The following is a 141,716-nucleotide window of genomic DNA, read 5'->3' as shown; positions in this document are numbered from 1 at the left end:
GCTGTTCTTGTGGACTATTGACACCTTCTGATCCCCAGTTAGTGATTAAACATGAAGCTCTGGCAAGACTGTTGAGAAAAACCTTATGATCCTCCTTCCACCAGCCATTAAGAACAGTGAAGGGTGGATTCCATTCCTTTGTAAGAAAAATACTCAAATCATTGTCCAGGCACAGTTTCCATTGGAAACCAAATTGAAATCATGTGCTTGTATTAAACTGTCTCTTAAATTCAAATCACATCTCCAAATCCTGATTGAAAGGGCTGCAAAAATAATCAGCATGCTGCATGCGACTCTTCCTCAGGAGGTGTTTGTTGTGAAGGTGGAGAAGCAGGGCCTTAAAGTCACCTGTGACCCAAAACATGTCACTCAAAGGAGTATGAGCTGATGCCCTCAGGCAGAAGGTGCACAGTAAGCAAACGAAGTTGAATAAGTTGTCTCGGTTCCACTCGTGTGCTTGAACTCTGAAAATCTGTTTGACTCCCGAGGCATTCTAAACAAAAAACGAGTTGTTCAACTACTGAGGCGTCCGGAATTCCCTGCTTCAATTGGTGTCAAAACTGAAATTTGCGAGATATCTATGGTTGTAATTACCTATACTTTTGCTAGTAAAACAGATGTATTGATGCAGTAACTTTAGTAAGAACACAACACAGAAGTTTAGTTATTTATTTAGCTGTTCATGAACTGAAGATGTATTTTCTAACAGAAACAATCAGTCCCTCACTTGTGTAGCTAATTAAGTATTCTGCTGCTACTTCTCAAGATAGTTGAGGTTAGCTACACAAGTTATCAACAGATTATTGTTCCTTTCATTTACACTGTATCCCTTGCACTGTAATTCAGTGCATTCAAAAAGCTTCACTCATCCTCTGCTTATGACTTTAAATATCTGAAAAGACATTACACTGACATCTCTATGTGCAAGCGATTGATGTCCACAATCACTTCTTTGGCATGTGTTCTCCGCAGATGAATTTCATTCTGAGTATTGGTGGTGAATTTGAATGAATGTTGGAAGGATGACAGTCCTTGGGTGAGAGGAGTCAGGGGAACCGCTCGTCTCTTCCCAAATGATGACATTTAATTTTGTCTTGTGCTTTTTCTTTTGGTATGGCAGCTGCAGAAGCGACAATCAATATCTCCCACTTTCTCCACTCTCCCTCCTTGCGTACCTGTCTGTTCATTTTCTTTTCAATCTCTCCGACTCTGTTAAACTCACTTTTCTCATTCGTTTGCGTCTTTCCTGCCTTAACTCCTACTCCTCTATCTCCTTCCTCCTTGCCATCCCCTCAGTCTGTCATGCTTGACTCTCAACACCACATATCTCTGGATAACTAATGATAATGGACTTTGCTCCCTGATGTGGGAATTCTGCAATCAGCCACTCTGCATGGCGTATGAGTTGATAGCCTTAATTTTCTCAGACTTGAATGCCCCTCAACTTCATCAACAGTGAGAAGAAAGTTCACACAAACAACTAAAGCTGATCAATCTTGTCAGCAATAGTGTGCTAAAACAGACAGGTAGGAATGTGTGTGCTACACCATGAAATCCAGTTTATGATCATTATGGTATGTTTTAAAGGCTCCATTTCTCTCCCGTCTTTGCTGATCTCACTAATAAACAGATGTCAGGGAGAGGAGTTGGTTGTGTCACAAAGACACAATTAAATCCTGATGTATTTCAGTGTTATTTTCTCCTCCAAGCATCACTCATTTAGGTCTATTGCAGATACTGTCACAACTGGTTGCATCCTTTAGGGACATCGCACATATTTATCAGGCAGTGACATTTTAGAAGACGTATTCATCTTGGCCACATGCATAGAAAACTTCATCCAAGGAACCACATTGTCTGACAAATTAATAATAACAGTTGACAAAGTGATGTTGAACTGCACTGTGTGTGTCTTTGAATAAATGTGCTAAATGCATTGCCTTCCTCATGAAACATGAACAGATTTCATTGACATTTGGGAAAATCAGGTTGACCGAGAGAAGACACACATTTTCCCAGACCTTCCATTGTTATTAATTAGAAATGTTTTGGGTACCCTAATGCTGTATTCTACCTTCCAGATGTACAGCATATACATATTACAATTTCAACCTCCACTGCTCTGCTCAAAGTTGCTTCAACACGTGATGGAAGCATTATGCATTTATTGTGGTGTTGTGTAATATTGTTTTAATGTGTTTATGCCATAAATAAATAATGTTGAATTTTATTTGAATTGACATAATGCAATAAAAAATGGCTTTACTTGCCTTTACAGCAATAATATGTTAGCGTTTTGTCATTTATCGTCATCATATCGCAGGCATCTGCCCTGATATCAAAGAGACATCGGTTGGTAGCTTTTATTTATCTGGCTCTAGAATGAGGATCTTAAAGGGCTGTAAGATGAGTGCTGGCTCTGCAGAGCTGCTGTTTGCCTGTCCAGGGAAAAGAAGCTCAAGTACTGGGCAAAGCAACAATCCGGCTCTCCAAGCTGTTCCTCTCCAGCCACCACAAAACAGAGCTCGCATCAAAGACAGCTACCCTGCTTATTCCTCTGGACCAGCCTTGCCAGCATCCTGTCTGTCTGATCAGCAGGTCGGTGTCATCCAATGTGAATTTGTCTCCCAGTGGACAGGAAGTAAGCGATACCTCTGTGCTCCTCACACAGACTTAATTCTGTCTTGTTCTGTCATGCATGCTCAATCCTCTTGTCCCTGTTTGTTGTAAATCTGTCTGTTTATCACTTTCTGCGATTCAAACACACACACACACACACACACAGGCATGCACACACACATGTACAGTACATCACTAGCAGAAGATAAGTGTGCAGGAAAGAAGCAGGAACAGGATTGTGTGATGCCATAGAGGAGTAATGGCAGCTAATCAGAGGCATCTGTCCCTCCATGCTGCCAGCATCGCCTCAACACAACACAGGGTAAACTGGTGCATTGCTGAAAATATTATCACACTTCCAGACAAAATAACCTTCACAGAAACAGTTTTGGTTTTTTCCATTGACCTATGTTCACACTATTTGTAATCAAGTAGGTTTTGCAAACCAGAAAAACAAAAAGCTTCATGCTGGATAATTTTTCAACACTGGAAACACATTGAGCTACTATAATTTTATGTTTTGAAGTGTTGTCACCATGGTGTTTGTGTTTTAGGTGTGATGGGTGCAATCGTCCCCCGCATTTCTCTCCAACTGATCAAAAATGTGCTGAATGATGAACGTTGAGAAGTGAAAACAAGAAAACATTGAAAAGATAAGAAAGAATTTCCTTGCCTTCCTGATTCAGATGATCCAAAGTGAGAGTTTATTTTCGTCAAACTCGAGGAATTGTCCATTTACTGCATTTCTTATATGTATCAAAGTTACATGTTGTGCAGGGGAACTCTATTTTACCACCAAACTTCATCCAGATCGGATCCAGAATGGAGTCAGTAAAAATTATTTAATTTTTACATTGAAAACTCAATTTATGGATTCATAAAACAGCTAAAAATAAACATCAACTCTGATTCACGTTTATTCAGAGTTGATGTATAAAGACAACGAGAACAATTTAGAACCTTTTGGTGATGATCCAGATCACCATGTGGATGGTGTAAATCCAATTAGGAGGGGAATGAGCTGCTTGGCGGAGGTCTGAGTGCTTTTCTAGTTAACGTATGATTTAAATAATTGTGTTACAAATAATACACAAAATTATTCCACGGGTTGGAATTTGCATTTCTTATCTGTAATTAATCAATCAATCAATTTGTGCTGCTGTTGTGTGAGCTATGATGATGTTATAAGGGCCACCATTATCCTGGGTGTGGTGCAATTGCCAGGTTCAGAATGTCTAACTTTAATGGCTATTGATGTGTGGAGTCTTTTGCAATGATCTCTTCTCTACATCACCACCAAATGTCAGCTAAAACTCGGGCCAAATGATATCAGTCCCCATTTTGCAATTTCTAAATATTTTGCTCCATTCAGACAAATATGCCAAAATGCCTAAAGCGGACGCATGGCTTGAAGCTCAGATCGACAGCTCAAATGCAGGATTCAGAGGAGCTGTGTGTTTACAACGGGGCTTGAAGTGCGCTGTGGGGCTGCTGCCAGGCTGTGAATTCACCTGGAAACAGATGCAGGTGAAGGCAGAGTGCCAACGGTGACACAGGTGAATTAAGAGCTGAAAGAGGAGGGACACCAAGAGTTAAGGGCGGTAGATGCAGCTTCGACTGTAAACACATTTAGTTTAATGGCCTACTAATTCATTAAGTCTTGCTGCAGTGACATGCCGCAGAGCACGGGTGGTGGTGAGCTGGGCCCCGCAGTTTTATGCTTTTTATCTGGTAGGAAACCAATTATGGATGTCAGATTTAATATCATTGGATTGAGTTGAGGTTAGGCACATTATAGCTGCTCCCTGTGCGTCTTGACTCGCCACATTTAGCACTGCATCTAAACCATTCCCCGGTACAATAATGGAGAATTCCAGATGTTAGATATTAAAATGATCCGTCTGCTGTGGAATACAATCCACGTACAATATACAACGATAGCTATTTCTAGACCGTATTTGGTAGTTATTACATTGAAAGACAGTTTTTTGTTGTTCTTACAAACAGATGAGTTGTGCATTTTGTCTTCTGATGTTTTGTTAATGATATTTGTCAGTCTATAAGTTTTGTAATGAGTGCAGTATGACAGAAAGTAAACCTTACTCCAAGTGATTTGAACAGTTATTACAGCCAAAACTTATTTGAAATTGCCTCTATTCTTCCCTAATGTTGCCTTGCACAGATACTCTGGATTTTCTTTTCTTTTTTCTCTTTTGGTAACTGTTACAGTATTGATGTCCTTCAGGCATTTATGGTCTTTAGAACTCCTTTAGAACTAATTTCCAGGCTCCGGCATTAAACTAAAAGAACATGCATTTAAAAATGCTCCGTGTTTTCCTCTGTTTATTCAGTTCAAATGTTAAAACATGCTCAACACACTTGCTGGAGAGCTGAGAGGCGGGACTTTATCCTGCAGTTGTTTATTCTGCAGGTTAAACACTGTGCGACAAAAGATGTACTAAAACGACTCTTACAAACTCGTCTGTTCATACAGAGTAACGAGACAGCAATAATCACATAATAAACTTCCCATTGTAACACCAATATGAAACTTCATCTTAACCTGCAGCCCAGAATGGCTGATGGCGCCAATACTTTAATTTCAAACCCATCAGTTATTCAGTGAATTGCTTCAGTGGCTTTTAGAAGTCTCATCATGTTTGATGCTCATTCACTGCACTGTTTGAATAGCGGGAGCTGGCGGTGTGTTCAATGATGTTTCATCTTGACATCTATGGAAAAAAATGCATAGCCAAAGAACTCAGCCTGCAGCATCCGATGTCTGAAGATATATTAGAAAAAATATCAAATAAAACATGTCGAGAGGAGTTCCTCTAAGAGTGCATGTGCTTCAAAGAGGAAATGTCAGGGGGGAGTGTGGCGATATTTATACCACAAGAGCATGCATAAACACTAAACTATGGCAGCCAAAGATTTGCTCTGTTCTCACTCTCTCTTGCACACACACACACACACACACATACACATATAAAAACATATAAACCATATTCACATCTCTTTCCTTATCCTAACCCTTTAGTCGATGTGACAAATAGCGCAATATTTTTTTTTATGTAAATCTAACTGTATTTTAACAATTATTTTTATTGTTCAATGGCTTCTGCCATTTAAAACTCCAATCCTGCACAATTGCAGGATTGGAATTGATAAAGTGCAGGTATAGATCGGTAAAAGTAGTACATTTAATGGCCAGCTCTATTAAAGTGATTGTTTGGAAAGGACAAGGAATGTTTTCCAGAACTGGACACCAATGAATCCCTGGCTGATAGCTTCATACAGAAAGGAACATCCAAGTGATGATTTTGATTGTGTTTGGCACTGAATGGGTTTGGAACAATAACTTTCTTTTTTATTAACTTGAAAGCTTCAAGTTTATTATTTAGTGTGTTTTGGTATTTTCTTTGTCAGAAAAGCTGCACAAATGTACAAATTACTGATTTAAGGTTAGATTAAATTGTTGTGCATTGATGTATCACGTAAATTAAGTCTAATGGTTCACTCCAAACCATCACGTTGGTAAAACTGGTCACCAATATGGAGAAGCGTCTATCATGATCAGGTAATTCATGTGTGTGTGTGTGTGTGTTGACCAAATAGGCCCCTAGTGCCTCCCAGTGGTTTCTGCCACAGATGATAATCACTGCAACAATTAGACTGAGTAAAGCGCTCCTCAGGGCGTGCTGCTGCTCACATGACCAGCTCTGCTCAGAGGATGGAATAAATCAATGTGCCTGATCCTCGGACAAGAATAAGTGGACTTGTACATGAGGTGAGTCTAATGACAAACGCCACACATTTTTGACATTTGAAGCCTCAAGTCTTGTTTTCTTAAAAGCTCCTGCAAAATATTTTCCCACTAACTAACATCTCAAACCCTTTTAACTTGAGAAGTTCATCATTACTCAGCAGCCCACTTCATAATTTTTCCCTCCAGAATCTGTGAGTGGTTTTTTTGTGAAATCACACAAATAGTTTGACTTTTCTTTTTTTTCCCTGCAAAGTAATTCAAAGATATCGGGCTTAGAGCTGAAGGCGTGGACGTTAGTTTCACATTAATTAATGCTAGTCAGGGAAAACCCAATAATGAATTACTCGTAGACTCACACAAGCAGATCATATTGCTTTCATTTTTAGTGCCATTACGGGCTTGTGTATGTATGTATGTATATTTGCTGTAATGATTTCTACCTTTTTAGTCCCCATCCTTTCGTGCGTTCATTTGTGACTCAGCTGCAGCCCACGTGCCTCTGCCCGAGCTGACGTTTGTCTTACTGATGACAACACTTTTGTTTGGGATTTAATTCCGCTTTCGCCGACATTTCCATTATGACAGGAATTTACGACGTGAAGGGTCAATGTAAAGAGCTCAAGCATTGATTTTCCTCGGTTCCATTGTTGATTTACAACAGCAATAAGGTCTTATTTCTACCCGACCTCAGCTCTATACCCAGCCTTGACCCTGAATTCAATGTTTGGTCTGTATGCGTTGGCATGAAAATACATGCACACACTGCAGAAAGACTGACAGGCTGCAAATTCAGCAAACTAAAAGAGAAAACAGCTTTAAGAAAATCAGCCTGCTGCATCAGTTTTTCCTGCTCATTGCAGTATTTTGTTTATAATAATAGATCTAATGTGATAACAAGAATTTGTAGAGTAAAATTCAGGCACACAGTGGCGATTAGATTTGCTGAAGAAACCTTGTTCAACAGACTGTGTCAAAGTCATAGGCAGAGACCCTGAAGGACACATTTAACACCCAGGAAGAAAAATTGGCATCTCTGGTGCATTCACTAACTGGGTGATGAATGAATTACAGCTCCTAAATTTAGCCGGGCAGTCTACCTTGAAGTGGAGCTAGACTTCCATCTTCGAAGCACAGACAGGTTGCATATTACATCAGAAGCCCTGACCTCTATTTCTACATTAAGGAAAAAGACAGATTGATTTTTGACTGAACACTGCATGGTTGCCAGAATATGTTGAAGTTGGCGTGTTCCTCACACATTCGTCTGCCGGTCAGGGTGTCCTGGCAGCATTTTGTTTGTGAGGCAAGAGTCAGATGCCAATAATGTGCGCAAATAGAGTTTCGGCTGGCAGACATTTCTGACAGGATATGCTGCTCTCATTTTATTTATCAATTTTCGGTCATTCATGACACAAAATTGAATGCTGCTTCAAGTCAGAAGGTACAGGAAGTAGGTCAGGCCAGGTTTTAAAACAGGAAACCCTAATGCTTTCACAACAGACATGACTTACCCGTTGTCTATATCCCTCCTTCATGTTTCCTACTTCAATGAGATTAGGTAAAAACAGATTTCTGTGTAAATTAGTTATATATAAATATAAATTGATGGAGATTCTGTGTCACTGGATATGCAATATCGGAAAAATTGTAGCAAGTTAACATGACAAATATTTCTGACACTGAGGATGTTTTATCGACACATGAACGCCAGCGTCCTTTAAGGGTCCCAGCGTAACGCTGGATGTGGTGTCGAAGCAGCAGCACACAGCAATTAATTTCCTGTTTATTCTTTTTAGAATTATTGATGTGAATCTGAAAATCGTGAGTAAACTTTACAATATTTTTTCTTCCTGCCACTTTAAATTAAAACAGACCAGGCTTGAAATGTAATTCTCGAATGTTACTGGGTTTAAGTAGAACTTCATTTGGAGCCCTGAAGGTTTTCCCAATTCATAAACACTTGAAGTGATGTGCTTAACAACAAGAATCAGCTTGCGTTGAATAATAAATGACACGACCATTATTACGTTGTCTTTGATCATATTTCCCATTGTGTCAATTCACAAATCCTCCCTGACCACGATTCCATATTTAAATGCATATAAATTGTAATTTTCATGCTCAGCTCAGAAGAGATGATGTGAGGAGGCAAAACAAGAGGAACAGAGCGAATAAGATTCTGTCAGAAGAAATGTGGTGCAATGCAGAGATTTCTTAAGATGATTATATTTATATGATTATAAGGATGATGCTGAAGAAGTGATATGGAAACCATCTTGGAAACTCCAGTGATAATCTTTTATTTATCATTCCGCTTCTAAGAGCTAAAAAAAAAAAAAAACTAAATAGGCTGGCTGATGAATGACACTTCTGAAAGGCAGGCAGACAGGCAGAGTTCTTCATCTGGATCCATTTTATCATATGTCAGTAATTACAGAATTAAATGTCTGGGCTGCAGTGGGTCATGCTGTAAGGGATGCTTCTGTGGATCACATATTTGGATTTAAGAGAACATTTCTCGTGTTGATTTGTCCTTCACATAGAGAGCTAAAACTAATTTTCTCAGTTGACACCAGTTGGAAAAGACGTCAGACTGAAGGGATGTGTCGTTCATTTTAATCTGCGGTTGGATGCCAATATTTAAATTCAGTTTTATCTGTGAACTTTTCCTGTGGCTGCTGCAGTAATCCTAAATAATAATAAAAAAAATCTGGAGGATAGAATAAATGGCTCATAAATGATGATCTGACCCTTCAAAAACACACATAGGCTTATGAAGCCTTTCAGCTGTTAAGGCAGACAGACAGGGTGCCTAGCCATGGTGTTGGTTCTGTTAGGATGTAATCCACATTTAGATCTGGAGCGATTTCCTCCAAACTGATATGGGTAAGATACGTATCCAAAAGCGTGTAAGTCTATGAAGGCAGGAGGTCTGGCCACAGTTATAACACAGATTCCAACAACAGCCATCAGAAGACAGCACACTCCCCCATTTCCCAACGTGAAATCAAAATTGTATAGCAATGAAGACTGAATTTACATTATTCAGACTTTCAGCCAGGGGCCGCGTAGAAATGTGATTGTCACTTTAAACCAATCCGGAGCAGAACAGATAGAGTTACTTCAGTTAGGTTAGCACATTTGTCTGAAGGAGGTATAGCAATGGGAGAATATTGATCTTTGGAAGCAGAGATGGACCCAACCATTCGTCTTTGGCTGCATGTCATGAAAAGGTAAAAGGCCCTTTGATATTTCTATCTTTCAACTGCATGTTGTCATGTAGACTAAAGAGCACTCAAACCTAAAGACAAAAAGGACAAAAGCACGGCTCAGTCTGTGAGTGCACAAGCAGTCTCTTCGTGCTTGGTTAGGTTAGGTTTCCACTCTTATACTCAGTAGGGCAGAAGGTCATACCCACAGGCTGCACATCACATTGGGAGTGTCTTTTGCGCTCACAAAGTACATTATCTTTGGTTTTAAATCTTTCTTTATCATTGAAAATATGAAAAAATATCAATCTGATTGTGGGCACCTCAGCAGCTCAAAATAAATGTATAATGATGGAAATATGAGCTGATAGTCCTTGTGCCTTTTCATGCTTTGGGAAATGCCACACTTTATTAAGCCCCACATGTCTGTCCAAGTATTATGGCTGACATTAAGAAAGCTGTTCACCGTCTGTATCACCACTTCCACACGTCCGTGACTCACCAGCATCCCAAGAATGCATTGTGACAGAGGCATGAACATTCCTCCAAGAAAATTCCTTCACTGGCCTTTAGCGACAGGGAGTACAGAGACAGGATTTATCCAGTTTGTGCCCCTAAAGCTCTCCTCACGTTTCGAGGATGCACACTGTCAGTCAAAACTGAGGGCAAATAAAGTGTTCCTCTTGTGTTTGGTAAGGAGAATGAGCTTTACTATGATACAAACCTTGTCTGTTGTGGTGGTGGCTGCCATGAATCGCTTAAAATATTAATATTAAAACAACAAAATAAAATCTATGAGAAACATTTAGCCATGTGAATATTATGGTGAAAAACTGAAGGTGAGTTTATAGATATAAGGGGGCGACAGTGGCGCAGTGGTTGAGAGGGTCGTCCTACGACCGAGGGGTTGGCGGTTCAATCCCCGGCTCAGGCGCATGTGTACACTGTTGTTGTGTCCTCAGGCAAGACACTTCACCCGCATTGCCCGGGCGCATGCGCACGCTGCGGCCAGCAGCAGTTCAAACTGCTGTAAACCAAACTGCCCTCCAAGGGACAGATTAATAAAGTATTATAAATAAATAATTTCCCCTTTGTTTAGGATTAGCATTAAATTGGCGTAAAGAAATGTGAGTCTTTTGTTCATTTATTTGCTTTTAAATTCCAAGATGATCAACCAAGTTCAACCAAATGAAACAAGTGTTGTGTTTGTTCACGTGGATTGTTTTTGACTAATGGGTGCTTGAGAAGAATCTTAAAAGCCTTTCTGTTGTACCATTAGTCATAAAACCACTGAATGGTTGGCATTTATCCCATCAAGGCTGCACACGCTTCACAGCCCCTTTAATGGTTTGGCATCCTTTCTGCCATTATCAACTTTTCAAACTTGCAGTCATTATTTCCAGCAGCTTTTATGCAACAGATCCCCGGGAAGCTATGACAGGAAAAATACACAGATTGAACAATTTTCCTCCAGAAAAATATCGACTGTCACTTTCTAATGCATGCTCATCCAGCCAAATAAAGGTTTCAGGAGGGAAGACAAAAGAAGCATATTCAAACAGACTGAAAGCTTTTTGTTGTCTACTCTTATCTTTGATTCATGTTTGGTGACTTTGTGAATCAAGAAAGAAGAGACTGTACCAAACTAATTCATAATACAATATTTGTACTTTTTCATTCTGTGATGAGACACAAGTAGGTCCCATCTTGCGTCTTGCCGCGAATTGTTTTCTTTTTGCTGTCTGAGTTCAATTACAAAAAGAACAGTAAAAATCCCTCACACGTTTGGAAGAAGATGTACTAGTTAATAAGAGCGGTGGCAATTCCAGAGTCGGAATGAGTCTCTTCAGCCCCTGTGATTTAAATCTATAATGGAGAGGCTGGGTTAGCTATATGCCCATAAAACATATAATAGCCAGGATGAAGCTCACTAGTGAGCTCCATTCTTCTTAAAATAGAGAGGACACAGCATTTCTTGGCCCATTTCCTGTTTGGCTTCCTGCAACAGACAAACTGTAATACAAAGTGTAACATACTGCTAACCACACCATCATGAATGGCTCTGTGAGGCTTTAGGTAAGACATTAAGCCTTTGAGCACCGTGATAATAAAACAATGTAAACATGATCACAATGTCAATAGTGCAAATGTTACAACAGATAATAACTTATCATCGTAAATGTGTGACCTATTGATAACATTTGCCGTCCAGACCATACTCAGAAAGCACAATCATTCACCGCAGTTTAACGATAACGCGATTGCATCTGAAATCAATAGTCCCGTAACTACAGCCACAGTCTGTAGGATTATTATCTGCCATCTCCTAGAAGTACATTTTCTGTGAAGTCTATGAATCTAACACTTCGAGATCACCAGATTGAATCATGAAACACGGGACAGAGGTTAAATTGTCCATTGTGCCAATAGATGGTGCGCACATGAGATGTGTTGATGCTGAGAGGCATGGGGGCTGTAGCTCAGGCATGGATAGATGCACATGTGGGACACATCATCAGGTGTTTCGGCCTTTCGGCCTGGACACCCTCATCAAAGGTGGCCCTCTTCCCAGAGTCCAGCCTCAAGCCTGTCATTGAGCCTGTCGTTGTTGTTTTGTTCTGCTTGGCATCTCTTACAGGTCAATTGATGGGTGGTGCCTGAACTAATGCTGACTGGGATCACCTGGGCTCGGTGCTCCAGCCAGCTGATATATCCTCGCTCCGCCTGCATTCCAGCGGAGTGAAGAATACACCTGCCATGATGTGGTCACACTGGCTTGCAATGCAAGAGTCTGCACATCACATTGGAGGGAAAAAAGCTGATACAACCATTTTATTGCCTCAATTAATGAGTGACAACTACTGTCAGAAAAACGTGAACAATTGTAAATGGACTGATGGTGCTGTATGGGCTTTCTGATGCATCAGTGAACAGCTTTGATGTTTTTCACATCAAGCGCACACGCAGAGAAAATGTATTGCTGAGTTAGAACGTAGATATCACTCTTCATTTAGTTTATTTTGCAGAGCTTACAAAGCAGCACGCCGATTGGTCTCTGTCTGAAATACTCCCATGCTTCAGAAGAGGACTTTTACCTGGTGCTTGTACTCTATAGGACTCTATAATGGAGGCTTTTTCACAAAATCATGTCTTGTAAAATATGCATTCAATTCACTGGCCAAAAATCACAATCATAAAATGGTCTGATATTCACTATCATGAAAAATATCTTCTGGGTCTGATTCAGAATTAGGTCGGAAAAAGAACTGTAATTTTAACATTAAACCCCATCTGTGAGGGTTGCTATGGTGACTATTGCTGCAGGTTGATTTCTGCCCTGCACAGCTGCGGAGGCTTTGTTGAACTGAACGAGACGCACCTGTTACACATCTCAGCTAATCAGCTCCTGCCTCTCTGGACAGTTCTCTGCCAGAACATCCTCTCTGTTTCCTCAGTATTTTCAGGCTCTCCCGTTCTATGTGTCGTCCCGTATTCCCGAGTTCTATTTTTAATACCTGAGGAAACAGATCCAGTTGAAATCGGGGTAAATTTTCACAACAAAACAATTTTATTTTTCCGACACTTTCATTAATATCTCTCTTATGTTTTTGCTGGCCTTTACTAAGACACTGCGGAATTAGTTGTGGGTTCTGAAAGTTCCTCAGCTTTGCCTTGTCTTGGCAGCTGATAATCTTACACATACTTATATACATATGAAGCTGTACTTCACTTATATGTGCAAACATCCATTTAGAACACAACCAAAAATGGAGAAATTCCAAAGTGCACCTCCATTACAGCATGACTGCATTACATGTTCTGATTGGAGTGAAAACTGAAGTATACAATTCTACTGATGGTTGTTTTCTGGTTCTTGATTCTGAATACTACAGCACACGTGTAGCCACCTTGTAGAATCCTGCGGCTGGAGGAAGACAGAATAGATTATTTACAGCTCATGTTCCTGTACAAAGGAACTGATCCTTTTTCAATTTGACATGCAGCAGCTCGTCACTATCTTGTTAGAGCAAATTGGATTGGGTTGTTGCATCTATTTCTATACTGTGACTGAAATAGCTGTAAGTGTAAAGTGACATTAGACACACATCTGAAATCTTCTTCCCTCGGTTTTCCTTTTCCTGCTTGTTCTTTACTTTAGTCTTACGTCATGCAGAACACTGCATGTTATATTGTGGGTACTTATGATTACAAACCAGCATGAGAAGGCAGTGTCTATTTTCATGTTTCAGAAATGGAGGTGAGTGATAGCGATTCCTTCACTGCCTAGAACAAATGCGGTTCTATTGATATGATACAAAATGCGTTGCAGAAAATGTCCAAAAACCACACAGAGCTATTTTTCTGGGGGTGAATAACATTTTCCTCACTTCAGTGACCTCTTTTTTTTCCAGTTTGTGAACAATCCAATCTGTTTGGTTCACATTTCAAAATTTCCCATCATTCCTCACTTGATGATGACAAACCAGCTCTGAAATCCACTGAAAGAGTTTTCACCTTCATCAGATACTTTCTTTTCATGTGTAGAAATTGTGTTTCATGTGCAAATGAAACATGTCACAGTATAGGAAGACACACGTTTCCCTTTTGTAGCCTTGAACTGTAGCTCAATGAGCTCAATCAACAGAGCTCCCTACTCAACCTCTGACAAATGAAGAGAATCAACTGCTTAGCTGTGTTTGTCCTTCAGATATATATTAAATGATAAAAGAAAGGAATATGATGGCTTATGGCTTTCATAAGAATTCACTTTGGGGAAAAGGTTCAAAAGATTTTCATTTTTCTTGTCTGTGAGTGAAATGAAATGCATTTCAGAAATATAAAAATGAACTTCTTAATAACAGGTCCCTTCAAAAGAAAACCATTACAGGCTATCTTTCCCACAAATGTCTGGTAGAAATGACTCTCAAAACATTTTTATTTCTTGATGTTTCTGGAACTTTTGGTGGACAGCGACTCTCAGAGGAAAAGCTCAAAACTGACAGGTAGGTGAGCACAAATACAAAAACATTTTGTGGTTCTCACAAAGTTTAAAATGCATATAAATTGGAGAAGTGTTTGGACCTGCATTTCTCCTCTTTGCAGATTGATTCTTTTGTTGTTTTTCTTAGCAACAGACATTTGTTATTTGAACAGATGAGATTCATTTTGAGATTGAATTGACATTTGGATATCTAAAGTCTAATTAAATATCAGTCAGCACTGGGGCAGCTGCCACGTTCTTTAATGGCACAAAACAAAGAGGCTTCAGTTATCCATTTACACCTAATTGTTTTATTAAATCATGTCAGTTGCTCATGAATTGTTTAGTGTGTGTACTGAATAACAAATGCTTTTTGATAGTAAAGGGCTGACATTAGGTGGATAGTCCCCAGCCTGTAATGCTTATGTCTATTTATGCATCTTAAATATAGGGAATTAACACCATTCGGTTCATTTACCTTTAATGTTTGTATTTAGACCTTTTCCTGTCTATCCTACAGGCATTTTATACGAGCGAAGAGCAATATATCATGGAAAGGTTTATCTATTTCAGTAATTCCCTTCTAAAAGTTATATTTGAAAAAACGGCTTGCAGTTGATGAAAACCCAAAATGCAGTAATTCAAAAAAAATTCCTTTAGACAGTTAAAAAATATATATTTTAAATAATTATAATTAGGTGATCATTCTTGGTTAGCCCAAGAGCAATATTTAGACTTCATCAATGCAACTGTCCTGCTCTTTTTCTTAGTGACAACATCAGCATCAGCAACAGCAAACACAAATCGCCCACTGGCTTTAAAATGATAGCATCACAGTGATGAGTGTATAATGAGGACACGGGACACGGTGGACTCTCGTTGGTAACGACTTTATCAGATAACCCGGAAGTCCCCTGCGACCCGTAGATGCAAAGCATTATGGGACACGTAGTCCGCTATAGCTACTACTACACCTCCTCCTTTTAGCTAAAGACATTCTTCTTCATTTAACTAGGACGAGTCTGACAACTTATAAACATTAAAGTGCTGAACATTTTAACATTGCTTTTGCTTTGATGTTTACAACATAAACATTTGATCAAACAGCATATTAAACAATGTTATTTAACATTTTAAATGGACACATAACATCCTTCACAAATCCATTCTCTCTGGAGGTCTGACAACACGACCGGATTTAGTAACAGTCCCAGTCGGTCTGAGGTGACTCCTGTTTCTCCTTAGAAAACCCCGATCAGTCTCTACCACATAAGATCTGGGAGTGTTGGCAGGCCTAACTACTTCTCCAGTAGTTCCTTCTGTTGTAATCCAAACCTTCTGTCCAGGTGTTAGTTTTGGAAGTGATCTTGCCTTGTGTCTCCGGTTGTAATGTTTTGCCTGATTACACCTCCCCCCCTCCTCCTTCCTTCGAAAGGTCTGCAGATCCGGCCACTTAGGATCCAGTTTAGCCGTGAGTTGGGGTAGGGTGGTGCGGAGGTTCCTTCCCATAAGCAACTGTGCTGGCGAGAACCCGTGTTCCAATGGGGTGGCTCTGTACGCCAGTAGCGCTCTGGTGAAGTCATTGTCCTTCTTCCACAGGTCCTTGATGGTGCGAACAGCACGTTCTGCCTCCCCGTTAGCCTGGGGGTATCTGGGGCTGCTCGTGACATGCGTGAACTGGTACTCCGTTGCAAACTGTTTGAAAAGTTCTGATGCAAACTGGGGCCCATTATCGGATACCACAGTCTCTGGAGTTCCATGTCTAGCAAAGGCTTCTTTGACAGCCTCGATGGTGACCTCTGCTGACGTGTGTTTGAGCTGCGCCACTTCAATATATCTAGAGAAAAAGTCAATCACCAAAATATATTGTTTCTTTGACCACTCGAACAGATCCATTCCAACTTTCTGCCACGGGCGGTCTGGAAGTGGAGTAGATAGCAATGGTTCGCGACTTTGTAGTCTGTATTTCTGACATATTTCACAATCGGCTACCATTTGGCCTATCTGCGCAGAGATGCCAGGCCACCAGACTGAGTCCTTAGCTCTGGCCCTACATTTGGAAATCCCTTGATGGCCTTCATGCAAACGTTGCAAAATTTCTGCTCTCAGAGGTGGGGGGATCACCAGTCTTTCTCCTCTCATGAGAAATCCGTGACCCACATTGAAGTCCATTCTGTGTTGCCAGCATGCTTTGACGTCCGTCTCTAGCTTGCATTTCTCTGGCCAACCAGTAAGACAGTAGTTCTTCACTTCTCTACACATCTTATCTCTTTCTTGTGCTGATTTGATCTGCTCCAGCCTTTTTTCTGTGGCAGGAAGACAAGCAACAACAGTGTCCACAAAAACCTCTACCTCTTTCTCCAGCTGAAGATCACCTGCAGAGGGCGGCCCCCCAACCGGAGCGCGTGACAGGGCATCGGCTGTGACGAGGTTTTTTCCTGGAACATGGATAATGTTAAATGAGAACCGTAGCAGCCTAAGTCTGAACCTTAGGATGCGTGGAGGAAGGTCATCCAAGCCTCTCGTGCTCAGAAGAGGGACCAGTGGTTTGTGGTCTGTGATCAGAATGAACTGTAGGCCCATGAGATATGATGAGAGCCTCTCACACGCCCACGTCACCGCGAGTGCCTCCTTTTCTATTTGAGCATAGCGCCTCTCAGTGTCAGTTAATCCTCTGGAAATGTAGGTTACTGGCCGCCACACGCCGTCCGACTGCTTCTGTGTGAGTACGGCTCCGATACCATATGGCGATGCATCTGCAGCAACTCTCGTGTCTGCAGAGTTAGAGTACTGAGAGAGCACTTCAGAAGAGCTTAGTATTTCTTTTAGTTTCTGGAACGCTGTTTCCTGTGGCTCCGCCCATATCCACTCGTTTCTCTCCTTTTGCAGCTCCTTAAGCGGTGTGGTTATTGTGGCTAGCTGTGGCGTGAACTTGGCAAGATAGTTAGCCATGCCCATGAGACGCCGCACATCTTCCACACACTTGGGCTGTGGCATCTGCTGAATGGCCTTTACCTTGTTTGGGTCAGCTTCAATGCCTTTTGCTGAAACTTTGTGTCCAACAAAAATGAGCTCCTTCCTAGCAAACTCACACTTTTCATTAAGAGTGAGGCCCTCTTTTTGGAACTTTTGAAGCACACGATGCAGTCTCTGATCGTGCTCCTGTCTGTCTCTGCCGTACACAAGCACATCATCAGCATGACAGATTACTCCATCAAAATCCTCCAGCATCTGCGACATTCTCCTTTGGAAGTGCTCTGGCGCTGATGCTATGCCAAAAGGAAGGCGATTGAATTGATACCTTCCAAAAGGCGTGATGAAGGTTGTGAGGGGCCGCGACTCTGGTGTGATGGGGATTTGCCAAAATCCAGAACGAGCGTCCAATTTTGTGAACACTTTAGCATCTTTCATCATAGCGAGTGTTTGATCCACTGCTGGGAGAATATGTCGTTCTCTTTTCACTGCTGTGTTCAGAGGTGTGAGGTCGACACATATCCTGGGAGGCTTCTTGGCTGGTCTGGGAATAACAACAATGCCTGAACACCACTCTGTAGGCTCAGTAACTTTTGAAATAACTCCCATGTCTTCCATTCTTTTCAACTCTACCTTCACTGCATCTCTGAGAGGGAGTGGGAGGCGCCGTGGGGCAGAAAGAGCTACAGGTATGGCTCCCTGTTCTAACTCTATGTGATATGGTTCTTTCAGCTTGCCTAAGCCTCGAAACACGTCTGGATACACTGCTCTGTAATCTGTAACAGATTCTCTAACTGTGTCCACTCTATACACTAACCCCAGTGCCTCACAAGCTGGTCTGCTTAACAGTGGCTGAACCAAATCTGACACCACGTAGACATTTTGTGATGTACAGCGTCCTTTCACTGCCAACTGTGCCTCAAAACAGCCTTTCACCTTGAGAGGGTAACTGCCTGGCCCTAAAAGTCTCTTCTTCGGTGCCTGCAGCCTACCGTCTCTGACAGATTTGTACAATCCCTCTGGAATAGATGTAACATCCGCCCCTGTGTCAAGTTTAAACTGGACATTTTCCCCATTTAGCTTGACCTTTTCAACCCAGGGCTCTGACCTCTCTGTGCCGATTTCTCCCAAGAACACACAACCCTCACTTCCTGTGTCAATATGGTTTTCTGTGACTTCTCTTACACCTGCTGCGTCACTACTGCGACAAACTACAGCAAAATGCCCTTTTTTCTGACATTTTCTGCACTGTACGTCTCTGGCTGGACAATCTTTCCATGCGTGTTTATTCTTTCGACCACAGCGGCCACACTCCATTTCGACCTGCTTAACAAGCTTTTGTCCCTTCTTTGACTGTTGCCATGTCTGAAATTTTCCTTTCTTCATACTTTCTTTGATTGAGTCCATGTTCAGTGTCTTTTCTTCTGCAGAGCTGCTATGTAGTATAGTTTGTTGCTTCTTCACAGTTTCACTCTGTCTGACTTTCTGTATGGCTCTAGAAAGGGTTAACTCTGAGTCCATTTGTAGCTGTTCTGACAGTCTTTTGTCCCTAATTCCAACTACAATTCTGTCCCGAATCAGTTCCTCTTTAAGCACTCCAAATCCACAGTGTTCTGCAAGTTTATGCACAGCTGTGATGAATGATTCTGCATTCTCACCGTCCTGTTGACGTCTTGAATTAAATTGTGCTCTTTCAAAAATGACGTTATGTTTTCCCACATAATGCTGTTCAAATGCTGCTTTGACTGCTTCATATTTCTTCTTGTCTTCAGCAGTTAATGGCAAAACTGATAAAACATCATCAGCAGCATCTCCCATTGCATACAAGAGTGAATTCACCTGATATTCCTCTGCTTTACTGTCCAAAGCTGTCGCCATTCGAAACCGTTCAAACCTTCTGATCCACTTTGGCCAGTCTGCTGGGCATGAAAAGTCAAATGTCTCTGGGGGAGTTAGCTGTACTGTGGTCGCCATCCTTTCGCCAAATTCCTGGTTTCTCTTTCACCTTCGGACTCTGCTGCTGGATGCGCCGTCTAGCATGCTAGCTAGTTAGCCGCTAACACCGGAACGATCTGACTTCGTCTTTTTCACCGGACATTTCCGTTCTAAACTACACGAAAACTTCTTCCGCTAGTTAACTACACTGTATTGCATCGTATAATGCCGTGGAGACTTACAGTTCGCAACTTCTGACACCATGTATAATGAGGACACGGGACACGGTGGACTCTCGTTGGTAACGACTTTATCAGATAACCCGGAAGTCCCCTGCGACCCGTAGATGCAAAGCATTATGGGACACGTAGTCCGCTATAGCTACTACTACAATGAGCTGAGAAACATTGCCAAGTCGAAGAGGTGAAATGAGTCTCCTCTTCCTAATTGCTGGCAATGGCTTTTTACACAAACGGTCTGTTTTGTTTTGGCTCAAAAACTACCAACTGCTCTTTAACAGATTAAAGCTCCATTTACTCCCAGTGATTTTCCTAGCCTGTTTCAAGCCTACCTCTATGACATGAGGCAAGTCATTAGCGGTGTGAGAAAGCAGGGGGAGAGAAAATCTGACACGAAACATTTCAGTCGGGGAAGTATCCTCATTTGTTGTATTTTACACTTTAAACTTCTGTCACAGAGAAAGGAGGCTGATTCCCACCGTTTTAACTTGGGCAGTCTTACAGGTGCAGAAGCTCATCCATTTCCATACACACATTACCGTATGAGATAGTTTAGTAGTCCAGTTCTTTAGCCGATATGCTTATTTCAATAAAAACACAATGAACTGCGAGTTAAATTCACAGTTATATGTGTGAGCGCTGTCACTGCATCATTACATCATGTCATTACAGCCTACCAATGAACAGACTGGCAATCGGGACCGATTCAGGGTACCAGATCCTCAGCCAGCCCTCAGAGAGCCCGGTTCCCCCCACAGTCAAGGCTGCTTCTTTGTATTCACTGTTACTGGTTCTAATTTAACAATCACTGCGGCACAGAGTTTATAAGCCATGAGACAAATCATTAAATTCCTCCACTAAAAGTCCATCTGCTGCCCATGACTTACAGTTCGTTTGTCACATTTGGGGATGCAGGTCAACAAGGAATACAAAAGGAGGACAAATGCAGATGACTGAGCCACAGCTTTATGCAGCTCAAACAGAAATTGAACCAAAGGCTTAAAAGGAGGTTGAGGCTCCAGCCCCGGAAAGCAGTAAAGCAATAGAGGTCCAGAACCAAGATGCCTCAATACAAAGAATCAAAATGACTGAGAGCAATGAAGTCAGGAAATTGCATTTGCCATAAAATGTATAAAAAGGAACAGGCAAAGAGAGAAGGGACGACACACTAAATACTGTGGTACACTACAGAGCACAGAATAAAGAGGAGGATTAATGAGGGCTGGGCAGATAATGAACCAGAGAAAGGAGGTTGAGTTACTAAAGCAAGAGATGTGAGCTGGCTATATTCCATTTCAAACCAAAGATAGCTATTACATATAATACTGACACATAAATCAATGTTATTGATTCATTTGGCTGATTGGGAGCATGTGTAAATCACTGAATACAGTTTAAATTCATTTGAAGTTGTATTTTTGAGGAACTGAGAAATCCATGCCTGACATGTATCTACTTCTGGTTTTGTCTCCACCAATTCCTGAAGTTTCAAGATTGAAATGGCTGATTACTTCACTCTGTTCAACACTTTGGCTTATAATACCTACAGTATAACTTTAGTGAATCAAATGTGTTGCACTGCTGTTAAGCACATTTCTAATTTAAAACACTGATTGGAGCAGCGTCAGATCAAGTGGACATAACTCGAGGAGCTACAGTTTAAGAGCATGGCCAGTGTAGCAGCAGTGTTTGTCGCTGTAATTTGTGTTTAATTGTTTTGTTTACTTGTTAGACATTTTGATTGATTTTATACTTCACCCTGAGACACTTGAGGAATCTGGTGATATTTGAATATCTGATTTGAGATGAGGAGGACTCAGAGGCAGCATCTGAGGTTGTTCACTTGCAGTCCAGGGATCTAAACGGGTAACAGACTGTTGGAGAAACTGAAGAAGAAGAAGAATACACAAAAGATATACACAGGGAGTCTAAAAGCAAGCATCCTCGACTCAAAAACTACTCAAAAGTAGCTTGATTTCCACTGAGAGGTTACATGATTGCATTTCACTCTCCAATTAATCAGATATTTCCCTTTGCTATCACTCAAACTTTGCAGATGAGAAGTGAAGTCATCAACATGAGTCCCCAGCATCGCCTGAAATATATTCTGAGATGGGCTGTTGTAAACGGGTTGCTATGAAAACAGATGTTTTATTCCAAGGGCTGTGGTATCTCGAGAACAGCATGCTGGTAACCAGGTTCATGAGATATCCTGCTGGTTTTCATCTCTGCACTCATTTCACAGGAGAAATAACAACAATGTCAGAAATCACATCCCCACTCACCAAACTGAGGGAAGAGAAATATTTTCTGTATGAGTGTCCAGCGTATACAACAGTACACAAAACAATAAAAAATAAATAATAATAATAATCTTTCCAAATAGCACGCAAATAACTGCTAACCAAATTACCTCTGAACGGCCAGGGGAGAGGCAAAACAATTTCCTGACTAGTGCGAAAACAGTGGGTGCAAAGGAAGAGGTGAAGAGACAGAGATGATTTTCATGCAGAGCATGTAGGTTGTCTAGGAAACTCTAATTGGAAGTAATTTTGGACTGTAATAAAGCTGATGGAAACAGAGGTATCATATCATTGTCTTGCACATTTTTCTTTTTATTAGAGTGAGTCTCTGGAAACACAGTGAGCTTCTGTTTACTGCTTACTGTCTGTGCTGACAGCAAAATGTGCGACTCTGAAAAGGCTCGGATAGCAGCAGCTATTGAAGTCGGGACGGCGGAGTCACAACTGACCCACAACATTGCCATCGAACTGATGACATCCTGGCTGTAGCAAATTATAAAGAAGGCAGGAACAGCGAAATGGAATCCATTACTCCCTCCTCTCCGCTATAAATGAGGCCTCGGCAACCGCTCAGGTCTTTCCTTGATGCCTCATAAGGACACTTCAAAATCAATGCGCTTCAATCACGTCCATTTTCCTTTTTTCCGCTCCTCTGGAAAGAGAACAAAATGTCTCAGTCGCAGTTGAGTCTAATGAGACTGGAAGGGAGCGAGACATTAACGTGGGTGAGTGGGCATGTCTGTAGTGAACATTCAGAAATGTGAAGGGTCATTAGTTCCTTATGGTGCAATTATCCACAGTGTTTCTTTATGAGCTCGCCATACACTGCAAAATGTCAAATATTGTATTGTAATATATTCCTTTTATATATCCAATGCTCTCTTGTCTAATTATTCCCCTTAAAAATATCTATTTAAAGAGATACAAGGATGTGTGCTAGGCTCCTTCCAGTGTCCACTGATCGGCTAGTTATTGATCTGAAGTCATGAATGTGTTACGCAGCAGCGATGAAGCCACTGCTGTGTGAGTTCATTGACCTGTTAAAATGATACCTCTCATCACCATGACAATACAAAAAAGAGAAAAGATTCTAAATAATAAATGCCATTTAAAAAAAATGCCAGTTTGACACAACCTAATTTTTAAAAATTGTGTGTTGCTGAGGTGAGGCTGAATGTTACTAATTATATGACATTCATTTTATTAATCTCTTATCTACTCAGTTACCAGGGCAGGGGCTTAATAGGATTCACTATTCATAATTGTAAAAAATGTATACAATAAATATTGGTCATAGAATTTCTAGTTGGCAGGACTGGAGAAATGTTGACTTCACTATTTGTTTCAATGCATTCATATCTTTAGACATGAATATGGATTTTTTTTTCTTTTTTTGGTACGAAAACTTTAACATAACTGACATCATGTAGGAGAGCGATCTAGTGAGGGTAAAAATTCAAAGGTTGTTGGTTTGTTTGCCAACATCTTATATAAAGGAAATCACACAAATAAATTACCAGAACATGCCAAGCTGTGTTTTGAGTTATCTACATCGATCTGTATGTCTTTATTTATTAAAATATCATCTGTCTGCATAGACTTTGTGGATAAATATCTAAACACGTTGAGGCAGGCCAGTGCATTTGGCTTTGAATGATTTGACTGTTTTATCAAACATTTTGCCAACGATTACATTTCTGTCATGCAGTTATATTGACAGTGGTCACTTTTGTTTAGTATATATGACTGATTAATACGGTTTGCTACTTTCTGGAGGAGCTATATTATCTGCTTTACCTAAACTCATCCTTTGTACTATGATACATTACAGACTTGCGGATAATCATAAAACATAATCTTATAGATAATCCTCCCACAAGGTAAAACACAATCTGTCTTTTCACCATTCCTATAGTGATGCAGAACTTTGAGCAGCTCCATGAATGCAGCAATTGCTTGACAGTCTTTTTCAGAATAGCTGTTTGCAGATGAAAGCTTGGTCCATATTTCAATCCATTAAAGCCTGTCCATGTTTCTCTTATCTCCAAACACTGATAAAGTATGCAGAATACTTCAACTAAAGGTCAGAGAGGTCACAAAGGAAGACATGTTTGCTCCTTTGTGAACCAGGTTGACAAGGCTGATTTATCTTTCTTCTATCAGAACAGATCTTATCAGGAGGAGGATTTCTTTTTCAACTGGGCACCAAAGTCAGTGTGATGGATGTTGCTTGGGGCTGAAAGTTTTTATTAATTTGTTTATGGACTTTGTTGAAATCTCAAAATCACAATTGATTTTGCTTTACAGAGGATGTGGTGTGGTGAGAAATACTTAAAAATAAAATCGGTCTCACCGATGTCAAAAATGAACTGAGCTCTATATAACAGCTATAAAATGAGAGCTTTTATCAGAGATCTTCAAACACTCCAAGACCTTCAAACCACAAAAGGTCATCTTAGATGGTTTTTCCACAACAGCTTCTTTTTAACTCCTAACGCGTCTCATCCGGATCAGCATTAAATGGAAAGACGCAAATCACCACACAAACTTTAGTGTTGGTATCTGGAATGATTAGTTCAAGAGATTTTATATAAACTAAATTGAAATTTGATATCCACTAAACTACCTTTTTCAGTTTTCTTAGTTTCTTACCTTCTATAGTGCAGAAGAGTCAGTAAAGCATGATGCCTGTGAGTGCACTACACCCGCTTACACCTCGCAGCGTTTCGCTTTTAGCTTATCAAAAACTACATTACTATGTATTGAATATGGTGCTTAGTGGACAGCAGAATGTTAGAGCTACAATTTTAAGACCCTGACAGGCACCGAATGATATTCCAAGGCAGAGCAGGTAATGAAGGTCACATCCTGGTGGGTAATTCATGAAGTGAATAAAGGAATCAATCTCGGGGCTATTACAGTGGTAGAATTAGGATTCAGATATTTCCTCCTGACAAGAGTTACAGTTGAATAATGATACCACAATTGCTACATGTAAAGTCTCTCTGCAATAGCATTACATTTAAGTTTAAGGCACCACATTAGTATAAAATGAATTTTAAAATGTGCACATCCATTACACATTACCACACACACACAGATAAAATATGTGCTTATTGAGAGGATGAGGTTAAATGTGATAGGGGGAAGCCTGAGCCTATAGGGGGTGCAGACTACTGCTTCATACTAGCAGGGATGAGTGGCAGGCAGACACATGAAGACAGCGTTTAGAATTTAATCCTCATGAATCAGTTGCAGTCAATGGGAAACAGAATCTTTAACCCTGGGTTCTCCAGGAACCCTTTTCTTACCCGTTGCATAGCAGCAACCAACAGCAGCCAAATCTGGCCCCGTGGGTTCTCCAGGGCTAAACAGCAGTTCTTTAATAATGGAGTAATCAGAGTATGTAAAAAAATAAACCAAGGGGCTCTTGAACCTGCTGTTACCAGAGCCTTTCCTTTGTACGTGTGACTGATCCTGACAGTTTTGCTTCTAGCAGACACACCAAATGTTTCATCTATAAAGCCGTACTCTGAAGTATTTGACCTTGAACTCCACATCCATTCTTTGCCAGATGGTTCCACTAACTAGATGGCAGTTGCAGCATTCAGGCCTGTTTTCACTGGTGTGTGGTCTCATTATTGTTATGGACCACTGGTGGATTTTGCTTGCCAGTCTGACATCTGCTGCCTAAATTCAACATTTCCTCAAGCCACCAGCCACCAGCCAACCACCCTTGACCACCTTTCACCACCGCCTGCCTACAATGCTTCAATAGACTCCTTTCTGAAAATGAAGAGTTCAGATTTGGATGAAATGAACAGTTCAAGTTGTCAGATACAGCAATGACTTTCCTCAATTAAATTGAATAGCTGCAAGAGGGCAGCAAGGTGGTGTAGTGGGTTGCGCTGTAGCCTCACAGCAGGAAGGTATTTGGCTCAAGTTTGAGTTTGTATGTTCTCCCTATGTCTGGTTGGGTTCTCTCCCAGGTTCTCCAGCTTCCTCCCACCACTAAAACCATGCAGCTATAATGTATAATAAGTTGTCAGTTGGTGTGTGTGTTTATCTTTCTGTTTGATGCTACAATGAACTGGCGACTTGTCCAGGATGTACCCTGCCTCTCACCCATAGCCAGCAGGGACAGGCTCCGGCGTCACCCATGACCCGGATTCGGATAAGGAGCTAAGAAGATGAATGGAAAAAAACAAGTCATTAATTTAAGTGGCAGCATCTTAAAGTATAATTAATGTTTATAGGTTCAATTGACTTTATGCAATTTGTGCTGTTAATTTGAGGCAGTTGCATTAACAATAACACTTCTGTTAATTTGACTTGAATTATTTAAGGAAATTACTTTCCTCAGTTGGTTTGAGCCAAACTAGATCATCAGGATTAATTATTCAACAATTGGCCATTTTATTTGATGCAAAGGTGCCATGATAACGGTTTTCATCGTATTCCAGCTTTTATGAATTTACACTGAAACCACATCCTATACAAAGAAATCAAACTGAAACTAGGGGGTATTCAGTATTTTATCATAAGAACACTGTACTTTGCACATCCTCAGAGGGGATGAAAGGGGGATGGTAAAAGGGGCTCTGGGTTTTGCCTGGAGGCTCCTCAATAGAGCAATCTATCTGTGAATGTATGCCAAATGCATGACATTACATCATACCTTTAACACACAAGTAAATATTCCACACTGTCTGCAGTTTTTGCATCCTTTATTAACTCCAAATGAAATTAACAATAGACAAAGGATCACACGGTTCATTTTGCAAGAGAATTTGAGGACTCAGATGTAAAAGCGAGCTGTGATATCACTGAATCCATTAAAACTGCAAACTGCAAGACTCACTTCAAAGTGTGGAGAGTGCTAAACATAGACATTTAAAAGAGACTTCCAACATTAGGCAATTCTGTCTGGATGAGCAGGCTTGAGAGAGGCAGAGAAAATACGCATCCACAGAAAAGTTTAATTTGGACAAACTAAATAATGGCTAAATAATATCCCTTCACATATAATCTCCATGTCGCATCTGAATGTTACTACATGTGATGGAAACAAAGCTGAAAGAAAACAATCACAAGTTCATTTTCCCTGTCAACTAAAACATCACTTCTGGAGATACAACAGAACAGCAGCTTTGAGCGTTAGATTTAAAGGTGAATTTTAACCTTTGAAAATTAGTATGGGTACCCGCACCCATATTTCTTTTTGGATTAACAGTTTAAAAAGGATTACTAAACAAATGCTGTTCTTAATCAATGGCTTAAATATTGTTTCCCATCCACCACCTTGAGCACTGCTGAGATAATAGGTGTAGAAATCAAGATATACAGTGTGACATCTGTAAATCTATGAATCTATAAATTAATACGTCCTATAATCATCACTTGCATGCATCAGTCACTCTTTCACCGAGAGTGGCTGCTCATGCTGTCATAGATCAGCATGCTGCATATGAAGGAGCACTTCAGCATGTAGTCAATTCAACTGCATATTTTGGATAACGGTGTAAAACACCTGTTGTCCACCACCGTGTGCAAAACAAAGCCCTGCAGCCTTCAAAACCAGAAGCCATTACTGCACTCTGGCTGTGGTTTGGGTTTGTTGCTAAGTCATACTGGAGCTGTTATTGCTTGTGCATAAAAACTCACCCAGAGCATCAATAAAAATCCTTGCAATCCCCTGCCAGCCCCAGTTCCTGTGCAAATTCACTCTTTCATCCTTTTTGCACTTAATTGATCATTTGTGCCACTGCATGTAGGATGGCTACGGGGAGGAGAGCTGCATCATCTGCGCTATCTGGTGGGAAGCGAGTGGTATACATGCACTTTTAGAATTGCCTCTGGTTCTGAAGAGTTATGGTTGCTCCTTGATAACCCTGCTAGACCCTGTGTCTGTATACGCTAGAGTGTCCCTCCAGTTCATCACTCTGTAACAGGTCTGGGAGAGGAATTCATTTACAGTACGAGCCCCTATCTGGCTCTTGATATGATCCTCGGTTATGTAAGTGTCACTGGACCGTTTGGAAATATTGACTTTTTTTTTTTTAGCCATGTTGTTGAGCAGCTACTACTCATTACAAAATCAGGTCATCCTAGCAGTAATTTATACACTCGGCTCAATTCCGTTTAGTAGCAATTTTGATGTTAAACACTAAGTTGTTGATTTAATGTTTAACCACGAAGATAACACTTTTAAACACAAAGTCAACATACCATAAATCAGAACAATTTCATATAAATCATCTTTGAAAGGACCAAAGCCAGAGCTACAATGAGAATACTGCATTTCCATTTACCAGGTCACCCGGAGAAGCCGGTGACTTATATTAGTACTCTGTATTTGTTGGATGCCTCAGTTGTCAGACATTAACTAGTTAGCAACATTAACTTTTTGCCAATCATCCGGTGAACAATCCGGATGGGGGTCAGACAACCTTGGTTTCTAAGACTTCAGTGAACCTGCCAATTTTTAAAAGGTCAGCAGTTCTACATTTCCAAACTTTTGGCACATTATCATACAAAAGAGCGGCCTGACAGCTCTGCTCACTCACTAGAATGCATCTTGTTTGTTCACTAAAGTCAATGGAATGTTCCATATGTATTCTTGATTACAACTAATTAAATGTTTATATATAGTTTCATTAATAAGTAGACAATATTAAAAGTCAGAAAATACTTTTAATAAATTGTAACACAATACAAACCACCAGTCCACTTTATGCTCCACATGCAAATACAGTTGAAATAATCAAGTTTGTTCACATGTGGATAGAACAGCAAAACAGAAGGATGGACAAAGCGGCTTAAAAAAAAACAAAAAACTTTATAACACAACAGGAAAGTTCACCACAATGCAAGCAGCCCACAGTTCTGATGACAGTACAAAAAGTCTTTTTCTTTTTGTGGAATGATTACACCAGGAATAAGGAAACTTGCGTCTCTCGTCAAGGCATTAGGTATATTCAGCAAAACATGAAGCAACTCCACTTTCGCTTTTTCAGTGTTTGCGTGTCACCAGCGAGACAATTTGAAAGACTTGACATGTCAGTTTGGAAATGTAGACCAGTCTGGATGGTGCAGAAAAGATCTGGGTTGACAGCACCAGACAAAACTGAGTATGCTCCTTTATGACCACTGCCGGTCTTCACACACACACTAGTGACAAATAATGCTGTAAACCTGTGTGACTGACAACTATATACTGTATATATATACACATACATACTGTACTTGCATTTGGTTTATGTGGAAAGAGATAAATTCTAATGATGATTTCCCTGCCAAGGAGCGCTGTATTTGCAGCAGTTTATTTGGTGAGGAATAAGAAGCCACATGTCAAACTCCACTGACAAACGGCGGCACAACTGAACACATGGATGCTGGTGGGAAGGGCTGGGCCGACGGGTTACGCAGCCGACCGTCGGCGGATGACGAATGCCCCCCTCTGCAGCTGTCCCAGGTAGATTCTCATCTTTGTACTGTCGCTCGTCTTTCTCACCCAAATCTAGAGAACAACGATTGAAACAATCTCTCTCAATAATGCCACTCCACAGAAACAATGAATTATAAAAAGCGATATATATCACCATTATCTACCACAATGCCATTTATATAAGCACTCTCTATGTAATGTATATAACATTTACACTTATCTCTTCCTGTGGTTTGTACATCTCGTATTTATCAGAGCATTAGAGAATATAATGGTTGCGATTTCTTATTTTTAATGTATGAGTGATATCATGTGCAACATTTAAAACCTATTATCTGAAGCAAACGGAGAGAAAAGAAAATCTGTATCAAGCAGAATAAATGTAAACAGTTAACATTTGCAAATAAAACATATTTCTCCAGAAGATAATTTAGACACCGATAGACAACACTGTCAGCGAGGTTTATAGCACTTTATTCTGAAATATAATTTCCTCTTGAGGAAGATGGATCTGTAGTACAAATCACCATGGTGATCTAGCTGGGTTTGCTTCATTTTATGGGTACTACAACTTACCTCATTGGTCCCCACTGAGCTGATGACGCAGCTAATCTTTGTGTTGTCCTTTGACTCCAGATAAATGGCTTGACTTTTATGATACCTGTCGCCAGCAAAAGATGACACACAACAAAGAGCATGAATTCAAAATTCAGTGTCAGTAATGAGAATCCGGCAGAATAGAGAGCAGCTTTTTATACCAAGCATAATTTTCCCCAGTTGAATGAACTACATTCCTCCCGATATGACACTAAATAGATAATTGCACTGGCACGTCAAAATAAAAGTCTATCCCATCTATAATGGCACCACACTGTCAGAGGACAGAACAAACCCGGAGGAAGAAAAAGACAGTCGAACACTTGATCATTAAAGACCCACTGAAGGAAAATGATGAATGCGCCGCCCTGCAGCTCTTTGAGAACACTCTGTGGCGTTTTCTTTGTAGTTGAATAAATTAGACTTTGCCTTGGAAGAAAAGTGCACATACCTCACAGCTCACTCCTCTTAACGTGTTGTGTTCACCAGCAGCTAATAAGACAGAGTTCTTATTTCACCCTTCCTCAATGACCTTATGATCTGACACGTCTGCTGCACAGCTCAGCACTCGAACGAAGGGCATGAGCAATGTTGGGTCATGGATTTTAATTTCCTCGATCACATCAAAGAAGAATGGCGCACTGATCCCAATGACAGCCATCTTCTGTAAAAATGTATTTCAATAGTAATTTCAGCACAGTGGCTCCTATGAAATAGCTATTCTACTGTAGATAAAAAAGAGGCTGCAACCAAAGGGCTTATGAAACATCCAACCAACCAAACATGTGAACTGTGAAGTTGAGCCACTGTGGCCATCTAGTGGTGAAGCAAGCCAAAGTGAAGAGATAAGAAACTGCACAGCATCAAGGAAGAACCGGGAGATTCACCATCTTTTATCATAGTAGAGTTTCCCCTCTTCAATGCGGGCCTCGTAACGCTGGGAGGGGCTCTCCATCGGAGTGGCGGGGACGTGCTCTGGAGACGAGGGGGACACTAAAGTGGGAAGAATATAGAATTAATATCACCATACAAAGCTAAAAAAAAACGTAATCTTCCGAGGAAAATTATTTGGGACATTTTGAGAAATGTGCCTTTTCATTATTCCTTGCTTTAGCCATTCAATTTGAAATTGCAACCAGCCTTTGGTTATTCTCGGCAGAATTTCTTTTTCTCACAACCTAAAATGGCAATAAATCCAACCTTAATTAACATTATTATTTATTTGCAATCAGTTCGAAAGCCCATGTGTTTGTGGTTAAGGCTGGGGGTTCCTGAGGTCTCTGCCTGTGGCCCATCAGCCGTACGGAGATGAAAGTCTTCAGGCCTCAGTTTCTAATTCAACTCTAAACTGAATAAGCCTATTTCCCAGAAAATAACAAACATCTTTCACATAAAATATTGGAAACCAAAATTAACTGCAAAAGGCTACCGCAGACATACCTGGTCGTTTTGGTGACTTTAACTGTAAAAAGATGAATATTAAAACTATTAAACAAAGGGAGATAGTGTGAGGACATGAATGCTGCCAAGAAATTCAGAAATATTTGCCTTATTAAGGGTTCTTAAATCTTCCATTATCTGTTCATCTGACAACAAATAATTAAGCTGAGGTTCGAAGAGTCAAGGAGAAAAGCATCTTGAGAAAGTACAAATACAACTAGCAGGCAGATCATGCTAACTGTAGACAATTTAGCACAATATGAAAAAAAAGACTTTAAATTAGTTCAATAAAATGGCAACAAGTTAATAAAATGTTCTAAAGAAAGAAATCACATCTGGACTTACAAATGTTAAATTAGAATATGTCAGAAGATCGTTTTTTAAGGTGCTTGATACACACCGACAGGTTGCTGGCATTTGTATTATCATTTATGTCATGTAAAATAAAATAGTAATTTGTTGCTGAAAATGAAAATGGAAAGAAAGACTAGCCAGTCCGACATGGCGTCTGTTTATATGAAGGATATCTGGTGCAGGCTTTCTCCGTTTGTCTGGTATAGGGACTGGGTCATTGGGTCGTCTCCTCAGCTTTCGTGTCATGATCGGTTTGACCTCCATTGAGTCTGTTTTAAAGAATAATCACAAATTGAGATTCATTAACAACATTCAAATAGTGTAAAACTTCAAATACCACAACGGTCATTACATTGTATATCTTTCCTCTGACAATTCAAAAGGTTTAACAGCAAAATGCAAAAAAAGAAAAGAAAAAAGTGTGTTGTTTTAAAAAGTCTTCAAATTATTGCTATTATGAACATTTGACATCACACTCTGTTTCCATTTACATTTTAAACAATGTTCCATCAATATTTTCTAAACAAAGAAAAAGCATATACAGTATGTGTGTTTTTGTACATCATTTCTAATGTGCTGAGCAAGTCTCTGATTAATAATGTTGCTCTCGCTTCCTCACCACCCGTCAGCTCCATGGTTAATTTTTCGTTTTCGATCATCTTCTTCTTCTCCTCCAGCTCTACAATCAGGTTTTCCTTCAGCTCTACTTTTTTATCATCAAACTCCTTCACCGCTGCCTTCTTTTCCTTTACGTAGTTCTTCTCCACCTGATCGGTCTGCAAAATGATTTCATATGGAAATGATGGAAAAAGAACCAAACGTTTTTCATGTTAACAAAATGTCCAAATTGTACAAACTGCATTAGCAGATTAGCAAGATGAAACATGCTCACCTCAAGATGGACAAACAGGTCTGTAAAAGAAAATGACAATTACACAGTCACGTCCAAAACAGAGCACGCCTTTATGTAAGACAGCTTCAGGATCTAGATAAGTGAAAGGCAATAAGGCATTATTAATTTGGGCTAAACTATAATTTGTACCCACCAAAGATTATAGGTAAGACAAATAAAATGAATGCCAAGATTAAAAAAATAAATAAAACTACTGGAGTGATGTTAGCAATTGTCAAATCAGCCGCTGTCAGCTGATTTTGTACCTGCTGGCTCAGCATCAAGGATCAAGGTAAGATTCTGGTTGTTTGACTTCCATGGCCGTAGATTCTAATTTTGTTAGACTCTTACATCAGTGGGTGTTTCCCCTTTCTAATCCCCACCCCTTTGCTGCAGGTGTTATACAACAAGCGTTACCGTTACCTCCTAAACAAACCTAACAGGAAGTACTCCACGATTTTAATGATCTCCTCCCAACAAGATTGGTTTGGATGCATCAGCGGATCAACTCAACTTGCCTGCATTTCGAAGTCTCTCTTTGTACTGCTGGTCCAGCTTCTTCATCCTTTTCTGATACTCCTGCAGCGTGCCTGTAAAAGGAAAGCGTCGCTTAGCAAAAACCACGGTGTGAATGGGATCATGCTTAAGTTACTGAATACAAATTTAAGCTGTTTAATTAAAATGCAACATTTCCAAGCATCCAGCAGGTACATTTAGGCATCCTAGACCCTAGCTCCAAGCGCTACCATTTATGAGAGATGATACAGTACCACAAAGCTGACTCTGAAGCTGCCTTAAAGCCTTGATGATGCAATCATGAACAAAACCACAAGTAATCTGTATTTGACGGTGTCCAAGAGCCACAGTAAAACACATAACGGCAAGCACATTTGAAATAATCCTGATACAATTTACTCGAGAGAGAGAGAGAGAGAGAGAGAGAGAGAGAGAGAAAAGATTACCTTCCTGTAGCTGCTGCAACTGTCTTTTCAGAGAGGCCAGTTTGTCTTGGTACATTCTGAGAGGAAATATACAGAGCTGGTATCACAAATATTGGGACTGTGTGCGGAACAGGAAAGTCATTCATAACTTTCACGTTTCAATTTTTCTGTGTATAAGATCCAACCAGCTGGGCTGATAAAACACTCACTGCTCTTTGATTTCAACAAAGTCATCCTCATCATGCTTGGCAAGGTCCGTCTCACTGGCATCTTCAGTGTCTGGAAGACGACAAAGACCAGAAACTAAGAGATACAAATTCAGCATAAACAGATTAAAGTCATAAAAGGCGTCTGTGGAATCTACAGTGGAATAATTTAACACGACTTCGAGAAACAACCCTAGGAGATTCTCCCTACACAAACTTAGTGCTACAGAGAGACAGCCGATCCAAGGGCGTGCGTGGCGCTGGAACACACACACCAGTCAGTAGATAGGAAACCGGAGAAGCCCGTATCGGTCACATATCTGTAATTATGCAACGCATAATGTTATTTTCTGTGATCGATATCAGATAAACAGCCCAGCTTGACGTACGTATTTGTAATTGAATCCATTGATAGTGTGCTTCTAGTGTAAAGTATGTGTGTTGTTGCAATGGTTCAGAAAGGATCCCCGGCTAACTTGCTCGTACTGTCAGTGCAAAGCTAACACGTTTAGGCTAGTCAGTGTGATGCGGGGAGAGAATGGGGATCTAAGTTTATAAGCGCATTCCGGCCGCCCGCCGGCGGAGCCTCCCGAACCCGACGGAAGGACTTAGTAAGGCCCCGCCGTCCAAGCTGACACGGCAGCTTTCATTTTAGGTTAGCATTATTCTGCTAGCCTAAATTAGCTTCTTCTTTTTTTTTTTCTAACAATTTTTTTTTTAAAAGATCGACGAACCCGATTCTCGCTATCGTATTCCGGAATAGCCGAGCAGTCAACGTAGCCGGATGGCACGAAAACAAGCGTGGATATGCGAGCCAAACCCCAAGGAGCACGCTAACCTTGTGGCGTTGTCATTGTCCTGTTTCTGCTTGTCTGTCTCCCACTGCAGTCTCTGCTGTCCCCGAATATTGTGTAAAGAGCCGTGCGGCGGACAGACACCGTCTGCCTGCGGACCTGTCAACGCTCGGATCTGGCGTTACGCAGCTAGCGTTAGTCCGCAAATTAACGCAATGTACCTCAATTGGATGAGCGCTCGTTTAAATAGTGATTCGGTACAAGCGCGCTGAAAAACATAACGCTACTGTCGTTGCCGTAAATTGCAGTGAGGTTTTATTTTATTAGCAAATATTTCCTGCGGATTAATTCCAGCCAATGCTGCGTTTAGCGTTAGCTGATTTAGTAATCGTGTCAGCAAAAGCGAGATTGTCATTATTGAGTTAAATCCCCCCACAGTGCGTCTAAGGGATTTTTCTTGGGGTTCATTTAATCTGATTTTTTTTTTTTTTAAAGCTTCTTTACTGGGCACGACGTTTACGGGCTGTGCGTCATTCTTTTAGCTAACATTTGGTATTGTATAAAATAGCTCAATAGCTAACGTGTGGCCGAAGCGCGCAACTGGATGGTTTGTCCAGCTTCACTAGCAACCTGCTAGTAAACTCCTGAGCTAATACAAATTTAGCGCGAAGCGCCACAATATTTAAACTTCAACTCACTCTTCATACAACAATCTGCGCTGTATCACTAACATATGTGTGCAATAATTGCGTTTCCGACGCAATCCCAACAAGTAGCCAGAGCGTCCGGTCGATTCGTTTAAACGCTACCTTCTTCGGAGTCTCTTCCCCTGAAACTCCGATCATCGTCGTCCTCCACGCTATCGAGTTCCTCTTCGTCGTTGTAATAATCCACCATGGGCGACAACAAAGTCGAAGCCATTTGTTCGCATTGAAAATGTAAACAAACACAAAATAAACAATCGATTTCTGTTTTGCAGCTTACTTGGAACAGCGCCTACAACTGAGAGGACCCAAGTGTGCCAAACTGCGTGCCTGTCTGCAATGTTGCATATATCACATTTTAAAGTGAAAAACATCTTCGAGTTGTTTTTGTTTTTGACAACAAGTAAGGAAATAATTTCATATAACAAGTGCAAATCAGCAATAAGCACGTTTCCTTCATGTACATTCCAATCTATTTCAAAACATTTAGACAGGCATATTTCCGGACGCCATAGGATGTAGGGTTGCGTTGTTTTGGCTCCCGCTGTTCATCGTTCATTATTTCCACGTTCAAGAAGATTTGGTGGTTAATTGTAATTTCCAATGCTTTTCACCCTCCTCTTAAGATATCTTTGTGTTTTCCAGTGCATGAAGGTGCTTATATAGCATTTAATCCAATCAGTTCTAATTACATTTTTAATATTCCCAATGAACACAAGATTTACGTGTCTTTTTAAACATGCTATCGCATAATGCTGCACATTATGTATACTTCGCTTACTTTTATTATTCATTATCTTAAACATAGTCATGTACAGTATTTCATTACAGCACATACAACATAGTCTCCAGAGAGTCCGAGATTACACAAGACAATATTTACACACCCTCCTTTAAGATCAAATCTAAATTCTATGACAGCAGTATTAGCGCTCATTGCGTCTTAAGAAATTGCAAGTCTACACATGCCTGCATTTGCAAGAGATGCCTTTAACGAGTCACTTGTATATCAACCGAAAATAGTGATAGATCCAACAGAATTAATTGTTGCTTGTTTGCAATGTAGTAAAACAAAAACTCGCTTTTGCTTGAGATACAATTTCCAGGTAGCAGGTAAACAGGTATTTCAAGATCAGTTAGCAGTGCATATATGTCATAAATCATGTTATGTTTATCTGGGATTTTATTATAAAACAACAGCTCGTCTTCGGACTGCGCTTCGAATTTGAGTGGACTGTTCCTTTACAAAGCGCGTAAATTCCACAGGGACAACACTAGGTGGCAGCGTTGTAACATACATTTGGATTCGCATTTAAAGCAACGCTATGGCTGAGCAAATTAAAGCTGCTTTTGTTTGCATTGTGTGGGATAAAACAATTGACGTTAATATACTTACGAATCAACTGCTGTTTTTGTTTTTTTTAAGTACAAGCACTTGAAAAGCGCACATTTGGATGCGTCATTACACGAGACGACTGTATTTCCGCTCCCTGTCAAAGTGTCTGAGGTGCGGTGCGGGGCGGTGCGGGGCGGTGCGGGGCGGTGCGGGGCTGAGCTCCCGCTGCTCCGTCATTCAGGAAGTCCGAAGCCGCAACACTTCGAAAAGTCACACCGACGACTTCAGAGTCGGACTAAATGTGAAGCGAGCGCGGCTCGTCATTAAAAGACGAGTTTGACGAAAGGTGAGCGGCTGTTTGTCTTTAGCTCTCTTTAGATGTTTTTAGCTCTCTTTAGCTGCTTTTAGCTGCTTTTAGCTTGCTGTCACTGGTTTTCTTTTAGCTTGCTGTCACTGGTTTGCTTTTAGCTTGCTGTCACTGGTTTTCTTTTAGCTTGCTGTCACTGGTTTTCTTTTAGCTTGCTGTCACTGGTTTTCTTTTAGCTTGCTGTCACTGGTTTTGTTTTAGCTTGCTGTCACTGGTTTTGTTTTAGCTTGCTGTCACTGGTTTTGTTTTAGCTTGCTGTCACTGGTTTTGTTTTAGCTTGCTGTCACTGGTTTTGTTTTAGCTTGCTGTCACTGGTTTTCTTTTAGCTTGCTGTCACTGGTTTTCTTTTAGCTCGCTGTCACTGGTTTTGTTTTAGCTCGCTGTCACTGGTTTTCTTTTAGCTTGCTGTCACTGGTTTTCTTTTAGCTTGCTGTCACTGGTTTTGTTTTAGCTTGCTGTCACTGGTTTTGTTTTAGCTTGCTGTCACTGGTTTTGTTTTAGCTTGCTGTCACTGGTTTTGTTTTAGCTTGCTGTCACTGGTTTTGTTTTAGCTTGCTGTCACTGGTTTTCTTTTAGCTCGCTGTCACTGGTTTTGTTTTAGCTCGCTGTCACTGGTTTTCTTTTAGCTTGCTGTCACTGGTTTTGTTTTAGCTTGCTGTCACTGGTTTTGTTTTAGCTTGCTGTCACTGGTTTTCTTTTAGCTTGCTGTCACTGGTTTTGTTTTAGCTTGCTGTCACTGGTTTTCTTTTAGCTTGCTGTCACTGGTTTTGTTTTAGCTTGCTGTCACTGGTTTTCTTTTAGCTTGCTGTCACTGGTTTTCTTTTAGCTTGCTGTCACTGGTTTTGTTTTAGCTTGCTGTCACTGGTTTTCTTTTAGCTTGCTGTCACTGGTTTTGTTTTAGCTTGCTGTCACTGGTTTTCTTTTAGCTTGCTGTCACTGGTTTTCTTTTAGCTTGCTGTCACTGGTTTTGTTTTAGCTTGCTGTCACTGGTTTTCTTTTAGCTTGCTGTCACTGGTTTTCTTTTAGCTTGCTGTCACTGGTTTTGTTTTAGCTTGCTGCCACTGGTTTTCTTTTAGCTTGCTGTCACTGGTTTTCTTTTAGCTTGCTGTCACTGGTTTTGTTTTAGCTTGCTGTCACTGGTTTTGTTTTAGCTTGCTGTCACTGGTTTTGTTTTAGCTTGCTGTCACTGGTTTTGTTTTAGCTTGCTGTCACTGGTTTTGTTTTAGCTTTATGTCACTGGTTTTCTTTTAGCTTGCTGTCACTGGTTTTCTTTTAGCTTGCTGTCACTGGTTTTCTTTTAGCTTGCTGTCACTGGTTTTGTTTTAGCTTGCTGTCACTGGTTTTCTTTTAGCTTGCTGTCACTGGTTTTCTTTTAGCTTGCTGTCACTGGTTTTCTTTTAGCTTGCTGTCACTGGTTTTCTTTTAGCTTGCTGGCTCGCGTTAGCCTCTCGCTCTCTCACTGGAACGGCACTTCCTCCTGTCTGAGCGGCTAAGCTACCCGTGGCTAAAACATCAAACGCAGCGGAGTGGATATCGATAAGAAGCTGCGCCTGTTTGATTATTAGGTGAAGTTGTGAATGACCATCTCCTTTCAGCAGAGACGGTGGCGAGGAGAGCCCAGCTGCTACCAGCGCAGAGCGCAACAGGGCTAAGTGCGCAGCTTTCCCCGTCTAGATATCCCGAGCAAAGTGCGCGTCTGTCTTTTGACGCGTTTCTGCACCTGCTTCAGATCTACGCGGACATTTCTTTGGATTGCGTGGAGAAGCCGCTTCGCTTTTTCTGCTTTTGTCCCCACGGGGGGGAGGGGGGGGTGAGTACGGAGAGCAAAGGTTGTATGTAAGTACAGTTGTGGGTTTTAATGCCGTCACGAAGGACGGACGATATGTAAACTCGCACTACGAGTTATTTTTTATCAATACAGCGCAACGTGGGGAAAGTGTGTGGGTCCGTCACGAACGCGTGTGGTGCCTGGATCGATTTCATCCTACATAGTTTTTACTATAAAACGTTGTAACATGATCCGCTACGGAACGACCCGGAGCGCGTTTTGGCAGCGCGCATTTAAAGCTAACTCCGTCTCTGAACGCTCAGCCAGTGGAATATTCTGCGCATGCATGTGACACTTTGTGCCGTTTCTATTGTTGTAGTGGTTTGCATTGATTTAATCCAAAAACAATAGCCCGACGTCATTCCTCGAATCCACCGTGCCCTCATTTAAATAAATAATCTGCGCTGGAAGTAAATCATGACGCGCTCGGAACGGCAGATGGACGCGGCGGTCTGAGCGCCGGAGCCCGGGCTGGCCCGACATGATGATGTCATCCCTTCCGCGGAGCGCATGAGTGAGAGAGGCAGCGAGAGTCATTAACAATAATAATAATAATAATAACAACGAGCTCCATGAAATTATTCTTTATAATACTTGAAGACATCTTTCTATTCGTGGCTGGAAGAAACTATTTAAGATAATTGTATACGCATTTGTTACGCGTTAGTACAGTGTTTTACTCCTTTCCAGGAAATGCTGAATATACATTTGTGCTTTTCTGTCTTTTCGCCCCATTTTGTGTGTAGTTCTGAGTTTCCTTGTGCCGCATTAGTTTTGCAGGGAGCCGTATTGTTGTGCAAGTCCTTGCTTGCATCACTCACATCCGCTGTATTGCATTAATCTGCAGCCTGTTGACCATGCAACTGTGAAAGGCAGCAACACATAGCCTTGCTTATTTGTGAAGGTGTCAAGGATTCCCTATTTAATCAGCATTTTCCTTTGTGTTATGTTCACACAAATGTTTCAGATATAAACTAATAATGTAATAGTAAATGTTAATTTCTCTAAGCCTGCCCGTCTGGTCAGGGAAAAGCTTGTTGTAGTTGTGATGGTAATAATCAAATCACTATTCGTTTCATTTATACTCTTCAAAACTGGATGTGACAGATCATGTGACGTGACGACGGGCTTCTCAACCGAGTCGATCATGAATGCATATTGATCACAGTCGTTTCTTTTTCACAGACCTTCCTGACAGGATATGGGGGCATTAGTTGAGGGGTGCATTTTCACAAATCCCTTTTGAATTCAAGTGTTGTGCTTGTATACAATATGCTGATCATAGGAAAGGAAGAGATCAGCTGCTTTTGACAATTTGCTGATGTGGCTGTCAGACAGAGGGTAAGGAGTGGGTACAAGCTAGTCGGACTGGCTCTTAGTGAAGGTTCACTATGGGCAGGCAGCCGTTTGAACACAGAACTGCTTTAATTCTGGTCTAAATTAGGTTTGAGTCTAATTCTCTGTCTGACCATTTTCAGATTGGTCAGACAACGATGAACCAAACTTTATAAAAATAACTCTTAGGGAACGAGATCTCATGGATTTTGTGTCTCTTCCCACCCCTAATAACTTGATAAGTAAACGGGTGTCAGTACTAACTCTTATTTTGATGACCCCCGCCCCCCCCCCCCCCCCCATGAGTGTGTTTTTCCTTTTGATTCACAACTCTTTTAATGCAGTGGCATTTTTATTTCTTTTTTTCTGTCTCACTTGGATTATGATACGTCTAATTCGAGAGGAACCTGAAGGCGTATACGAATCCTGTGTTTATTCAGATTATTGCTTAAGACACTGCTGAGGACAGCCTCGTCTGTCCAACTGTGACCTAGGACGTGACATCCCACCGTAGCTTGTGAGGAACTCTTCCTTCCTTATCTCTGTTCTTTCCTGAGGTCATGTGGATGTCAAAGGATAACGGGCCCACCGGTAGCCCCATACGTTTGGCCCTGTAATGAATTTACTGGCTGTTTGCAAGGTCTGCTCCTCATATCTGTGAAACAGGCATTGTGGTAGTTTCCTTAAATTGAAAATGTTTACATGCGAGGAGTCTTTTTTTGTTTTCTTCTTTTGCATCCAGGGAAACCTGGTTTAAGGATATCACTCACAGTTAATTAATCCACCTCTGCATCTCTCACAAACACTCAACTGAAAGCAGTGAACTTTTCTCTTCTGTGTGAGGGGAGGCTGACTTTTGTTTAGCCATTTCTATAGCAGCATCGTAGTGGAGCACATCAAATATTAAAGCAGCCGTGTCAGGCATAATGTTCTGCAGTCATCTGGTTTAGCATGTCTAATGTAGGAATACCCGCTCAGATGATGAGGAGAATTATGTTCTGTGCCCCAACCTCTCCTCGTGGAGCAAATGTGTTAAAGCGTACTGCTTTGAATTATACTTTATTTTACTTATTACTACAAGATTGGGGTATTTTCAGACCAGCAAGAGAAATACCCAGTGCAGGTATTTGGTTATAGGATAAATCTGAAGTTGCTTTTAATTTGATTACATTATTAGTTCAGAGTTTGCATGCCCGTGTCAACAGTGCATCAATGCCCTGTTTATGTCCACCACAGACACAACAGAGTGACTTCATAGTTTAATTAAGGCCTAATCCCCATTCCCCCCTGAGTTTCAGTACCTGCTGCTACCCCTCCATTTTGTATGTTTCCATGTAGGGTAGTTTGTAGGTTATGGAGGGGGTAACGGTCATGTAACCCTCCGGATGGCCCTTCAAACAAAATGTTTTCAGTTGCAGACTAATAATGGAGGGGTAGAATATAGTGCTAGAAACTCCCAGAAGGCTTTGCAAAGAGAGGCAGCGTAAAACAAAGATGACTAAAAGACATTTGTAAATGTTATGTAGCTCCTCAAATAATGAGCTCAGAGTTATCGCTGGTTGATAATAATTGCAGCAACAGGCTTATATGTTCAAATAAATCGTTCATATTTTTAAGGGATGCGTGAACAAACCAGGCTCCTAATCTGAATTCCATCAGAACAGAAATCTGCTGCTAAACTGCTGTGGAAGTGAGTGAGCTGACTCTTGTACTTGTTTGCCAATGTATAAATGCAGTTGCAGTTATCTTATCCATAATGTAACTAGCCTACTGATAAGGTGACGGGCGGTGTCCCATTTCCTAGATCAACATTCTTGTTTACTACCTGTTCTGAGTCAATTGTGAGGGACGAATAAAAAGAGGGGTAGGGTTAAAAAGAAGAATTTCAATTGGGCTTGAATATATGTGCTTGTGTACCCTTTGATGGTCCCTATCTTTGAAGGACCAGAAGTCAAGTCACAACCAGATACTCTTTCGTATATTTTAAATTTAATTGGTACACTACTATTGCCGTGAAAGGAGTCATGGAGAAAATATTGAAATGGATCTCGTCATGACCGAGCCAGCTGGTGCAGACCGTCATGGATCTTGGTCCTGTGATATCTGTGTCAGAGGGGAGGAAGCCGCAGTCGAACAGATGTCTCACCTCACACGGCTGAAAATTGTCTTTGTGCGATCCACCGGTTTAGATATTTGCTGCACGGTACTACCCAGGTGTCACCCGGTCCAGTCTTCACAATGACAGGAACACTTTTATTGTTGCATTTCAAATTTGGTCTCGCCTCAGGAAGCACACCTTTTCACCTGGCGGGTCCAATGTTTTTCTCTTCATGGCTCTTGTTGGCTCTCCACCAGTGTAACGTCTGGCTTGACTTGTGTACTGTCCACAGAGTTACTGATATGTTACATACCAAAATGCAGAACAAGTTGGTGCGTAAATGCCTCATTGCTTCTTGCGTATCAAATGAAGTGTACTGGCTCTTTTTATTTTTTGTCCTGAAGCATACTGTGTCATAAGAGAGGCATTTTGGCAAGTCGGCCTCACTGGGTGTGGGAGGTTAACATCAGCGACTTGATTACAGACTTTCATTAGAAGCACGCCTCCAATCATCTGGTGAGCTTGCAGCTCTGACGATGAGTTTGCCCCTCCAACCCCCACCCCCTATTTTTCAACCCCCATTATGTCTGGCTACATCTGTCTGTAGTTCTCTGGTGTAATCTGCAGGCCTCTTTGCTCTTCCATGTCTAGGCCAAGTTGAAGTGTTACGAAACTATGGCTGCAGCCATCATCGTCACCCAAAGAGACATGACCATTGCTGACGGCTGACTTGTCTTACATCGGCCCACCACCGCCCCTCCTTGGCCTAGGGCTTAATTTAGCATGGAAGAATGAAGGAAAGGGTTTAGGCAGGAGTATTTTTAGAACTGCGTGTTCAGTGTGACAAATGCCTTTTAAAAAATTGAAAGTGTCATGTCATTTGTGTCCTTTCTGCTGACTCGCTCTCCTGCATGCGACCGAGTGGGAAGACTCCAGTGAGCGTGGCTAGCTTAACGGAGTGGGGCAAGTCAGTACAGCTTAGAATGCATGCATGTGATGGACACATTTGCTGATGTGAGTAGGGGTGAGGTAATACACTGCACCATATTATCTATTTTGGGAGTATTTGCCTGCCCAAAGCTCTTTGGAGTCTGACAGGCCGACGTCATCATAATTTCTTCTCCGATCCTTTAGAACATGTTTCCAATATCAAAAATGTGAAGGTGTCATTCCATACCTGATGAGCTAATCGACCACTTTTGTGGAAGCTCAGCAGTGGACACTGTGGCCAATGTTTGTATTATTTAAATATTGTTCCGAAGCTCTGAGTCCCAAACATGACCAAGTCATGCAGGGCTTTTCAGAGTGATGTCACCAGGATGCGGATTGCCGTAAGCATTTTCGCTCTGGCTGCCACGGAACCGACATAAATGCTTGTGATGTCTCATCTGGTGGGCTTCCAGAGTATATGCTACCCCCTTTCCCAAGAGAATTTAGCTCTGCCCAAGCTACGTGAAGCCTTAATGCTATGACTGGACAGCCTCCATTGGGTCAAGTGGAGATTTGCCTCTAATGAATCAGGGGGAGATTGTGTTGCGCTCTCACCAGCCAGCAGTGAGTCTGGTTAAATGTCACTTTAATTTTTGTGTACTTCATTTTTTTTAGTGTGTGATCAAACCTTGCCAAAAAAATAGAGTACAGTTAAAAACAATATCAAAGTTAAAGCCATTATGGCAGTTACATGGTTTCTATTGAGGGATTGAACATTAAGTTATATTATGCATTTCATAATTTTCCACTTGGGAGCCAGTATCTTGGGGTTTTTAGCTAACCGCTGCGTCCTCTGGCTGAGAATGAATGTTGTCATATTGCACATGGGAGCATAGAAGTAGAAAAAGGCCGATCTGAGCCAAAGCAGATTCTTCTGCAACCCTTTTCTCACTCAATTGTCCATGCTCGGATAGAGTTTTATGCTGTATGCCTTTTTGAAGCTTGATGGCCTGAGGTCAGACTGAACAATTGTCCTTTTAAACTCTTCTGTAGAGGAAACCTTGCCAGACAGCTCCTCCCTTCACTAATTCTGGCTTTAATTTCCTCCTTCACTTACAAAAAACTCTCATCATACAAAAACACAAATGAGCCGGATGTGCAACACAGCAAAGCCAGGAGTCCATGAACCCAAGGATAATTGCAGGGACAATATATTCCCAGAGGGGATACAAGGAATAGGTTGAATAATTACTGGGCAATGAGGGTATCAAAGAGGCTGATGCAATCACACCCATTTCTTAGCTTTTCACAGAAAACATCATGCTCTACGTCCAGCTAATGTTTTGTGGGGTGACTGGCCATTTCACATTGGAAAGTCCATTTTATCAACCATTTCACAGTTTTAAAAAAAGCAAGCCAGTATTAATAGCAGATACATTTTTTGTTATATGAACCACTTTGTTTTTGAAGGCGCTATATTAATAAAGTTATTATTAAATGTAAAGATCAAACTTCTGAACAACATTTTTTATGACATTGGGTCGACTATCCAACATTTTGTGGCTGTTGTTTCTAATGTTAAGGTCTGGAGCAAAAAGACAAGTTGTGCAGGTTAAGTGCTGCCAAGCTATTTGACATAGCTTGGCCCTGCTCGGCCAACGTGTCGCCTGTGGCCAGATTTATTTATATTATGTAGATTCATAAATAGTTGTTCAACATTTCACTGCCTGAGCCTTAAAAGAGCCCACACATTCCACTGCTACATTTTGCTTATTGACACAGATTGATGTAATTTGCCTGATCATTTACAGCTTTCCTCTGTACACACACACACACACACACACACACTGGACTACATGGAATTAGCAAACAAGTAATTAATAATTAAGATGGTGGAGGGGTGGGGGGGTAGGGGGGATATAGGCTTGGGTGAATGGGCACAGATCTGAAAGTGGAAGAGGAAGTTCTGAGCAATAAACTCCCAAACTAATTGCGGACAGACATTATAGGGGCTGAAATCCTAAATCCCGAAGCCCATGAGCTCTTTCCCTCTCTGTAAAGCCCTCTGATGATGTACCGGTAGGTAATTTATGCTGTTGGTGTATTTGCAAAAGAAAAAGGGCAAAAAGACCAAACACAAGGGAAATGACTCGGTGACCTAAATGCAGGTTTCCTTTTTAGGGTTTCCTCGACTTGATCTGCTCCCTGTCTCTCGCTTTCATTTTACCCGTTGGTCTCATTACGAGAGAAAATGCCGGTAGGTTTCCTTCTGTCTGTCGTCCTCGCATTGGTACAGACGTCCGATCCGCTATTACTACCTCGCCGACTTCACACAGGTGAAACGACAGACCCCTCTTCATGCCTCCATTGTGTATAGACAAAATGGCGAGCCAGATTGAAGGCATACCTGTCCTGCCTTGAGCAGACTGTTGGACCTTTTACGCCGCCGCTGTTCTGTTAAGGATAAGCAAACATTGTTGTCTGAAACAACGGTCTTCTCTGTTATGCGTTCTCTGTGTAAGAAATGTTTGCATAAATGGGGCTAATTTAGTTTGGGTTTTGACTGGGATTTCAAGGACCCTCCCACTCTTTCAATAAATTGTTAATTGTGCAAGGCAATTATACATAGCAATTACACTTAGCATGTATCTGTCACTTCTATCCTTTTACTACTAAATCTGCATCTTTTGAGATTTAATTAAGCTTTTATTAAACAGTGGCTGTATTTTATATTATATTATATATTATATTAATACTGGCTAACAGACTCGTGGTTTAGAATAAATCATGGGCTCTGGTTTGACATGTTCTGTTAACGTAACGGCTCGTCGCTAATGTGACTGTAGACAGAGCTGCTGCTAATTGAACACATTTCTACTCTGGAATAAATGAATGAGAGTCCATTCATGTTAAATTTAAGTACTGCTGTACTATGGTATAAAACTCCTCATCACTTTGTGCTGACGTGACAAATATATTTTCATCATATTTATGACACGAACACAGAAAAGACTAATGAATAACAAAAATAGGTCATTGCATTCTTTTTCCTAGTACCTTTCTTTTTCTGTATCTGCTGTCATTTCCATCAGAGTACAGAAATCAGTTACATGCGTTAAAGTGAATTGCCCACAGTCATTTGCAGGGCTGCCCTGCTAATCAATACTGCTTTGTTTCAGGGGTCACAGGCCAAAAAGATTTAGCGCCCAAGGGTAAAGCCTTGCAGTAGATTTTCTTTTTAACAATTTTATTTGAAAGAAAATAACCTCGCTGCTCTCCTTGTACTGTAACTGGAGTTTCAGCAAATGGAGGCTGTTCTTCACTTTGTCACGTTCTCCCACATGTTCTTTTTCCGGCTTCAACTCATGACCTCCTTGTCTTATATATTAGAAAGTGTTTTTCCAACACACTCCTGTGCATGCTGTTTGTGACTGACAGCTAGAAGTCATGCAAATATCAGCCGGATTTACTCAAAGCTTGGGAAGAGAAGGTTGTATCTATGGCTTTATGTCTATGCAGATGATGTATCTCACACACAAATCAGTCTATATCTTACTGTGATGCCAAGTGGAACATCTGGGTGACATGAGTATGTCATGTGTGCAGATAGTCTGGAGCACTGAGCTGCTAACATGCTGCTCATGCTGTGTCTGTCATATGGACTTAGTGTTACCGTAGTTTGAGCTCAAGAGCAATCCTAGTGTTTATTCTTACTTTTTCAGTTCATTTATTTCAAATTTTCCTCTGGACAGTGTCTGAGATATTGCTATAAAGATCCAAATATATTCTCTGTAAATTGCTTAAGTTTAGTTTAATGCTTTTCAGACATATTTGCATTCACCACAGTTTGTACTTTGAGCTTTGTTCAGTGAGTCAGCTCGGAGGAGGTGGCACTGGCGGAGTCGTGTTCGGTTAAAATAATGAACTGGTAGTGTACCGGGCCCGCAGAAATAGATTCAGACCATAATGATTGCCTGAGAGAAAAGAAATTACATGAACTTCATGCTCCCACATTTGGGCATGTGCTATACAGCTGTCAAGAAGCAGAAATAAGTGCTTGTAGAGTAACAAACTGTTTGGATGGGATTCAAAATGTTTTCTTCTTTTTTTGCATATTAAAGTAGTGTTTAAAACTCAACATATTTTAAGGTATGGGATACAATTCTTTGTTTTTTCTATAACCTTGGCTGTGTGTGTGTGTGTGTATGTTTGAGATCAAGGTTCAATCAGTGTACTCCCTCATTTATTGTATTTATTGTACTTTGTCCAGCTGAAAACCAATCCCCTTCTCCCTGACCTTCACCTGGATTTCTTCTGCTACAGTCCCCCAAGGCTGTTTAACAGTTTTTGAGCAATAACAATCTGTTGAGTTGGTGGTTTTATAGTATGGCAGATAACAGGGTATATAAAATAAAATGGTATGTAGCCCTCTCGATTTGAAAGTAGTATCTGGTTTGTGTTGGTTAAATCGTAGCTTCTATAACCTGTTGATCTTTCAAACATTTCATCTCCACCGGTGGTGCCCTTGCTCCACCTCCCTCACGTTCTCTGATGTGCAGAAATGTCTGAGGGACTACTGAATTATTTAACATCCTGTTGATGGCATTCTGTGACATGACACAAGTGCGTGTGCTCGTTTCATTCACTGTGGCTGTGCGTGTATGCTTGTTTTTATTTAAGAGGAGGGATTTGGAAGAGAGTAAAGAGATTGCTTTTGTGTGTGTTTCGGAAAAAGACAGCAGAACACACACACACACGCACACCATTGACGAGATTGGGGGGTGGGGGGGAGGGTTCAGTTTAAAAGGACTGAGCGCTGATAGCTGCCAGAGAGGATGAATGGCTTTAAAGAGAAAACTCCGGCCTTCACTCTGAAAGGATGGACACACACACTGACCCCTCTGGATTCATGGGATTGGTTTAAAAAAAAGAAGCTTTCATACTGAAGGAGGGTGTGTGTGTGTGTGTGTGTGTGTGTGTGTGTGTGTGTGTGCGTGCGTGTTTGTGTGAGCTCGTCTAACATAGGCCTTCTATTAGATTATCACTGAGATTTTGCTGGAATACATTTTGTGTTTATTTTACTGTGATCCCCAGGACATTGAGATAAATGTTTTGCATTGTGGCCCATCTGGAAGACTTGTTTTATTTTTAGTATGATGAGTGATGAGTATGATGAGTCTGTATGTGTGTGTGTGTGTGTGGCGCCACACACACACATACAGACAACAGGCAACCATTAAAGCAGACACTCATACACTACAAACAATTTGGAAGAGCCTAAATTGCATGTTTTTGGAGGTGGGAGGAAACCGGAGAAAACTCACGTGGACACTGGGAGAACACACAAACTCCTCACAGAAAGGATTCGGACAATTACAAGTTGTCTGAAAAGCAGCTTAATATTAAGCTAAATAGAAGCGAGGCTTGAACATCAGGAAGTGGATGATCGCTGGCTGTAACTCCCTTTGCTCTCTTTTGCATTCTCCGTTTTTAAAATTCTGTTTCATGCCTCATCGTTTTTAGATTGCCAACAACAAGAGCACAGCAAATGCAGAAGTTACAAGCATTCCCACACATGCCATAAAACATGACACAAGATTGAGAATGGAAGTTGAGGTCTTCGTAGTACCTACAGTATCTTGAATCTTTAAAATCAGCCTCTTGAAGATGGGCTGAAGTAAATGACGCACACTTTCACCTTTCTCACTCCTTCTTTCTATCTATAGCTTCCGCTTGTTGGTTGGTCACAAATGCCAAGCAGGATGGTGTGAGTGAAGAGAAGAAGTGCAGCCCAACTTCCCTAGAGGTTCATGCAAGCGTCAGTTTGTGTTATAAATCATTCAGGGACACTCCGAAGGAGCACGATTCATTTTTATTCCTCTTTTCTCATCTGTCCTCTCCTTTTATTTCTGCATGTGGTGTCATCAGTGTGTGAGTGGAGGAGGTTGGGAGGTGGCTGTGAAACACAAGGGGGTCATGAATACAATTATTGATTGTATGCGCTGCATCACAGCATTAAATAACAGGATACTGAGGAAATAACTTAAACTTTTGGGACAGTCTGCCAATCATTTCATTTTTGGTTCCCCCCACACTTGCATCTTAGCACACATTTGTCAGCCATAATTTTAACTATAATGTCACTGTTGTCAGTTGAGACACATTTCGAAGTGACGTTCACGCATGCCTTATAGTGGCCATAATGGTGTGCGTCTCATAAATGGATTCTTTAGTTATCATATTTTTATATTTGAACTTTTACTTGGCTGGTCATCTCTATACAACCCAGAGTTGTAGATTTAAATACCCTTCTGTATAATTTACAATATGTTTGACCCATTTAATGTCATGTAGGAGGCCTGCATGCATGCGTACGTACATGACACATGCAGTACATGTGTATAGGCAGGGGCCTAGACAAGCCGCTAGTTCATCGCAGGCCCACAAATAGACAGACAAACATTAAGGTGCGAGAAAGCCCACGCAGACACGGAGAACCTGCGAACTCTTCACAGAAAGGCCCCGAGTTGGAGCTGAACTAGAGATCTTCTTGCTGTGAGCCAACAGCGCTAAACATTGCGCCATCATGCTGCCCGTGAACAAGAACTGCTATGATGAATATCAAGATTAGAGAAGAGAGATATGTATTGGTAGGAAAGGAATGCAACTCCTGTCAAACAAAACAACAAACGCCTGCAGACACTGCCCGTAATAATAAGCATAACCATGAACGGATGAAGCGGGAATCTTCAGAACTCGTGTAGCACAGCCCTAACAAATGTGTGCAACCTTTTGTGTTGGCATTTTCAGTTCAAGAAGTATGAATCTACTTCTTATATTCTTTCTGGACTAATATCTGCAATAATAGTCTAGAGAAGTCCTTGAGTGGCATCAATAGCTGAGGTTACCGAATATTGTTGTTATTGATCATCATCAAAAGGTTCTAAATTGTTTTTAGTATCTTTATACACCAACCATGAAATGTGAAAGTGAATGTGTATTTTTAACTGATTTTTGAATCCGTAAATGGTGCTTTCAATGCTAAAATACAATATTCTTTTACTGACTCCATTCTTGCTCCGTTCCGGATGAAATTGGATGATAAGATTTGACGGTGTCAAATTCCAGAAACATCAGTCAATTAAAGCCGCAAGCGGCGTTGTAGGCCCTCGCCGGCCGACAGGCCGTTGAGCTGACCCGCCGACGCACGCCGCTTTTGTCCTGAGTGCTTCGCAAGTGTTTAGATTTGAGCGGCATTAGTAGCTCACAGTTTAGTCAAATCGTTATTTGGATTATATGGCCATCTGCCGTCAGGAGTTTCAATCCAATATGGCCGCCTTCCTGTGTGTCTGGGGGTGTGGCCACAATACATTTTTTTTTTGCCCTGACATGACGCATGTCTGTACCGAATTTCGTGGCTGTCCGACAAAGTTGGCGTCGGACCCCTCCCCATAGGAGGGGTTGCCATCGCCATGGCAACAGCGTAAAAACAACATGGTTACGATTGTGTTTTTTGATCGGGACCACAAAGGGACTTTTCTGGTAAGTTTCAATCATTTCTGGCAAAGTATTTTTTTAATTCCCATTCAATTTTTGTTATCGTTCTCTAGGGGGCGCTGTAAGGCTGATTGTCAAAGTTTCCCTTTTAAAGTGTCCAGGTAGGAAGGGTCAATAAGTGTTTAAAATTTGGTTTGGATTGGAGTGTGTGTGTGTGCAAACGCTGACTCTGCAGTTTTTAAAATTATATCCAATATGGCCGCCTTCCTGTGTGTTTGGGGGCGTGGCCATATTTTTTTTTTTTTTTTGCCCTGACTTGACGCATGTGTGTACCGAATTTCGTGGCTGTCCGACAAAGTTGGCGTCGGACCCCCCATAGGCACAATGCATTGTGATTTTTGTAGGTGGCGCTAGCGCGCCACTTTTTCATGCCCAATTTTAAAACACATAAAATAATTAATTTTTCGCCGGTTCTGAGCTTGGTTCAAAGTTTGGTGAGTTTTCGAGCATGTTCAGGGGGTCAAATTGCCGTTTAAACAGCAGAACAAAGAAAAAGAAAAAGAAAAAGAAAAAGAAAAAGAAAAAGAATTAAAGCCGCAAGCGGCGTTGTAGGCCCTCGCCGGCCGACAGGCCGTTGAGCTGACCCGCCGACGCACGCCGCTTTTGTCCTGAGTGCTTCGCAAGTGTTTAGATTTGAGCTGCATGAGTAGCTCACAGTTTAGTCAAATCGTTATTTGGATTATATGGCCATCTGCCGTCAGGAGTTTCAATCCAATATGGCCGCCTTCCTGTGTGTCTGGGGGCGTGGCCATAATACTTTTTTTTTTGCCCTGACATGACGCATGTCTGTACCGAATTTCGTGGCTGTCCGACAAAGTTGGCGTCGGACCCCTCCCCATAGGAGGGGTTGCCATCGCCATGGCAACAGCGTAAAAACAACAACATGGTTACGATTGTGTTTTTTGATCGGGACCACATGAGGGACTTTTCTGGTAAGTTTCAATCATTTCTGGCAAAGTATTTTTTTAATTCCCATTCAATTTTTGTTATCGTTCTCTAGGGGGCGCTGTAAGGCTGATTGTCAAAGTTTCCCTTTTAAAGTGTCCAGGTAGGAAGGGCCAATAAGTGTTTAAAATTTGGTTTGGATTGGAGTGTGTGTGTGTGCAAACGCTGACTCTGCAGTTTTTAAAATTATATCCAATATGGCCGCCTTCCTGTGTGTTTGGGGGCGTGGCCATAATTTTTTTTTTTTTTTGCCCTGACTTGACGCATGTGTGTACCGAATTTCGTGGCTGTCCGACAAAGTTGGCGTCGGACCCCCCATAGGCACAATGCATTGTGATTTTTGTAGGTGGCGCTAGCGCGCCACTTTTTCATGCACAAATTTAAAACACATAAAATAATTAATTTTTCGCCGGTTCTGAGCTTGGTTCAAAGTTTGGTGAGTTTTCGAGCATGTTCAGGGGGTCAAATTGCCGTTTAAACAGCAGAACAAAGAAGAAAAAGAAAAAGAAAAAGAAAAATTAAAGCCGCAAGCGGCGTTGTAGGCCCTCGCCGGCCGACAGGCCGTTGAGCTGACCCGCCGACGCACGCCGCTTTTGTCCTGAGTGCTTCGCAAGTGTTTAGATTTTAGCTGCATTAGTAGCTCACAGTTTAGTCAAATCGTTATTTGGATTATATGGCCATCTGCCATCAGGAGTTTCAATCCAATATGGCCGCCTTCCTGTGTGTCTGGGGGCGTGGCCACAATACATTTTGTTTTTCCCCTGACATGACGCATGTCTGTACCGAATTTCGTGGCTGTCCGACAAAGTTGGCGTCGGACCCCTCCCCATAGGAGGGGTTGCCATCGCCATGGCAACAGCGTAAAAACAACATGGTTACGATTGTGTTTTTTGATCGGGACCACACGAGGGACTTTTCTGGTAAGTTTAAATCATTTCTGGCAAAGTATTTTTTAAATTCCCATTCAATTTTTGTTATTGTTTTCTAGGGGGCGCTGTAAGGCTGATTGTCAAAGTTTCACTTTTAAAATGTCCAGGTAGGAAGGGTCAATAAGTGTTTAAAATTTGGTTTGGATTGGAGTGTGTGTGTGAAAACGCTGACTCTGCAGTTTTTAAGTTTCAATCCAATATGGCCGCCTTCCTGTGTGTCTGGGGGCGTGGCCATAATCTTATATTATTATATTATTATATTATTTATTATTATTATTATATGTATATTATTTAATTTTTTGCCCTGACTTGACGCATGTCTGTACCGAATTTCGTGGCTGTCCGACAAAGTTGGCATCGGACCCCTCCCCATAGGAGGGGTTGCCATCGCCATGGCAACGGCGTAAAAACAACAACATGGTTACGATTGTGTTTTTTGATCGGTACCACATGAGGGACTTTTCTAGTAAGTTTCAATCATTTCTGGCAAAGTATTTTTTGAATTCCCATTCAATTTTTGTTATCGTTCTCTAGGGGGCGCTGTAAGGCTGATTGTCAAAGTTTCACTTTTAAAATGTCCAGGTAGGAAGGGTCAATAAGTGTTTAAAATCTGGTTTGGATTGGATTGTGTGTGTGTGCAAACGCTGACTCTGCAGTTTTTAAAATTCAATCCAATATGGCCGCCTTCCTGTGTGTCTGGGGGCGTGGCCATAATACTTTTTTTTTTTTGCCCTGACTTGACGCATGTGTGTACCGAATTTCGTGGCTGTCCGACAAAGTTGGCGTCGGACCCCCCATAGGCACAATGCATTGTGATTTTTGTAGGTGGCGCTAGCGCGCCACTTTTTCATGCCCAATTTTAAAACACATAAAATAATTAATTTTTCGCCGGTTCTGAGCTTGGTTCAAAGTTTGGTGAGTTTTCGAGCATGTTCAGGGGGTCAAATTGCCGTTTAAACAGCAGAACAAAGAAGAAAAAGAAAAAGAAAAAGAAAAAAATAAAGAAGAATAAAGAATTTTTGCAAAAACAATATAACTTTTTTTCTGAGTATGCGATTTCTACACAAAATACATTTTCGGAATGGTCTCGACGAGGGCTACGCGTCTGTGGGGGCACACAAACACGAGTTGACGAGCTTCGCTCGTCAACTCGTGTTTGTGTGTGTGTCTGTGTGTCTGTGTGTCTGTGTTGTTTAGTGTCGGGGTGTGTGTGTGTGTGCTGTTGAGTGTCGTGGGTGTGGGCGTGGGTGTGTTGGTCGCCCGATGGTTGACTCGCTGCGCTCGTCAACCATCGGAAGACAGTTACAAACACGAGTTGACTCGCTGCGCTCGTCAACTCGTGTTTGTGGATCTCTGTGTGTGTGCATTTGTGTTGTTTAGTGTCGGGGTGTGTGTGTGTGCTGTTGAGTGTCGTGTGTGTGGGCGTGAGTGTGTTGGATGCTGAGGGTTGACGAGCTGCGCTCGTCAACTTTGCCGAGGGTTGACGAGCTGCGCTCGTCAACTTTGTCGAGGGTTGACTCGCTACGCTCGTCAACTTGTCTTCTGCGTTGCAAAAGCAATAGCCCCTTACGCCTAGAATAGGCGCTCGGGCCTAATAAAGAATTTTTGCAAAAACAATATAACTTTTTTTCTGAGTATGCGATTTCTACACAAAATACGTTTTTGGAATGGTCTCGACGAGGGCTACGCGTCTGTGGGGGCACACAAACACGAGTTGACGAGCTTCGCTCGTCAACTCGTGTTTGTGTGTGTGTGTGTGTGTCTGTGTGTCTGTGTTGTTTAGTGTCGGGGTGTGTGTGTGTGTGCTGTTGAGTGTCGTGGGTGTGGGCGTGGGTGTGTTGGTCGCCCGATGGTTGACTCGCTGCGCTCGTCAACCATCGGAAGACAGTTACAAACACAGTTGACTCGCTGCGCTCGTCAACTGTGTTTGTCGATGTCTGTGTGTGTGCGTGTGTGTTGTTGAGTGTCAGTGTGTGTGTGTGTGTGCTGTTGAGTGTCGGTGTGTGTGTGCGTGAGTGTGTTGGATGCCGAGGGTTGACGAGCTGCGCTCGTCAACTTTGTCGAGGGTTGACGAGCTGCGCTCGTCAACTTTGTCGAGAGTTGACGAGCTGCGCTCGTCAACTTGTCGTCTTCTGCGTTGCAAAAGCAATAGCCCCTTACGCCTAGAATAGGCGCTCGGGCCTAAAGAATAAAGAATTTTTGCAAAAACAATATAACTTTTTTTCTGAGTGTGCGATTTCTACACAAAATACATTTTCGGATTGGTCTCGACGAGGGCTACGCGTCTGTGGGGGCACACAAACACGAGTTGACGAGCTTCGCTCGTCAACTCGTGTTTGTGTGTGTGTGTGTGTGTCTGCGTGTCTGTGTTGTTTAGTGTCGGGGTGTGTGTGTGTGTGCTGTTGAGTGTCGTTTGTGTGGGCGTGGGTGTGTTGGTCGCCCGATGGTTGACTCGCTGCGCTCGTCAACCATCGGAAGACAGTTACAAACACGAGTTGACTCGCTGCGCTCGTCAACTCGTGTTTGTCGATGTCTGTGTATGTGCGTGTGTGTTGAGTGTCGGTGTGTGTGTGTGTGCTGTTGAGTGTCGGTGTGTGTGTGCGTGAGTGTGTTGGATGCCGAGGGTTGACGAGCTGCGCTCGTCAACTTTGTCGAGAGTTGTCGTCTTCTGCGTTGCAAAAGCAATAGCCCCTTACGCCTAGTATAGGCGCTCGGGCCTAATAATCGACCGAGCTCAATTGACTTCAATGTTAATGAAAATGTCAAAGTGATCCAGAAACCAGAATCTCTTCTTTATCATCACAAAAATCGAATCATCTATTCCTGGTAACATTCCCAACATTTCCTGAAAATGTCTTCCAGATCCCTCCAGAAACTTTTGAGTTATCTTGCTAACAGAAGGACGGACGGACAAACAAACAAACGCTGGCGATTACACAATTTACGCCTCGGCGGAGGTAATTAAATTGAAATTAAAAATCAATATTTCTAAACTCATATGCGTCTACCCAAATTTATCCACATACTGCCCTCTGATGCTTTCTCAAAGCGCAGTTTAGCAGATTTTCCTGTTTTTTGTATTTTTTATTAGAGAGCTGGTGATTAGAGCTTCTGATTTTAATTCCAGTAAGAATTCCCACATTCTGCCTAATTCCGGTTCCTGTCTAAAGCTGGTTGGGAGGCCACTAAGCTCCTAAACCCTCTGGCTGTACATGCACATGTAAGACACTTGGGTATTCCCACTGGCATGATGGATGGCATTAGTATATTCCCTTGCACATTGTATATGACTGTGTGCAAATACACGCACATGCACTCATTCACAACCATCAGCTTAGCTTCCACTTTCAAGGTGTTTTGAAATAATATGGGCAAACCCATAAGATCGAGTGCAACATGCATGATCTGAAAAATAAAATATTTTTCTTACCGAAGCGTTTCAGACAAATGTATGAAAAGAGAATTGAGTTTAAAATAGGGGACAGTTATTGAGAGAATCGACTCACTGTTCAAAGTTTTGTATACCCTTATACCTTTTGGTTATGGTGTTCTTATTCATTGAAATAATTGAGCTAGATGTTATGATGTCCCATTTAAATATTGTTGTAAGTGGTGCAGAGCTGCATACACCAGCCTGATGAACTTGGTCCTGCAACAACATGTTGGTCCATCAATTAGTCATACCATGACTGACGTAGCCTGAGGGTTAGAGGCTGTGCGATGTGCGTTTTTGTGTTTGAGCTCATGCGTTTCATGTATGTGCATCTTGATTTTACGTGTGTATGCTTGCTTATATTCCCCATATACAAGAGAGAAGTAACAGAAACAGGCCTTCATAGCTTGGCTGTATGCAGGTTGCATGTTTGCTTGAAACACAGTTTCAACTAAGATCCTGGGTATCCGTCAACCGCTGTTGAGTGACTCTTGATTCAGTTCTCTCAGTGATGCCAAAATAGGGTGGCTTAGTGGTACAGTGGGTGGCGCTGTAGCCTCAGAGTAACAAAGTTCCAGGTGCCATTCCTTTCTGTGTGGTGTTTGTATGTTCTCCCCGTGTCTGCGTGGGTTCTCTCCGGGTTCTCCGGCTTCCTTCCACCTCCAAAAACATGCAGCTTGTGAGTCTGTGCATTCATGTTTGTTTGCCTTTCATGTGGCCCGACATCCGGGGTGTACCCCAACTCTCACACATAGCCAGCTGGGGTAGCAGACCCGTGACCCACAAGGAAGATAAGAGGCTGAAAACAGAAGATGGATGATACCAAAATAAAAGGCGTGTGTGTGTGCGTGTGTGTGTGTGTGTGTGTGCGTGGTATGTCCTTTTCTTAAAAGTGGATGCAAGCAGCTTTAAGATGTATCACCACCACCGACTGGCAGACATGGCAGGCACAGGTTAAATCAAAAGGAAAAACTGTTCTATGACAGAAGTATAGTTGTGTAAAACATTTTAGTTTCGTTTTATCTTTTTAGAATTTGACTGTTCCAATATTCAAAAACCAGTGCCCTTTCACCAATAATGTATTATTTGATTCGCATTACTTGTGTAGCAAATGTTTTGTCTACCCTCGCAGTCACTTCCACATATCTTTTCTGATTTACTTTTTCAGATGACATTGAGTGTTCACCATATGCCCTGCACATACACACGAATTAATGCACACCTGCACAAGCAAAGTCATGAGTAGTGTGTAGTTGTACACATGTACTGTTCACACACACGCACCAAACGTTTAATCTGTCTAAGCCATTTGCCTAATCAGCTCTTTCAGCACAATACAATCCATAGCTGAACACACACACAGCAAACCGCACAAACATTGGGGTTTGCTGCACTGGCGACAGCTTTACCAACCCGCTATTACAACCTGTTGTTGCCACATTGCATCACTAAAGACTTCTTAACTGTGATGAAAGGAGGAAGAGGAGAGGAGTTGAAAAGAGGGTAAGAGGGAGGTGTGCAGTCTCCAGAGTGATCGCATGTATTCGGTGTTAATTTGTTCCATTTTTATCTTTCTTTGGCGCACCTGCTTTATCCTTCCAGCCTTTGTGCTTTAGGTTATCTTTCAAACCTCCTTCACAAAGATCCAGTTTCTTTGGGTGGGGTGGGGGGGCACATGGGGCAACTCGGACGAGAGACTGACAGCGCTGATGCAACCTGGATGCATGCGCACACAAATCAAATTAACTAACACATGGACATGAAGGTTCCCGATGGAGGTAAACAACACACAGGAAAGCACCCACAAAAGCCTGATGGCAATGGCACCACGTGTTTGTTGAACGGCACATACACTATCTGCTGCAGCCTAACGGGTATTACCGTATTGGCCCGAATATAACACGATGTTTTTTGCATTGAAATTAGGCTGAAAAAGTCGGGTCGTGTTATATTCGGGGTCTAGACGTTATACCCATTCTGAACGCTAGATGGCGCCAGATATCGTTACAACGAATGGTGAACTGAACTACCCAGGCTAAAGCAAACGCTGATCATTATTTTATTGCGATGTTTTTCCTTATTCATATGTTGTGAGATGTGTCTGTGTGGATGTGTGTGTGTGTGTGTGTTTGCGCATGTCCAGCTGGGGTGTGTCCCGCCTGAGCGAGCGAGTGTGTGAGAGAGAAAGAGAGAGAGTGCAACTAGGAGACAGAGATATGCGAGCAATAGGAGGAAACAGAGTTTTGTTTAACAGTGCAAGTAAAATAAAGCAGCTTCAGTGATTCAGCACGTCTGGCCGGCGTCCATCTTGTATTGCTGCGCTTCAGCCTTCGTCCCCAGCATGGTCTGGAAGTTAACCCCGGAGGCGCTGGAGAACAACGATCTCCCCAGTTAGACTTCACTTTGATGGTTCATGCAGTTATTGCAATTTTGTTGTTTTAATCAGTAGATTGGTTTATTTACATTTTAAAAACCAGAAGCCATTCATTTACAAATGTGATTGCACTTTAGTTCACATATTTAAATGTTCAGATATTAAGATGTGAGACAGTTTTTGCACGATTTGAATGTGGCAAAATAACATGCTTTTTCTCTCGAATTTATTGTTATAATCATTTGTTTCAGATGTACTGTAATTATTTTCTGTATAAAAATCGAAATTGGTGTTCAAAAAGTATTTTCTCAAACTTGAGTCTTGAAAAAGAGGGGGTCGTATTATATCCGGGGTCGTGTTATATTCGGGCCAATACGGTAATATTCCACGCTGTGTTTTCATTTGTCTGGCCTGTGTGACAGACATGGAGTTCTTGATTGAGGCTTTCATGCTTCTGAAGGCTCCGCAGTGACCAAAGAATGTAAGGCTGCACACTTGTGTGTGGTGGAAGCCATACTTCTTGATCAAGTCACAACCTTATGGGAGGTCCATGCTTGTTTTGGAGGGAAATCAAATTTCAATGCTGCAGTACAACAGGCTTGGCATGTCTTTGAAAACTCTTGGATGTCTAGTCTCTACTGAGAAACTTTGACTTGACTTAGATTTTTATTTTTAACCGCTTAATTTTATGTCTGGGACTGGTTTTTTTTGGGGGGGGGGGGGGGGGGGCATTTTGACAGCTGACCTGCAGATAATCAGGCATTCAGTTAAAAACCCTGCAAATACCGGCACCGAGCTTTCTTTAACACAAAATGCATGTGCAGAAAAGCCAACTGGAGCAGGGTGTCCTGGATGTGTGCATGCTTAATGGCTTGGCTGTGGTCATGTGATGGAAAGGTTTGGTGTCTTTGTGTCCGTCTGCATGAACAAAAGCAACAACATTGTACACATCGCACTGAGCGGCGGAATGGTGATTCAGTATTGGCTGTCGAGAGTGGTTTATGTGCACAGCCTTGTTTTTGTGAGCATGTGTGACTATGACTTGGATGACCAGCATGACCCCGCCCCCCCCCCCCCCCCTCCCCCGCATCAATCAAATATACATGAATATGGATGTTCTTTAACAGGATTATGAAGTCATGTTAGATCATCCTTGGTGTTCCCAGTTGTGAATGTTTTTAGTTTCCCAATTGAAAATGATCAACATAACTCTCCTCATGACAACCTAAAAAAATCACCTTGTTTAGCGCTGAACAGAGCAATAAAAAGTAATCTGCTCGTTATCTTCACTTCTCGGTTTCCCAGGTCAGGCTGGCCAATGCCGGGCCCATCGTGGACATCTGGCGGCGGTAGCAGTAGTGGTGTCTACGAGAGTGTGGTCCTCAGCTCCTAACTCATGTCCAGTCCATAATGCCGTCGTCCACACGCAAAGGGGTGCTGAAGGACCCTGAGCTGGCCGACCTCTTCTTCAAAAATGACCCCGAGGATGTCTTCTGTGACCTACATGAGATCGGACATGGCAGCTTTGGGGCTGTCTACTTCGTAAGTCCTGATTTTTTTTTTTTTTTTCTTCATAGCTCACAAACAAAAGCTTTACATGACCAAAATACAAGACCCTTCAAGAAGAGCGGTGCCCACTGAGCAAGGCCCTCTCATCCGTTTAGTGCATGATTATCATTGCTGCATTTGAATTATCTATTAGCAAGCTACATATACATTTATCAATTCACTGATTGCTACCCGTTTTGTACATAACTGTGAACTGCTGCATTATGGGCTCTTTGAACGCAATTAAGTGAATACAGATTCCCTCTCGACACTTTCTCAGTAGCCATTCTTATTAATCCCATAATCACCAATTACTCATCAAGCTGATGATTCTAAGCTGCATGGAGGGCCGATTGAAAGCACATCACATCTCCCCCTGTCTCTCCAGATGCAGAGCTGTGGGCAATAAGCCTCCTCCCTCATAAGACAGATGTTTTTTCTCTCTCTGGCCCTCTATCTTTCTCTTTCTCTTTTGCTCACTGGCTCACGCAGCCCAAATACATCAGTTGCCCCAGTGCCCTTGTCCGTCTGGCTAACGGGCTCCAGTGTCGAACTGAATCCTGCCCTGATGCCAGCGCTGTGTTCACTGACACACTTACGCAGCCACATTACAACGGGCACACTCCAAGCTTTAGCTCTTCCACAGAATGACGCAGATTGAGATATACGGTCACTTCCACGTTTAAATACTGGAATGACCTGCTTTAAAAATGTAAGAGGATATACTTACATCTGTATATACCAAATAAAAATATTATGCTGGTTATAACAAAACGAAAACAATTTACAGCATTAACTGTACATGAATATAACAATAATTCAAAAGTATCAACAATAACAAATACACATATACAGTATATCATTTGAAATGCTTTCTTACAGCATTTTCTCTGATGAGTGGTTAATAATATCATCTTTTTTATTTATCTTAAAATAACTGATTAATTTTCTTTCTTGGAGAAAAACATTCAGATAAGGTGAAGAATGTCGTCTTTGAGCAGCGTATGCGTTGCATGTCACATTGATTACTGTTCAATAACCTTATTGCTATTAATTGTTTGGCTCAGACAAGCTTACAGTGAATTTCACAACACAGCAACACAACATAATGATAAAATTTGTCTCGACTCGACATTTACTACAACTAATAGATCTGTGGTAAGTCGTTGAATCAATTTTGATGCTTGTAACATTGATTTTTATTCAGTCCACGTGGATTTGCTGCAGCTAAGTGTTATAATTTTAGTAGATAATAGCATAACAAATCATTTCTGAAAATGTATTTATAATGATAGTCAAAATAAAACTAAGTAACTATTTCCAAAAAACGTGATTAAAACATGACCTTCGCTCATATCACTGTAGGACAAAAATCTGACTGCTCATAGGAAGAGATGGTAAAATATTAGTGAATTAAATACTGGTTTTCTTGTTTTTACTGTCTATGCATACTTTGTCACATAAATGTATGCAGTTGTGTGTTCTCTCATAGTTGATGCATGTGAATGCAAGTGATGAATTCCATTAGAGAGGACATGGGGAATTCCCCTCTAGTTTGCAGGCCCATCAGCCCACGCTTTGAACACATACCCGTTCTTCTGGTGTGACAATTGACCTGAATATATTCCAATATTTCAGCATTACCAACATAATTCTATATGCCGGTAGTTGTTTGTCAATGATTGTTTAACTTGACTTTTAATAAATGTTCTCTCTTTTCTCCTCCACAGGCGCGTAATTCCTACTCGAACGAGGTGGTGGCCATCAAAAAGATGTCCTATAATGGCAAGCAGACGACTGAAGTAAGACTCACACACAGAAAGCTACAGACATACCAAACGTTTAATCCAACACCAGTTGGTTGAAGATACGTATCCTCCTGTTGGAGCAGAAAACAACAAACCTCTTAAACCGCCAAGACGATAAGTCTCGTTAGGAGTCGCCACATCGTCAACGAGCCGATTTGGTCGTAAATCGGCCCATGTTAAATGACCCTTAGTATATTATGCTTTGGAGTAGATGGAGACGACTTTGTCTCTGTGGACATTGTGGGTGAGACCGCGGAATGCTTGCACTGCCAGGAGCTTACCAGGAAACTGTCGTCCACTCTATTCTAGTGAACTCTATTCCCTTGCTTTCCGGTATGTCGTAACCAGTGCAGTCGCACATGATGCCTGTATATATGGCGTCCACACATGTCAACTGGGCAGTGACGGTTTCATCTAAATGTTCTTCCTTGACATTGAATTTTCTGAATTAGCTGATCAGGTGCGACATCAACTTGCTTTTAATGCATTTTGTCAGTATTTCATAGTATATTGGTGAACAGCTGTTTAAATACATTTCTGTTGATGAACAATGTTGACACAGGTATTAAAGCTATTATAGCGGTGTGAGCGTTGACTACAGCGAGCCCAGCTGCAACAATGCAATCAGTGTCACGGCATTTCCTGCTTTAATTGTTTCGTTCACAGGGATTGTAATGTCTAACTTTGTATGTGTCTGTATTTGATTTTGGCAGAAGTGGCAGGACATCATCAAAGAGGTGAAGTTTTTGGGGCAGCTGCGACATCCAAACACAATTGAGTACAAAGGCTGCTACTTGAAGGACAACACTGCCTGGGTCAGTGGATTTTCTTACGTCGTGTTTCGCCCTTACAACATTGTTGGCCCATCTTTTCTGATCTTTTGTCTTGTTGGGTTCTTTTCATGTTAGTATTTCTTTCTTTCAATCTACTTCTGCCTGTATTTTCCCCGTACATACTTTAGTTTTTCTGTATGTGTTTTAAACACTAGCACCTCCATTGCAGACTGATTTTATTTATCAGAGGTGCAGTAAAGGCCACAATCTTTGTTTTCAGGTTGTCCTATAATGGAGCTTACACCATATAAACAATTTGTCATTGTGCTGTAACTGTATTCTATTTTAGTTGGTGATGGAATACTGTCTGGGCTCTGCATCAGATTTGTTAGAAGGTAAGTGTATATTGGTTGTTGTAGTTTTTTTTAAACATAGTTGTGAAACTGTTTTTATGGTCAGTATCAGTGTTTATCTTCTATGAGATTTCTTTGCCTCAGTTCTGCTGTGAACCTTTGCCTCAGTCATAGTCTCTGTTATTGTGCGTGTCCCCAGTAACGCAGATTAGGTGGAGTGCAGCACTATATCATAATCTTTATTACATCTGACTATATGGTCAACGAGGACGTTCTTTGTCCCAAGTACAGCTTGGTTCGGTTCTATTTGACTAATGACTAAGAGTTGCCACGATCTTGATCAGACATGAACTATGTTCTACAACTTTATTATTATGCATTTTTGTGTGTAAAATTGCTCTTAATTATTATATAGTTCAGGTTTTTGAATCTGCTCATTCTGTTGTACAAATTTCTTTCAGTTCATAAGAAACCACTCCAAGAGATGGAAATTGCTGCCATTACCCATGGTGCCTTGCTAGGGCTGGCTTACCTACATTCCCATAATATGATTCATAGGTGAGTCAGTCTGTTTCCCCACTCCAAGCATTTCCCAACTGACTTTAGAAAAATATAATAATGTGAGTTGAGCAATGCTCATGTTCCCCATGATCACAGCGTTAACTAATTAAGCTGTAAAACCTCGTCCTATTTTTTCCCAATCAAATATGATAAGAGACAGTGGTGCAATATAAATCATTTTGATTGTTCTGTGTAATCAGATGACAGAAAGCCTGTGACAATGAACGTATATGTAGCTACACCATACATATGACCAGCTTGTCAGAATCGAAGCATAATGGATCCTTGTAACCAGTGTGATTTCTCTTGGCTGCTGGGCCTGCATGTTCTCGTCATCGGCTCACCCAGAGATGTGAAAGCTGGTAATATCCTGCTGACTGAACTGGGCCAAGTCAAATTGGCTGACTTTGGATCTGCCTCGATTGCCTCACCTGCCAACTCCTTTGTGGGAACACCTTATTGGTCAGTATACCACGACAGGCCATAGACAAATGATGAGACCAAAGAAAGGTGACGAACAGAAGCTCATGTTGTGAGGTATTTTTATTTAGGGTCCTTTGCATAATAAATACAGATTATTTTCATGCAATTGTACTGTTTGCAATTATTAAATTTTCAGTCCAGAGCTCATGATTACAAATGGGATTTTTTCATTTGCATGCAAATCTAAGTGTATGACTAGTGTCATTCATATATGAACCATAGTGTAAAAATGTGTGTATAAAAAAAAGTGCAGAGTTACTTGTATTTTGAAATCACAACAGACATCTAAGATAAAAATAAAACATAGTTCCAATACATTTTCAAATTCATGAGAAAATAATTAGAAATGGTAAGAGTTCCGTTATCAGTGCATGAAGACATGAAATGACCAGGCTTGTTGCGGTTACCTGTTTCACGATTATCATACCATGAACATTCGCTTAGTACCGTTAAAGAAGCCTGTCAGACAAGGCAAAGTGAGACAGCAGAGACAAAGACAGAGGGAAGCGAGACACTGCTTTTTAAAAACAAATGTGCACGTAATGTGTCACTAAAGTAGGAAACACTTCCCTTTCTTGATGAACATCACCATATATGTCCAATTCATGACATTAATCCTGATAAAGACAGTATTCAACGAATAACGTTTAAATGAGTTAGTTCATTTTTCACTGACGGAAACTACAGAGAGAAAGTCAGCCTCAGTTAAACACAGAAGCGTGTTTCTCTGTAGGCTGCTCTGTGTTGTCAGACACTGGTACATTATGAGTCTGTAAGTGGAAAACAGCTGGTTTATATTTGTATGCATTACTTCCCCCTCAAAAGATGTCATTTTAGGTTCAGGTTAAAAAATCTCAGACATTCCATCTAAATCTTGATCATAAAATGTTCTACCACGATAATTTTCCTTTTCCCCCTCAGCAACATCCATGTTGTCTGTCAACTCCTTTACAATTGTGACAACACTTTTCTTCAATCGTTAACTTTAATCTTCAGTCCACCCTCCCTGTCCACCAGATTCTATGATGTTTCTCCATTTGGGCTCTTTGGTAATACCATATGTTAACATTTTGTGTAAAAAGATGGCTGTTTGACAGCTTGATCAGGCCAATATTGTTATATATTCCTTATCTGGAAAAGAACTTTGGGTATCCAATGCATACCTATCAGGTACCATTAACATAACTAATGTACCGGTAATGTCCTCTGTTGTCACACTCTACATTTACAGAATTATGCATATATTCCAAATACTGAGCTTCTATCACAGCATAGCAGTCTTTAAGAGCTTTGAGAGGTTTAGCAGATTATAACATTATCATGGATTCCCCCCTCATACTTAACTCCATGTGTGCTCATTTTCATATGCATGTCTCTGTCCTCAGGATGGCCCCAGAAGTGATCCTAGCCATGGATGAGGGTCAATATGAGGGAAAGGTGGACATCTGGTCCCTGGGCATCACCTGTATTGAGCTGGGTGAGAATGAATCTGACTTTGAGATGTTGAATCTGCCTCATTAAAGAAGAACCTTTGTGGCAATTATCAACAGTTTAACTCTCATCCATTAATGACTGACTCTCCCATTTCTCATGTGTTTTTTTTTTTTTTTTAGCTGAGCGTAAACCTCCCTTGTTCAACATGAATGCCATGAGTGCCTTATATCACATCGCACAGAACGACTCCCCCACACTGCAATCCAATGAGTGGTGAGTTTAAAACGTTTCCCAAGTTCCACCATTCAGTTGTTTTTCATTCTCATATTTAATCCTCTCAATTTTAAAAGTATTTCTTGTAGAATACAAACAATGCAGTATCTAGTATGCGGTTCATCACACCAACACACTAGAAAATGACAAAAGGAAATGGGGAATTAGCCCAACAAACGGTCCACAAGCCCTGGAGTACTACCAGTCGGCTGTAAACGTTAAAGCACAAGTCACTCCCAGCTCAGCCAGGGTAAGACATCCCTGTGCTAATCCGCTTGACCCTGTGACAGGCCTTGTGTTAAGTTGATCATGTAATTACCTGTAGAAGTTCAAATACTATGTAAATACCCCTAGCATTCCTGCTGGGTTAAAGTTATATATATCAAAACAAAAGCACTGTAATTAGTCTACGGTAGTATTATTGTAGTTCACAATCACAATTTTCCACTGAGGTTTCTTTTCACAGACTTTGTGCTGCATATTTACAGCTAATTCTCACACACAGCATTAACACCTTTGTTTAGTTAATGCTAACAGTTGTGTATCATCTTGTTCGTTATTGATTTCTGATTTTATACATCATCTCTGTGTTTTACATATTTTTTTTATTGATGAAATAAAAACCCTTGCTTCTGTTTTTCATTTGTTTGGTTATTCATAACACCGTAGACTTTCCTTGCTGTATGGTAATTTACAAAAGATCATTTCATTTGAAGATATTTGGGTGAGCTAGAGCATGAATTGTAGGACTCTCATATTTTGAGTATTTCATGTTGTATATTTTCAAAGATCTAATACATTTACACACAACCACAAACAAAATAAAAATAAACTATTCCTCTGTTGCTCTTTCCTGCTGTAGCTGCTTCTCATACTTTGTATCTGAAGTGTTACACTCAGGAGAACTGAACTGATCAAATATTAACCCTATGTGTGATGTTCTCCATATAATTTACCTATATAAACGTATATCCGTATGTGCCATATCAATGTTTGCTTCTTTTCATATGATGCATGAAGCTGCATCTTCTCCACAGCTGAGGGAAGAAGAATGAGTATTGTTCTCTATGCGTGTCAGACCTGCCTGAAGGCACCAGTGGCCTTCCTGCATCTTCCATCCAAGATCTCACTTTTTACAGTGTGACAGAGAGCATGTATTAAGGGCTCTGACATAGGGTTTGTCTTCAGAAACTTGAAGCAAGAACCTGCCTCCTATAAATGTGCATGGAGAATAGCTGTTATAAATGTAATGCTGTAGCATCATACTTAGTTGAGCAATTGTGCAGGGCACGGTACAACTGGCATCTTTAAATGAACTAGCCTTCACAGCAACCAAAGCATGTGGTGTGTTGTGTATTTTTAGATCAGTCAGTGGCACGGTGTTCCACAGCTCCAGTGGCCTGTATTCTAATAGCCCCACGTGCTTCCATAATGTGTGTATAGTTTATATATGGATCGCACCAAGAGATTACATAGGGTTGTTCTGTTTTAAGGGCTCATTCATCACTTGTGACGATCATTGACAGTAGGTGGGTGTGGCTCTGTCATCAGAATAACTGATATTTTTGCTTAAATTAATTGTGCAGGAGGAGAATCATTCACTTTTATCTCATCGCCCTATTTACCAAGGTCTGACCCCTTCCGGAGCTTTGTCGACTACTGCCTACTGAAAATTCCTCAGGACAGACCCTCGTCAGGGGAGCTGCTCAGAGTGAGTGGGCTTCCTTTGTATTCCCTCCAGCTATGACCTCACTTCCTGTCTCAGTCAGTCCCTGAGCCATGTGGATGAGTCATTGCAACACACCCACAGCTCCCTAATACACAAGCATCCCTTCTTCAAGCACCTCGCTGAGAACAGCTGATCTCATTCTCTGTACTTCACTTTGTTGTGACTCCACTTCCGCTGCCATGCCGTGTCCTCACCGCTCGCTTTCTTTGGACCCATCACTTGTTATAAAGAATACAGCGAAATACAGCCGCTTTTCCACCTTGCGGGTCAGGAGTGTTGCTGGGGCCTATCCCAACTGGCTATGGGCGAGAGGCGTAGTACACCCCGAATGTATCGCCACACAGAGACAGACAAGGGGAGAACATATGCACAGATTTGAATCCGGCACCTTCTTGCTGTGAGGCGACAGCGCTACCCATTACACCACCGTGACACCCTACATTTTGTAGCCATCCTGCCAAATAATAAATCAAATCAAACCCATTGAATTAACACAGCATTAACATGTGTGTATGTTTATTGTGTTTTCCTGTACATGGGAAGTTGAGCTTTTTGTTTGTGTGACCAACGGGTAATCCTATTGGCCCACTAAGAGTTTTATGTTCTTGGAGATCACACTCAACACTTTGTGAGTGCAAGCAGGATTTTTCACACCTGACTCACCTTTGGGAGGATGAAAGGGAAGATGCGAGTTTAGTTAGCAGTTTAACAAGGGGTTCTGGAATGCGGTCTGGATTTGATCAGTGTTTAGAGTGGAATATACTCCTCCCAACAACTCTGACCCAAATCCTGGCTGGAAACCCCTTTAAGAGGGATAAGTACCAAACAGACTTTGGGCCTATGTTGAAGAGGCTGATTTATCGTGAAAGGCTTGGGGGTGGGCTGTTGGCTTATGATTACTGAATACCCCGCTTTCTCTTCTCAGACACATAAAATTACATTTAGTGTATACACATACACGTACACATTCGCATGCAGGACCATGGCCCTCCAAGCTCTTTAAAGGGGAAATCAGGTCACTAATCTGGGGGCCTTGAGCTGTCACTGTTCTGGCTTCAGGTTAAACACATAGCTTCCCTGTATATCCTTATCCCAGAGTAATAGCCATTATTTATATGCGTAATTAAATTATAACCTCAGTGACACCCCCCCCACCCTCCCACTGTTCAACCCAAAAATACTCTTGAACAGTTAAAAATAATTCCAGGTGGTTTGGTCTCGGATGTGGTGAAAGATTAATTCACAATTGTTAGCACATTTTTGTCGAGTACCTTCTTGTCAGTCAGATGACATGATTGATGCTATCTGAAGGATCGTTATCTCGAGATGGCGCCTGTAGCCAGCAATCTGCTCAATGCATGTCACAAAAACAGATGGGAACAGCTAGCCTGCACTGTTCAAAGATGAAACGATTTAAAATAATTAATTCCATAATTACACTGTAGAGCTTGTTTTATTTGATTCATATAATCTAATAATTAGTGAGTTTCAGGTGTTGGTAGGTGAAAGGACTAGCTCTTCTCCCTTGTTTGTTGTCTTTCTGCGAAGCAGCTTCATATATATTGGACAGATGTAACCATATGCAAGAGTAGTATCTCCATTAAAAAATGTACTATAAAGAAATAAAAATGTTGACTTGCTCCTTTATGGCATCAGGCATGTCAGGCCTTTTCACTGGGGATTGTTACTAATGTTGCTGTAATTCCAGGACACGGATTAATTCAAAGGCCAAAATGTATTCAACATCACAAATAGCTGATAGCTGGTGGACTAAAGCTCTGAAAATGGGTTAGTTAGGAGACGGTTTACATACAGTAACAGGCAACACACATCATGGGCCAAATGGAGCCGAGGCGGCCAACCACTCAATCTGTTCAAAAATAGGACAAAGCAACGTCATCTCTATTTTCACAGTGTGATGTCATTCTTCTGTTTCCTGGTTTTCCCAGTACAAGAGCGTCTTTCATGTGTAGAGAGAGTGAGTTCAGAAAATAACTAAGAATTTATTCATTTAATACAGTATCTATATTTAAATTGTTTTTTATAAATTTGAGCTATATAGCCACAGACTATTTCATACATGAGAGTGACTCAGAGGAGGCATAGATATGTGGTTGTGTGTGTGTGTGTGTGTGTGTGTGTGTGTGGTGGAGATTCATTTTTATTTTTGTCTTTATTTATACAGTTCGTTCATTGAAAGGGCATAAATAAAACAAAATACTCATACACACATCTTTGTTACCTCATTGTTTAGTTCATGAGCCCAAGCCACGCTCTCTGACCTGCTGGTTATGTGACCCTAAACAAGTTATTACAAAAACATTACATAATGCCGGACCTCCATCAAATTACACAAATGTTGGTCTTCATGGTTGAACTAATGATCATAATTTGGTTTTGGTTTTATCATTAGCTTAGTGTACAAATCTAAACTGTGGTTAAATAAAATACATTTTAATGCAGACTGTGTAGTTTTACATTTGTAGGATTTCACTTTATTGCTCTAAGGCAACATATTACTCATTGGTTGCTTGTGTTTCTTGATATTATTTAATTGAAGCTGTCACTAATTTATCATCAAGGCAAACTGTTTGATTTCAGTGCAATGAAAAGGATTAAAAGTGTTTATGAAAATAGGTTTTTACGGACAATTTCACATGGTCCCGAGAGGATGAGGGCCTGGACTCCCAAGATGAGTAACCTACAGGCGCCCTCTAGTGATAGTACAGTTCTAGTGGTCATTGAATGAAGCTGATGGCAGCCTTTTGATGTCCTTTGAATGTACTTTTTAACAACATGCCATTTTTAAAGTCATGCAGTTTTGAGATATTCTCAAACCACAATTTTTAAAATGACCCCATCTCTAAATTTCCTGCGCAGCAAACACCACTATTTATTAATGTTATTTTGAAAAAGTACATTTTTGCTATTTTTTTTTAAATATTGTTATTATTAATGGGAAATACAAGTTAAATTGGTTTCGATAAATATTAGAAATATTTTAAAAACAATTGACAGAGACCAATTCTGGTACTTTGACAAAAACAAGTTGGAGGCATGACCTGAAATTAGCATTTTATCATATATAAGGTGTGTGTTGTCAAAGACGACATCAAAACCTAACTTTTAGAACCCGTTATTTCCATACCAGTTGTTCTCTCCCTCCAGCCCTCTTTAAATGACCTCTGACCCCTATCTTACTCTCTCCCTCCTCTCGTCAGCATGATTTTGTGCGTCGGGAACGCTCACCACGCATCCTCATTGACCTGATCCAGAGGACCAAGGATGCAGTGCGTGAGCTGGACAATCTACAGTACCGCAAGATGAAGAAGATCCTCTACCAGGAGAAACACAATGGTCCTATGGGAGAGAGCCAGGAGGAGGAAGAGGTGGGAGGGAATGGTCGATTTAAAAGATGTATACAATGGCACATAGTTTATCAGGAGTAATAAAGCTGAAGAGGAGGTGAAAATATAAAACGATTTGATTTTAATTTAATTTCTAACTACCCCAAGCTAGAGGATACACACTGATGAATAACGTGAATGAATGATAAAAGAGTGAGAATTAACCACTGGTAAATATTAGACCGTAGTAATAGGCTGCAACCAGCAATGTGTTTTTGTATTCATTTTCAGCTGAGGTTAATATGGCTAAATTGTGCCACCGTTTTTCTAATATGTGGGTACATCCTGAGCAAGCGTTCTCAACATTGAGAGGTTTGCTGAACATTCAGCTCTGTTGTCTTTGCTGTAATGTGTTTGAAATGTCTGCCTGTCTTAGATTCAATATGATTACTTTTAGTATGAGGAGTGCTGCACAGGCCATGTCCTCCAATGGTGGACTTCTTGCCACTGTGATCAAACTGTGAGCTCTATAGATGATTTGCTTCTGAGGAGAGACAGCTTGTCACTGCGATATGTGCATTTCATTTTAATCTTATCTACATTTCAATACATAAGCTTTTTAAAGAATCTCATATTATACTGTTTTTCCACAAGTTAATGCAGTTCCAAGACACTTGTGTGAAATATCTGTGACAGTCTTTGGTCAAAATAGCAAACAGATGCTGCAGGACAGCGTCCGTCGTTTCTGTATCAAACAGCTCTGTAATGCACGCCATTGCGTGCATTACAGAGCTGTTTGATGTGCATGCATGTGCACACATATCTTGTGCACGTTCTAACAATGTGACGTCACATTAACGAACGCGTTACAGTGGGTGATTACAAAACTACGAATGATTTACTTGATGGTTTATTTAGCTGTTTTGGGGTTGATAATGACCCAAACTCACCATAATAGTGCAGAAACATGGGAAAAGTGTATTTTTCATAATATGTCCCCTTTAGAGTCAAATTTCATGTTCATCACACCAGAGGATGTCTCCTCTGTCATCGGTATCTGCATTTAATATACCCCGGTGGAAAATATGTGCATTACCTACGGGAAGTAATTAATGATTTTAATGAATTGATTAACTTTCATACAACCAAAATGTAATATTAGGGTTTCCAGATGAATAGAAAGTGTGTCTATTTATGTAAACATGTTAACATGTACAGCCCTAGTTTTTAGCTGTACTGCAGTGCACCAATTCTGTGTTGTGACTGCAGTGAAAGGAGCATTCTGCCTTTTTGAGTCAGCTTGCAGGAATCTTCATGCTCAGACTTAAGGATGACGGGTTGGTTTGTCTTAAGTGATGCTAATGAAACCCAAGAGATACGTGAGTCTCAAAGATTGAGGAGCCAGACACTGTGCTTCTATCCAACGTGGCCTTCCTAACTGCTGTTTATATGATTACTCCAGACGTACATGTGATGGCTGGTTCCATCAGCTGCTGCCGTGGTAGCCTTGACACAGAGCTGAAATGACTCTTAGCTGACCTGGCCCCGAGGCAGCATGAGCAGGCACAGATAGCCACTCATGTCATTCTGCACCGCAGGAAGGAATCGGTGCAACAAAACTACAAAAGCTGCAGTCCACATTTTGTTGTTTCAGTGGAAGATGTACAGGCTGATTATAACATCCTGATGTCGTTTCTGCAGAATGTCTGCTGATTATCAAAGCTCCGCAAGTTTATTCCTTTTAGCGTTGAACGTCAACAAACAATTTGAGGCTAGTATAAGTTGGGTTTTTTTTGCTAAAATGACTACTACATGTAATGACACAATTTGGAGAGGCCTTCATATGTTGAGGGGTAACAAATGGGATGCTATATATATATATATATGTATATATTTTCATGGCATAACATGAGTTTTCATTTGTGAAGCATGTGTTCATGATTGTATTTCTATGGTGGTTCACATGCAGGACAGTGAAGCAGCCAGCTGTAAGATGAACAGCCTGGGCAGCAACCATTCCATCCCCAGCACGTCAGTCAGCACGGGCAGCCAGAGCAGCAGTGTGAACAGCATGCAGGAGGTGCTGGATGACAGCTGCTCTGACATGACCATGATGCACCCCCAGGACTACGGCACCACCCTGGAATCCTCCCCACACACCAAGAAGGTGAAATTTGGATGGGTGGGAAATAGATGGGTTAGAACTGGATGGCAGATAAAGAGTCACACCAAACCATCAAACAAGAATGGAGGCTAGAAAACAGCCTGAGCAGATCTCTCGGGTCTTTTCATCCAAGGCGATGAGACTCACCCAATTTTTCAAATGAGTTTGAGTTAACAGTTAAATTTATTACACATACAACCTTTACATACATCTGTTCATAATATACATATTCAGACATTTTATGCACTATAACGTATCATTAAATCTAAGAAACAGTAACATCAGATAAAAGCACTTCTAGTCATCTGAATGATTACTTCTCCGTGACAGAGTCACTGCTCATGATGATGCCAAGGAACTGCTGCTACGCAGTGTTTAGTTTATTATTAGTTCATGTTGTAGAAGCTCAATGTTACCTTATGTTATCTTACAGGCTAAATGGCAGAACCCTATATTACAAGCATTACAGGAAAGCATCACAAACCCATGTCGCACTATCCGTTCGGCCCATAGCAGCATGGCTTCTTCTCGGCTGCTCTGGTCCGGTTCCGTCACTCTGAATTTGACAGTTGTTGTGTGTCATCCTAAGAGCAATGCTAAACACAGTTTGATATGACGGTTTCTGTCGCCCGAGCGACTGGACTGAGATGCATCTGTAGAAATCCAAATGAATCACATTCCAAAACACTTCAAAATGTGACTTGTGTTTGATGCACATTTTGTGTGCTTTTCTTAAAACAATTTGAATACCCTATGGATTTGCCAAAAACTCTTTTCTTTATTCTGAAAAAGGCATAAACGAGAGTTTAGAACAATGAAAATGGCACATTGTTTTCTAATGCTAATGAACTCCCCCCTTCACACAAATCCACTCTGGTTCCTGTTCTCCTGAAAATGACTGTTGGCATTTTGTCATGTTTAACATTAATTTTTACACAGTTTTAACAGATGCTGCAGATTTCTTTCAAACTTTGGGAAATGGGAAAAGTTATTACCTCAAGAGTCGCAGAAAGATGGCTGAAAGGGACAGTGTTCAGTCAGCTGAGTTTCACCTTTACCTCCAGTTTGTTTCAGAGCCGTTGCATTTCGCTAAGCTGTGCTTATGCTCATTTCACACAGGACCAACAGTACAATTGGGACGATGGGATTCACAGAGACCACAGGGCAGCACTGAAGCCGTCTTCCTCCGACAAGAGCAGCCAGGCCCAAAACTACAAGAACCAGGGCCGCTTTGCCACCATAAAATCAGCCTCACTGGTAAGTCTAATTACACTCTCTAAGGATCCTAAAATGTGTATTTTTATTTTTTTTAATGCGTTAGAGGTTTCAGGATCATTGATTTATTGTAGCTTGTGTTGCTGCTGCTTTCCACCACAGCAGCACGCAAGCGCTCAGAAGCCTTTATAGTGTAGCCGTGAATGTGGCGGTTGAATGTTGAGTCTACATTCTGACGAAATGTGATACGGATCCCCTGTTTGAATAGTCAAAGTTTTAAAATGCACAACGCACTGCCTGACTTTCTCTTGTTGACTATTTAGAAAATGTTTGGGTTTTTTTCAATGTAAAATGAACTGCATTTTGTGCTTTTTCTTTCACCTTCATGGTGCACGAAGCGCTTCACGAAGCCTCACATTCACGCACACACTTATACACCAATGGGCGGCTGCTGCCATTCAAGGTGCTGCCAGGACCACTGGGAGGAATTTAGGGTTGAGTGTCTTGCCCAAGGAAACGTGGGCAGTCGGCGCCAGGATTTGACCTTTCAGTCCCTGGTTGGCCCGTCCTTCCAGCTGAGCCACAGTCATTGACATTTATTTTTCCACCATCATGCAATCTTCCAGTCTCCCCGCCTTTTTTTTAATTTTCTTTCCATCTCTTCTTCTGCTTCACTCCTTTTGTTTTCTCCTCTTGTTCAGTGTCTCACATTGCCACTCCCCTCCCTCCGCCCTTGCCGTTATTTCCTCATCTTCTGCACTTGATAATAAATCCTTCTTAGATCTGACTCAATGCTTGGAGTTGAAGGGGGTGTATCTGTCGCTCTGTCTCTTTCTCGCTCTCTCTCCTCCCCAATGTCTCCCTTTCTTTTTCACCCTCCCTGTCTGTTGTCATGGAAACCAGCTCTAGTAACTATTAAGTAGTTGTGGTGTTGTGTGTGTGTGTGTCTTTACTCATCCATGGCCCACTTGTTTTAATTGCGGGTCGATTTTTACTGTCATGCCTTGCACCAGACATGACAGAACACAAACGATGAAAACGAATTGTCCTTGATCAAAGACAAAAGGCCAGACCAGTTGTTTTGTTTTTACATGAATATTTGTGTTCATTATTTTCTTTGTTCATCTTGCAATCATAGACGCATCCGTAGGACAAACAGGTTTCACTCCACACATGATGCTGTTCTCGTGTGAGCCTTTTTACATTTTGAGGTTAGGAGATTATAACGCAGTGAGGAAGGCTGACTTGATACTGATAAAACAAAAGAAAGTCAGACTAGTGCATCTATTGATGATGTTTCTTCCATTTGAAGACTAATGTTGCACCTTTTTTCTTCAGACACCTGGGAAAGCATGGCTAGCATTATAACAGTTTCCTTTCACACGTTCAGCTTTATACTGAATGAAACCTCTTTATTTGCTACCATTCCTCTTCCAGCCTCTCAAAATGATCTTTCCTTTGCCTGGCTGCCAATAATGGCGCCGTGCTTAACAAGTTAGTGCCTTATTTAATAGATACTTGCACAGGCTGTGTTTGCCAGTCACTTGTCATCACCTCTTTACCACAGAGCCGACTTTGGCATGGCTGTCATGCAACAAGCACACTAAATTCAGATTATTCAGAAGCTAGAACTATTAGATCCAGACAGGTAGCACAAGCTAGTTATGAGCTAGGTCCAGGCTTAGCAACACATTAGAGGTAGCAAACCCCGTCCGAGCTGGGGATCTACATTAACACCCCTTCCTCATGTTATCAGACAAGTTTGCAGTTGGTTCTAACTTAATGTATTTTCTGATTCCATTAAATTCCACTTCTCGAAAAAATTACAATAAAACGTGATGCAAACTGGGCTCTGGCAATAATTCACCGTGTTCAACACGGTGCTTCAGCCCTCCATCAATGTCTGCTTTTATGAATCCAAATTTACTGCCTGCTTAAATAAAATAAAAACATCATATTATGAACACTTCATTAGTTATTTTTCCTACCAGTTATTTGTTGTTGAAATTGAACTCATGTCATCCCTTCTTTAAACCATTTTGGTTCATGAAAAGATAAAGGTTAAAATTCAAATAATATACCTTTGGATGTGAGGAGTTGAGGTGATTCTCACTGTCGGCCGGCATCTCGTAATTCAAGCTGCCTGTCTTGAAAAGAAGTGGCATCGTGTAAACCACAGACTCTGTCATGTGATAGCACCGGTCTTGCCCGCTGGCTATGAAAGACATGACATCATCCCTTTCTACCAAGTACACATGTCCTCAGATTCACTGAGACTGGCATCAGCAGGTAGACAAAGAGAGAGAGAGAGACAGAGAGAGAGACAGAGAGAGAGACAGAGAGAGAGAGAGAGAGAAATGGGAGGTCCAGATGGTGAGGGGTAATGAATTTAAAAAGAAAGGAGAGGGAGGAAGATGTAGAACTGGAAAAATACAAACATAATAGAAAGGTGTTGCATGTAAATTCCTTAATGATAAATTTGTGTAGAAGGAAATGTCTCATATTTCCACAAGAGGGATGGACAGAGATTCAAAAATGTCGAGACTGTAATAAAAAAACACGTTTGCTAGAGATAAAGACACGGTGAACAAATAGTGAATCTGATGTAACAGCGGGAAAACGTGGAGAGAGAAAAGGAAGCGGTGAATCGAGGAACAGACTTTAGCTAATAGGTTGTGAATAGCCGGAAAGGATAGCAACACGAAACACTGACAGAGGTGTAAGGAGAGGGAAACGGATGAAAAGATGGGACCGGCAGAACGAGAGGGATGCAATGAGAGGATGGATTGATGCGTAACCAGCATGTGAAAAGAAGGGCAGGGGTTATTATCGGTCAGATGCAGTAACTGACTGAAGGCTGAGTGAGAGACGACATCATCGTGAATGATTTCACTTTATCTGCCACAGAACGTTCCTGCAGCTCGCTGCTGCAGGCTCTGACCCACAGTCTGCAGATCGCTCCAGCTGTCAGGTGCAGCTATATGTTCCGCTGCTTTAAGTTATGTAGTTACTGGCAGACGATAATTTAAGTTATAGGTCACATTTGTGTCCTTTGAGGATGAATATAGGACAATAAATATAGGTCTATTGAGGTTTTTTCTTCCCCTCCTGAACCAGATGACTTCGCCATATGTCACGTTTGTTGCAGCATTCAGTGCAGAGATGGCTCCTCTCCTCCTATCAATTCAGCCTTGAATTAATGTAGCTGCAAATCCTTTTGAATAAGAAATACTCACCTAATGGCCAATCTAATTTTAGCTAAGTATTGGAAAGTGTGGCTTGCCTGTATTATAATTTTTTTACCTGCTTTTTTTTTATATCCTTGCATTAAATCAATTCAGAGATCTGCAGAGCAATTAGAGCGTATTTGGGAACAACACTGCACTTCTGTGTGGCGGAGGATCTTGCTATAGAAAATAAGTTCCTCGTTTAGAACATTCACCCTCGTCTTCAGGCCCCTTCCCTGAATATGATCTCCTTCCCTGTCCCTGAGACTTGTCTGAAAGAGGTCGTCACATGACGTGACTTGGCCCTTTGTGGCAGCATGCAGGGTGGCGGCATGGCAAGTGACTCGGGCTGGATCTTGTTGTTACAGTGGGGGGTATTGATTCAGCACAGATTAAGGAGGGAGGGGGGGATTTAACCTCCACCTACCCCATGCCAGCACATACAGACGCCCTCTTATTCCCTCTGGAAGGGCTTAATTTACTTAACATTATTTTTATTTATTTTTTCCTTTTCACTCACTCTCCATCTGCTGTTTCTCCTTTGCTATCACTCCCACCCCCTCCCATCATCTCTCTGCCCCCCATCTTCCAACTTCTCTCACTCTTGCTCAATGAGGTATTCATGTGACCCACCTGCTGTCTGCCGCTTAACGTTATCCTGACTAAAGAGCTGCTCTGTGCTCTTGTTGGCCCGTGTGGTCAGCCTGCCTCATTCACAGTTCACACGCCTGCCTCAGCCGCTGCATGCCCGGGCCGGCAGAGAGGGGGGGGGGGGGTCGTTGTCCAGTATGGGTGGGGTCTTGGGGTGGCATCAGAGCTCACATCGGGTTCTGTTGGGCATAGGATGCTGCACAAGGTTCCTGGATGCTGGTGCACTTGGCTAAAGTTGCCATCATGTTTGGCCTGAGGAGTTCAGGTGGAAGTTATGAGAAGATGAGGAGCGAGTACTACCTAGATGTGGAGAACCCTTTCTGTCCTCAGGTTGGTGCTTCACATGCAGGTTTCGCTGCAACAACGGATGTCATTCCTGTTGACGGGAGTGTGATCCATATGGATAGAAATGTCGTTTTGTTGCTGTTTAGTATCGTTGGGGTAAATTCGTTGTTTTCGTGTTTAAACACTTTTCTGATCTTTCGTTGTTGCGTGATGAATGCACGGTCCCATGAAAGAGCTTTTGTTGAGCCCCAGCGGTAGCTTCATCTAATGGGCTCTCACAGGTTCATCTTCTTCAAGGTCAGCATTTCCCATCATTGGTTGATGTTTCTGTGTTATTGCTCTAATAATGTCAAACGTTGCTGACTGACTGCAGCAGTTGAAATTTATTGATTTACACCGTTTAATGAATTCAGTTCCTCTTGGAGACAAAATTCCACATGAATCAATAGTTCATATTTATCACTATTTCTTTTATTTTGAAGGACAGGTGGCATGATAAGCACATTACTGGTTTGTTGCACCTCATATTGTGACAAACTTTAATCTGTTTTGTTTTCCTTTTTTTAAAAGAACAAAATCAATTCATTCTGATCAAAATACAAGACATCTCAAAACTTCCCCTTCTCCACAGGTGACTAAACAGATCCACGAACATGAGCAGGAGAGCGAGCTGCGGGAGCAGATGTCAGGCTACAAGCGCATGCGACGGCAGCACCAGAAGCAGCTCATCGCCCTGGAGAACAAGTTGAAGGCTGAGATGGATGAGCACCGGCTCAAGCTGCAGAAGGAGGTGGAAACCCAGGCCAATAATGCCTACATTGAACTGGAGAAGCTTGCAAAGCGCCACGCCGTGCACACCGAGAAAGAGGTGGGACTTGTGACAGGTGGGGAGGGGAATGAGTGGAAGCACAAAGACAGTAATCTTTCACAGATGATTACACTGGCGGACTGTATGTATGCCATGTGGCTGGGAAATAACATGATGTGGGATGATATGTTCATTCTGTCGCTGCTGGAGGAAGGCGAGCTGAAAATGTTTTAAATGGTGCTGTTCTGATCATTCATGCTTCACCGTCCGTCTCACTTTATAAGATAAAACATACAGATCAAAGTGCTTCACAGAATATCAGGATCTAATAGAACAAGCTGCATATCTCAGAGCAGCTTGTCAGAGCGGCTCATCTGCACACGTACATTATGCCCGCATGCAACCTGAACAGCAACATGAACAAGCAGCGTCGTATGTGAGAGGATTTAACTCGCCTAAATCAGATGTTGTTTTAACAGCAGCGTGATTATTCTGGCATTTCTAACTTTTTTATTTTCTCATGTTTTTGTAACTTGCTTTTAATGACTCAACATGAAATGAACAATTAATCAAAACACTAATATTATGAATCACCGACCAAATAAACTGGTCAAATAAAAATAAAAAATCTAACTTAAAAAAAAAAGTCCAAACTCTTTAATTTATCCTACTATAATATAATGTAATGTAGAAAAAAAGCTTAGCTCTCAGATTTCATGTGATTTCAAGCTGTAATTACTAAAATTTAGTTTTCATGCCCTTTGCCAATGAACAATTCAAATCACAAAAAAACTACTTATTATCCCAGTTAATCATGAAACAACAAATTCTCACATCACACAAGCTGCAACCAGAGGTTTGTTTTCTTTTCTTATTTTTTTTGCCTTTTTGCCTGAAAAATACAACAAAAACAAAAATTAATCATGCAAATGGTCCAATTGTCTGTTGTAGCATATTATACATTGTATGTGGCATTGTATATCCCATGGATTTAATTAATTTATCTGTTCACTGCTTCGAGGTCAGCTTGTACTCTGTATGCAGTGGCTGTCTCAGTGCTAAGCTAACAGTCCCTCTGTTTCCACACCATTTCATGCAGATGAAGATGGCATTTGCAGATGAGAAGAAGTTCCAGCAGCAGATCATGGCCCAGCAGAAGAAGGAGCTGACCACCTTCCTGGATAATCAAAAGAAACAGTACAAACTCTGCAAGGAGAAGATGAAGGAGGTGTGTGTGCCTTTTATTGCTTTCCGTATTTTTCCCGGGCAAGCTCCTTCGTACGTCTCTCTCATGTGTGACACATGGTACTCCATGCCGTTTGTCGAATCGGCCTCCTCCGCAGTTACATGGACACTCGGTACCTCTGAAATGCTCTGTTGGAATTTGTTTTGAGTCACTCAGCCTACTCACCATGTTCCTACACACACACACACAATCAATGCATAACCACAAATCCTCACAACAGTGGATATTTGTGTGCCTCCACAACCTTGATCTAAGTCTAGCAAACGCTTGGTTGGACTGGAAGGGCGATACTCTGCATTTTCAGTGACAAGATAAGTGACCAAAATTAGGTCACCACAGTTTAACAGACAAGCATGGCTGGCAGTGAGATATATATCCACCGACTGAGGATTATAACCAAATTAGACACCACAGAGAGCGAGGAGCAGGCTCGCGTGTTAACTGCATTAGCTTGAGTTATAGATTACCTTAAAGACCGTGAAAGACAACTCATACTGAGGGAGCGATTTGGCTGTGAGATTCATCTTTAGTTCAGGACAGAGGGTCAGTTGGCGTTTACAGTGAACACTGTTCTGTATTAATGCAATATTTATGGAGGGATTTCTTATTGTGACATTCAAATCATGGATGTGGAAAAAATGGTTTGGACGTTTACTGTTTGTTTGCTTTTTTTCAAACATTGCACCTCCCTCGCTCCCTAGAATGGACAGTCTCAAACCAAACACCTTTTTAGTTAAACTGATGTATTAAAATGGCCACTGAAAAAAGTATTTTTACTACAGCCTAGTGCTAACTCCTTTGTCCTTGTCTCACAAAATTCCTTCGCTCCCATTTCAGGAGATGAACGAGGACCATAGCACACCCAAGAAGGAGAAGCAGGAGCGTCTTTCCAAGCACAAAGAGAACATGCAGCATTCCCAGGCGGAGGAGGAGGCCCACCTCCTGGCCCAGCAGAGAGTTTTCTATGACAGAAACTGCCGTGCCTTCAAGCGCAAAGTCATGATTAAGAGGCACGACCTGGAGCAGGAACAGATCCGAGAGGTGTGAGGATGTGCATCCTTGAAAACATTGTGTGTTGTTTAAAAAGTCAATTTTAATTTAAGTGTACAACTCGTGCTCATTAAATTGTATATATCCAATTTGAATTGAAGCTAAATTCCTGTTTGTTAGTTATTGTGTTTTTTGACTGTTGGTGAGAACAGGCGCAACGTAATGAGAAACCCCCAAAAAAAATATTTCAGTAAGCTGGAATGTTTCCTTAATAATTACACCCGTTGTTCTTTAGCTCTGAGGTGTTCCCTGTTTACGATAAGAAGATTGTTAAGCCGGACTAAAGCAAGGCAACAATGTCATAATCTGCAAAGATGTTGCGTAAATCTGGAAAGATTCTGTGAAGGTCCAAAATCTGACCGTGGGAAAATATGCAAACCCACGAGTCAGGTTTAACAATGAGTTTTTCAGACCAATGTATAAAGGTTGATACAAACGAAGACAAAAATTCAATTCAATACCAGAAACTGCATTTTACATGAAGAAACAGAGCTACAAGTCATTCATGCTTTCTTTACTTATCATCTTTCCACTTTTCCCTCCATCTTTCCTCCCGGTCCTCCCTAGGAGCTCAACAAGAAGAAGACCCAGAAAGAGATGGAGCATGCCATGCTGATCCGCCATGATGAGTCCATGCAGGAGCTGGAGCACCGGCAGCTGAAGAACTTGCAGAAGCTGCGGATGGACCTGATTCGCCTGCAGCACCAGACCGAGCTCGAAAACCAGATCGAGTATAACAACCGACGTGAGCGTGAACTCCACCGCAAACACGTGATGGAGCTCAGGCAACAGCCCAAGAACCTCAAAGTGAGTGGAATCAGAAGTATTGATGTCGCTGATCGGTAGATAGATGCTGATAGGGAGGATACAGCTGCTTTCATTTCAGAGCTGATGGTAAAAAACGGAACTAAAATAAAATCACCCTATTTACAATTTTGCCTTTGAAAAAGATCAATTGGATCTGCCTCTGCCTGAGATGACAAAATATGAGCAATGACTTTTTACGTTTTTGGAAGAGTTTCGTAAAACAGTGATGCAAGAAGAATGTAACGAATTAACTGGAGAGTGTAAATCGGGTCTCTGTATGGCATTTCATTTTGATTTGCTTTTGAGGATAATAAAGGCAAGAACTTGTTTGGGTTTTTCTCCCTGGCTTATTTTAAGGCTTTTAACTTTAGCTGCAGATTTCTCGAGCTTCAAATTAATCACTGCAACCTCTTGTCACTGTTCTTCTTCCTCTTCTGTCTCATCCCCTAGGCTATGGAGCTGCAGATCAAGAAGCAGTTCCAGGATACTTGCAAAGTGCAGACCAAGCAGTACAAGGCCCTGCGCCACCACCAGATGGAAGTTACGCCCAAGGCCGAGCACAAGACGGTGCTCAAGGCCCTGAAGGATGAGCAGACGCGCAAGTTGGCCATCCTGGCTGAGCAATATGAGCAGACCATCAACGAGATGATGGCCTCGCAGGCGGTGAGCAGAGAAATCTGACCTATGAGACTCGCGACAGTTCGAATTTTCGACCGCATTGGTTTGTTGCCTTTTGTTGTCTGTTTAAGACGTGTTTTTATGACGTAGCGGAAAGCGAGTCGAGTGTGCAGCAGTTTCTGCGTTCTCACCCGCGATGACTAGCTAGAAGAAACTGTCTCTTTCTACTCCTCATTTACTGTATCATGATGCAGCATAATATATTTATTATTCTATTATACTTAGTAATTTAACATGGGCCGATTTACGACAAAGTCGTCTTATGGCATTGTGGTCGTAAGTCGACGACCTTTCATATTTCCCTTTTCCCTTGACCTTCCAATCTCACCCTCTTTTTCAATCTCTCTTCCTGTCTTCATCAAATCCCTACCACTTTGTCCTCTCCTTCCACATTCTGTCCACGTCCTTTCTGTCCCTGTTGCCCTTCCACTACTGCCATCCTTTTGTCTCCACCTCCCTCCCTGTTTGTCACCGATTCCTTCTTTTCTCCTCCGTCTCCTTAAATACGTCTCATCAATGAACCTCCACTCTCCCTCTAAATTTTGTCTTGTCTCTCACTCTGTCCCTTTGTACTGCCCCTTTCCTCTGTTGTGGTCCATGGTTGGCTGTGTCAGCTGCGTTTGGACGAGGCCCAGGAAGCAGAGTGCCAGGCCCTGAGGCAGCAGCTGCAGCAGGAGATGGAGCTGCTCAATGCCTACCAGAGCAAGATCAAGATGCAGACCGAGGCACAGCACGAACGCGAGCTGCAGAAGTTGGAGCAGAAGGTGTCGCTGCGCCGGGCTCACCTGGAACAAAAGGTGCGGTGAAAGGAAAGCTTAAAAGGATTCATGCATTACATTTGTGTCGCTGCTCTTCATGCGTCAATCATGTTGACCAAAATAAAGTGAAACACAAGAGAGTAACTTTATTATCAAGGATTCAAGGCGCATTTATTTAACTAAAAAAAAAAAACCTGACATGGGCAAACGTTCAGATGAAAAATCAACTTACTTTCTAAACTTTGTGTTTAATCAAAAATAATCTCCAAGTTTATTTTTTATTGCCTCCGCTTTTGTGTGCATAAGCAAATGCAACACTATGACCGCTTTTGTTGGAAAGTGTGTCCCTTTATCCCTGATTCAGTGCGTCTCATCCCGTTCTATGGCAGCAAATGGGATCATTGGAAACACGAGGAAAATGTTTGCACTGAGTCTTGAAACTCTTTGCTGCTTCTGGAATCCTGATTGTCACTAATATAAAATAATACACACGTTCTGCCCTCAGTATCCAGCTCCGGGATCCGGAATCTGACAGGGCTGACCTGACGGTACATCACATACAGGAAGTAAAGAACCCTTAGAATCATCCGAAGGTTATTCAAACAACCAGGCGTCTCTATTAGCTGAATTACCAACAGTCCAGGGCTGAATTGAAAGGGTCCAGATAAACATTTGCATCCATTGCCGCAGGCTGTAAAAGCATGAAAGACAACCCAGGCATAGGCATTCATGAGTTCACACACACACACACACACACACACAGAGCTTTCCTCACCACAGGTAGGGATGACAGTGCCATGTTATAATGCAGGAAGCAGACAACCAGTCCTCTCCCACAAGCTCCTAATGGAGGTGAAATCTACACACAACAGTGTTGTTCTTTCAGTCCAACATTTTCATCCCGTTTATAAAACACAGCTTGTGTGTTTCATCTCATTCATGTAGTGTGAGCTTAATTAATTGCTTAACTGTGTCAGTCATGATGATGATGATGATGAATATATTTATTAGATAGAATGTTAGAGCAGTACAAGTACATAAACGTAACACGACTTCGTGTGAAGTCGCGTTATCATTTGTGATTCATTCTTTGTCCTCTTGTTCGGTGACGTGACTCCTGCTGGAGAAGCACCTTTGGTGAGGCTGTTCAGGCAGCCAGCGTGTGATCAGGTTGGAACAACCGAGCAGTCCTCCTCTCAAAGTGACCGACGTCACCGCTGCAGTCTACCAGACAGTTCTCCGACAACAAAGAAAGACGTTTGAAATGTCGCCATGATCCAGTTCTGCTGGGTCCGGCGTCATCCCGCCTCACTGTGGAGTTCTGTCGCCATCTCCTGGGTGTATCTAGGCCTGCATTATGGGATGGAATGATGTCATGGTTTTAGAAGCACTATTGTCCTCCAGGCTCAGTCCATGGTTAAAGTCTGGAGTTCTCTGTGCATGCTCTGTTGGTCAGATTGCTGTATTGCACCATGCGGTGTTTTGTCTGCACCTGAGGGGAGGGGAGGGGAGGGGAGGGGGGGGGGGTCGAGTTTGTGGCCGTTTGGCTGTAAGATCTGGCAGACAACTCCTGAGTGAAACAAGTGAGCAAACCTACCGCCGAACAATGTCAAGTCTGTATCCAGTTACACGTCATAAAAGTGTCTTGAATTAAGGACATAAAATGGCTACCACTCTACAGAACAATGAAAACAACACAGTGGTGCTGCAACAAATACGCCGTTCGTCAATGTGTCAGAATAAGGCTGCAACTCTTTTGTGTATTTTGGGGCTGCAGTTTATTCTATATTTGCAATCTGTTGACTTCATTACACTTTAGAGCTGTTCTCTTGTCCGTAGCTACAGCCCTAGAAATTAGCCTCGTTCCAAACATATCAAAGAGCGCTAGTTACAAAATGAATCTCAACAGTTCCATGTTTCAGTCAAATTAGTTGTAGAGAAAGTAACAGAAAGTACGTCAGAAGGGAGGATATTTTCTGAAGGTGTATAAAAACTGTTTTGACAGTGCTGTTATTGTACTTAAACAAGTCAATTCTGTTTTTTGCACACCTTTTGAAAACAACCGATGATTCATTACGTTGAATAGAAAGTCTACTGTTAAAATGCTTCTTGCGGTGTAAACTAATCAGAAATGTCTGTGCCAGTATATTGTCGTTGAATATTTTGCCTGGGTGTTTTGTGCAGATTGAAGAGGAGCTGGTTTCCCTTCAGAAGGAGCGAACCGACCGGATCAAACACCTGCTGGAGCGCCAGGAGCGGGAGATCGACAGCTTCGACATGGAGAGCATGCGGCTTGGCTTCGGCAACCTGGGCACCCTGGACCTTCCCAAGGACGACTACAGATGAGGGGGGGGGGGGACGACATCGCCTCATGGGTTCCCCAGACCCAGTCTGCCCCTCCCCTTTTACCTGGCCTGACAGTACAGGTGTTCACTGCTGCTGATGCCCTTACTCAAACTTTCACTCTTAAAATAGAAGTGGCTCCGGTGTCAGCTGTTTTCTGAGCCACTTACAGAGTTGATGTCAGATTTTAGTGTCCCAAAACTTCCCGATATTCCTTCCCATCTCTGCCTCTCGTGGTGTCGGGGGAAGGGAAAAGATATGCTGGAGCGGTTCCTGTCGTCACATTTAGTATGACTAAAAGTGAAAGGCAGGAGGAGAGAGACTAAATTAGGGCAGGATGATCAGCCTCCTCCGCAAACATGCATTTTTAGAGGTGATTCATTTTTTTTGTAGTTTTTTGGTCCAAATAAAAAATGTCTCAACGTGACGGATCAAGCAGCGGACCCTTCCGCAGCCCGTTTGTCTGTGCTGCGGCTTTCAGCGCGCTTTGGTACCGGTATTTATTAATCAGGACATTTTTAGGACAATTTTGAATAATTTGATACCGTGGGAGACGAATACCCCGATGTACGTAGGTACAGATACTCTTCTGGTAAATGTGACTTCTTTTGATGAATCTGAATTAAATCAGAGGGGTGGGTGATTCATGGTACTCTATGTATCGTACTGATTTCTCTGCACTGGCAGCCAATGTGAATAATAATGTGACTCGTGAACTCCCAGCTGGCACAAAGGGCTTCATGTGGGGGGGGGGGGTCTTGTAATTTGTGTATAGAAGGATTTATGGAGAGTTTTACTTATTTTCTTATTGTATTTTAACTGTCACTCAAATCAGAAAATAATTTTTAAAGGCGCTTTCTTCTGTCGTTCCTCCTCATAGTATTTGACTCACCTATCAACAGATTTTCATTCAATTTTCGAGTTGTGTATTTTCTTACCAGACCAGTATGATGCTTTATTATTGCATGCACTTTAAAAAAAAAAAATCCAGATTAAAAAAAGCATGAACCTGTCAGAGCTTTTAATTATATTTGTAAATAAAGTGCTCATCACACAAACGTTCCCTATGTTCAAAGCAAAAATGTTCCAATCCTTTACTGTATGCGATGGCACAAAGCTGGTTTACCTTCACAAAACGTGAGAAGGCAGTTTGACAGAGTTGAATTTGCAGCGTTTGGACCGTGCAAACGGCAGCTTCCAGTGAGAACTAGTCATCGCTTTAACAGAGTAGAAGTACCCAACTGCTGTTAAAAATGGGCCTTCAGCACTGGACTCGTTTTAAGTAAGAAATAGTCCGAGTTGTAAATGTCATGCGGCACAGTTCGAATTAAGAGGCAGCTGCCAGCGATCACATCAAAAGATTGAGTCAGCTGAGGTCACAGTACGAGTCGGACCCAGTCAGGAGGAAGCTGAACAAAGTTGACGGCCATTACCTGATGGCCGTTTTTAATCAACCTTAGGGCTTCTGTGGCAGTTACAATAAAGTATATATAGTAAGACGAATGAATAGTTTTGTGTGCCTTACTTTATTTGACCAAGCATGACTTCCTGGGTGGCTGACATTTTCACTTCTGCCACCATCAGATCAAACATTTCTACAAGCAGCGAGACCATTTCAGTGTTTCATAGATTTATTGCAGGATAGTGCAGGAGCGGTCATTTGGGAATTTGCTGCAGACGAGCAGCCTCCATTGGAACCTGAAGTGCTGAATGTCTGGAGTTGAGTCGTTCTACTTATTTCCCAGCCAGCTGTTGGTACAGTTTGGGGACATAATCGTCCCACTCGGCCTGATAGCAGGTTCCTGCCTCTGGGGGTCCCAGGTTGTACTTCTCACTGAAACGCTGGATCCTGAAGTTACCCCGATTCTGTCCGGAGCGGTTAGTGAGGACCGGCTCAGAACATGACAGGGGGGCCGGCTGCTCGTACACCAGCCACACATACCTGTGGAGTCCTGAGGGAATGAAGACGGCACAAGTCCAGTTACATTAGTCCACAGTGAACCGAGTCGGAGCGGTTCAGCTGCGTTCTCTTTGAGCCGCCATCTTACCCGTGCCCTCGGGAGGACCGGAGCCCACGTAGGCTGACATGACGGAGCCAGAGGACACGTCGTTCCCTTTCATGTTGACCACCAGAAAGTGGTGCCACTCTCTGAGACAAAAGGAAAACCGAATATTAGTACTGGGCCCATGTTTTTAAAAGCCACTTTAAATAATATCCTACCTTTTGGGTTTTAAGCTTATGCCTAAAAATACATACATAACCCCATTTTTATGGCCCTTGTTGGTGGGGGGGAGGCAAAGGAGGCAAACCTCACCTTTCATTAAAGCATTGATTCTCAGACAGTGGGGGCGCACGTGACCCCGGGGCTCACGCACAGCGAAACTACCGTTTGCTTTAACATTGCCGTACTAGAATAAAGTGTAATTGCACATGCGGTGTGCCATTAACTCTGATTAGAGCGTGCAGAGAGAGCATTAGCTCCTCTGCTGCTTGTTTCTCCTGCACAGAGTAATCAAATCAGCACAAAGTGTTTTATAGCATACAATGTTGTGCTCCTGAGGTAATTGTGCCGATTCATCTATTATTCATCAATACCATTTACTTTATTTTTCAGTATCAAAGGCTCAATTAGTTGGCTGAGAAACGTTTCCAGTTTAGGAATTAATTGTCTTAAATTTAATGCAAATTGATGCACTTTAGAATAAATAAGGTTAATAAAGTTATCCTATGTTGGAAGAGGATCTCCAGCGTTATTGTTTGTTTAAAGTCGTCCTTCATGGTAATAAGGACAGAATGTTACGCAGAGGTAAAAACAATGTTATAGATGAATTATACTATTTAAAGTTGCTTTCTATGTTTGCATCGCTGCATCTTCTAATGAATCCAGTGGCTGATCCATGTGGAGCTTGTGACCCCCAAACTGGACCCCGTGGGTCTCGACACAAACACCCGCTGACCTGAAGTCTGCCTTCTCCCTGCTGGGGGCGTCCGGGTCGGTGAGGACCAGCGTGTACAGCTTGCTGGGGTCGCAGCCTTCCCACTCGATGCAGCTGGGCTCGTTCTGCACCTGCAGGCGGACACGGATGAGTTAGCATCGCAGCTACATTCACTTAGGCTCATATTCTATTACCGCTAAATGCTGTAGAACAATTCCAAATAACGAGAAAGCCCAAGTTATTTATTTCGCAATGCTGTTCAAATAAACATGCGTCACAGCGGTGCTCGCATTTTGGCTTTTACGATGCGCTAAAATTAGCTGCGTCGTTAGCTTGACTAGCTAACCTGCGTTGGCGTGAGCACTTTCCCGAGCTCATCGATTTCCAGCGAGTCGTACTTAATGGTCAGAGGTCGTCTTGGCCTTTCTGCGACCTCTTGCAGAGCAAGTTCCCCGGTCCACTGGCTCAGATCGACGGGCATTCTGACTCCGAGCTCGCCTCGCTGCAGACGCTTCTGTCAAACGCAACTTCCAGACACGCGGAACAACGAAGCCGAACGTGCTGCGTTCAAGGTCCGCGAGCGCGTGAAGGAACTTTAAACACCACGTCAACATCGTGCGGATTGTTATTGGCTAAGACGCCTGTCAATCACAGCTGAGCTCGTCCTTCCTCCAGCCCAATCTGCTCAAGAGTGAATTCACTCAGACCTAAAACGCGCATCAAGTACAATGTTTTAATTATAAAACTTTGCTAGTTTGCTTTGCTGATCATTCAGCTTGTGGCATGAATTTTTGCAATATCCTGTCATTTTAGTGAAATCTTTACTCATTGAATGCATTTAGCACCCTCACACCGTCACTTGAACAACTCAAAACCTGCTCAAAACAGCCAAACAATAAATTAATTCATAATTTTAATTCTTTAAATGGCAGTTTAAATGTGTGTACTATTCATTATTTTAACAAACTAATGCTGTCATCCTTGGCAGAGGTAATTAGGCGACCCTCTGGACACCCTGTGTCATTCTAAATCGCCACCGAAGCCTCTTTATTACTCTGAAATGAAAAAACATCCAAAGACAGGGCTTGGTCTAACAAAAGGGAAAAAATGTTTCACATTTTAGCAGCAAGAACTGACAAACTCACAAGTATGGTTTTATTTTGCATAACCATAGTCCAGTTCATTTTTCAAACTCTTTTAAGACAGCTTAGACATATATGTTTTTTGACTATAATAACATTTTACAAGCTGAAAAAACGCTGTGTCCGCTCCTCCGAACCCTTTCGTCTTGATTTCTCGCATCTTTCACTCAGCTTGAAGAGTTCAAAGAATTCTGCAGCATGACTTTATTTCGGAAAAGACAAAGTCCAAAGACCTCTACGGGCGGTTTGCGAGGAACTGAACCAGAAGAGCGATGACATCATCGTTCAGACCCACCACCGCCCCATCCTCTACCCTGTCGTACAGTCGCAGGCTCTCGTTCCCCCACAGGAGGTTTTTTCTGGGGTTGTTTGCGTCCGTCTCCACAGAGAGCGCCAACGTGTTGAGCTGGTAGCAGAAGAAGGTGAAGAAATGTCCGTCTGTGATCACAGCCTGGGACACGAAGGGTCTGGTAACGTCCTCATGGTTCCAGAAGCCTACAAGAGGCCAGAGGCAGATGTGAACAACGGGGACTTCTTCTACTTCAATGCCAAACATAGTCTTTACCAAATTTGGACAGTGTCCACAAGACGCATTCATAGGCATATTATTATTAATTATTATTAGAGCTAGCATAGCATGAGAACATTGATTTGCCAGTCATTGTCCAGTAGTAGTCGTATTAGAGCTAGCATAGCGCTGCTCTGGCCTCTTTTAACTCGTTGAAAGTCTGAACATTTTGACACAAACTTAAGCAAAGAGAACTATTAATCCTGACGCGGCCTGAACACAACGCCCAGCGGAAGTATTGGGAACTCACCCTGGTACATGGCCTGAGCGCCGGTCCAGGCAAAGAGACTGCTGAGCGCGTTGGCTCTGAGGAAAACGTCCACCTGATCAGACTGCTGCAGCCGGGCCATCCGGTCTCTGCGGTACCGGTCGGGCACCAGGTGGAACTGGGTGTGGCCGTAGCGCGCTGGGTCGGGCACCTTGGCTCCTTTATTCAGACCAAGAGGAAAGGATTCGCGTAAGCAGACGAGACGCTGCACAGCGGGGGAGACGGGTCCCTGCAGTTTACCTGTAAACACACGGTTCTCGTACTGTCTCTTGAACAGCGGCATCATGTTGGGAGCTACTGTGATCTCTGGAACTTCAGCTGCATAGGAGGCCTCCATAGAGGTAAACTGGGAGATGAAAACAAAACTCACATGCCTGCCCAACATTGAATTCAAATCTATTGTCACTCTCTGAGGTGAAATGCGTCTCAGGGTAAAAGTCTGGCAACTTTTTAAATCGCATCTTTAAGCACAAGTCTGGTAAAAGAATGGCCGCCCTTCCTTGTAAGATCATTTTGCTCCGGGCTCAGACCTCTGGCAGCTGTTGAGTTATCCTGATCTGACTGTGAGGCTGGTCGTCAATTTGGAATTTGGGCGACTCCACTCGCCCTCGCCGGTGACCCTTCGGGATGATCCTCTGTCCTCTCCACCAATAGAAGTTCAGCTGGGGATTAAGATCTGGTAGAAAAACACAATGAGTGGTGAAACAGACACGAATAGCATCCGTCTCTCTGGATAGAAGACAAAGCGTGAACTACTCGACTGCTTTGAGACGCCAGTAGTGTTCTGTTGCAGAACGAATATTTGTTTTGTGCAGGAAAATGTCTTTATTCCTCACATTTGCTGCAAACATTAATGTGTTCTAATGTTTTTGAGAGGTACATGAGGGGGACACGCCCGGCCTCCTTACCCACGCTGGCCTGGAGGAGGAGTGGATTGTATCTGGCCAGACTGAAGGTGAGTCCGGTCACCAGGCTTCTCAGGAAAGGTCCAACCAGCCGCTCCTGTTCTCTGTACACGAAGGTTCTGGGCTTCTTCTCGTGCCAATGCTCGTGTAAAATCGCTCGAGTCACCACGGCGCGGATGTCCTCGAACGCATCACGATCGATCCCCGGTAACGTGGCTCGGACTGCTGCTTCTGCTGCTGCTGGGGGAGAGCCCTGCTCCTCCTGGCCCGGAGAAAACCTCCCAGGAAGGCCCGGAACATACGCGGTCTTGGTAAAGTGTTGGTACCATCTGTCTGCGTTCCGTGCGAACGTCTGCGGGTAAACCACAAATTTCTTTCGCTGCATCCGAGTGACGGACGCGATCTTTTCTTCCACGGGGGAGGCACTTGTCTGATTCACCCATTCCTCAAACCGTCGTCCCTTTGCGCCTTTGCTTTTTGCCGTAAGAGAGTGAACGATGGGGGGATACGCCGGCTCCGTGACCGCAGCCTCGGTGTGGACGCGCTTCAGATGGAAGAGTAAGGGCAGCCTCCTGCGGGCCGCCATGATTCTCCTGTGATTATAACTTCCGTTTTGTTGACGTAAAATAACAACCTCCATTCACAGCGCCCTCTACTGCATAAAAAGTGAAACATCGGGAATCCTTCTCTACTTGTAAATATGTTTCTGTGACGGACAGTTTTAAGATTATGTGTAAACTGAGTAATGCACATTTGATAAATCGTGTTTGGTTCGGCGTAAGCACACATTGAAGGATTTATGCACGCACGTAATCTTTTATTAGCTCTTCTGAACGTTGAGGATCTTGAATGGAGCCTTATATGCATTAAAATGTCCACTTTAGATGGCACTTATAATATCGTAAACTTCCTCTTGTGGCCTTTTCATGGAAATAAGACTTATTGAACAGAAGAACTCTGTCATTTATAAATATGGCGAATAAGAGTGTTGTTTAACGGTGTCATTTCGTTCTGTTAAAATTACGTCACATGTCAGTCTCGCGTTTGAAGCGCACTTTTGTGTTTGAACTCAGTATTGACAAAAACGGACGACATTTTCGTAGTTTCAGTTATGCTTTAATCAATAAGCACCATGATACATGTTTAACGATCCCGCTCACTTAACTCCTCGCTAGCTTGACATCACCGTTAACGGAGGCGTCTCGAAACGAGTCGGGACACCCTCAGAAACGACGGACGTGAACGCAACAGTCGTGTTACGTCATGTTTACTCCCAACAAGCCGCAGCAGCTGATCGGTTAGCTAGTAGCTAGTAGCTATTCGCTATGCATTTACGTCACGTCGTGCGGACGCAGTTCGTCTGGACCAGAACTGCGTGTATCAGCCGTTTGCAGCGCGTTTGCCGAGCCGAGGTATTTGCTTTGAAAACGAAATGTCGACTTGTCGTTCTTGCGAACATTTTGACGGACGTGCCGTCAGGCCCGGTGGTGGAGGTGGGAGCCCCGCAGAGCCCGACCACCGGGGGGGGGTTGCGTTATTCTACCCGGTGGTGGAGATGGGAGCCCCGCAGAGCCCGACCACCGGGGGGGTTTGCGTTATTCTACCCGGTGGTGGAGGTGGGAGCCCCGCAGAGCCCGACCACCGGGGGGGGGTTGCGTTATTCTACCCGGTGGTGGAGATGGGATCCCCGCAGAGCCCGACCACCGGGGGGGGGTTGCGTTATTCTACCCGGTGGTGGAGGTGGGAGCCCCGCAGAGCCCGACCACCGGGGGGGGTTTGCGTTATTCTACCCGGTGGTGGAGGTGGGAGCCCCGCAGAGCCCGACCACCGGGGGGTGGTTGCGTTATTCTACCCGGTGGTGGAGGTGGGAGCCCCGCAGAGCCCGACCACCGGGGGGGGGTTGCGTTATTCTACCCGGTGGTGGAGATGGGAGCCCCGCAGAGCCCGACCACCGGGGGGGGGTTGCGTTATTCTACCCGGTGGTGGAGGTGGGAGCCCCGCAGAGCCCGACCACCGGGGGGGGTTTGCGTTATTCTACCCGGTGGTGGAGGTGGGAGCCCCGCAGAGCCCGACCACCGGGGGGGGGTTGCGTTATTCTACCCGGTGGTGGAGGTGGGAGCCCCGCAGAGCCCGACCACCGGGGGGGGGGTTGCGTTATTCTACCCGGTGGTGGAGATGGGAGCCCCGCAGAGCCCGACCACCGGGGGGGTTTACGTTATTCTACCCGGTGGTGGAGGTGGGAGCCCCGCAGAGCCCGACCACCGGGGGGGTTTGCGTTATTCTACCCGGTGGTGGAGGCGGGAGCCCCGCAGAGCCCGACACCGGGGGGGTTTGCGTTATTCTACCGCTCATAAGTCCCTTTGATGCGCGTTGCGTTCAGGCTCGAAGCAGGATTCGGCTCAGAACAGCTGTCTTGTGACCCCTGACCCCCCCCCCCCCCCCCCCCCCCCCCCCCCCAGAGGCCCCTGTGTACCAAAGGTGACGAGGTGAGGCTGGCAGAGGAGGCGTCCAAGAAGTATGGCTCCCCAGCTCCAACCATCTTCTCCAAGATCATTGACAAGAGGATCCCCGCGGACGTTATTTACGAAGACGAGAAGGTAAATGTGTTACAACCACATTAAGTGTGGAGTTAATCTTTAATCTTTCCCTCAAGGGTTGTTTGCGTGGCATTTAAATAACTGTAATGATTATCTCAATTCAATCTACATCTTCAATCAGCAGATAAGATAGAAACATCAAAAACACAAGTGCAACACAACTGTCCAAAAGGCGTGGGGATATATAAACACAAGAGCAACAACAACCTTACATTCAAATAGATTTCATGTAATTATTAGGCAACTTAAATTCACATATAGGAGCAGAGATGCAGCAGAAAAACAATTATTTGAATTAAAATAATACATAACCGGCAAAGTTGTGATTTATTTCCATTGCAATTTTGTTTTTGTTTGTTTTTTTAATTAGGTACATTGCAAACATTTTAAATTCATTAGTAAATCCAGAAAAAGAGGGCTTATTTATCCATTTTGCATAGTAAATATGATATTTACCCAATAATAAAATTATGTTTATGATATCTGAAACGGATGAGGCCAAATGATCAATATAAAAGAACAAGTCAGCGTTCTGCCATGCTGGCCGGCTCCCGGACCGGCTCCCGGACCGGCTCCCGGACCGGCTCCCGGACCGGCTCCCGGACCGGCTCCCGGACCGGCTCCCGGACCGGCCTCCCGGACCGGCCTCCCGGACCGGCCTCCAGCGTGCTGGTGGACGATCCTGCTCGTGCTCAGCGGTGCCTTTTTGAATCCTTGTGCTTGTTGAGATGGAGATAAAGGCACCAGATGTAAAGATGACCAAATTCAGCATCCCATACATTATTGTGTTTTTGCAGTGTTTGGCATTCAGGGATGTAAATCCACAAGCCCCTGTTCACTTCCTGGTCATCCCGAGGGTTCCAATCCCCAGAATAAGTGAGGTCAACGACGTTGATGCTGAGGTAAGCTCAGCCGGCCATCGTTTATATTCCCAGAGATCATAGCAAAGCTTTTATAACTGTGTTCAACGTTCTAACAAGGGTTTCTACAAATGTATGACAGACCGGGAGGTATTTTTCCCCGAGTAATACAAGAGCATGAATGATATTCCCTCACAGATCCCTCTTCTCTGTTTCCTGAAGTGTAATGCTTTATTGTCCAACACCAGCCATCGCCATGCTCAGTCCAAAATCTAATAGTGAAATAAAGCAATTATTTATATATATTTTTTCTTTCTTTTCTCAATTTTCAGCTCTTAGGACATTTGCTGGTTGTTGCCAAAAATGTTGCACAGCAAGAATCTCTAACTGAGGGCTACAGAGTGGGTCGGTTCCTTGTTTAAGTGTTAACAGTCATTACAATGGAAACGCCGGCTGTTTGTTGACCGGAGTGTGATATTCAGGGTGTTTCTGTCCTCTGCAGTGATCAACGACGGGAAACACGGGGCTCAGTCGGTTTACCATCTTCACATCCACGTCTTGGGAGGACGGCAGATGACGTGGCCACCGGGTTAAGGGTTCTACGTCGATGTGTGTGAATGTACAGAAGAACATCCTGTTTGTAGCACACAAACTCGAATCACTCAGGATATGATGAATGTTGAACTTAACTCATGGAAAATGTACGGATGAAGACGTGAAGACGTTATGGTTGTTATGGCAACAAATAAAGATGTTATTTCTAATATGGAAAGCTGAAAACTTCTCGAATCTTTGTCACAGATAATGCAAATCCCAATATCCATCAGTGAAATTCCAATGAAACCAGTAAGACCTTTTTGAGTTAATCGTCAATAAAAAAAACACAAATAACAAAAATAGTTTGAGGTCCAGAGCCCGAGAGAGGAACGCAGAATTATTATTAACAGTTTGTCACGTTTGATAGTTGGAGCAACAAAGAGAAAGAAATACGGTTTTCCAATTTGATTGATATTATTTATATTGATCTCAGTTTGATCATTTATTGGTAATGAAGACTTTTATCTTCCCGCTTAAAAAACAAAAAGGGATACTGCTCATTTGCTCTTCATCTGTCGTGTGGAAAGTGAACCAAATGTATTTACACATAAATAAAGATATATCTTCATAGTTTGTAGGTATTTTTCATTAATTTGCATGTTCGCGTTAGAATTAATACGTTTTTAATGGGGAGTAGCGATGCTATTGTGTTATTGAATATTTATACTTAAGATGTTTTTAACCTGCTGGAGTGACTACAAGAGCAAAAACATGAAGTGTTGCATTGTGAAAATGATTTACTTTAAACTTTGTTTATTGAAAATATGGGTGGTGGTGACTGGATTTCATTGAAAGTCAAGTCATTTTTTTGTTTGCATTCAAAACACAAAATATCCTTTTTATTTCCTGGAGCTGTCTGGTTTTCTGCTGCCTCTTTTTAAGCATCGCTGCTTTCGCCTGAATCCTCACGAATCATTAACGTCAAAGGCGAGATGTGCACAGATGAGTTCTGCAACGCTGGAACTCACGGATGATATTTGGTTCACTTTTAATGTTGAAACTCAAATGCGCATCGGCTGGAGGCCGTCAGCTGCGATGCTCTAGAGTCTAGACGACGACAATGAGCTCTAGAGCAGGAGTTTTGGCGGATCCCTCTGATGAGCCGCTGTGCATGCTGGTACGGTTGGCGTTGTTGGGGTCAGATGTGGTGTGACTGGTGCATACCTGTCAACCTCCGAGGCTCCATGGCCTTACAAACCGTTGATTTTTTTCTTACAAAATACAAAATAACCTTACACCATATTTTGTTTTTCAAATGCGTTTATTTATGTACATAGTTGGACATTATTAATTAGGATACAGTTTAATTTTGATATTTTAACTAAACTAAAATATCCATTAATAATGCTTGTAATTTAATTTTTTTAATAAGAACAGATATTTCGGGGGGGGAAATCGTTAGCATTTTTATTTTTGTAAACCAAACTTAAGTATCGATCAATGATGCTTGTAATTTAAATTTCAAACAGGGACAGAAAATACAAACCTTTGCTGGCTTGTGATTGGGAAACATGTTTTTGCGTGGAGGGGGTGAGAGAGACGGGAGGGGATATCTGTTCTGTTAGCGGCGGGGTTACCGATTAATAAAAGCTTGTTCTGAGACCCGTCTCGTCCTTGTTTCAGCGTCTGACAGACGCTACAAATTTGCGTTTTCCCGTACAGATGTTCTCCTACGCCGTACACGTCTTAGAATGCATAAAAACCATACTTTGTACGGCAAAAGCGTACTGGTTGACCACAGTGACCGGGACAAAGGTAACCATGGTTTCATAGAGCCATTCAACTTTCACCTTTATTTACTTTAAAAACTTGCGTTGATGTTAGTCCAGCAGGAAGCAGCGAGATTTCACAGAGCTCAGCAGGATAGAGGAGACAAGGAATGCGTTTATTGACAGAGAATCCATTTGCACCTGCAAAACGGTTCAAAGTGAAAATCTAAATGATTTTTCTTCTAAATTTTGAATCTGTCGTATTTAAAGTAGTCAAACACAGATAGAGTCTCCAGCATGATATCAGGCAGATCAAAAGCTACCATCGGCCAGCTCTTTGTTCCTGTTAAATAACTTCACGGCTTCATGCATTCTCTCTTCTTGTGTCATTTCATGTTTCTCCAACGGGCCTTATCCCATTAACGTGATAATGAACGGTGATTGGAGATAACAAATCTCTCCAGGCCGCTCACCGTTATCACACGACCTCCTGGAATCCCGTGACCTTTATACCGGCAGACGTTTTGGACTCTCCCCCCCCCCCCCCCAGCGCCAGCAGCTATTGTGATTACCACAAACAAAGCAGAGGTCAGTTGGAGCTGTAACCTTTGGCCACGTTTGCCTGTGCATCTCTGGCAAGTGGATGAGAGCTGTGCTGCAGGAATTCAGAGGATCGATCGAGCAAGTCTGTGACTCTGGGAGAGGCGACTCTGGTGCATGTAAATCTGTAGCTTTATACTTTCTTTGAGGGACGACAGGCGGACATCTATTGTACGCTGACCTGCGTCTGACGGCTGCTGACGGAGGTAGCTACCATTGATGTCTGATTTTTGTGTGCGTTTGTGTTTTGGTGTGAAAGGCTTGTGTCTTCTCTTATTGACATTAGAGCTCTTTCTCTTATTGATTAATGAAAGGCTGATTTTTCATCAGCCTTTGTCTGGGTTGTATGGGATGAATAAACATGAGAGCGTTGCTCCTTGACTTTTATTGTTTGATCGGCATTCATCTCCTCCTCGGTAATCATGCAGACGCATTAAGAGAAGTCCAACAATGGGGAACAGAAGTTATTTTCTCCTGGATCGCATCTTTACTTGCTGAGGTTAAACAACTCCAAATGCTCACGTCTCACTCTAGGACTTCTGCAGTAAATTCCTTTTTTTCTGGTAACCTACATTTCCAAAAAAGTAAAGCTTATTTGTTTTTATTTGTTTATTTTTTGCAATACAGTGAACTTTAATTGATAATTGCACAATACAGAGCAAAGGCTTGGCCACTTCATGTCGCCACGCTGCGGTTTGGTAATCTTAATGATTATGGTGCAACATTCAACGTTTCGACATGTCGGCTTCTGCTGCAGCTGATAACTAGAGATGGAAGTCATTGGCTGCGATGTGTTGCAATGACTTTGGTGAATGTCAGTCTGACATAAAAGAGCTGTTTCATAATACACAATCTTATCTGTGTGGACGATATTCATGGAGGACATCAGGAGCGCTTAGAGGCTGCTTTTACTCCTCGTTCATTTAAGGTCTTCTGTTTGTGTTATTTCAGCTAAGACAAGATGAGCCTCATAGAAGTTAAAAGTAACGGTGCCGCCTTCATGGATGGTGTTGGCCAGAGGTTGGTGAAATGATGATGCAATCTTGTGTGTTGGATTCTCTACAGCCATTTTTTTTTTTTTATGTCTCTAAAAATGAGGATTATCTTTCTCTGGATATCAGCTCATTCATGTCCTCTCAATTGATTTTGCAGCATTGGTACCAAAAATACACAGACTGCATCAGATTCCAGTAACTTAAATATTCACTGCACTCCGATCCCTAATGGAGACGTCCCCTCAGCTGAGCTCAGTAGGGCTCCAGCATCAGAGGACCAGGAGGCCAATGCAAACCCTGAGGCTGCAGCTAAACCCTCCAGGTTGCCCGAGCTGGACGGGGCTTTGGAAGGACGTCCACCAGGTAAGAGTCGGAGAGTGTGTCGGCAGAGGAACCTCTCTGATGTGGGAAATGTGCTAAAGGCATCAAAAGCACAAACGCCCCTTCTGTAAGAAGAGTTGTGAAGAGATGAAAGGATCAAAACAGCACAAAAGCCAACGTTTGCAAAAGATATATGCTAGAATAAAAATTTGGTTCTTTGCAAGAATCAAAAATATTTGTAAGAAAAACAAAAAGAATTTCAATGCAATGATTAAAAATGATCATTTGTAATCAATTCACTGAAATTTACTCTTAAATGAAACTGATACATTTAATAGTTGTTTCAAATGCTTTTTCTCTTTGGTAAAAAAAACCCTGAAGAACTTAATTCTGGGCCGACATTACTGTTTGGTACCGGCACACCACTGCAACTGCTTTCTGGAGAAGCAGCGGGTGAAATAAAGCCTGAAATGAACGACCTGTCAGCGCCACACAATGCACAATGTCTTGTCATCTCTACACAGACAGTTTCAATGCCATTAAACTTTTGATTCTAACAACAATCATGATGGTCAGATTCAGTTTAACAAACAATCTTTGTCCTCAAAGACCCACATTTGGATAATATATTAGACCCCCTCCTGATTTATTCTGATTTCAACTGGGCTTTAGCTTCTACCTGATATTCTCCTTCAGAATTCACATTTCCTTCAATTATTATCATATATTTTTGCGGGTTCCTGAACGAGCTTTCACCATGTTGTTAGATGAATTTGGAAGGATGGCCATATCTGGGAAAGTTCATTCTTTTCTACAAACCAATATATTGGCCGGTGTAACGGCGCCCTCTTGTGGACATTTTAGATACAGCAAAGACGTTGTGATAAAAGTGACATCAAATAATATCGAAGATCAACACAAAGTAAAAACTTATTTGCACGACTTGGTGCACTAACCGACACTTGACGCTTGATTCTGATTGGCTGCGGCCTGCAGGTGTAGTCCTCCAGTACCTCGTGTTCACCACAGGATTGCGACTATGTACATCTCACACACGGAGGAGGGCGTTAGTTCATGTCCTGACATAAACAAACAAGCCATTAGATCACAAATGTCAACTAAACACAGTTTGCTTTGGAAATCTAAAACACCATCAGCAAACCAATCCATTTTATTACAAACACAATTCATAGCGTTCAATCTAACACGCGGGCGGCACACCACTAATAAGCCAATGCTAAACAAATTAATTAATTAGTTGACTAATATATAAAATGATTTGACACAATTTTTCCTGCATGTGGTCTCAGGATTTTCTCATTAATGCGGATCTGACATACATTTAAATCTCCCAGATACATATTATAATTCTGGATGTGATCGATATCTTTATTCAGTTCTATTCAGCCTCACTGAGACAAAATATGACCAAAGTGTTGTGGACCTGGATCATTTAGAAATAACAAACACATGTGGATGATCTGGATTTTTCTGAAATGTGATATATAAATATGACTATAAACCCATGATTAAATTTGGCCTCGGAGAAAAGTACCTACATAAAGTCTATAATAAAAGCTAAACAGCTGGAGGTGCTGGAGCACCTGTAACATAAATATTAAGGCTTTAAGTAAGCTCCTCCTCCTCCACACCTGCAGTTGAAGTCAAAAAGCAATAATCCCTATGACAGAACTCCTGAGACAATATAGTGGCTTTCTTTTACCTGTACTGTCGGTTGCTGTTTGTCAACAATGTTTCTGCCTCTGTGGTTTAGCTTTCTCGGAGCAGAACCACAGCTCAGTCGCCTGCAGGTATCTTCTGTTGTTGAGTCAAATCTAAAAGTCTACAATTTAATGGAATAGTATTCATCGTTTGTGGTATTAAGTATACCGTCTGGCTGTTACCAGGGAAATAGAGGAATAGCCTTTATAAAATCCCCCCCCAAAATACACATAAATCCTCATTGTTTTTTGACCAGCTGGTTGGTGTTCTAGAGAAGTCCATAATGCAGACATGGGAAACATGGCCTCTGCTGCTTAAACATCGTTCCTTCAATTATCTGTATTTTCATAAAAAAGAACAAGATAAAGCACAAAAAACCAGCAACAATACACGATTAGATATTAATAGACATTACTGTAAACATAGAAAACATAAAAACACATCCCTTTGTGTTGAGTGAATTTGTTTACACGTAAATGGGAGGGGATGTTTTCAATGTGGAATTCTAATTGGATATTGATTTTCTTTCATGTCTGTGTGATTGGGTTGTGGTGAGACACACAAAAACCCACTTAAATTTGACTTCTGTGCATCAAAGAACAAACGCGTTGAGGCCTGATATTAGTGATCTCACTCCTCTGGATCGAACTCCTCTCCCGATCCACCTGATTGGTGGGAAAGCCAACCCCGCAGCTTCCTTGTTTGTCTCGGGTATCAGCGCGACATTCTTCTGTTACCTGCACAACCTGCGCAACCTGCGCAACCTGCACAGCGCATCATGGCTGCTAAGCGCGGCTGTCCCTGTTGTCCCGACGCAGAGGAGCCGCGGGTGGTGCCTCTGTGCGCGGCCGGCGCAGCGGCGACCCTGTCCCCGGCCGACCGGCTCTGGACCACCGACAGAGCCTCGGCCGTCCGGCTGAGGCTGGACGGCTCCGGCGTGGCCTCCACCTGTCCGGTCACCGTCCATCAGATGTTCCTGGAGACGCTGGAGGACTACGGGGACCATCCGGCCATGGCCTTCAAGAGGGCTGGCCAGTGGGAGACGCTGACGTTCGGACAGTACTACGAGCAGTGCCGGGCGGCCGCCAAAAGTTTCCTCAAGGTACGCGTGCGTGTTTGCGCACTGACTGGATGGAGCGCGCCGCCGCTGCGTCGCATTGTTTAAATATTTGCGCAGTGATACTCACTGGCGCGTTTTGGACGGAGGCTTGTCCTGAGGGCGACATGTCCCCCTGAGGATGGTGAAGACATGCCAGTTAGAGGGACAAATGTCCGGTCGGCGTGGGACCGGCTGAGGGTCGGGACTGCGTAAATTGCGCGCGTAAATCAGCAGCCTGATGTGTTTAAAGACCGAGAATAGTTGCTGATTTCTGCATGCAGTTCACGCTGTTGATATGTTGTGTAATCTGGAAAGAAAGAAGAGATGCTTTTCACTCTTAGCCTGCTCTTAAGTAAATAGAACGTCAGTTCTTTCATTTAAAAGTGATATACTTTTAAATCTGGCTTTTCAAAAACCACTAAAACAACAAAGAACAACTTCTGCCCGCCTGCACTGAGTAATAATATTCTACTCTGCAGGTCTGCCTTCAACAATGAAACAAATGAAAAGCCTTCAGTTCCTGAAATGAATGCTCTCTGGTGGGATCAGCAGCGACTGGGAACCAGCACTAGTGTGTGTGCGTGTGGGTGTGCGTGTGTGTAGGTGTAGGTGTGTGTGTGTGTGTGTGCATGTGTGTAGGTATGTGGGTGCGTGTGTGTGTAGGTGTAAGTGTAGATGTTTGCGTGTAGGTGTGTGTGTGTGCATGTGTGTAGGTATGTGGGTGCGTGTAGGTGTAGGTGTGTGCGTGTGTTTGTGTGTGTGTAGGTGTGTGTGTGTGTGCATGTGTGTAGGTATGTGGGTGCGTGTGTGTGTAGGTGTAGGTGTAGATGTGTGCGTGTAGGTGTGTGTGTGTGCATGTGTGTAGGTATGTGGGTGCGTGTGTGTGTAGGTGTAGGTGTGTGTGTGTGCGTGTGCGTGTGTGTGTGCGTGTGAAGCTCACAGCTTGTGTTACAGGTCCTGAGGCGCTGACAGCTTTATGTCTCAGGCGGGGTGGCTCCTGAGCTCACATGTAGGTCAGCAGTAACAGGCGCTGTGCCGTCTCCTCTTCTTCAGTTGGGGCTGCAGCGTTATCACGGTGTGGGGATTCTGGGATTCAACGCGCCGGAGTGGTTCATCGCCGATGTCGGGTGCATCTTTGCCGGGTGAGCACGCGTTTAAGGGTCCTCTCATCCTCTCGCCTGTTCAGGCTGCAGTGTCAGACAAAGCCTTAAAGTCGGTTTAACCCTCGCTGTTTACTCATAAGAAAGGCGTTCTCATATTGTGGTTTTGTGCCGCAGTGGCTTGGCGACTGGAATCTATGCCACCAACTCACCTGAAGCCTGTCAGTACGTGGCCTCCAGCTGCCAGGCTGACATCCTGGTTGTGGAGAACCAGAAACAGCTGGACAAGATCCTGCAGGTCAGCATTCCCAGGCCTTACGCTGCCCCGTGGGGGCCGAAATCATCCTCGCATTAATCCACCGTCACCAACAGGTCAAAGATCAACTACCTCACCTGAAGGCCATCGTCCAGTACAAAGACGAGCTGCAGCAGAAAGAGCCGTTCCTGTACACGGTATGTTCAAGCTGCTGATTGCGTGCTGATGTGTTCTGGTGCCATGTTTTGTCGTTCAGTCTGGGTTTGGACGTGACGCAATTTAAACCGCGATCTCTGCGTTTCTGCAGTGGGCAGAGTTCATGAAGCTGGGCGAGGACGTTCCCGAGGAGCGGCTGGACGCTGTGATCGACAGCCTCCGGGCTAACGAGTGCTGCACCCTCATCTACACCTCCGGAACCACCGGCAACCCGAAAGGAGTGATGTTGAGCCATGACAATGTGGGTCATCCACACGACACTGTTTTCAAACAACTATTCTTATTGTTTTGTTTTTTTATAATTAAAATTTGCATCTGATTTATATCATCTAAAATCTGCCCATTGTGCTTTCCCCAGCCTTAAAATGATCTGGACGATGAACGTTTTGCAAATTCATTATTTTTATTTGCGCTACCCCCCCCCCCCCCCACACACCTCCTTTATTCTGTCTGTCTTTGCAGATTAGGCAAATTTTAGAATTCATTAGACTTGTAGAAAACGGAAGATATTTCTACATTTACCAAAATGTAAAATTAGATCTGTGAACCTTTAAGCAACGGGAGGTTAATTGTTTTGTTTAAAAAAAAAAAGAAATTATGCGGTTATTGTTTTATAGCCTTCTTCTAGACTCTAGAGTGACACCAACTTAGATTTGAGAAGATTTTCAGGTTTGTTATCAGTAAAATTACATTCCTGCATGAACAGATCATTTCATTAGTACAAAAAAAACAATTTCCCGAGGACATCTTTCTATTTATCGTGCAGCTGACGTGGACGGCGCGCGTGGCGATATCTGTGGTCGATCTCATAAAAGGCGAGGAGGTGGTGGTCAGCTACCTGCCGCTCAGCCACGTGGCAGCCCAGATGTTTGACATGTGGATGTGCATTTGTTTTGCCGTGACCACGTACTTCGCGGACCCGGATGCCCTCAAGGTAACGATGACCCCCGCTGTCGTTATGGAAATGGCGCTGAAGATCCACAGAGGATGCTAAACTCTTTTATGTTTACAGGGCTCCTTAGCGACCACACTGAGAGAAGCCCGTCCGACGTGCTTCTTGGGCGTTCCTCGCGTGTGGGAGAAGATGCAGGAGAAAATGAAGCTTACTGGTGCAAAGGCGTCTCCCCTGAAGAGGAGAGTGGCCAACTGGGCCAAGTCCATAGGCCTCCAGTACAACTACAGTATCATGAATGGGTGAGTGATAACCAGCGCTTCATTAGGAAAGATATTTGTTCCATTTATCTCAGTATTGAATTCCTTGTTGCATCAAATCTGGTCAGTGAATAAAGAATTAATTAATCTTGAGGTAGTAAATTCTAAGTATAAGAATGCTTCTCAGGTCAGAAGAAGATGCTTCAGAGAGTTGGACGATTTGAAATCTTGACGGAAGTGTTTTCATTTGTGACTCAATAAAAAAGTTGAGTAATCTTAAATGTGTTGACAGTCTCGTGTTAATCTGTCCAGACCCTGTGGGGGTGTTTCAGTTTGCATGATTCTTAATATAAATCTCTGGGATAACGTTTCGTTTGTGTCTTTGTTGTCTTTCAGGGAGAATCTGGTGCCGTGGGGCTTCACGCTGGCCAACAACATGGTCTTTAAAAAGGTGCGCGCTGCCTTGGGTTTAGACCGCTGCAAAATCTGCGTGACGGGCGCCGCGCCCATCACCAAAGAAACTCTGGAGTACTTCATGAGCCTGAACGTTCCTGTGATGGAGATATACGGAATGAGCGAAAGCTCCGGACCACACGCCATCTCCCAGAACGGAGAATACCGCATCACCAGGTCAGCAAGTCCGGATGACTTTCGAATTTTAGATTTAAAATGTGAATTTGAAAAGGAGGTCGTGCTTCATTAAAGGGATTCTCAGTGGAGCGTTAAGCCTAATATCGAGTGAGCGTATTGCAAATGCCCAAGTACAGAAGGTCAAAACGCCCACATTGCACCTCAGATCAGGAAAGATAAATGCTTACACAGTGTAGCGCGGAGCCGCATCAACAAGCGACGTGCCGGTACTTTGTCCTCGCTGACTGTAACTGGAGATGTGCTGCCCTTTGATGTTTTTGTAGAACATTATTACAACTATTAAAAAAAATGCCAAGACAATGATTTCCTCATCAAAACAAAATGCTTGTGCTTTTAAAGAGGGATTCTCGATTGTTGAAAGAGTGTTTGGAGATGTTATCATTGGACAATGGACAGATAAAAAAAAACTCTCCATTGTAAGTCGGAGAAACAGAAATGAGCCGAGCAAAGCTGCTCCTGGCAAAGTTGTTCCATCCTGAATTAAAAAGTAGAATCTCATCTGTCACAATGTTTTTAAAGGGAGTTTAATTTTATCTGTCACTTTAATAAGGTACATAAAATGTTACAGCAGGGATGACATTCCTCTGCTGCTTTTTTTTAATATTCCATGTGCCTTTCAGGGAGTTCTTGTAAATCTTAATAAAGCCTTAAATCCAAGTACAGGTGACCGTCTTTAATTTTACACACGGTCATCAAGATGAGTTTGATGATTTATTTCAAAAAGGACAATGATGTGCGCAAGGCTTGACAGTTCTTTGGAGGTTTCTGCTCGCTTTATGGATACGAGAATCCGCCATAGCAACCAGTCTTAATGGACCCCACAGGATTTTGCTAGAGATGCCAAAGAAACATAAAAGAAGAAATAATAAAAGGGGAAATGACCGACGTGGACAGATGAGAAGGAGGTGTCACCCTGCTCTCGAAATTCTTTTTGACAGCTTTAAAGAAAACAAAAAATTCTCCTTTCTCCCTCTGGTCCGTGAAACGACAATGAAAAAATGCTAATGAATTTATTATTAAACCTTCTTCTTCTTTTTCTTTTGATGGCTTCTTGATCTTATGTTGTCTTATTTCTATACCTTAAAGTTTGGTCACTGTCAGATATCAGGTTTAAATGATATGATGTCTACCCAGCTGTGGAAAGGTGATGCCAGGCTGCAAGACGAAGCTGGACAAGCCCGATAAGGACGGGAATGGAGAGATATGTTTCTGGGGTCGGCACGTCTTCATGGGCTACCTGAACATGCCTGACAAAACAGCAGAGGCCATTGACCATGATGGATGGCTTCACTCTGGAGATTTGGGAAAGCATGACCACCGTGAGTTCCTGTACATCACAGGAAGGATCAAGGGTAAGGACCGAAAAAACCAAAAGGCATGCAACTAGGGTGAAGTGGTTACGCTAAATTGTCCCTAGGTGTGTTTGGCACTGCGATGAACTGGCGGCGTGTCCAGGGTGTACCCCGCCTCTTTCCCATAGACGGCTGGGATAGTCTCCAGAAACACCCACAACCTGATTTTATTTTTTTAAAGCGATCAAGAAGATGAATGAATTAAAATTTAAAAGAGAATAAAAGAAAAGAATCAAACAAAAATGCTATTTATACAGCATCAATGCAGCATCCTCCTCTGTTCTGAGCTGACTTATTCATTGATACTATGATCGTCAATAATAGTTTAGGAGCAGGGGCCGATAGCTGAATATCAATGTCCTGCTTATTGTGCTTATAAAGGCAAAATAGCCACATAAAATCTTGGAAAACAACACAAACAATATTTCCAGTGTCTATTTTTTTTCCAACAGAGCTGATCATCACTGCCGGGGGAGAGAACATCCCTCCTGTGCCCATCGAGGATGCGCTGAAGGGCGAGGTGCCCGTCATCAGCAACGCCATGCTGCTCGGAGACAAGCTCAAGTTCCTCTCCATGCTGCTCACTCTGAAAGTAACGCAGCCCGCATTGCCGCAGACGCTCGAGCCTACGCCATAAATCATAAACAGCAAACACAACAATTACACTTCTCTGTTTCCCCAGTGTGTCATTGATGACAGCGGCGAGCCCACAGACGATCTGAGCCCTGAGGTTATGGAATTCTGCCGGCAGCACGGCGTCACGGCGACTAAGGTGTCGGAGGTCATCGCCAATAAGGAACCAGCCATCTACGAAGCCATTCAGGAGGGTCTGGAGCGTGTCAACGCCAGGTCCACGTCCAACGCCCAGAGAGTCCAGAAGTGGGTCATCTTGGAGCGAGACTTCTCAATCACTGGAGGAGAGCTGGGTGAGTCTTTGACGACTGACAGTTATCACTAAGACTGGAGCTTTTAAGGCGTACACATTATACCTATATAAACTATAGACACGCCTTGTAATTATGTCTCAGGTCAGACAACATTCCAGTCATTTGTTAGACATAACAAATGACTGGAATGTTGTCTAACCTGAGACAATATTTCCCTTGGCGACATCTCAAACGCTGTAGGTGTCCATCAGTAGCTGCTGCCCTCACTGCGAGATTAAATCGGAACTAACTGGTTTTGTCTGTGCAGGACCCACCATGAAACTACGGAGGCCCGTTGTTGTAAAGATGTACCAGGATAAGATCAATGAGATGTACGCAGAGGCGAGAAAATAGAGCATGGAACAAAGATGAGTTACTACCTGGAGGCAGGCGGTTGTCATGAAACATGCGGAAACATCTTTTCACCTGATTGTGAAGTGAAAAAAAATCCTACTTTTTTTTGTTTTTTAAATATACAGTATAATACATACAAACATACGCACAAGATATTTACCAATTATTGCTCAGCAACAAAGCCGAAAAAGTTTGTCATCGAGGCAAAGTAACTATAACTTTTACAATTTTATAGTTCTAAAATAAAATGTTATGATCTGTAAATCATTGCGGGCTGAAGGTTAAACTCTTTTTTTTTTTTTAAAGGGATAATGTTGACCTCAGATTGTGCCTGATCTCAAGCCTGAGCAAATAACAGAGCATACATGTGCATTTGTATGAATTGGTGTACATTTTTACAAATATTGAATTGTTTATATTATGAAGATTTGTCAATACAATTTTTGGTTCAATAGCGTGCATATTTTAAAGTTTCAAATTGTTACCATGTATATAAGATATATCTGAACAAACATAAAAATAAATCAAAATTTAAGCTGTGAATTTTTGCATTTACACTGTTTAAATACATGGTCAGAAACTTGATGAATTGTTTCAGAGTTGATAATTGACAATGATTGAACAAATAGTTAAGTAGAAAGTCATTCAAGAGGACATGCAGTGTGCCAACGCCAAAGCAGTGTCGGCAAAATAGCATCAGGAAACCCTCGTTGTGCTTGCACAGTTTAGCACAGGTGTCTCCTTCCTCTTCATCAGGTGTGAAGGCCGTCACTTTGAAGTGTTTGGGCTGAACGAGGTACATCGTCATCGAGAACGCGTTCAGGATTTTCTCGACCATTTAAATTCACTTTGCACTGTTCTGTTTGCATCTGTTGTCCAGGTGACACTCGAGGAAACATCAAAGAACACCCATTAAAACATTTGTCTGCACACGCACAAATTCACATGCGTTCTTTCCTATATGTGATCGCAGAAAATTAGGCCATGGCCAAATACCTATTCAAACAGCAATTTAAATCTAAAGTAAACTGCAAGTCTAGAAGCTATTCTTTACATTTAAATGACTGCTGTATCAATTCATGGTTTTCTTGTGTCTAATAGAGCTGTATAGGAACAAATACAACACAACTGTTAAACGACATATAAAGCCTGCCTTCTGGAGCAGACGTTCCATTAAAGATCTGAAGATGGAGACACACTGGTCTGGAAGAGAGATCTATATTTATGACTGAAGCAGGAAGTAAAGGAACAATGAGAGGAAACAATGTTGCAGGATAATCATGGAGGCCTTTGAACTGTTTGATCTTCACTACGGTGGAAACAAAGTTACTAAATGAGCTGAGCTACTGCAGAACGTTATAGATACATTCATAGGTGTGCGTAGTAGGTCTCTCGCTCTCTCTCTCTCTCTCTCACACACACACACACACACACACACACACACTTTACACCGTAAAAACAGCTTGGGTTTGTCGAACTGACCCGAGGAACAAATATCACAATAAGTTTTTGCTCAATAAATTGTACCCATACAATTTGGAAAAGTCATGAAATTTCAAGTAAAAAAAAAAGGGAACTTGTGTTTTTTTATGATAAACATTGAATGGGCTCAAATTGATACCTCCCAAATTTACCCTATGGTTTGATCCACAGGTATGCATGCGGTGGATCAAACCAGATATGGCACAACACCGCCCTCGCGTGGCTAACATTGTCAACTACAACGTTTGCGTTCTGTCGAGTTATCATTTTCTAATAATGTGCAGAGACTAAAAAGAGACACTTGTAATAAATGACTTAAACACAACGCTTTAAAGTAAATACTCCCCCATGTCCACGTGTGTTTGTTGAAAACAGAACTTTGAGAATGAAGCAGGGAAGTTGAAGAAAACAAATCCATATTTATGGCTGATAGAATTTACAGCTGTGGAATATAAGAAAAAAATAATCTGCAAGGCATAAAGAATGCTGAATACATGTTTGTTTTGGTACGTTGAGTTAGTTGACATGAGAACCTTGCCAACATCGTCTTCTTTTCTTTCATTTTGTTGTCATGGCGACTCCCTTCTTGACCCAGGCGTTGCTGCCGAGCAGAGCGAGCATGAATCGAGCTACGTCTCCTCTTCCCACTGCAGTCGTCATATTCTCACCGCCTTCGGGTACATAATACCCCTCATGGGTCAGAAACTCCTGAGCTGTGAAAAAAAACAACAGGAAGCCAAAAGCATTTGGACGTAGTTCTCCAGTCACACCGAAGAGTTGATCAAGTCTGAAGTAAATCAAAGGAACAGTGAAGCCCATTGATTCTCATTAACACCGTCAGCTCGGCCAATCGGCAGAACGACGTCAGCAAGGATCACGAGGCAGAAGCGGCTCCTAAATACCTCACTGAATAAAGCGCTTCTGTTTGCTCTGCAGTCAAACCGGCTCCCACGAAGGTGATTAAAGCAGAAAGGTGCCTCTGTCATCCCCTCTCCTCTTTCGCTACTCATCACAGCCCTGGAAGACCTTTCATTTAATCAGTAGGGCTGACTGTTTGTGATTCGCACCTCATTACCGGTGAATCCAAGACATTTTTTTAAAAACTGGATTTCATGCTTGTCACAAACATGTAAAGCCTTTTTTTCCACAAGTTGCACTTCTGTTTCCTATATCTGAGGTCTGACGTGCAATCGTGGGTCTGTTGTGTGTGTAATACTATCGGGTAGATTAGGTGCTAATCTGCGTTTACCTGAGGCAGGCTGGTTTCTGAGGCCAGGTGGGCGAACCACAGTCCAGTTGACGTCCTCCGTCTCCTGCAGAAACCGTTCCATCTCAAGCATGTTGTTGAGGACACTTCGGATCAATGGCAGCAAGAAGAACCGGATCAGAAAAGATGAATTCACTCCAGAGCTGGCTGACAAAGACAGAAAGCGTTATAAAGTCAAGTAAACTCAAATTCAAATAAACTATTTTTCATTCTCTCTCGTTGAGTTTAGCTGTTAAACATGCCGAAATGTGCTAAATCATACCCCCCCCCCCTTCCATTCTGCTTTCTACACCCACATTCATCGCAGAGACATCTCAGTTCAGTGATGGGCTGTCAACAGAATCCCCCCGTGGCATCACAACAAACAAACAACAGAAAATAAAAGCAGGGTTTCTTCCTGTTTGAGGCAATGCTGACCAATCAAACGGAGAGAAAGCACTTTCATTGCGCGCGCTGCCCTTACGCTCAGTGTACCAGGCCGTCATGGTGACTATCCTGCTGACTTGGGCCTCACGCATGGCGCCGATCACGGCCTTCATGGACAGGGTGTAGCCCGTCACCGGAGAGAAGAAGGAGGTCGGGAAGCCGAGGCAGGACATGATCACATCCTGTCCTTTAAAGTGAGCCTTCAGGCTGTCTGCCGAGAAGACATCAGCTTCCACCACCTGGAAGGAGACGGACATAAATACTTGCTGCCGTGTCCCTCTTACTCGTGAGAAACGACCGCATTAGTTGTAGAACTCAGAGATCTGTGATTTAAAAAACAAAGTTATAAACAAAGTGTATTTGCGATATCTTTGCTCTGTGGATATTTTAGTTACAGAAGTTACTTAAAGGAGAGTAAATACATTTGTAAGGAACTAGTTTCTGCTGCGGATTAACACTGCTCCCAACAGCAGCACGGCTAAAAAGATTTGTTTCTGGCATAGAAATTGCTAGTTCTTTTATTTCTTAACTTTAAGGCCATAATACGGAATCTTTGTGGCTTCTGTTTAGAAAGACACTTTAGGTTTTACTTCATAGAAGCACCATTTGGACAAAATAAAGCCTTCGACAGGCGTCTTCACGCCGAGCGAACTTTGAACCTGTTATGCCAGAGGCTCCAGTACTAAGTCAGCGTTACGTTACCTTGAGATCATCATGGCGCACAGTGATTTTCCCCGGGTTCCTGACGATGGCGGTGACTGTGTGACCCTGCTGCAGTGCCTGGTTTACCATATACTGCCCAGTCTGCCCAGTGGCTCCCAGCACGACAATCTTCATCCTCAGACTTGGACACAGTCCTGTGAAAGCGAGGCAATAGACAGCATGAAGTGCTGTGGAGATCCCTCCCCCCCTCCTGCCCAAGCTCAACCGTGGAAAAAGATTATTACGGTGCAATAAAGACACACTAGTTTAGAAACGATGGTTCGTCATCTGACTGGCGCTGGGCTCATAACATGGATAATGGAACACTGGATCCTTGTTCCTAAATTAGTCACTGGTCTAACAAGAACACGTTGTTTTCTGATATTTCATGTTTAATTATTAGAAATATAGGAATTAATAACTAGAAAAGCACTCTGAGAGCGCAGACCTGCACCAAGCACCTCAGTCTCCCTATATTATTATTTACACAATTTATTTTATCTATATTTTTAGATTCCTTAACAAACCTTTAGCATTTGGTTTCACATTGATATCATTATTAGTTTAGAAGTTATTCACAAACAGCACACTTTCAGTAATGGCGGATTCTTCTGGTTCTAGAGTCAGAGCTTTTTGAAGATACAACAAATCTGTTTTCCCACTACTAATTCCAGTGTCTTGGTAAAGGCGAGCAGAAACAGAAGCTCCTTTCTGGAGGTAATCAGAGAAATATTATTGAAAATGTCAAAAAATAAAATCTATTTATTGTGAAAATTTAGCCCGATTTCAACTGGATCTGTTTTCTCAGGTATTAAAGATAGAACCAAGGAATACGGGACGACACATAGAACGGGAGAGCCTGAAAATACTGAGGGAACAGGGAGGATGTTCTGGCAGAGAACTGTCCAGAGAGGCAGGAGCTGATTAGCTGAGATGTGTAACAGGTGCGTCTTGTTCAGTTCAACAAAGCCTCCGCAGCTGTGCAGCAGCAGAAATCAACCTGCAGCAATAGTTACCATAGCAACCCTCACAAATAACAATAATAATAATACATTTTATTTATATAGCGCTTTTCGAGACACTCAGTTCCTTTACAAGATAAAAACAGCAAACCAATACAGAAAGAATTAGTGGTGAGGTAGTGACTTCCAGAGTGTGGGGGCAGCGATGGAGAAAGCTCTGTCTCCGTCTCTGTCTCCCCAGGAGTTTAATGTTAACATTTCAGATTTATTCCTGACCTCAGTCTGGATCCAGAAAACATTTATCATGATAGTGAATATCAGAGCCCTTTATGACTGTGAATTTTGGTGAGTGAATTGAATGCATATTTTACTTTTTGATAAAGCCTACATTATAAGTAAATGGGAAAATCCAGATTGCGACAGTATCCTCAATCAATATTTTTTAAATATATATTTGCAGCCTGTAATGAGCATCTGATGATGGTATTAGAGGGCTGAATGCAGAGAATCACGGAAGTGTCCTTGTTGCCCCTCTGAGGGTCAAAGGGCAACCAGCTGGCTTGTGATAAAGAATAGAGAGACTGTGTTTAGCTGCGTTTAATCCACACAAGAGGATAGTTCTTCCTCTTTACGAACAACAACAACAGTAACACAGATTATTACAATACTTTTTATATTTTAACAATAAGCCCATGACAATAATCGAGACACCATGCTTACATTTACTAAATGCCCACCGTTAGCTTAGCAGGTTAGCTTGAAACACAATTCACATTCTACTCCAAAAACCTTGTACAAACTCCGTTTTACTTCAACTCACACATGACGATATCATCTTAAACACCTTCGGACTCTGATGATATACTTTAAAATTGTTACTTTTAAGTGTTTACCAACCTGTGATAAAGAATAGCGAGACACTGGTTAGCTGCGTTTACCCACACAAGAGGATAGTTCTTCCTCTGCAGTCTGCAGGTACCTTCGCTACTCTCTACCAGTACGCGCTATGCGCCATCTACTGGACGGCATAGGGATTACATACAACTCCAAAGAGCTTGTATTGGAACCAAATGAATTAAGACCTGAAAATAACGCTATTCAAGAAAAATAAAATTGTAGGGTTGTCTGTTTTTAATCAATCTTATCAAATAATATTTTAACACATGCGTTGCTATTTCCAAGCCTCTACATCCTCATTTGAGCCATCTCTAGATTGGAAATAGCTGCTGTGTCTTGATCTACAAATAAACACTGACCTGACCTGAAAAAAAAAAAAAGCATCTAAACAAAGACACATGCAAAAACAAGTCATATTCCTTCTGGAAGCCATACTTTCCCTCATATCTACGTCTGCACTTTTCCATAATCCCATATCAAGTCATTAACTAGGGTAATCCACTTGTGACTTGGTGCCTTGATTGGGTGATCGCAGCACAAAGACTAAAGCATCTTTACCCCAGACCAAGAGAGCGTATGGTGAGGCTAACCGCTTCACGCATAACTGTGGTGAGTTACTGGTGCTGCTGCCATTCGCCCACCGGCAATGACTGGTGTCACGGAAACGGACTGCTTGACCTGATCTTGGGGGACTAAAGGTGGTGAAACGAAGCAGATGGCTGCTTAAATACTCAATGAATCTCAGAACTGATAGCTAAACTTGGGAAGTGGTGACTGGATAAACAAGGTGATCACGTAAGTAATAACTGTGGAAGTCGATAAAATCGTAAAGTAACTTTTTAGATTTATAAGGTCAGAGAGCAACCAGTAATCCAGGTGTGTTATGATAAGCGTGTTTTGATCAGCCAATCCTTTGTGGTGAAACTAATTATAACAATTACATGCCCAAACCAACACCTGATAGAGATGGGAAGCTACATGCAAACACAATTTGATGAACTCCCTCATGTTGGAATTTAAATGATTTATCATTTATTGGTTGCTGTGAGTCATAAACAGTAATTCAGGCTTCATTTGTTTATCGAAAACAGCTTGGACCTTTGGAACGTATTCATATCTCTGTTTTTCCGTTGCATCAAAAATAATTTCACGGTGTGAAGTCCTTTATATAGATGTTAGATTGCTTTGTGAAAGCCTTCCTAGAATTCTGGCCGAAGCAGTCGTCTTCTGCAGGATTGAGGCCAATCACAGGGGCTGGGAGTGAACCAGAAGATAATGAGATTATAAGGCATAAAGTCAAATGCCCTGCAGTGTCACCTCAGAAAAAGGTTTCTGCTCTGTCAAAAAAAGACGGATGAATTTCAAGTGCAAAACTGCAGCAGAATTGTTTGAAAATGAGCGGAGGCCTGCAGCTCAAGCTGAAAATGAAAATTAATATTTGATGACACATTTCAGAATCATGTAAGTACAAGTAAAATAAAGTTTTATATACATACACGCACACATACATGCATATTATATGTATATAATGTAAGGTAAATATTTAGCGCTCTCAATTACTGGATAATATGTTCAAAATGTTTCTGATTATCAGAATTAGTGTCTTTGTCAATAAGATTATTGATGTATTCTATTTAACTGATTAAAAATAAGTAAAATAAGCATTTGGGCTGATGTGATGATTGTTTTTTTGTCCAACGGACAGGATCAGTCATGGGATGTGGCGTCTCGAAATCTGACCAGTTCCACAAACAGTCCAGAAAAGGTAATCAAAATCCTCCATATTTTGCATATGTGTGTGTGTAAACTTTACGATTCTCTAATTCTACTATCTTGTTAATGAGACTTCCTGCTGAATGTATTGCACTAATGCACGTTGTTCTTTCTGCTCCACTGCGTGCAGCTGTCACAAGTAAGACTCAACTGTCATACTTTGTTGTGTTGTTCTTCACCGGATGTTGAATGCAAACTCAAACCAGATGAATCGCAATCAGGATGAATGGAATTAGTCAATCAGAAAGAACTTGTCAGATCATATTGTGAAAGTTGAGTGGAAACTATATTTACTGTAGCACAATATATAAATCAGTTCTTAATAAAACAGCTGAATGATGTGATCATGTCACAATATGATTCCAATAACATTCTGCAGACTATAATATTGAACTATTTCATTCAAATTACTGCATATGTCTGATGATAAAATATGTACGCAGATCTTTTGCTTAATAACCTGCGTGGGTGAAGTGGGTTTAGGAAGGAGACGGGCTTTAACAATATGTGAAAGGTGAGGTGAATAATCATACAAGGAAGCAATTTAAATGTCCTAGATGCGGGTCAGAGACACTGGGTGATAACTTACAGCTTAAGTAGGATAGAAGTTGGAAAATTCTTTGATCAGGTTTGGAAAATGTGGTTGTTAATAAATTTGCAGTCCTGCGTATGTTCTCTCTGCAACGAGGAGTTCTCTAATCTGTCCTCTTGTTTCAGCCATCAGAGCTGCTGTCCTGATTCAGCAATGGTACCGTCAGTATGTAGCTCGCAGAGAGATGAGAAGGAGGTACACCTGGCACATCTTCCAGTCCATCGAATACTCTGGAGAACAGGCGCAGATAAAGGTGAGAAATTCCCAGGGATGATCCAACGTATTCCTGATTGCCTTAGAGGGTTTATGAAAACCTTCTTTCACATCTCCTCCTTGCGCAGCTTTATAATTTCCTGGGTTACCTCATGGACAATTTCACACCATCAAGCAATGAAAGTAAGATTTCCATTTTGGTCGGCAAACTGCAGTTTTCTTTGGTGTAGAACTGAACCTCTGTTTTTCAAATGCTATCTTGTTTTTTTTTTTTGCTCTAGGAAATCTGATCTCGCACATCTTCCGTGAGAATGAGGTTTGCCGTGACGTGGAGTGGGAGCGGTACTTCTGCTACAAGAACATTGAGGTGCCAGATATTTACTCCGGACCTCACCTGACCTTCCCTCTGACGGCGGAGCAGGCGGTCGGGTTGGTGGAGGCCTTCAGAAACAAGAAAGTAGGCGCTTTCACACCAGTGCTTTAATGCAGAGTCTGCAATGCCTTTTGGTGAGCTTAGGATTCAGTGATCTTCTGTCACTGCGTCAAATGAGGTGGAAAGCATTTTTAAGATGCTCCTTTTTTATCATTTCCTGGACCAGAAATAACATGACCAATAATGTACATTGTAATACTACACTTAAATTACAAATGTTGTCATACAGACAAGAAAATAACTTTTTGGGTTTTGGATATTTGCCAGACTTACAATTTAATTTCAAATCAGAAATAGTAGGACATTTATTCTGCAGATTTAATTAGAGGATGATTGAAGCATGTTGTCCCAGATAATGTCACACACATGGCATTTCCTTTAGGTTGTACTTTAGGTGTTTTACTTTACCTGCAAAACAGCATTCTTGTGCTTGTGCTGCATGATCATGAGAAAGCTGAGAGCTCGCCTCACAAAGGTTTAGTTTTGTGTTGAAGGAAATAAAAAAAGTAAAGCAATTACTGAATATAAGAAAATAATGCACTATTACCGGTAGTTTATTGCTGTTTTCTGTTGACAAAATGAGAAATAAAGCATGCATTAATCAAAAATCCATCTAATACTGCAGTATGACCTGCTCATGTGCTCCTAAATGCTTGTTGTTAACCAGTCTCTCGCTCCCAGTAGCAGCTGCACTCACGATACGTCCTCCAGCTGCTTCTGGAGACGTGGAAACAGCTCCGGATGTTGCCAAATATCAACCGCATCTCCACCTGCCACAGCAAAGAAATCACCATCTGTGGTGAGCTGAAAGAATCTAATGTTCATCAATGACAAAGATTAAGATTAATAATAATAGAGAGATGCCAGAGAAGTGATACGAGGGAAGAGAGATCAGTCCAATAAGGAACTGTCATCTAGCATTTATTCAACTGACAACTAAATAAACATTTATTAGCAGGGAATCTGACTTATTGATTGATTTGCTTTGATATTTATTTGATTGTTACATTCAAAACGTTGCTTGTTTAAATCGGGATTTTTCTATCTTTAAAATTGCAAAACCAAAAAGATCCTACATCAGGCAACAGACAGTCACCATTTCTGTTTGTTTGTTGTTCACAAACTGTATATGACATTACAGGTGATTTGCACGGGCAACTGGAAGACCTGCTGCTGATTTTCTACAAGGTTGGCGCCTCATCTGCTAATATGCTCACATTTCACAAAGGCTGAAACCCCTCTGACTTCAGCTGTCCCACCAAATTGATAAATCATCGATTACAATTCCCTTTTAAAATTATGTTTCTGGTTAAAATCATTTTTCACATTGCGCTGTTGCAGACCACTTGCAGAATGAGCCTTTAACACTTTAGTTGCTGCTGTTTACAGAGCGGCATGCCATCCTTGGAGAAGCCCTATTTGTTTAATGGAGACTTTGTAGATCGCGGCAAAGACTCCATAGAGATCCTTATCATCTTGTTTGCATTCCTGCTTGTCTACCCGAGCGACGTCTACCTCAACAGAGGAAACCACGAGGACCATATTGTCAACCTGAGGTAAAGCGAAATCTAAGAGGGCACACGTTTTCATCTTAAGCAGATGTAATCAGAGAGCTCAGTTTCCATGCATCTCGTGTTTCTCTGCCTGATGTAGGTACGGCTTCACAAAGGAGGTGTTGACTAAATACAAGGTAAACCTGAAACCCGGCACGCCCATTTCCTTTTGTTTACTGGTCCTCGTCCCAGCACAGCCAAAACGTGTCCCGATTGCATTGAAAGTTATTCCATTACCTGAGCGTGATACATGATTACACCTTAATCTGTTTGCGTTGCGGTGGGAATTCACATTCAGGAGCCCTGACGAACAAACTCTTCATGTTAGACGTGAAGAACATAAAATCTGACAAATCTAAATGTTGTCACCTCTCTTCAGATGCATGGCAAACGCATCATAAAGCTGCTGCAGAAGATCTTCAGCTGGCTGCCCTTAGCAACAGTGATTGATCAGAAGGTGCTGGTTCTCCATGGAGGGATCTCTGATGTCACAGACCTCGCTGTCCTAGCCAGACTGGACAGACATACAGTGAGAAGACACCATGATTAGCTGTGAATGTATCGTTGAATTTCTGTCAAACTCAGTTTGGTTTACGTTCATTTTTTTAATCATTGTAATCCCCAACTATTTGTTGTCTTTTCTTTCAGTATGTTTCAGCTCTCAGGCCTCCAAAGAAAAGACACCAGAGCTCAGCTGGGATATCCATAGACTCAGACATGGATGAGGACGTTTGGTCCAACAAGAAGACCTTCCAGCGCCGCACATCCTTTACATTTCCTAAAGCCTTTGGAACCCGAAACAACTTCCAGAACCGCTCGCTGCAGGACTTCTCAGAACGGATCAAAACAAATGCAGGGGACGAGCTAGCGATCAGAAGGAAACAGTCCATCTTCATCTTCGACACAGCAGAAAAAGACACGTGTCCGTCTGCATCCTGCGAGTCTGTGAACAGCGACAATCCAAGGGACGAGTGGAAACAGGTAATGAAAAAGGCATGAAATCGAAATCACACCTAAAGAAGCTACAACCAATCAATGTTGATAACGTAATGATGAATTGCTTGAACGTTAAATAGTCTTAACGGTGCGCTTTTGAGAGAAAAACTGTGATTACAACGAGAACAACTGGCCGCTGGATTTATCTTAACTTCTGCCGATCCGTCACATGAACAGTGCGATGGTATGAGTGACTACTGGAGGTTCTTGGTTCTGTGAGTGAATTAGGCTGCTGTTGTTCCTGGATTGTGTTTAGTAGTCTTGGTTCCTCCCTAATCCAGAGCTCAGAGGAGGTCTGCTGGGTATCAACATGCTGCAATCCACCGCTTCATTAATCCCTCTGCCGTGAATTCAATCTACCTTCCTAACTGGCCATTGGCTTTTAAAGTCAGTGGGCTCTTTTGGTTCTGGTGTTTGGTGGCGAGTTAGGTCCAGATATGATGATCCAATTTGAAAAGTTTCATGAAAGAAAAAAAGAGTTTACGGTTTTCACTCACGTCTTTGTTTGTTGGCTTGTCCGTTGGAATAATGTAAAAGCTAAAGAGTGACATTCACAAACTTTAGTCAGCTAAGGATCTCAAATTTGTCAATAGGCATTAGAAGATGAGTCCAATGCTTAAATTACAACAGCTGTTCAGGACTATGATACTATTGAATCCTATTGTAAAGGACATGCTGGCTTAGCAACAGTAAATCCTGTCATGCTGTGCAGACATTCTGCTTTTGTACTGATGGTGGCGCTACACTGAGAGATCATCAGCAGATCATCAGTGTCATTTGAATTTATTCTCACTGGGACTACCAGATCCTTGACCTGCTGTGGAGCGATCCGATGATCCAGGATGGCTGCATACCCAATGAGGTGAGGGGTGGAGGCTGCTACTGGGGGCCCGACATCACCGAGGACTTCCTGAACAAACACAATCTGCAGCTCATCATCCGCTCCCACGAGTGTAAACAGGACGGGTACGAGTTCTGTCACAACCGTAAGGTGAGATGAAACAAACCGGGGTCTGGGAACACTGAGGGGTCCTTAAAGGGGACTCATAAGGGTCCCCAAGCACGACGTAAAATCCACCCAATGATCACTGATGTGGTCATTTCTAAATGTTCGACAAAATCAAAGTTGCATTAAAATACTACGGTAACAGATTCTTTCTTTTCACTCAGGTCCTCACACTCTTCTCTGCCTCCAACTACTACGATGTGGGAAGCAACAGGGGGGCCTACGTGAAGCTGGGTCCGGACCTCGTACCTTACTTGATTCAGTACCAGGCGAGCAGCATGACCAGAGAGCTCAGCGTGAAACAAAGGTAGTAAAAACCACCCGAACTTGTTCGCCCCAGCAACGTGACTCATTCAACAGTGAGAGAGCATTCTAAGCGGTTCCTAAATCTGTACAAAATACACAACATGGTCAAATCTACTAGAAAACGTCAAGGCAGGCTCGCTCTGTTCAAAGGTAAAAACATTGACCCTAACCCTAACACCTTTAAATTATTTAACTTTATGTGCTAAACTAAGCTAACAGTTAGTCTCAGTTCTTGTTCGTCAAGTCCAATTAGTCAGCAAAAGTCGAATAAGATATTTGAGTTATACTCATTTCAACAGAATGTACAATAAAATATGTTACCACAGCATCAATAGCAGAGATGGCGAGTGACAGAATTAATAACAATACATTAATTTTGTGAAAGACAGAAAGTGTTTTTCTTCTTTTTTTTTTTTACGTCTATTGAATTTTGCAAAAATAATCCATCTTCTCAGTGTCCCCATTTAACTTTGCAAGACAGACAATATTACCTGATAAAAAAGGATTGATGAAGTCAACTGTTAATTAGTTTAGTTGATTGTCTGGCACTTATTATTATCTGTTGTTATCTGGACTGCAGTGTCGGACGAACCGAGCGCTCAGCCCTTAAAGTCCTGCGGGAGCAGTTGTTCGCGCACAAATCTGACCTCATCTGTGCCTTCAGGACACACGACAGTGAGCACACAGGTGTGTCCATTAATGAAGCAAGACCCCCCCCCCCCCTTCACTGAAATCTAATGTAATAATAGAATCTGATAACAGGACGGATGTCCTCCTCCCTCAGGTCTCGTGTCTGTGAGCGACTGGGCCTCCGCGGTGGAGAGTGTGATGCACCTCGGCCTGCCCTGGAGGACGCTTTGCGGTCAGCTGACCACCTCCAGGAGCAGCACCGGCGTGATCGACTACCAGGAGTGGTTCAAAGAGCTCGCCATCAAAGGACCCAACACGGACGTAAGGATACCTGTCAGACGGATCGTTATAGAAATATTAGTGTCTGATTATTGTTTTTGTATTTAAATACTGTTTGCATAAGAATAGAAGCTTTTTCATGGCCTTTCTCGCTCGGTTTCCATCGTTTCTCCTCTTGCAGCACATCGACCAGAGTCTCCTTGAGACTTTGTATCGCCACCGCTCAACCTTGGAGACCATCTTCCGAATCGTAGACACTGACAACTCAGGTAAAGCAATTTATTCATCTTTGCCCAATGCTTCATCTTTGTTAACACACACACACACACACACACTAGTTTCTTTTGTGGAATTTGATGTTCTGATGTCTTTTGGTGATCTTAAAGTGAAAATCTACCTTCTGACATCTTGCATGTTCTATGAAAAATGTCTTCACTTGAATGATTAATTAATTTATGGATTTTTTTGCTGGAGACTAACTTTCAGTCTGATGACAGATGACAGGGTGTCAGATTGGAGAGCCAGTGTTTTAGTGACGCTCTGTTGCTTCAGTTTTGACCATAGAATAGATGCAAGTCGGTTTTTTATGGAATAACTTGGACTGGTCCGTTGAGTCTGGTGAGGCAGTATTGTGTGTCGGAGCTTTCTTTGCTGTGTCCAGATCGAGGCGCTTATCGCCTACTGAGCCTCTGTTAATCCACTGGTAGCATGCAAGAGGCCACAGCAAGTTTCTACCTCCTGAAACCTCCCAGTTAAGACCAGGATTGAACCACTGATCTACTGCCCCCCCCCCCCCCCCCCCCCCAAGACGACCCTACCAGATCACACTCTTTCCTTATTGCTTTGTCTGTTGTTGCCTTTGCTTTTATCCTTCACTCTTCGCCTTCTCCGTCTCATACTATTACTGATGCTGAATTGCTTCCTTTCTGCCCTGCATCTCCCCAAGGCTTCATCACCATTGAAGACTTCCGGCAGACTTGGAAACTGCTGAGTGTCTACCTAAAGATGGCGATCACAGACGAAGCCATCTCTGACCTGGCTGTCACCATCGACAGCAACAAAGATGGAAGCATCGACATTGACGAGTTCATGGAGGCCTTCCGCCTCACGGACAAGAAGAGCCGGTTGGAGCGAGGGCGCAGCATGTTCATGGGCGCGGCGACCGAGCTCAGCAAGCTGGAGAGAAACCCCAACATCTGAAAATAGGGAGCAAAGCGGGCTCAGACTCCACGGCAGGATAACAACGCGCAGATGGGAGGGTTGGGGGATGACGTCAATACAAGCTGCTTTAATGACGCACGTTAAGACGTAGGACGCTGCTGAGCAGCAGCCTCATGGATAGCAGCAGATTAAGAAGAATTTAGAGTTCACAGTAAGTGACAACAAAGGTTCGTTCCAGATTGCAAAACATTTGCTTTAGGCATGGAGCTGCATAAGAAGGAACTAAATTCCACAAAGACCGAAACAAAAAAGGCATCTCGCTTTGAGGCTACTTGATTCCTGCGAGAATATCTGATGCTGCAATCACAGTTATTATAATGACATTTATTCCCCCATGTTACTAAATTGTTTAAATAAATTTGATAGCAAACATCAGAAGACAAATATCTTCAAAGTATTTTAAAACAATTGTAAATGAAAACAGTCAATCATTGGATCTAATAAATATAATTTAAACTTTGTATATTAATTTATTAATCAATTTAGCGTTCCATTTTCTTAAATACCAAAATGATTCCATGGGATGTCCAAAACCTGGAAATATTAAATGTAAATATATTTATTTAATTACTACAATATTAAGACAAGAATAAGAAGCAAATGTTTCCATTTTTGGTGACCTACATTGAACTATATATCTGTGTCTCTCTTTTTTATTTTACTTACAGGTTTCTTAAAGAGATATTAAAATAGTTGAGCAATAATGTTCAACTTCAGTCGGCTAATTATTGTGGCTCCAGTCTCTGACATGATGGGAAATTGAGAAAAACAGTCATAATAAATTCAATAAAACACAGAGTCCTAAACTCATTTATGTTCTCGTTACAGTGATGCAGTATGTTCCTGGTAACAGAGTTCTAATGGTGTAGGAACTCGAGCTCTGATTCTGCATGTTGAAGTCCTCTGTGGGCCAGTGTGAAGGCGTTACGTTGACTTCAGAGGCCTTTTAAACACACATGATGTGAGAATAACTAAATTAAAGACTAGATACTAGATAGTGGTTCAAAAAAAACTGAATGCAAGCTCGACTTCAAGCTCTGCACATATTTGCAGCTAAATATTGCTGGTGCCTTATCAGCAGAACTGTTTCGACCGCTTAAGAGAACTCTTGCTTTTATTTATGTGACTGCTAAAATGTGTTCTTCCAATTTGAAGCCCCAGAACAGTCATAGGAGATAGATTTATGTTTTAGGAAATAGCTTAGCTTAGCACAAAGACTGGAATAACCCAGCTCCTTCCAAAGGTAACAAAACCAGATTACCTGCACTAAAGCCAGAACATTTTATTTTCACTTTCAACGACCTCTTGATTCCGAACTTTATGTTAAAGTAATTTAATTCTAAGATATCCTAATTATAAAACTACATCCAGGAGATTGATATGAGGGATGTGTTAGTTTTGTCATCAGTTGAATGGAAAATAATTGTATAACAAAGAAAATGTTGAATTATTCCTTAAAAACATGAAGCCATCATGGCGAATTAGGTTTATCTTTAGCTGAAGTTTATATTTAAGAGAACCTCCAGCATTGTTGAACTTCACTGACTGATTCATAAAGAAATCAATGTAAAACTTTGTTGTGTGTAAGTATGTAAATTGTATTTTATTTTTATAGTGTGCTGTGTAAATGGTTTGTAAATACATCTTGAAGTCAAATTTGTTGCACTCAGTTTTGTGTGTGTGTGAGGTGAATTATGCTTACGAGTAATTAATAACTTGCAGAGTAGTCCAAACTGCTGGTACACAAAAAACAAAGATTTATCTTTAAAACTTAATCTTTATAAAATCATAATTTTAATGGAAAAACTGTTGCTTTAATGAAATACTTAACGGTTTCATTAAAGTGTTTCATACAACACTGACTTGTTCAACTCCATGCGTTTCTAATTCGTTTCTAATTCATTTCTGCTTTGCACACAGTTATTAAATTCTTTAATTCAAGTGTATGCATAAAACTATATTACCATCATTTCACATGATACAATGCGTCAAGTTGTAATCATGATGACAATTGATCATCCATATTTTTATTTGTGTAATTATTTTTAGATGCATTTTTCTTGTAAATACCAGGAAATAGAAAAAAGAAAAAAAAAAGAAATCTAATCTGTAAGTAATTTTGCCAGCAGGGGGCGCAAAAGAACTGTAACGCAGACGTCACAACTGCATCAGCGATGCAGACGAACCATCAATTAACGTGGAGTAAAGCGATGACTGATTGAAAATTAAAGATTCAAACCTTTTTCAAAGTAATCAGTTAATTCTTAACAATTGTTGAGGATGGACGCAAAAAAAAAAAAAAAAGCAAAGAAGCAGACACTAAAAAGGATTTCTAAAAACTCTGCAAACTGAATTTGAGCTGCAGCAACACAAAATCCTCGTCGCCCTATAAGCGTCTGGTACGGGAGGAGGTTTCCTTTTGAAAGCTATTTCCTGAGTGGAGTGGAAGGATATCGGATCAAGCCCAGAGCTGCAAGTTGCAACAGCGTCCAGGCTGGCGCTTCATTTTCAATGAGAGTGTTATTGATCTTGTGAAGTTCATTAGCAATAAAAGCAGTACTCAAAGGTTCCACTAGTGATGTGCAGATATATGCATTAGTCATGCATTCATTTGCACATTGCATTTCATTTATTGATCATGATGGTGCTTATTTTAACTACCGTTGACGTGTTGTAACATACATGAGGATTGCATGTTCTATATGTTGAGGTACTTCTGCTGTCAGACGAATGTAGTAGAAACATAAATAAAGTAGTACCTCATAAACATTAAGTGATGAGGTAGCAGAAAGCCAACAAAATGAAACTTGCATAAGTGACTTTCCATTTTTACCTAAAGTGCATTACTGACGCTGCGTACAGTTGGAGGCTGACATGTCACCACCTGCCTCAGCTGCTTTTGACATCCAGCCGTTACCACCTCCAACGCAGAAACTCACACACTGGTGACAAGATGAACAACCGAAGAGGGCAGATATGGGCCTATGGGCTGGGGAAGAAGAGGGCAGATATGGGCCTATGGGCTGGGGAAGAAGAGCGCATCTTTTAGTTCACTGTGTGCAGATATTCTTACAATCGCAAAGCTTGCTACCCTATTAAAAACCATTTAATAAAGGATCCAACAGAAGCACGTAAAGCCCTCGCTGTGATTGACGAGGCTTCTTGTCAATGTGTGCTTGACCCCGGGAACATGCTTGCGAAACTACCGTTTGCTTTTTCATTGCCGTTTTAGAATAAAGTGGAATTGCACATGCCTACATAGTACTACCTAGCGTAGTTGCGGGGCTGGAATGTGTTCATGCATGTCTCTGTCTCTCACTGAGTTTATTTTAGAAAGGCTTTTTTTTTCTCCTGCATTTTCCAGAACTTGAAAAAAAGAAATGTAATCGTTAAGCCAATCGCCCCTTTGACTGATGGGACAGAGTCCAGCACGACCAGCGACCTGGTAACGTGCAAAGCAGTTCAGAAGATGTATTAATGAATGAATGGATGGATTTCAATTAAAAGCACAGGGAATTTAAAGACTATACATGTCATTGAATTCAGAAGTGGTTTCTAGAAGTCAAGAAATTCCTGCTGTAAGTTTCCAAGATATTGTGGAAGGGATGGGTCAATGCATAGATAAATGGACAATACCAATAGTAATGAGGACCCTACATGTTGGAGTATATTTATTAGGCAATAAGCAAGGAAAACAGACAAGAAAAGAGTGTCAATTTATCTGAAGGACAAATTTCCATGCCTGTTGATCCTGAATAATCCTTAAGGACATAAACATATGATGTGAGAACTCCGAGGAGTTCAGACATGGAAAATGTGAGAACCTGAAGAGAGGAATGCTACGTACACATTTAAGCCCTGGAGATTTGAGCATTTATCTGTTTCAACTTTACTTGACTTCCATTTCTGAAAAACATGACAGAGCTTGTTGCTGTTCAGTCCGTTTTAGAGAGAATATTAGAGGGGGGAGAAGTCAGACCTGTTCGCCACTTTCTATCAACCCCGATCCTGTGCAGGTTGCCGAGGGCTAAAGCCTATCCCAGTTGGCATTAGGAGAGAGAAAAGTTTCACCAGAGTCATCACAGGGCCACACAAATTGATTCACAATTACACCTACAGGCAATGAAATAGCTAATCTGCCTTATTGCACCTTTTTATCCTGGATGAAGAGACCCTGGATTAAACCCATACATTACATGGAGAGAACATACCAAGTTCAATGTTCATGCAAAACGTGTGCCCTTGCTTTTTAGTCTCTCTACTTTGTCAAGCAACATTAACTCAGCAACATTTCATCCATGCCTATTTCTGCTTGCTACATCCGATATATTAAACTACTGTTTGGTGGTGCCAAATGGTGCCGATGTCACCGGGTCAGTTAGAGGTGGTTTAGCCTACGTACTTTATAAACAACACCTTTCATAGTTCTTCACAACAAAGAAATTACATGTGCAGTGTTGTAAAAAATGTAATATAAAATTAATGTTTTATATATATATATAATTTTAAATCTAAATATGTTTTGAAAATTTAAATTTCTGTTCTTGCCTCCCTATTAATATCATGTTGAAGCTAAACACCAAGATGTGTTGCCTCAGATTTAATCCATTAATTATCAAACAACACTTCTCTTTTGGTTTCTGCGCCATCTAGTTCAAATTTAGTTTAACTTTCAGAAATAATTCCTTCAAACGATGTGCTATCCAATAAAGTTTCCTGGTGATATTATGTATTCTGATCATAGCAACAGACTGAGGTCGCGTTTCACAGGAGTTTGATCTACGTAACTGATGCAAAACTCTAACGGACATCTGAAAGGTAACGAAGGGGCCAATCATAAACTCCTTTGTGGCATCGCCAAAGAAGCGGGGAGGCCGGCTTGTTGTTCATCAATGCTTTGTTAAAGCCGCAGGCACACTAGAAAACACAGGATTTTACTTAATAAGAGGTTCCGCTTGAAGAAACTGGTTTGGCACACAGTTTATCAGATTCCAGGCAAACAATCAAAAGGAAGAAGGCAAAGTCCAAAAGTCAGGAAGAGACAAAACTTGAGCAACCTATCTGAAACACTGAAACAAAGGCTGGCACGTGAGACACTAAAGCAAAACGGCACAAGGAGGGGAAAGGACACGCAAACTAAATACTCCGGGAAGAAGGGAAAATGAGACACAGGTGACACCAATCAAGGCTCGACAGGTTTACAATGGCAGGAAGTCCGTCCAGGAGCAGGACGTCTGTGGGTACGCTCTGGACAGATCAGTAGTTCATCACAGGGTCAACACATGGATTCAGCACAACATTCATGTTTTAATTCACCTCAACGCTTAAAGGCAAGCTAGACACACTAATTCAAAGGGAGTTCATGTTTTTGGGCGGTGGACAGAAACCGGTCCACCTGGAGAGCTTCCACACTGATACAAGAACATCATTACGAAGTAAAATCTTATTGAAACAGCATTTTTCTCAATGCAAGTTAAAGGGATTTACATGAATCAAGAAAAACAAACATTTGTAACACATGCATAGTGCAGCTCCAGAGAATGTTGTCCCAACCTGTGGAGGTAGTCAGCTCCCCAAAGCTCACCGATTATTTTATCTAAATAGAGGTATAAGCTAAGTAATGAAAATACTCCAGGACCATTGTTGTCAGTGCTTATGCGAAACTACGATACCGGTAATCAAAAGTATGACTGAACGTCCTCATCCAGTGGAGACAGTGTTTTATATTTTAATCATAAAATTTGCTCAAACAAGATTAAAATGCTGAATCAAGAAATTACTAAAAACATTGTGCACCTCCCAAAATGAATTGTTTCTTTAAATGTCACATGTAGAACTGAAACGTTTCACTTGGTAAATCTGAATTTATTCGTGTTGAATTCTCCATCTGAATTTATAGTTTATTTAAATGCTTTTTAAATGTTAAACCTTTTAAAAAAAAAAAATGTTAATTAAAGCAGGTGCACTAATCCAAATTTGGATGAAGGGAATTCAAGAAAAAAAAAATTCAACCAATTCTTGTATGAGATTCCAGTTCTTTTTTTATTATAACTTACATTACAAATGTTATTGTATAAGGCTTCTCAAAAATCGGCAGTGTTGTTACACAGTGATAAATTTACATTTCTCTGACACTTAAGAATAGAGAACCTCTGAGATTTGCATTTTCAAACTTTTATTTTTTTGCAAATACACTAGAAATGTTTACAAAAGCACTGTAGAAACATCTGTGCAGTGTAAATTATCAAAACTAAAAATGGATATTACCGGTACATCAAATTCATTTTGCACCCAACATGACAAGTGGGATTTTCATTTTCAGCAGCAAAACAAATTGGTACATCTTAAAATAAACCTTGAGTGACTTTAAAAGATTGAAATAGGAAGATGTGGTTGTTACACCAAAAACCTCATGGAAAAAAAAAAGGAAATGTAAGAGGAAGGCATGGCACTAGTGTTCATCCCTGACGGAGGGCTTCATTCATCCACAGAGGTTACACAGCATCAAAGCTTTACTTCATTCTGTCATCAAGACCATCAGCCTTCCAGTAGAAATCACTCGTTTGACAGAAAGTGACTCCACAAGCAGAAATTCACACCGTTTCTCACACCAACACAAGCACATTGAACACAATCTTAATTAACACTCACTTACAGGAATCTGGCATATTCCAATGTGGCATACTGGTTCCTCTTTTACCTTTTCTTGTTTTACTTTGAAATGAACGAAAATGAAATGTGTTGAATATAAACCGAGTAAGACTAATTTACACTACAGAGAAACAAAATACTTTTACACAAAATGAAAAAAATCCATAAACATGAATATTTTTGTGGCCCCTTATAAAATAAGCAGAATTAAATTTCACACCGTTCTTTATTGCTTTGTCTTATATAATACTGAGAGCTGATATCAAAGAGCATTTGCCATTTTTGTTTGCTTTTACTGGGTGACTGATACCAACCAAACCACCAGCTTCTGAAAATTGTTTAAATTGCCTTGAAGAAAAAGGCCAAGATAAGAATTTAATTTACAAAAACTGCACACAAATATCTCATGTAAGATATGTGGCGGCACATGTATTTTTTTAAGGGGCGGGTGGTAGTAGGTTGTTTTCTGGCACGGGCATTATCAGAAAGTAAACAGCACTGGGGAAGATCAAGGTGAGTTATCTTTGGTCAAGCTGGGATGACTCCATGGTCAGTGCAGCCGAAGCCAGACGGTGGAGGAGTGACCGCTGAGGCATGTTTGAACAGATCCTGTACAGTACAAGCAACACACATGACTCTGGATTAACAGCTCACATTTAAGTCAAGATTTTCTGAAGGTTGATACAGAGCTCAGACACGGCGATTGCTCGCATGTAGGCGATTGTAAAAAAGGCCTCCAGTGAATTGATTTAACTTTAAAACTAAATCCTCTCCACCACAGTGCTAGTAATCAAAGAATCAGACGCCTTCCGCAAATAGTAGACAGTGGAACAGAGTGGAAGCGGCTCACCTCTTTTTGTAGATCTCCAACTAAGTTTACTAGTCCTATATCACGCCCAACATGCGTTTGACATGGTCAGATCATCTGCTAATAGCGTGGGGAAAAACCGTGGCAATAATTTGGGCTTTGTATCTTGTGCTCAGGTCTCAAATGGGTTGGCAACACAGAAAGCCCTCAAGAACCAAGGCTCGAAGAAAAAGCCTCTGGATAGACTTTAATATGAGCACAGTATGTTTAGTATTCACATATGCAAATGAAAATCCATGTGTTATGGCATTTTTAGCAGCAGTAAAACAAAAAAAGAAAATACAAAATATAGTAAAGAAGACACCGAGTGTGCTGAGTGAACAGCACGGAGGCAAGGGTGTGTGCCGCCATCCCAGACCATAATAGTAAGGACAAACCATTGAAATGTACTGAAAATACGGATCACTGGCATTGAAATGGCCAGAACAACAACAACAACAAAAAATAACTCCACAATAAAACAAAATTACACAGGGCACAGTTTCCAGGGAAAGTGCTGGGAATGTTCTTCTGACAGTGTCATGGTCTTGTATTCATTTCCCACTGGGTTCACTGATGAGACAAGCGCGCCAGACAAAAATAACGAAAAGACAACGCAAAACGAGACAAGCAGTGATCCGTGTGCTGTGCTGCGTTTTTGCCTGAATGACTTACAGCTACTTGGAAAACTGAATGACTGCACAGCGGCAGGCAGTGTAGAGGGGCGTCCTCAAAAACCAGTGATCCCACTTAAAAAAAACTAAACAAAAACACAGCACTCGTCAGCGTCTGACAGACCAGCCATAAATATTTGATAATAGGAAAAAAAAAAAAAATAGTAGGCTTGTGTGAGGACTGGATTTAGCAATCCAAATTGTGCTTTCTTTAGTAGGTAACATGTGAAGGAGCGATCGACACCAGAGCAAAATTAGTGTCTTCAAGCACACCTGCGAGGACTGTGTTCTGGATTGGGTTAGAAATATCTCAACTTCACCTCCTTACATGGACTGGTACCACATTCCCAGCTCATTTGAACAATGAATGAACATCAAGAACACGCAGCTCTTTTGTAAGGCAGACAGCAGGTGAATTCTCCCTGGTAAGTTCTGTTGGTTTTTTGTCCTGTAGGTGCGATGGAGTCTAAAAAGGTGCACCTTTGCCAAGCTACTGCTCCGAGTGCCTCGTCCTTGCCTCAACCATTAATGACTCAAAAATATTTCTGCTTTCTTAACTGGTGATCTGTAAGAAAAATGAAATAAAGGTAACGCTATTAGGAAATTAGGAGGGGGTTGGTGGGCGTCAAAAGCAAAAGTGTTCTGGGTGTTACACTTTGCCCGCAGATAGAAGACAAATAGTTGCCTGTTGTCCATTAGAACAGGACACCGTAGTGTACAACCGAAGTGCACACACATCCACTGGCTGAACGTGAAAGTGCAGTTACGTTGGTGCACATACTCATCTCAGGAAAAGGCAAAAATGCTATAGCTTGGATCATTCAATTTAGTTTCTCTTCTTTTACAAAAAGGATATGCTCTGTTAATTTTCTTTAGCAAAACCATTTCTATCCTCTGAATAATCAGAGATTTGTCCTAAAGTTTCCATTAGCTTTTTCTTTTTTTTTTTTATACATGTTGGCTTTGAGTTTTCTCTTCGAGAAAGAGCAAGGATAAAGTAACGACACTCTTTGTTGTTCAGGTGAATATCTAACACTCTCTTGGACCATATTTGATGGCAGATTCTGCTCCATGAAGAATTAAAGTAACAAGCTTGTCCTGATCAAGCCCATTCAGAGTCCCATCATCTTTGAGGCCAACGAAGATGAAAAGGAGGGATAGAGTGTGGAAGTTTGCTTGTGTTGCACTACGGCAGGCAGTGAGGGTCATGCTCAGCAGGCAGAGTCGAGGAGGATCGACAGTCAGAGGGCTCAGAGGGATGAGCAATGTCTTTGTCATCTATGCATTTAATGGGGCTTGTGTCCCACCCCTTTTCATATCCTCCCCACCCTCCCAAAATAAGTGAAAATGAGCCCACTTGTGTGTGTGACTAAACCCCCCCCCCCCCCACCAGTGGAAACGTAACACCCCTGTGCTGCTCCCTCGCCCACACTTCCTGAGCTCCACATTTAGCGTGGAGGTTCTCGATCAACACTTCTGGGCATCCACTGGAGACATGGCGATGTAGGAGCCGTTCCTCGTTGCCTGGTTGGCTGCCGTTTGTGACGGATCCTCGGGTTTGTCACTGACCTGAGTGTAGGCGGTGTCATCTTTCGCCGTCTGAACAGGAAGACCCAGGAGGATGTTAGTACAAACGACCAGAAGTGGAAATGTGTCAAAATATTATTTTACACTTATTAAAATGGTAATGAATGTTTTGACCGAAATGTCCACAGGAAAAAAACAAACTTATCTAAATATGTACACCACAGAATACTTAACAATAAAGAAACCAATTACACTGTGAGGTGAGAACTTAAAAAGGGAATGTCCCAAAACGATAATTACAAATGATAGCAGAAATGATGCATATACTGTATATAATAAATTAAAGAGAACAGCAAACAAGGCAAAAAAATTAAGACTTACAGCAAAAGAATGAAAAGCTTCAGTAAAATCAATACGCTTTACTTCATTCTAAAAAAAAAAAGAAAAGGGAAAAAGGAGGTTACAGAAAAATTAAATTAGAACATGGTTAATACAACATATTCACATTGCAATTAAGCATTTAAAATTGTTTTGTAACGCTATGCCCCAAAAGAGTAATCTTTGGCAAATGTGTTTCTTGTGAGAGTTAGATGGAAAGATCGGGTAGGCATTTTATCATTGCACCCCAATATCCAACTATTCTTTTACATGTTGCGAATCCGCAACCGATACTAACTGCGATCTGAGGCCAGTCAAGTCATGGTTCAGATCAACAGCTCTGCACAGCCAGAGGCAAGAGAAGAGCATGCTCTGAACATCACTCTCAGCGCCGCCACACCAGCCCATCAGGGAACAAAGACGCCCGCTATCTATCACGGGTGCACCGACTCTCAGGACACATTCAGAAAGGAAAACAATAGATCCAGAATACGATCCAGAACTGTGCTGCTCATTCTGACTCTGCTGGGATACAATCATGCAGTGTGTTAGTTAACATGCTTGTAGCTTGGGGTTAAATCTGCAGCAACTCAGGAAAATGTTACGATTGCAAAAAGAAAACTGAGACGGCAGCATTTATTGTGGCATATTACTACCATCCATGTCTCATGTATGTGAGCGAATGCCCGCAGGTAGCACTCACTGTTCAATCTAACCTAACTGAATGGGTTAAAGCTACTAGCCTACAGCTACAGGGGCCGTTCCTACCTTCTTCTGGCGGTTTCTGCAGAACAAGACGACAAGCACCAGCAGGAGGAGGATGCCCATGCCCACGATGAGCACAGGGAAGTTTGACACCAGTGTGACTATGAGGAGCAGCATCTTCATCTGGGACGCAGACTCATCGTCAATGGTCGCCGTCTATGTTTGGGAGAGGGATATTTATTTAATTGGTTCCACTCTTGTGGACAGGTTTGCCTCAGACTGCAATAAATGAAATCCTCACCTCATTGACGAACATGATGGGGAAAATGGTCTCGTTGAGGTATCTTGTTCTCCTGCATGGGTGAAAGAGGAACAGGCGCAGAGGTCAGTGAAATTTGGGCGATAGAATGTGGCAACTATGTCAGTGAACTTTCACTTACGGGAAGCCTTGGACTCTCTTTAGGATGATATTGAGCTGCGCTCTCTTGCAGGCTCGAATTGGAACCCCTGTGGTCTTAACAAAACAAAAAAAGCTCCCATGTCATTCTCTAATTTACTTTTTTTTTAAATATCTATTGTATGTCATTTCTCTTCTTTGACTTTTCTCCCTTTACTTTTTGTTTTTACATCCATTTATAATATAGATTAAAAATCAACATGTCAAATGTTTCCGATGATCTGTTTGGAAACTAGGTAAATTAAACTGGATAAAAAATATAACAACAATTATTTCTTCTTTGAAATGCATATTCAGTCTCGAGTTGAGAACAAATTGACCCTTAAATAAAGGCAGAAGCAATCGTCCCATATGCACGTCATGTTTTGAGTTTTTATTTAATGCAGTGATTCTTGTTTTTCAGATATTTTTTAATATTACTACTACTTGTTTGTTCGGCGTAAAATATTTCACCAAATGTCACAAATATGAAGAATACATGTTAAAATTGTGTAATGCACTGTTGCATAAAAAGTATTAAAATAATCTAAATATAATCGTCATGACAGCTGCTACTGAATTTAAGCAAAACGTTCTATGAAGCGTGCAGACGAGAGAAATAGAGAAAAAAAACTAAACAAGGTTAGACATGACAAAGAAACAAAACAACTAGTAATTCTCATTTAGATAAAGGCAGTCATAAACTGTGGATGAATTTATCTGTTGGGATAATCAATAATGGCCATACCGGCTGCAGGTCCAGGTAGGTCTCGTGCTCCTCCTTGTTGGGGTTGAGCCCCTCCACAGCGTTAATGTACTTTGGGTCAGCTTGATAAAAGTGGGGAAAAGACACTACGATGGGGGCGCCTGGAAGAAAACAAGATGCCAACCAATGGTTAGTGAGATGACCGAAAAAAAAAACAAGAAAAGAAATGCACGATAAGATAAGGGAAAGGAACAGTGTGGCGTTTTCTAGCGATATGAGTGGGCGTAGATGAATATCAGCAGCTGATAGTACAATCGGTGTTTGCTTCAGGTTGTGCTGTAAGGACTGGCAGAAACAGTAAAGACAACCCCCACCGCCTGACAGTTTGCCTTCAACTTCCCTTTCAACAGCAATTTAAAAGCCATCATAATGAAACTCTAAACAGCTCATTCACATTTATTTTATGCCATTACATTAATGCCTTAATTTCACTTTCTCCAAGTAATATTTCAAAGTGCGAATGTCAAATTTTGGCCTTCTTCACTCTACCAAGAATAAAATTCTCGAGTTGTAAAAACGCTGAAAACAAGCCTGAGTGAAAGACTTCATTGAGGGCTGATCATTCCTTCCACAGGGTCTCATCTGCCCACAAGTTACATTCCTTTTTCAGACAACTACTTGCACAAAAAGGTTCTTTCACTAAGAAACCGTGCACCTAGCTCTCAGCCGTAACTTCCGGTGCAGGATAAATCTGCTCCAGAAGTGTCAGCCTTTCCTGTCTCACCAAATTGTTCCCGTTCCTGATGATATGATTAAACTTTCACACAAAACTTCTACAACATTTTGAGATAATGCTTCCATTAAATTTTTCACATTGTTGTAGCGAGTGCAAAAATATATTTCCCTCAATGTATCTATGCAATTTAATGATTTCTTATCTGCTGCTAAAACCGAAACTATTAAAAAGGAAGTTGAGGCTTTCAGTGACGTCTCTGCTTGCGAGATTAACATTTTCAACATCACTTTGTGGTTTAAGTTCTTCTTAAATACCACACAATCAACGCCCGACTGACGACAGGGCTCTTCAATGATTGGCTCGCCATCTAGCTTCACATAAATCCATTAGCCATGTTTGTCTTGGACGAGCGCAAGAATCTGCCGTATAAATCCAGCCTTCTTGTTCAATTAAAAACTTCATTTACTTGTAGACAAAAACGCGACCTTGTAGTAGCAGCAGCCCCCCCGTCTATGGCGCTCTGTCGATCCCTTATCAGAGCAATCACTCTACACTCAATGACCACCATAAAATACTCCAACGGCCTCGGCACAGTTAATCATTGGACCGTTTACTGATCACACCGTTGGTATGTCAGACACCAGCAGGCTGACATGGCTGCTAACTGAAAGGAGGGTTGGGGATGATGTCACGGGGCTCGTCTGGACTAACAGAGATGTAGGTCACGCTCTTTAGCAACCCGGGAGAAACTGGGCAGCCCCATACCTTCTCGACAGACGCTGACTTTAAGCACACCCGTGCCGAGACAGTCCCCAGCCGGCACACAGAAGCCCTCATTAGTAGGGTTCTCTTTGGGACTCATCAGCACATCCATAGGGGGTGCAAAGCGGTACGCCTGGATGCCTTTCACCTCCACGTCTTTCACATAGGACAGATGGATAGACCTAAGGAGAGGAAACAAACAGCATCTACGTTAGGAATTCATGAAGTCAAAGACAGACGAATGGGATTACACAGAAGGTAGCGAAAGTCAGCCGGGACGGTAAACAAAATGTCTTTCTCAATAAGGATTCCTACATGTCATGTCCTTTGACTGCACCACATGTGTCTCGAGTTGAGCTCAGTCCTATTAGAAGGTGTAACGACCGCAAACTCAAGTCCTTATGGGTATTTGCAAGCACATTGTGAATTAATCAAATGCAATCTCCTAAACAACTTGGATGCCATTATTAGACGTATTCCTCGGCTTGCCAGGATGCTTTGACTGTAAACAGACTGACAACCACATCATGCGCATACCTGCAGAGATCAGCGGCAAAGATGTAGAGCACCTCCTTCCTGTTTATCAGAGGGTGGAACACGGCTCCGTCCGTTCCGTTGATCATGTTGCTCTGGTTGGAAGACCACCAGGACATCTTACTATTGGTTGAAAAGAAAAACGACATGTTATTTGTTATTTTCCTGGTTCACACTTCAATATTAAAATTTTACTCCACTACACTTTAAAAAAAACTACTTTGTACGATTTTGAGGCAGTTGTTCTGGTACTTTGAGTAATGGATGTGAAAAGTCATTGGACCAGTGAAACAGCGACACATCCCGAACACATTCAAAGTGCAAAGTCACTTTGGCTATTCAAACATTCATGTAGCAATCATGTTCCAGCTAAAACAGGGATCAAAGGTGTCCCTCTGGCCTTTTCTATCCCAGATGAGGAACAAAGTAAATATCAGGGTATATATAAAAGTTCAGAGACACTTGACTCCGCCTGATCTTTACCTCATGCCATTCCACGAGTCGATCTTGCCATAATCCATGTAGTTCTTCTCACCGGTGTGGAACACAAACTCTCCTTCATGTGTGCCATTTTTCTGTGAAAGACAAAAGGGGAGGTGGCTTCAGAAGAGACTTCTGTGATGGACAACAGCTCAGAGTTCTGCAGTGTTTCAGACCGCTGACAGAGTGCTACAGAAGTGAAACTTTATGACGGGCATTCACATGTCCAGCAGAATATTCTCAGAATTTCAAAACGTTGCGCTGCATCAGTAATCGAAGCGCACAAAAACATTGGTCTGATTGTTAGGGAGCTTCACATAAATGGCTACTCTGACATTTTAATTGGGTTTTCTTCACCTTTAGTGCAGCAACTAATGACAGTTTTTAATGAGCATTGATCGGATTATAATTGGTTGATATTTTCTATTGAATAGTAAATAGTTATAAAATATAAATGTTCTGCTTATTTTGTCCAGCCAACAGTCCAGAATCCACAAATATTACGTTTAATATCAGGCAAGGACATTGTCCAACTCACACATTTAGGGTTGAGGAAGACGATATTTTCTCATGATTACTTGGAACAATTACAAAAGACAACTAATGCATTAACAGACCAATTGCTCTAAAGTTACCCGATGCTCAGGATGCTGCACTCGAAGGTCACACGGCTGCTGTTGTCACCAACATGCAGACGTTGCTAAAGAGCATAAACATCTTCCATCAGCACACGGTTTATTTCACTTCTCCAACTCGACACGACCACAGACACTTCTACTCGTCTGTTCTAATCACCCCGGCTGGGGCGTTGTGCAATGGATTTAAGCTTTCGGAACAAAAATAACATCAAGCTTGCATCTAAAAATACAGGCGTGAACGCTACCAAGCCTACCTTCCACATCAGCCCAAAATATTCGTCAACATCTGGCTTCATGGCGTGGATCTTTGCCAAAAGAGGGTCTTTGAAGCCCCACAATACTTCGTGGACAGCACGGTTCATGAATAGGTCAACACCCAGACTTTTCATGTACATAGAGACAAATGTTCGCAGGAGGAAGGAGTAGGAGTTCAGCTGATTCATCACGGCCTGAGGACACAAGAGAACTGGTTCCAATCACACACGTAATAAATACATGTACATGGCATCATTTAAGCAATGTTATTAAGCAATACAGTATTCCAGAAGTAAGAAGACAACCGTCTAGACTAGAGCAATGCCAAGAGAGGAAGAAGCACACGAACTGGCTGCTGCAGGCATGACATCCATGCTGAACGCAGACACACATCTTACCACAAACGGAATGTTGACTGTCGTGACCATGTCAACTTCAGGGTCACCTACTGACTTCTCGGGCACAAACACAAATGTTTTGGGGTTCAGGGCATAAAGCTTGGTGCCATTCTCGAGGAAGGTCACATTTTCTCGGGGCCTGTATTCCCTGTTTTTAGAGAGGACGTTGGTCAAGTTAGTTCAGATGCAAAAAAAAAGGTTTTAAGGAAACATGGTTAACAACATTCAAATTTTTTCTTTGCCATCACTTTTATAGCCACAGATTTTCAGGCTCATGTGTCAAACCTACCTGTAAGTATAAGGTCCAATTTGTTTGACAACTGCCTTCCCGCCCGACAAGAAAACATCAGGATTGGTCACATTGAAGAAATAATACTCCATATAAACAGGTGGGGGCGGATTCTTCCATGCCTCAAACACTCTGCTGGTCTCTGTCAAAGTAATTTCCTGTTGACAATAGGATAACAAAAAAAAATTCTGATTCAGATTGAGAATTAACGGCAAAAGCGGGATTTGTTCCACTTAGAGTTCTTCTTTCAAAGTGCTGAAATGTGAGTTGTTCCTAAATGACGGCCAACTGGGAGAACACACGACACGTTCTCCAAGGACAGCGTTGGGCCAAGAGCTGGAAAACCCGAGCAAAGCAGAGAAGATGTCCCGCATAAGTGAAAGACACTCCGGGGCAGGGAGGAAAAACTCTCATTGCCTGGGCGGGAATCTGATTCTGGGCCACTGGTGCACTCCACCCAGCAATGTAATAATAAGAAAGTTATAGCAGCTCTATGGGATTAACACACCGAACCACCCGTGGTCCTCATAGCAAGCGAGACGGTCCAACTAAAGGCTGATCACGACTATGGCTCAATGTGAAGAAGCAACCCTGAAAACTGCGGTCAGCAGTAAAAGTCTGACACAAGTCTGGTTGCCACATGTCTAAACACGTGCAACAGCAACCTTTAATCGGACTGAATGACACAACAGGCATGCTGTTGACTGAAGGTGCTCGACAGTCAGGAAGAAGATTTCTCAATTCTTAGAGGGTATTTTTAAAGTTTGGAATGGCGGAAAGACCCAGTTCCTGGAAACCGTCTCTCCCGAGCACAGCGAGGTGCTGCCAAGAGGCTTTACATTGTCTTCTGCTGTCAAAAGCACCTGCTGTTGAGAAAATATAGCTTGGAGGGGACTTCCTGTTTGGGTTACGATTTCCAATTTTCAAGAATGTTTTGCGCTATAGCATTGTTTCCCATGTTCTGTCCAAAACCAAAACAGACCTCAGATGGGGGTGAACCAAAGCACCTGCTATGATCGTCTCAATAAAAATGTTTTTCAACCAGGCAGAAAATTAAGACTGAAGCAGACTGCTGCTGAATGAAAGATTGGGTCATCTCGGCTCATCAATTACACATAATATTGTCATTTTTCTATATGTGGCAATAATTATTTGCGCTTTTAGAGGCTGGAGGAAACCATTACTTTTACTCTCCTTTATATTTATATTATACTCTACAAAAATGCTGAAAAAGTTCGTCCCAAGTCCCAACATTCAAGAGTCCAGATATCTTGTTTTGTGTGACCCAAACAGACACAATCGCATTTCTAAGTATTTAAGTAGTTGCATTCTCCCGAGTGTTGATCAATTTGGTTCTGAGTTAGAACTTAGAACTCTAAGTTAGAGTCGAAGTGAAAGAAGCGTGTGACCATCAGAAGCAGTCCAGGCACTGGAGGCAGGATAGATGAAACGGCCTAATCTGTGTTTGAGACAGGCGTCCATTTTTCTTGACCTTTCACCTGCAGGCTGATGTGCCTGAATCCCTGTGTTTAGAGTCCTTCAACCAAAGGTCTTTAAAAAACCTTCATTGGTTATTTGATCATCATTTATCGCCCAGAAAAACCTTGATCTGTGACAAAAACAAAACAAATGTGTGACGAAGCAGGGAGACTTATCGCTGAAATGAAAATGTTGAGTTGATCAAGGGTGAAGGACACAAAATACACGCCATCCAGTCATGTTAACCTAGCCTTCACCACAAGGCTCCTCCTATATTGTGTAACGCCCTGCATTTAACAACTTGTGGAAGTGGATAAAAACAGAAAATTATTGATCAAGTGCCTCCAGTGTTGAATGATGTGCATTTCGGACGTGCGTCATTATCACATTTTGAGATGAAACGTACTGCGTTCAGCCAAAACGACCTTGTTCTGGAGCGCTTGAGTCTCCGTCACGCTACCTTGAAGAGCCTCCTCTCACAAACAGGGTTGAGAGGAGTGGCAGGCGGAGGCGTTTCTTTCTACCCGCCTTCTCTGAGCGAGGCGACTCCTGATAGGACAGTGCAGGAACAACAGAGCAAAAATCATGCCTGCCAGGCAAACAATCTGTCAAACTCCTTCCCGGGTTTAAGTCGTCGCCTCCCGTCACACCCAGATCCTGGAAGGAGCTGTTATAACCTGTTCCAAGCAACGAGGCGACATCATCGTTACAAAAGGGGCCAAATTTAAGCATCAGATCAGACCTTTTGGAGTCGATTCAGCATGTCTGGTCGACCTAATTCATCGGGAAGACTGCAGCGTAAGAGCTTTAGTTATGCCGTCACGTCATGTAATCATCAGCAGCATCAGAATTAGGTTCCCTGCTGAGGAACTAAACGAACACTTTTAATTTGGGACGCCGCTGTGATTTGGAATGAGATAAAAACGAGGCCTCGACCTTAACTTGACACGAGGAGGGGCGAAACGGCGTTAGTGACGAAGTCGTTTGCCAGTGACGTATTTGGTCAAATGGAATGCGGAGCTTTTCTTCTACTTATTAAACACATTACATTTGTTAGGAAGCAGAGGGACACGGTGACGG

At 42.1% G+C, this 141,716-nt stretch overlaps 9 protein-coding genes across 10 annotated transcripts in view; 4 read left to right on the top strand and 5 right to left on the bottom strand.

Moving 5' to 3' along the window:
* Positions 1-28,725: 28,725 nt before the first annotated feature.
* On the bottom strand, positions 28,726-35,620 carry suds3 (SDS3 homolog, SIN3A corepressor complex component). Of its 2 annotated transcripts, none has more exons than XM_068738380.1 (12): positions 35,509-35,620; positions 33,909-33,978; positions 33,721-33,776; positions 33,277-33,348; positions 32,759-32,778; positions 32,486-32,642; positions 32,040-32,135; positions 31,621-31,682; positions 31,489-31,534; positions 30,960-31,065; positions 30,052-30,136; positions 28,726-29,547 (listed from the first exon to the last, which is right to left on the bottom strand). In XM_068738380.1, exons 1-12 carry the CDS (start codon positions 35,618-35,620, stop codon positions 29,449-29,451), a joined length of 981 nt encoding a protein of 326 aa, XP_068594481.1. In that variant the 3' UTR covers positions 28,726-29,448. The 2 variants fall into 2 exon arrangements, with proteins under 2 accessions (XP_068594481.1, XP_068594482.1); XM_068738381.1 differs by having other exon boundaries at positions 31,513-31,534.
* A 1,394-nt stretch (positions 35,621-37,014) lies between these two features.
* taok3a (TAO kinase 3a) lies at positions 37,015-87,570 on the top strand. Its single transcript, XM_068738708.1, has 20 exons — positions 37,015-37,085; positions 59,841-60,077; positions 61,814-61,885; positions 62,605-62,706; positions 63,014-63,059; positions 63,479-63,575; positions 63,927-64,040; positions 65,447-65,538; positions 65,675-65,768; positions 67,398-67,479; positions 70,719-70,886; positions 72,814-73,011; positions 74,128-74,265; positions 79,018-79,254; positions 80,294-80,422; positions 81,278-81,481; positions 82,058-82,297; positions 82,748-82,960; positions 83,590-83,772; positions 85,918-87,570. The coding sequence occupies exons 2-20, from the start codon at positions 59,946-59,948 to the stop codon at positions 86,077-86,079; spliced, it is 2,703 nt and encodes a 900-aa protein (XP_068594809.1). The 5' UTR covers positions 37,015-37,085; positions 59,841-59,945; the 3' UTR covers positions 86,080-87,570.
* A 119-nt stretch (positions 87,571-87,689) lies between these two features.
* Positions 87,690-89,586, bottom strand: pebp1 (phosphatidylethanolamine binding protein 1). Its single transcript, XM_068738711.1, has 4 exons — positions 89,360-89,586; positions 89,035-89,144; positions 88,125-88,225; positions 87,690-88,028 (listed from the first exon to the last, which is right to left on the bottom strand). Exons 1-4 carry the CDS (start codon positions 89,492-89,494, stop codon positions 87,811-87,813), a joined length of 564 nt encoding a protein of 187 aa, XP_068594812.1. The 5' UTR covers positions 89,495-89,586; the 3' UTR covers positions 87,690-87,810.
* A 580-nt stretch (positions 89,587-90,166) lies between these two features.
* mrps30 (mitochondrial ribosomal protein S30) lies at positions 90,167-92,482 on the bottom strand. Its single transcript, XM_068738600.1, has 5 exons — positions 91,900-92,482; positions 91,522-91,667; positions 91,232-91,337; positions 90,974-91,150; positions 90,167-90,650 (listed from the first exon to the last, which is right to left on the bottom strand). The coding sequence occupies exons 1-5, from the start codon at positions 92,480-92,482 to the stop codon at positions 90,391-90,393; spliced, it is 1,272 nt and encodes a 423-aa protein (XP_068594701.1). The 3' UTR covers positions 90,167-90,390.
* A 686-nt stretch (positions 92,483-93,168) lies between these two features.
* Positions 93,169-96,518, top strand: hint2 (histidine triad nucleotide binding protein 2). The gene is made up of 5 exons (XM_068738413.1): positions 93,169-93,308; positions 94,356-94,493; positions 95,291-95,395; positions 95,686-95,758; positions 95,856-96,518. Exons 1-5 carry the CDS (start codon positions 93,222-93,224, stop codon positions 95,945-95,947), a joined length of 495 nt encoding a protein of 164 aa, XP_068594514.1. The 5' UTR covers positions 93,169-93,221; the 3' UTR covers positions 95,948-96,518.
* A 2,702-nt stretch (positions 96,519-99,220) lies between these two features.
* LOC137918075 (long-chain-fatty-acid--CoA ligase ACSBG2-like) lies at positions 99,221-109,494 on the top strand. The gene is made up of 14 exons (XM_068760821.1): positions 99,221-99,279; positions 99,412-99,617; positions 102,116-102,399; positions 103,450-103,538; positions 103,674-103,794; positions 103,869-103,949; positions 104,060-104,209; positions 104,735-104,902; positions 104,981-105,162; positions 105,517-105,750; positions 106,906-107,123; positions 107,576-107,715; positions 107,806-108,049; positions 108,318-109,494. Exons 1-14 carry the CDS (start codon positions 99,221-99,223, stop codon positions 108,401-108,403), a joined length of 2,262 nt encoding a protein of 753 aa, XP_068616922.1. The 3' UTR covers positions 108,404-109,494.
* A 111-nt stretch (positions 109,495-109,605) lies between these two features.
* Positions 109,606-114,199, bottom strand: LOC137918076 (flavin reductase (NADPH)-like). The gene is made up of 5 exons (XM_068760822.1): positions 114,140-114,199; positions 112,281-112,435; positions 111,616-111,817; positions 111,135-111,299; positions 109,606-110,598 (listed from the first exon to the last, which is right to left on the bottom strand). Exons 2-5 carry the CDS (start codon positions 112,413-112,415, stop codon positions 110,444-110,446), a joined length of 657 nt encoding a protein of 218 aa, XP_068616923.1. The 5' UTR covers positions 112,416-112,435; positions 114,140-114,199; the 3' UTR covers positions 109,606-110,443.
* Positions 114,200-115,852: 1,653 nt separating this feature from the next.
* ppef2a (protein phosphatase with EF-hand domain 2a) lies at positions 115,853-123,120 on the top strand. Its single transcript, XM_068761055.1, has 17 exons — positions 115,853-115,904; positions 116,043-116,051; positions 116,630-116,757; positions 116,846-116,900; positions 116,999-117,174; positions 117,835-117,949; positions 118,292-118,338; positions 118,540-118,706; positions 118,804-118,840; positions 119,083-119,232; positions 119,352-119,684; positions 120,505-120,690; positions 120,870-121,012; positions 121,592-121,698; positions 121,796-121,962; positions 122,102-122,189; positions 122,867-123,120. The coding sequence occupies exons 1-17, from the start codon at positions 115,853-115,855 to the stop codon at positions 123,118-123,120; spliced, it is 2,214 nt and encodes a 737-aa protein (XP_068617156.1).
* Positions 123,121-132,271: 9,151 nt separating this feature from the next.
* scarb2a (scavenger receptor class B, member 2a) overlaps positions 132,272-141,716 on the bottom strand; it is a 10,683-nt gene continuing 1,238 nt past the window's right edge. Inside the window, exons 2-13 of the mRNA XM_068761070.1 lie at positions 139,158-139,315; positions 138,869-139,016; positions 138,470-138,664; positions 137,581-137,672; positions 137,101-137,220; positions 136,567-136,745; positions 135,108-135,226; positions 134,364-134,437; positions 134,225-134,276; positions 133,987-134,139; positions 133,222-133,269; positions 132,272-132,912 (exon numbers count right to left, since the gene is read on the bottom strand). Coding sequence (XP_068617171.1) covers positions 132,781-132,912; positions 133,222-133,269; positions 133,987-134,139; positions 134,225-134,276; positions 134,364-134,437; positions 135,108-135,226; positions 136,567-136,745; positions 137,101-137,220; positions 137,581-137,672; positions 138,470-138,664; positions 138,869-139,016; positions 139,158-139,315 — 1,470 coding nt within the window. The 3' untranslated portion in view covers positions 132,272-132,780. The remainder of the gene's footprint in view (positions 132,913-133,221; positions 133,270-133,986; positions 134,140-134,224; positions 134,277-134,363; positions 134,438-135,107; positions 135,227-136,566; positions 136,746-137,100; positions 137,221-137,580; positions 137,673-138,469; positions 138,665-138,868; positions 139,017-139,157; positions 139,316-141,716) is intronic.

The sequence above is a fragment of the Brachionichthys hirsutus genome, chromosome 4, assembly GCF_040956055.1.
Source record: "Brachionichthys hirsutus isolate HB-005 chromosome 4, CSIRO-AGI_Bhir_v1, whole genome shotgun sequence".
Lineage (NCBI taxonomy): Eukaryota > Metazoa > Chordata > Actinopteri > Lophiiformes > Brachionichthyidae > Brachionichthys > Brachionichthys hirsutus.
Note: the sequence above shows the minus strand (reverse complement) of the source record. Positions and strands in the feature narration are given on the sequence as shown.

Coding starts and splice junctions, on each gene's coding strand:
- suds3 (XM_068738380.1), bottom strand. CDS start 35,620: ATGGCTTCGACTTTGTTGTCGCCCATGGTGGATTATTACAACGACGAA. Junction 33,349..33,720: donor GTTGCAGCAGCTACAGGAAG/GTAATCTTTTCT, acceptor TTCCTTTTACAG/GCACGCTGCAGGAGTATCAG. Junction 32,643..32,758: donor ACCTGTTTGTCCATCTTGAG/GTGAGCATGTTT, acceptor ATCATTTTGCAG/ACCGATCAGGTGGAGAAGAA.
- taok3a (XM_068738708.1), top strand. CDS start 59,946: ATGCCGTCGTCCACACGCAAAGGGGTGCTGAAGGACCCTGAGCTGGCC. Junction 70,887..72,813: donor AGAGCCAGGAGGAGGAAGAG/GTGGGAGGGAAT, acceptor GTTCACATGCAG/GACAGTGAAGCAGCCAGCTG. Junction 73,012..74,127: donor CCTCCCCACACACCAAGAAG/GTGAAATTTGGA, acceptor CATTTCACACAG/GACCAACAGTACAATTGGGA.
- pebp1 (XM_068738711.1), bottom strand. CDS start 89,494: ATGCCCGTCGATCTGAGCCAGTGGACCGGGGAACTTGCTCTGCAAGAG. Junction 88,226..89,034: donor AGGGAGAAGGCAGACTTCAG/GTCAGCGGGTGT, acceptor CTTTTGTCTCAG/AGAGTGGCACCACTTTCTGG. Junction 88,029..88,124: donor CGGTCCTCCCGAGGGCACGG/GTAAGATGGCGG, acceptor TCATTCCCTCAG/GACTCCACAGGTATGTGTGG.
- mrps30 (XM_068738600.1), bottom strand. CDS start 92,482: ATGGCGGCCCGCAGGAGGCTGCCCTTACTCTTCCATCTGAAGCGCGTC. Junction 91,338..91,521: donor TAACTCAACAGCTGCCAGAG/GTCTGAGCCCGG, acceptor TTCATCTCCCAG/TTTACCTCTATGGAGGCCTC. Junction 91,151..91,231: donor CGAGAACCGTGTGTTTACAG/GTAAACTGCAGG, acceptor GTCTGAATAAAG/GAGCCAAGGTGCCCGACCCA.
- hint2 (XM_068738413.1), top strand. CDS start 93,222: ATGCATTTACGTCACGTCGTGCGGACGCAGTTCGTCTGGACCAGAACT. Junction 93,309..94,355: donor AGCGCGTTTGCCGAGCCGAG/GTATTTGCTTTG, acceptor CCCCCCCCCCAG/AGGCCCCTGTGTACCAAAGG. Junction 95,759..95,855: donor AACTGAGGGCTACAGAGTGG/GTCGGTTCCTTG, acceptor TGTCCTCTGCAG/TGATCAACGACGGGAAACAC.
- LOC137918075 (XM_068760821.1), top strand. CDS start 99,221: ATGAGCCTCATAGAAGTTAAAAGTAACGGTGCCGCCTTCATGGATGGT. Junction 107,124..107,575: donor CATCACAGGAAGGATCAAGG/GTAAGGACCGAA, acceptor TTTTTCCAACAG/AGCTGATCATCACTGCCGGG. Junction 108,050..108,317: donor AATCACTGGAGGAGAGCTGG/GTGAGTCTTTGA, acceptor TTGTCTGTGCAG/GACCCACCATGAAACTACGG.
- LOC137918076 (XM_068760822.1), bottom strand. CDS start 112,415: ATGAAGATTGTCGTGCTGGGAGCCACTGGGCAGACTGGGCAGTATATG. Junction 111,818..112,280: donor TGCGCCATGATGATCTCAAG/GTAACGTAACGC, acceptor GTCTCCTTCCAG/GTGGTGGAAGCTGATGTCTT. Junction 111,300..111,615: donor GACGGCCTGGTACACTGAGC/GTAAGGGCAGCG, acceptor TGTCTTTGTCAG/CCAGCTCTGGAGTGAATTCA.
- ppef2a (XM_068761055.1), top strand. CDS start 115,853: ATGGGATGTGGCGTCTCGAAATCTGACCAGTTCCACAAACAGTCCAGA. Junction 119,233..119,351: donor CCAGACTGGACAGACATACA/GTGAGAAGACAC, acceptor CTTTTCTTTCAG/TATGTTTCAGCTCTCAGGCC. Junction 120,691..120,869: donor AGTTCTGTCACAACCGTAAG/GTGAGATGAAAC, acceptor CTTTTCACTCAG/GTCCTCACACTCTTCTCTGC.